The 144179-nt window shown below is 43.6% G+C and overlaps 1 protein-coding gene across 1 annotated transcript; it reads left to right on the plus strand.

Annotated features, from left to right (window-relative positions):
- The first annotated feature begins 9863 nt into the window (after positions 1–9863).
- Positions 9864–64562, plus strand: ACTR3 (actin related protein 3). The gene is made up of 12 exons (XM_090045897.1): positions 9864–10020; positions 38922–38977; positions 43109–43233; positions 43679–43789; positions 45201–45296; positions 47660–47767; positions 52469–52612; positions 53608–53781; positions 54986–55078; positions 56959–57084; positions 62987–63070; positions 63624–64562. Exons 1-12 carry the CDS (start codon positions 9977–9979, stop codon positions 63717–63719), a joined length of 1257 nt encoding a protein of 418 aa, XP_089902023.1. The 5' UTR covers positions 9864–9976; the 3' UTR covers positions 63720–64562.
- The last annotated feature ends 79617 nt before the right edge of the window (positions 64563–144179 follow it).

Here is a 144179-nt window from a genome sequence, read left to right on the forward strand (position 1 = left end):
TGGTTCTCCATCCCCCTTTGAACCTAGTTTAAAGCTGTTCGGAGGAGATCAGCCAACCTGCGGGAGAACAGATGCTTACCTCTAGGAGAGAGATGAAGATCGTCCCATCCTAGAAAACCTGGTATTACTTTTACTTTAGAAATGGAGTCAGTTTTGGGATGATACTGGATCTTGGTAGGGCCAGACTAAAATAGTGGAGACACCAGGCTCTGTCATCAACAACCTTTTCCAGTAATTGAAGGCTATTGTGCAAGAGCAAATGTCTACCGCTGTGTCTAATTCTCCATGCTGCTGTAACATCTCTTATATTGCTCAGATAAATCACTCAAAATCAATTGTTTTGCCATTTAATTTTCCCAACAGGTATACATGTGAATCGTAAGTACCATGTAGTTAAAATGTGGCTGTTTCGAGAATCCATGCAATATGCTTGACAGAAATTGCATGAGAAACATTTTCCTCACATACAGTTTTTTCAGGTTATATAATAAAATGTATAGCATAAACCTTACATATTAGCCCTTACATGTAATGAAGGAATTATATTTAACCGTCAAGGCCTGCACATAAGTGATCATCTATTTAACTGTTAGAAGCAAGAGCAACTGTAATTCCCAGTGCAATCAATTGTCTTCTGAAAGCCCCTTTCTGCCTTCTGCTAGCCACTTCTGTTCTCATATGGGATGGCACAAAACTACTTCCCAAGGCTGCTTTGTCTGATTCTTCATAATATTGTAGATAGCCTAATTACCAGAAGGTTTACTGATACAAAATATCTTTGCTCATATACTAGATGGGGTAGAGTAAGAAAGAAAATTATTGCTACATTATGTCAAATCTAGAACTAATGCTTTATTGCAGAGCAAAGGGAAGTAATCTTTAGAGCAACATGCATTTCCTTCAGTTCTGTAGAGAAGGAACTGAAGAACCATTTCTGCACTGGAAATGTCCAAGTAATATGCAATGACACATAAAAAACCTCCTTATGTATAAGCATTATGATGCAGTCTTTAATACCTGATCATATACTATTTTTCCTTAGACCCCTGCTCCATTAAGTGCACAAGACACCTGATGTTCCCTTAATGGGCAGCTACTCAATATTTGTTTTAATCCTGGCTGTTCATTGCAGCCATGGCTTTTTTACTGCACACTATCAAAGCCCTGCTCTGAAAGCAGAACTACGAATTTCCTCGTGGGTCTGCGATGTGGTTCTCACCACTGAGTGTGTCACAAAAAACAGTGAATATATTTTCACAACAACCTTATAAAAATTAGGTCATATTATCATTTTTGTTTTACAGATTGTGAACATAGGCAGAGACATATCAAAGTCAAACATGTGTCCTAGTTTGGAGAGCCCAGTCTGAGATATTGAGGATCTGATTTTTCAGTGTATGCAGCATTTTTATATGTTCAAGTGCTGCTCCCATTCCCTTCAGTTGTAACAGTTCCATAAATCAGAGCTCACAGCCTCAAATCAGGCATTTAACAAATGAGCCTTAGTGTCCACCTGTGAAAAACTTAGTTTAAATGATTGGCATCAGATAGAAACTTTGGGGTAGAGGCATAGAGAATCCATATACTTCATTAATCATAACGTGCTCCTCTTTCTTCCTTCAGTCCTCTTTGTCATTCATTGCACATCTTTCAGTTTGTGTCACAGATGAAGCGAGGGGCCTGCAGACACCAGTCACCTTTACTACACACTTCTGGTTCTTCCCCTGAGTGGGGCCAGTCTAAACAAGGCCAGTATGTGAACATATAATGAATGACCAGTTTATACTGTGTGTATACCACAACATACACTGGTAATACGAATAATATGGTTGGCTTCACGCCACCAGATAGAAAACACTGATTTACTTTCATATTGAAAAAGTAACTAAATACTTTTTGTATACCTACAACCCTTGGAATTTTAGCTCAAGTTTGGTGTAATCAGAAAGTTAATGTAGCTTTCTAAAGACGCCAGTCAGAAAATGCAAGGAGATGATGCAAGGAGGTGTGACAAATAAATATTAAAATGACATTCAGGATTCTTTCCTAGGCAGGATATGTTTTAGTAAATTTGATCGGGTGCCTCTCTGTTTCCTAACATGCACACCCACACATAAATACATTTTAAACATTTTGGAGAAACATCAATAATTGACTTGATTTGTTGCAGAAAAACCAAATGCAAGTGTGACCGTGTACATAGCCCCTATGAGTGTTTTCTGGTAAAATAATAATGAAAAAAGAAAATATTTTCTTTTCAAATGTTCCAGCAATAGTTTAACTCTATAGCAGAAAAACCAAAAATACAGTTCTTATACATTTTATAAGTGTCCTGATCCTTTATTGATAGTATGAAACATTTCATACACATTGTTGGTGGACAAATTCTGGACCTATATGAAGTCCAGTTCCAGTCTTCTCTGCCTCTTATGACAATTATATCTAAGTATGCCACAGTCGTTAATGTATTTATCCTTGCAACACTTCTGTGAAGGAGGGGAATGCTGCTACGCTTGTGCTATAGGTGAGGAACTGAAGCTCAGAGAGATTAAAGCCCAGATCCACAAAGTTTATTTAGGCACTGAATTCCCTTTTGGCACCTAAATAAACTTTGGGTTTTTGACACCAAGTAACTTGCCTGAAGTCACACAGGAAGTCTAATACAGAACAGTAAGTTGAACTTGAATTTCTTAAGGCCTGAGCCAGCACCCTAACTACTGGAATATAACATGTACACAGAAATTATACAAAAGCATCATTCATGTGTATCTGCTTATCTGCAATTGTTCCCCACAGCATGTCAAAAGCAGAAATAATTTGCACAGGTATTAGATGAAGGAGCCACTGCTCAGTTAGGGGAGTATACCAGCTAATGCTTCTCCAGGGACAGACCCTTTATCCTACAAATGGTCTTCTATTACCAGTCATAGATTCGTAGATGTTAGAATCAGAAGGGACCTCAGTAGATCATCGAGTTGGACCCCCTGCTTTGGGCAGGAAAGAGTGCTGGGGTCAGCCGATGTGCTGGAGTCAGATGAGACTCTCTTACTCCCTGCCTTGGGGTCCCATTCACCACCCTGCCCCACTTCCTCCCTCACTGTGGGGGGTCTTGATCTGCCCCCACCCACACACACCCCTTCCCCTCCACAGACTTACCTGCAGGGTGCTGCTCTCCATGCTGCCCGACTGCATTCCTGTAAATTGGTTATCAGATTGGTATCGGCCGATAATGCCTGGTGAATAATTGGCTGTCGGTATTGGCCAAGAAAATCTTTATTGGTGCACCTCTAAAATATACTTTAAAAAAACACTTTACTTTGAAAGTTATTGATATTACATTGTATATGTCCCATGTTAATAGAAATATAGCATCCTGCCTTCTGACCTATGTAGTCCAAACAATGCCAATGGCAAACAAAGTATAGGAGTGTAGTCCAAACAATGCCAATGGCAAACAAAGAAAGCAGGCTACCAGGTCCAGGATTAGCTGCTTAACATTTTGTACAAGGGTTGCACAAAAGAAGAGGCTGTGTAGGTGCCAAGGCAGGGGTGGGGCATCTAAGGATGCCTGGAGGAAATTTCTTTCTTATACCATATACAGAAATGACTGGAAATATAGCATTTCTTATATCTGGAGATGTTACCTCAATCCCATATAGAATATTAAGATGCTAGCAAGCTAAAAAACATTGTCCATTATGCTGCCAAAACTGTCTCATTTTTCTCTTTAAAATCTCTTCTGTGTACACTGCATCCGTCTGTATCAATCTGTTATCTCTTTTTTTCGTACGAGGCTTGCACACTCCATGGGGCAAAAATCAGATTTTTATTCTATGTTAGTACAATGTCTAACACAGAGGAGTCTTGGTCTCTGGATTAAATCTCCAACTGCTACAGTATTAAACAGGGAGACAAAACTCTTGGAGTAGAGCCCATCTGGAGCAGGGCAGCTGTAGCTCTGGAGCCCCCATTGCCCCTGGATCAGCTGAGGGTAGGGGCAGGGATGGATGTTGGGGTGGGGGGGAAAGAAGGGAAGCAATTTGCTGCTGAACATGGAGGGGAAGGGAAGTGATGCCAAGGTGGAGGCAGAGGGGCTTTTACCTGCTTTGGGGATTTTTTAAAGTCTCAGCTGTTGCTCCTACACTGTTGTCTGAAAAGGGGGTGCAGCCGTGCCACTGGTCCATGCCCCCTCCCCCCGGTACACCGCTGCACACAAAAAATGGGTTTCAGCATATCCCAATACAAAAAAGCTACACATTTTTAAATTTTTCACTAGAATCACTCTGGAACTGGTTAATTTTTAGCTACATAACCTCTAGTTATACTATCTAAACCTAGTATACACATCCCTGAATATCTCCCCAAGTTATCTAGATTTCAGTGTATCAAGGTACAATCATGCAACAAAAACACGTGTCCAGCAATCTGATCCAGGTTGGTAAAATTGGATTTTGGTACTAAAGACCAGAATCTTGCAACTGCTAGATCGGACTTAGAGTTTTTAAAGAAGTTGGTGTGCATCTTTCTTCTCCTTTGGGTGGGTCTCAGTGATCATTAACTTGTAGGACTGAGTCTCCAGTGAATGACTAAATTCAAAATGAGACCCCATGCCTACCTTCAGCTCCTCCATTAACAACATTCTTCCTGGTTTGATTAAGAGTTTTGTATCTGCAAGAGCCATTTTTATTTTGCAATGCATTCTGAAAAGAGGAACCTAAACTACGTTGCAAGATATTGAAGAAAATGCCACAAGTTACAAATACTATGAACATGAAGACATCTCAGTGTGAAGTTAAAACCTGTGACTTTAGCTTCACTTCATGTAAATCCCATTCCAATTTAGTAAAACAGAAAATGCAATATCATTGCTCTTCTGCAATGTCACTTTTAATATTGGCTTAAACTTTAAAATAGCACATAAATTGATAGCAAAGGCCTGCAAGAAGCATATTTGCTAGATGCGTATCACTTTCCACATAACCTACAGTATTTTTGCTTAATCTTTGTACTGTCAATTTGTAGAAAATGCTTAGACTAATAGAAGCAGCAACTGGATATATCCCATTAACTGCATTAAAGTAAGGGCTTGTGATACTCTTATTGACAAGAATAAGCAGCACCCCTGTATAGCAACTTCCTCTTTATTTCAGTCTCTATCTTAACTAGAACACTAACAAGCCTTATATAGAATAGTGAGAGGATTATATTGAAGTTGTTAGATGATACCGAACTACTCAGTCAATTATACTTTTGTTTTTTCTGGACAAAAATTCCTGAGGTTGAATGTACTATAAAGGATATATATTTACTCCCTGAATCAAAATCTTTTTAGCTGCTCCAGAGACTAGTCCCAAACTAGCTATCTTAAACCTACGTACTTGTATAAAAGCCTCTGCTTTGAGGCTGCCATTGGAAAAAAAACTCTTAAGATACCTGATTCCTCTGTTGTTTTCAGTAGCCCTTTGATGATAGATTCCTTTCCTTTTTCATTTCCTTATGACCAGGGATTTAACAGAATTTGTAGGTACATTGGAATCTGACAGGCCACACTGAGCACTTTGTCATGGCCTCAGACTTGCAACTCCTGGGCTATCAACCTTAGCACCTGCAGCACCCTAGCCCCCTTTGGTATTAGATGATACAGATGACCAATATTCAGCTACGACAGTGGTTCCCAACCTTTTTAGACCGCGGTCCGGCAAACTGCAGACCAGCATACTGCAGACCTGAAGTGACCAGTACATTGTGGACCTGCAGCCAACTCTTTTTTATATTCAGTATAAAACTACACTGATATGGAAAATTTAATTTCCATAGCAGTTCTAAACCTGAGTACTTTGTGCTTGGTCATACCAAAGGCGGCCCTGAGAAAGCATCAATGTTTTATACCCGTAACTGCTTTAAGCTAAATGCCTTCTCTCTGCCTGCTGCTATATTTAGCTATACCAGGATTGACTAATCATTAGCATTTTGCTTTTTAGTCTTCCTGGAAAAATCAGCAAATGTCAAATAAATATCATGGATCCGAGACTAAGCTGACCCAGCACAGTTCTGACTTATGCATTTTTCAAGTTAATAGTTTATACTCAGTATAAGAAAGGGTTGGCTGCCAGTCCACAGTACGCTGGTTACTTCTGAAATTCTGGTCCAGCAGCCAACCGTCCCGCGGACCGGCAGCCAACCCTTTGCACGTCGGTACCAGGCCATGGCCCAGGGGATGGGAACCTCTGAGCTAGGGAATGGCCTTAATCTATAGGGATACCATTAATTGATCTCAAAATCCTATCCTGTTTTTGTTGAGATGCTAACTATTGAAAACCTCAAATTTCCCTTCCCTTACTTGCATTCTCCAGGAAAGCTCTGGCAACAGACAAGCATTTGATGCTGAAGCTTACAGTGTCACCACAGAGACAGTAGTAAGGGCTGTACTGGGAATACATGGGAGCTGACAGAGAAACTATGGAGATAAAGGTGAAGAGACAGTTGGGCTATGTTTCTCACCCCTGAGGATCAGCACATGGGCCTGGTCGATATGCTCTCCTCTGGGGTTGCTGCACACTGTGGGCACCAGGTCATGGCCTCAGACTTGCAACTCCTGGGCTATCAACCTTAGCACCTGCAGCACCCTAGCCCCCTTTAGTATTAGATGATACAGATGACCAATATTCAGCTACGGCAGTGTTCTTTATCACATTGGACCAGAGTTTCCCCAGTGCTCAAACTGGGAGAAGAGTGTTGGCCTGGGTTTAATCCAACCTTGCCAGTATGACCCTTACAGTTCAACTGTCCCCCACTTAAGGGTCTGAAGTGGGGCAGGAGATCCCCAAAAAGGCTCAGAAGGGGAGAAGAAGACAGAGATAAAGGTTCCTGATTCAGACTTTGCTGAGTCTAGATGGTCGGTATGTTGTTACTATTTCATGTTCTGTTTTTTGTTTACATATGAAAAAAATAGTTTAAAAAACTCCATTAAAGGCATTTTAGGCTGAAAAATGAGTCACTCAGAAATTAGGAAGTGCCAGTTTCAGGCTGCCCATATGCTTTTAATGCTTCCTCTACGCAGCATTAAGAGCTCATTGGCAAGAGCATAGTTTTGTTTGTAAAGTTTTATATCTGTGCACTTATTGGACATTTAACTGAACTATCAGAAATTTTACTTATGGACTTTTTCTCCAAACTCCCTCCCCGCCTTCCTGCACTTATTGTGCTATATTTAACATACAAAGCCAAGTTATGGCCCATCCTGGACACTCATCCAGAATTGCACTCCCTTGCTTTTGGATGGCTATATCACCATGTGGAGGAGTAAGCAACCTCCTCAACATCACCCATCCCCAGGCCTTCCACATGAGCAATGTGAGTGGCACTAGGCAGAGACACACACAGTACAAAGTCTAGACTGGTACAGGGCATGTTGCTTTGGAGCAGGGAACCAGTGTGTCAGAGTCAGCCTCCAAGTCAGCATTCATCTCTCTTTACCCTACCCCAGACACATGGCTTGTAGTGAAACAAAATGGATTGCAAGCAGTGGGGAGTGAGCACAACACTGAATTTTGGCTTTGGTGGTTGTTTCTTTCCTCTTTTCAGTGTTAGGGGAGGTGCAGCTTCTCGCACTTCCCCAGCTGCCACAAAAGAGGACCTCATCCTCAAAATATGCTGCTGAGGGTGAATTAGACAGGCCTGCTTTGCAGGTGGACAGTTCAAAACCCCAAACAAGAAGTCTCCTCTTCTGCCTTGAGGCTTGGCCTGTATTCATAGGGAAAGTGAATACTTCCACATGACTTAAGAGGAAAGGCTGAGGGAACTGGGCTTATTGGGCATTTACATACCTTGTTGTCCTGAGACATGCTGGAGAGCCGGCTGATGCGAACTGTGCTGCATCGTGTGCAGTTGTATAAGTGTCGAAATGTGCATCAGCATGCAGAAAATGGCAATGGTGCATTTTTGAACTAAAGCACCTTCTCTGCATTTTAGATCAACGCGCTGCTGGCATTTTCTCAGCGCTGACAGATGTGCATTTTGCTGCTTATATAACTGCAAACAACACAGTGCCGAGAGTTCAGTGCTGCGGCGCTTACATGTGTAAAAACGCCCCTTTAGTCTACAGAAGAGGACAATGAGGGGGGATTTAATAGTAGCCTTGAACTACCTGAAGGGGGCTTCAAAAGAGGATGGAGCTGGACTGTTCTCAGTGGTGGTAGATGACAGAACAAGGAGCAACGGTGTAAAGTTGCACCAAGGGAAGTTTAGGTTAGATATTAGGAGGGATTTTCTCAGTAGGATACCCTCCTAGTGAGAAAATTCTTCTTAATATCTAACCTAAACTTCCCTTGCTGCAACTTGACACCATTGCTCCTTGTTTTGTAAACGACTGGAACAGGCTATCCAGAGAGGTGGTGGACTCTCCATCCTTGGAGGCTTTTAAGACCCAGCTAGACAAAGCCTTGGCTAGAATGGTCCTGCTTTGAGCAGGAGGTGGGACTAGATGTGACCTCCTGAGGTCTCTTCCAACCCTAATTGTCTATCTATGGTTTTATTTTTGATCTCACCATTGAAAGGGCCTGACTAGGAGAGCTGCAGGCGCCCTCCAACGACCCATCCCAGGGCAGGGAGCTCAGTGAGGCTCTGGGACTCTTCCGTCCACAGCAGAGGTTCCTAACCCATGGGCTGTGGCCTGGTACTGGGCCTGAAGGGTTGGCTGCCCATCCGCAGGAGGGTTGGCTGCCAGAGCGGAAGTCCCTAAACGACCAGTATACTATGGTCTGGCAGCCAACCCTTTTTTATACTCAGTCTGGAAGTGACCTGTATACTACGGACCGGTATTCAACCCTTTTTTATACTCAGTCTGGAAGTGACCGTTATACTATGGACCAGCAGCCAACCCTTTTTTAAACTCTGTATAAAAAAGGGTTGGCTGCCAGTCAGTAATATGCTGGTCACTTCCAGACTGCAGTTTGCTGGTCCGTGGCCTAAAAAGGTTGGGAACCCCTGCTCCACAGCACCAGGCCTGGCCCCTTGTGAGCCTTTCCTAAGGTGTCTGCAGTGGTGATGCGTAGGGGGTATTGGCAGCACCTGCAGGTGGTTGCTGCTTGCCACCCCAGCCACTGACACCGCTGGTGGCATCCGCCGGTGGTCGCTGCCCCCTGGTTGGTGCTTGCCACCCCCTCCCCTGACAGCACTGGCAGTGTCTGGGACAGCTCCCCCCTTCATGGGTGCCTGCAATCATAGGTGACTTGTAGGGGGGGGCACATGCCCCCCCCCGAGATTGGCCAGTGCTGCCACCACCACCGCCAGCTTCTGCAGGCAGTTGCCTCTCGCCACTTGCAACCCACCCCCCCACCGTCAACTTCTGCAGGTGGTCACCACTCGCCACCCCCAAATTGTGCCCCGCCAGTCTCGGGAGACACCCGTCGTTCATGCCTGCAATGAAGAGCACACACCAAGTGCAGACGCTTCCTCGGCGTATTTAAACCTGGCAGCTCACAAAGCACATTTTTTCCCCAACTCTTTAAGCCGGTCCAATAAAAGACATCCCGCCGACCCAAAGAACCTAGCCTGCCCACAGGCTACTACCCACACCCCTGCAATCCCTTCTCTCCATCCACCCAAAGACACGGCAGATGCCTTTCCCTTGTGAAAACCTCCTTTGCTTTCAACCAGGCCTTGAAGGCTCCAGTGGAGGAGGAGAGGAAAATGATGCTTTTTTTTTTCCTAATAAAAAAGAAGGGGGGGGGGAGGAACCCGCCCGCCCGCCTGCCTTCACACCCACTCGCTTGGGCGAGGACACGGAATCGGGCGCCGCTGACTGGATTGGTTGCGGCGCCCGCCCACCCCGGCAGCGCGGCGCGGCGCGGGGCGGGGCCAGCCGCCATCTTGGGCGCGGGCGGGGAGGCCGGGCCGGGCCGGGCGCGGAAGTGGCTGTATCGGCGGCGGGAGCGCGGCGGCAGGGCGCGTCCAGGGCTCCACTCGACCCAGGAGGATGGCGGGGCGGCTCCCGGCCTGCGTGGTGGACTGCGGCACCGGGTGAGCGCCGGCCGGCCGGGCTTTGTTGCGGGGCTGCACGGCTGGGGGTGTGCGGCGGGGGTGGGTGCCCTGAACAGCCCCCACCCCGGGCTGGGCCCGCATCCCTGCTTCCACCTCCCCTCCCTGTGTGGGGGAAGGAGAGAAAATAATAATAATAACAAAATATATATTAAAAAAAAATCCAAAAAAAAAAATCCCCCCTGTAGTGAGCAAGCGCAGAGCAACTTCCTTTTAGTTTTGTCAAAGCCTCTTCCTGCTCTTTGCCTTTTCTACCTTATAAGGCAGTTTTTTTTCAGCCTCCAACCTCGGAGACTGCCTCTTTTCATTCAGCCACAGCCCCGGGTGGGGGGAGGGAAGCCGCCCCTGCCACCTGCGAGCAAACGGGGAGCGGGGTGGAGGTGGCTGGGGGGAGGAAGGGCTGGGGGCGAAGCGGGGAGGATGACGTGCGGGATGGGTTGGGAACGAGGAAGCGCCCCTGCCGCGTGGGTTTACAGATGGATTATTACAATTTTAAGACCTCGATCGTGCCTGCACGCGGGCTTTGCCGTGGAAGCTGAGTTGGAGGGTTTCGGAGAGCAGTGTTTCTCAACCTTTTAAGTAGCGAGTACCCCCCTGGCTTCTGAAAACGTTAATAAGTACCCTGACACTCAATTTTTTCAGGGGATTTTATATTTACAGACTAATGTGTGCCGTATGTTGGAGGAAGGGCTGTGTCTATAAGGCAGATGTCTGATCTGGGGTGGGTAGGGTTGCCACCTTTTACACCAGGAGTGCACAACTCAAAGTATGTACCTGGGCTAGAGGTGATGTTGGCCAAAGCTAGGAGGGCTTTGCCTGCACGCCAAATTATTACTGAGGCATTTAAAGCGCAGTGCAATGTGCGGCGTACCAATTTTTGTGCCATAGGTTTGAGAGGGAGAAGGGGTGAGAGAGAGTGAGAGAGTGTTGGGTTACCCATGTACCTCCTGCCTGTGTCTGGTGTACCCCAGTCTGGGGTACATGTACCGCAGGCTGAGAAACTGTCATAGAGGTTAGGGCTGGAAGGGACCTCTCAAGATCATCCTCAAAGGGCAGGATGTCAGCTGGGGTCAAATCATCCCTGCAAGATAAGCATAGTGGGTTGGTTTTTTTTAAGGTGTTAGCATCCAAGCATTTTTATTTTTATTTTTTAAAGCTGTTTTAGCTCCTCTTTCCTAGTGCAGATGAATGGATGAAATGACTCCGCTAGCTGAACTTCTCTTTATGTGTTTCACTTCCCATCTGTCTTGACTCAGAGAGCAAATCATGCCAATGCAACTAAAATGCATTAGGAAGCAGCCTGTTTGGCTGAGAAGCGAGTGGATAGCAGTCTATTTAATTTTTACAGAGACTTTTTTTTTTTTGCAGTGATTGGGCTTATGAATAGTTCCATGCAAAAGTTCCTACTGGAAATAGAGCATCAGTGAATTTGTTTTTTTCACAAGCAGATGCATATATACGTGTAATAGTTGTGCGCGGGTGGTACCGTAGAAGGCAGGGCAGGATGGCACTGTATAGACAGTCTAATTCATGAAGGCATAAGCTTTTTTTTTTTTTAAAGAAACAGGTTACTTTGTTAGGAAGTTATACCTCTGAATTAGACTGTGAGGTGCTACTCTGCCCTACCTTCTGCCTCACTTCAGACTGCCAAGGCTACCTCTCTCTGCTGATGGTAGTCAAAGTTACATTATAGGAGAAATAAAGTCTTTTCATGTGTTCTGTGAACACTTCTCTTTCTCACATTTCATGTTGGATACGATGTTCTCTATTCTTTCGTTGGACTTTACAAAATATTTCTCTATGGTAGCTAGCAAAGTGAGCATACAAGCCTGGCTTTGAAGAGCTGAGTGGTCCAGGTCCTTCCTGTACAGAGATTTGCTTATGCAGAGCCTGCTTAGGCTTCCATTGACTTTAAAGGCTTTGTAGGAGGTTAATTTTTCATGATTGGGCCCTAAATTGAAGTAGGCGTGAGAAGGATTTGTACAAAAAAGACCACATTGATATAATGTGTTTACTCAGCAGAACATGTACGTGGCTCTGGTATTTTGTGGTCAGTCACGTCTGTCTTGTTCTTTATTGGTAACGTGATGGTTTGTGTCTAGGAAGCATTCGAGTACATTTATTTTTTTTAAAAGGAAACTTGAAGCTTAAATAGTATCACTTTTTTGGAGGAGCTAAGTGTCAAATTCCACTCGGCTTCCTACTGCTGTCAAGGCCAAAGAGCTGGTGTGATCTGATGTCCCCGAGGGCAGTGTTACCTTTGGAAACTTACTAGAATAGAAAAACTTTTCAGAAGAGAACAAAAGAAAGTGAATCTAATGTTAAAACACATGCAGTTGAGAGGCTAATGCATAAAAACACATCTTCAGGAGTTTTCCATATTTTGTGCACAGGAGTGGTTGGAGGTAACTCTTTCCTTTAATGTGACTTAAGTGTTAGAAAACCCTGATAGAATTGTTTGCTGTTTGCTTGTCAAATCCACATTGTTCTGTCAAGTCCAGCTTTATTATGAATCTTTGTGCTTCTATGGAAACGGTTCTAATCCTTCCACTTTCCAGAACCTCCCCTAAGATGCACTTAGTAGTCTGAAGGTCATTTTCCTCTAAGCTGTTTCATAGGGCTATTGCCAGAATTTCCATTTGTAGTGGAGAGGCAAGGATTTCTGGAGGAGATGCTGGAGGACCACCGTAGAGCTGGGAGAGATCTTAGACAAGCTTTCAGGCACCAGGTAGCCTTCCTCAGATGTACTGTGGAAGATCTGAGGGAGGTTACCTGGTGCCTGAAAGCTTGTCTAAGATCTCTCCCAGCTTTACAGTTGGTCCAGTAAAGGTACCACCCCCAAAAGTCCTTGCCTCTCGCACATTTCCGGGACCGTCATCTCCTCTTCAGCATCATCTCCACACTACTGCATTTGTAGTGGAAACATTTTAGAGCTGGGGTTGTTGGACTGAGTATTCTTCATTGCTTTTGGTAGAGACAAGTACAAAGTACAGTGCTTGGGTAGAAAAAGTTTAATGCAAAAATGGGGACTTGACAAGTAGGCAGGAATATGGTAGAAAGGAACTTTTATTACAGTAGATTAAAAATGACTATGAGTCAACAATGTGAAGCTTTTGCAAAAAATGCAAATTTTGTTTTGAGATTCAACAGGCATGTCATGCTAGACACGAGGAGTTTCTGTATACTCAGCCTAGGTCAGGCCTCATTTGGAGAACTGTCTAGTTTTGTGCACTGCACTTTAAAGGGAGATATAGACCAACTGGAGCAAGCCCAGAGGAGAGTAACAAAAAAAAAATGTTGAAAATATTGGGTTTGTTTCTTCAAGAAAGAGGAAAGCTGTGGATGGACACAATAACCTTTTACATATGTGAATACTGTTGTTATGATGTAGGGGGGTGACCATTTGTCTTCTGTGCCCTTTTAGGGGAGGCGGTATATATTTGAAAACTTACAGCAGCCCTAGGGGTTGCTTATATTGTGCAGTGAGGGTAGAAGTAATCAGCTTAATTTACAGCAGGAGAGATTTAGATGAGATATTAACAACCTTCTAACTGTAGGAGTGGTGAAAAACTGGAACAGTTTTCTTAAGGAATTTGTGGAATACCTGTCATTGAAGGTACCTTTAACTGGACCACTGTAGAGTTGGGAGAGATCTTGGACAAGTCAGGCACAAGGTACCCTTCCTCAGATGTACTGAGGTTTTAAAGAACAGTTTAGTCTAGTGTTGCTCAACCTTTGGGTCCTGTGGTGGGTGCTACAGAGCTAGTTTGTGGGCTAGATGAGTCAGTGGAGCCTAGCACTGCCCCCTCCTGCCCCCTGCGTGGTGGGATTGGGTCCAGAAGGCCAGCACTGTTTCCTCCCATTCCCCCCTACCTTATCCCATCCCTCCCACTGCGATTGGGATCTGGGGGCCCGATGCTGGCTCTGCCCAGTCCCCTGTACTAGGATTGAGCCCTGGGGCCTTGTGTCTGGGGCCCAGCATTGCTCCTGCCCATCTCCATGTGCTGGGATTGGGTACTGGATCCACTGTGCAGGGCGTGGGGCTTCTCCTGGGATGGGAAATTAGGTGGTAGAGGGAGTGGTGCAACTGCTCTTCTACTGCCAAATTTCTGGACCCAAGGGGATCCCTGTGGGCTGGATGATGCAGCACCACACCCAGATCTGAACCCTTGATTTAGCCTTACATCAGTTGGAGGTGATTTTTGTATACTTATTCCTGCCCCTGAACAGGGAGTGGACTGTATCAATGGGGCCAACTAGAGGTGCACCGATATATTTGTCCAATATCGGATCGTCACTGATATAAAGAAAATAGACTATTTTAGAAATTGGCCTGATATGGCCGATAATTTGTCCGATAAATGCCCGTGCATGCACACGGTCTCAGTGCAGCACACAGGCAGCAAGGAGCACATCCCAGCAGCTTGGAGAGCTGCATGCAGATGGTAAATCTGGTGTGGAGGGGGAAGGGGAGGAAAGGGCCACAGTGAGGGAGGGAGTGGGGCTGGGGTAGGTGCTGCCCACCTGGGGCGGGGCCTGGGACAGAGCTGCAGCTCATCCAGGGGGCATGGGGTGGGGGACTGGATCCTGCTGCTGCACACACGTGAATGTGCCCCTGGATCTGCGGGGTGCAGGGCAGGCTGCAGCTGGGGCTGGGTGCCATGCCGGGCTCCTCCTGGCCGGGGGTTGGTGAGCTGGGCTGTACTGCTCAGGTTGGGTGGTGGTGGCGCTGGGAGTGGGACTATGGCGGGGCTGCAGCCGCTCTAAATTTCACCATTGCCACCCACCCTGAGCACAGCGTGGCCCAGTGCCCCCCTGCTGGGAAGAGCCCACCGTGGCCCCCAGTCCAGCCCGCAGCTGCAGCTTGCCCTGCTCCATGCAGATCCAGGGGCTCAAGCCCTTCTGTGGTGCGTGCAGTGGCAGGAGCTGCTACTGCATCCCCCTGGATGAGCTGTAGCTCCATCCTGCGCCCCGCCCCACCCCAACTGGGCAGCACCTACCCCATCCCCACTCCCTCCTTCACCGTGGGGGTGTTGATCTGCCCCACACCCCTCCGCTTCCCTCACAACAGACTTACCAGCTGGATGCAGGTGTATTGGATATTGGATCGGTATTGGCTATCAGTATCTGCCCCCAAAATCTCTATTGGAGCACCCCTCGGGTCAATCTTTTTGGCACCTGTGCCACAAATTAGCTTCTTACCTTTCCTGAATGCCACTCTTATCCCCTTCTCTTGCTTAGTTGGATGCTCTGCTTTCCTTTCCGTTCCTTGTTCCTCTGCTGTTCTGCTCTCTGCTTCCTGCCATGTTTGTTTCTGTGGTAGCTGCCTCCTCCCTGGTCAACTGCATACCTTGTACAGAAGCTGCCTTGCCATAGATTGGCCACCTCTGGACTAGACTGCTTGAGGACCCTTCTAGTTCTGTATTTTAATGGAATTTGAAATGTCCAAAAGTTACTCATTTTTTCTAATAAATCTGAGATCTAGATACTAAAGTAATGTGCACTAAACATTAAATGCAAGTTTTAAAAACAAATGAACTAGTTGGTCCTTTTTGTTACAGTATAATTGAATCCATGAAATAAAATATTAAAAGTCCTAATAGTCAGTCCACACCCGTGATAGACAGAATAATAAATGCTGCAACTCTTGCCACTTCTCTTGGGAGATTATTCTGCAGCACAGTAGTTCGTACTGTCAGGTAGACTTTGCTCATGTTAATACCAAAGCAGTGTTAACAAGAGCAGTCAGCCAAATCCAATCATTCACATAGGTTCTTAACCTGCGTGCAGGACCTTCACTTAACGCAGGAGGTATACGGTCCCACTAGGGGAAATGCCTTACTGGATTTGGTGTTGGCTATGGGGGAAGTCCTGGTAGGGGAGCTGCAGATTCCTGGTCACCTTTGGGACAGTGACCACCAATCAGTCGAATTCACCATATGGTACAGGGTGGGTAAGATAACTAGTAGAGTGGAAGCGCTTGTCTTTAGGAAGGCTAACTTCAGTGTGCTTAGGAGTCTAGTCTGACAAGCTGCAGGATAAGAGTATTGGTGAGCTGGGAGTCTAGGAAGGGTGGTCGTTCCTAAGGAAAACGGTCCTTTGGGCACAGAGAGAGATGATCCCAGTACGAGGGGAAAGGAGCCAAAAAACTTCCTTGGCTAAACAGGGAAATCCAGGGAAGCCTAAGGGCAAAAAAGAAGGCATATAGGTGGTGGAAGCAGGGAGAAACTACTAAGGAGGAGCGTACCTACTTGGCCCACACTTGCAGGGAGGCAGTTAGAAAGGCCAAAGCAACTACAGAGCTGAGGCTGGCAACACAAATTCAAAACAACAAAAAGTCTTTTTAGGTATGTAAGAAGTAAAAAGAAGGTGCAGGGTAGCATAGGACCCCTACTGAACAAGAAGGAGCAATTCATGACAGACCGGGGGGGGAGGGGGGCAAAGCTGAGCTCTTCAATGCGTTTTTTGCTTCGCTGTTCCTGAACAGGGTTCAAGATAAGTCTCCTAATGGGTTCTTAGACGGGCATCAGGGGGACACCAGCCCTCCAGCTGTTGACGGTGACTTGGTGCAGAGTCGACTGGTTGTGTTCAAGTCAGCAGGCCCAGATGAGCTGCATCCTAGGGTACTGAAGGAATTGGCCGGTGTCATAGCAGACCCACTGGCACAGCAGTTTAAGTGCTTATGGTGCTTGGGTTAGGTCTCAGAGGACTGGAAAATGGCCAGCGAAGCCCCTGTTTTCAAGAAGGGGAGGAAGGAGGATCTGAGGAATTATAGGCCAGTCAGTCTCATCTCTGTCCTTGGAAAGGTCTTTGAAAAGATTATGAAGGATCATATTTGTGGGAGCCCAGTAGGAAAAATAATGCAGCAGGGAAACCAGCATGGATTCATAGCAGGTAGAGCATGCCTGACCAGTCTGGTTTCATTTTATGACAGGGTCACACAACGCTTAGATGCAAGAGTAGAGGTGGATGCTGCATCTAGGGCACAAAAATATCCAACACGCCTACTGGCTGGGAAGTGACCTTCTCAGCAGCACAGAAGCGGAAAGGGATCTTGGAGTCAGAGTGGACTGCAAGATGAACATGAGCGGTCAGTGTGACGAAATCATCAGCAAAGCTAACTTTACTTTATCATGCATCAGTAGAGGTGATACTTCCCCTTTATGTGGCACTGGTCAGACTGCAGTTGAGTAGTGCATCTGGTCTTGGGTGCTGTACTTCAAGAAGGATGTTGATAGACTTGAGAGGGTCCAGAGGAGGGCCACTCGTATGGTTAGGGGCTTCCAGGACCAGCCCTATGAGGAGAGACTGAGAGCCCTGGACCTCTTCAGTTTCTGCAAGAGAAAGCTGAGAGGTGATCTTGTGGCCGCCTGCAAATTCATTACGGGGAGGCAGCAAGGGATTGGAGATGGTCTGTTCACCAGGGCACCTCTTGGGGTAACGAGGAACAATGGTCACAAACTGACAGAGTGCAGATTTAGGCTAGATATCAGGAAAAACTTCTTCATGGTAAGGGTGGCCAACATTTGGAATGGGCTTCTGAGGGAGGGGGTGCTCTCCCCTGCCTTGGGGGTCTTTAAGAGAAGGCTGGAGAGGCATCTGGCTGGGGTCAACTCACCCCAGCCCTCTTTCCTGCCCAGGCAGGGGGATAGACTCCATGATCTATTGAGGTCCCTTCTGACCCCAGAATCTATGAATTGTTGAATTTGTCTTTTCCTAAATACATTTAATTAGCTCTGTAATTCTTGTCTCCCACACACAAGGAAAAAAATCCCACCGAGGAACTTCTCCTTCTGCAGACCCCTATACTCCACTAATTTCCTTCTTTGGTATATATACCCATTAAGTATGCATAGACTTCTATGATGTCTTGTGGTTTATCATACAGCATTAGTATGCAGGTTTTATTTCATTCTGTTGAAGGATCATTTAGACTTGCAGATAAATACATATATTTAAACAGAAGAAGAGATCTTTAGGGATAATCACCCATAAACAATTTGTGCAGCCTGTCAAAAATAAAATCTCTCCCTCCTTGCTTTCTTTCCTCCACACACTAGCAAATTTGACTTCACCATTTTTTCCAAGTGGCTTTTCTGTTTTGTTCTCTTTTCAGTCTTTTTTTGTATCCCTGTCATCAAGTAGGAAGTTATGGATGCCTTCTCGGGACAGGGAGTTTTCTTTATGTACCATATAGCAGGTTATTTTGGGGTAGTTGGATAGCTCTTTCAAATATATGGTCTATTTCTCTACGGGAGTGTCCTTGTGTAGAGAATGTCTTGTATTTGAAAACTTGTCTAACTCAGTCCCAACTATGAAGCTGGTACAAGAAAAGATTTCACCCTAAGAAACTGTTCCCACTGAACAGTTTCATAGAAATGTTTTGGGTTTACCAATTTTTTTGTCAAATTGCAACTGGGGTTCAGATGGAAACCTACTTGATTTCTTAACAGATTGCTGGGAATTTCAGGGCTTCGGTGTTGTGGCTCTAAAGTAGCCAGGGTTTCAAGTCTTCCTGGCTCTGCATCAAAGTGCCTGAAAACCAGCTGCATTCTGGACTCTTGAGGGCTTCCAGGTATCTTGCTGTGGAGCTGGGAACAGTGCCTCAGTAAGAGCTTGGTCTCCTTCAGTTTCCAGGCTGTCACTTCCATGTCTGAGAGCTCGGAGCCGTCCCGTGAAGCGGGTGAAACTAACAGTGTCGATTTCAGTTGGCAGTTGCTGGAGTCTTGGCCAGCGTGTCTCACTTTGGAACTGTCCTGTGTTGATGTTCCCAAAACATATTTTTGCAAGTGTTTTTCAGACTGAAAGCTTTAAGGGAAAAATTTGAATTTATTCCAAATTAGGACAAATTATGAAACACCGGAACTTTACACAAAATTGAAATCTGGGATTTTGGCCACCTGTACTTCCTAGCTAGAGGAGTTGTTGGTGCAGTTTAGGAACCATAACATTTGGCTGTATTTGTTAACTAATTTTAGACCTCTCTTTCGTTAATTGTTATACAGGCCTTGCAAATGCAAAGGTACCTGACTTCCTAAAAACATGAGTACTGTGCTTGCTCTTAATATTTTAAGAGTTGTTCTAGAAACATTGTACTATAGCTGTCCTCTAGTTTTTGTATTCTTGCCTTCAGAGTTTCTTCAGCTAAATTGTACTTCAGTATCATTTTAGGTATGTAAAATATGTCTACCCCTGCACATCTCTCTTTCAGTTGTATATCGATTGTACTAAAATAAAATGAGAGCCTAGGCCCCTGAGTGAGAGATGAGTACATGATCCATAAAGAACTAACAGTCTAAATAGACATTAAACATACATGAGATGGGGAACTGGGTGCAACCTAAGTGATGGTTGTATTTAGTTCATATCTTTTTGGCTTCACAATTTTTGTAGGTTAAATTTAGCACTTCAAGGTTGATATAATTCTCATTAAAATCTGTTTTAAGGAGGATCTCATGCTGACATTCCTGTTGGAAGATTCTTCCCACCAGATTTCATTTATAGCCACTGAACTCTAATCTCCATTTAGTATAATTAAGTTCTTCATTATTATAACTCTCATAAAAGCTGTGGTTCTAATGAGACTTTAATTGTAACACGTTTTTGAGTGTATATGTGTTCATGGAGAATTTTTATCGTGGAGTAAAATTTACCATGTTTGGTGTCATTTTAGAAGGAATATTTTTGAATGGAGGATCACACAGATTTTAGACCTATAAAAACCAGAAAATATTTTCTGAACAATATGGATTCTTCAGAATCTGAAATCTGTCATGGGGGTTTAAGTGGACCAAACCTGGCCTGTGGGTCGGTTACTTGACTGAGTCAGATGTATGAACAGTTTCTCCCCCCCTAATAAATCTAATGTAACATCACCCAAGCAAGTATGTGTTAAGTCTACATATTTAAACAAACCAACAAACAAAAAATTGGGCAATGTAAATGTTCAGCTCTAATTTTTTTTTTTTATTAGATTTACATAATATTTTTATAGTAAATTTTTCAGAAAAGGAGTTGTGGACCCCCCCCCCCAAACTATTTGCAAATTCAGGGAATTTGGGTGAATAATTTAGGCCAAAAAATGAGGGAGAAGCCAAGCTGCATCTGACACATTCAAAATGCAGCTTGGGGACTCTTCATTTTGGAATTCCATTTTTCTTTTATAGTTGGTCTAAAATAAAAGCAAAGAGGTTAATTAGAGGGTTTAAGAAACTCAAGGGAAATGAAACATTTTATGTGGGGTTGCAATAAACATTTTAGGGTTACCAAAAAAAGAATACTTGTTTTCTTTGAGAAACCTGAAAAGTTTCTGTTTCAGCTCAGATTGAACCGATTTGCTTTTGGTTGGTTCACCCACTGAGCCAAAAAGTTAATTGTTGACCAGGTTCCAGCAAGAGTTATCTTTGGTCAAGCTAATTCTAAAATCATTAGTGTTAGCTTGGAGAGTACCTATCTTACATTGCAACAAGGGAGGTTTAGTTTAGATTTTAGAAAAAAATTTGTAACTATATGAGTGATTAACCACTGGACTTGACTACCTAAACAGAGTCTGTGCTGCTGGAAGTTTTTAGGGATAGGTTAGACAAACGTTTTGAGGTATGGTTTAAACAGATGATTCATTCAACCTTGAGCATGGGTTTGGACTAGATGATTTCTTGAGATCCTTTACAGCCTTATGTTTGTTTCTAGGCTTTTTCCCCTGCATTGTGATTCTTTATAAAAGGTACCAGGTGAAGCATGTATAGCCTAAGAAATATACTTGACATCTTATCTGGATTTTTGATTATTGGGAGTATAATGACATGATGCATTCTTTTGATGGTTTTATTTAGTCAGGGGGGATCAGCAGGCATTGGGGGAGTCACTGTTCCCCCGAGCACCGCCAGGAGTGACCAGGAATAACGGTCACAAGCTGGGGTAGGTTTAGGTTAGATATCAGGAGGTGCTACTTCATGGTCAGGGCAGCTGGGGTCTGGAACCGGCTTCCAAGAGAAGTGGTGCAGGCTCCTACCCGGGGGGTGTTTAAGAGGAGGTTAGATGAAACATCTTGCTGGGGTCATTTGACCCCAGTATTCTTTCCTGCCATGGCGGGGGGTCAGACTAGATGATCTGCTCAGGTCCCTTCCGACCCTAGAAACTATGAAACTGTCTTGTAGGTAATAGGGTGGTTATTAGCATTCTTTCTCATGTCTTGCTATAGATTCATCATAATATTAGATGTTTGCTGTTCTCAGATACATACCACTTCTTGCAAATTTACTGAAGGAAGTCTGGGTATAGATGTGCACCAATAAGGGAAAAACTTACATTAGCAGCAATTGGCTTTTCTTGGATGGTGTAGCTGATTACTGTCACCAGTAAATGCTGTGTGCGTGTGTGCAGTTGCAGCATGCATGCAGCCAGCAATGTAGCCTGGCAGGTTGGAGAGCAGCGTCCTACCAGTAAATCTATGGGAGGGAATGGGTGGGGGACAGGGAAGGGGCACGAGAGGGGCAGATTGAGGCCCCCACAGTGAGGGAGGGAGTTGGTATGGGCATGGATATGTGCTGTGCGGCAGGGGTATGCGCTGCCCTGCCATGGTAGTGAATGTGATCTTGGGGCTGGGAGTGGGATGGAGCCACAGGTAGTTTATCCAGGGAGTCTGGGGTGGGGTGGGGAGGGGAGGCTGACAAGCTCTGGCACTAAAGCCTCAGCTCCCCAGTCTCCTTCCTGGGCTGACAGGCTCTGACAGGAAGGAGACTGGGGAGCTGAGGCTTTAGTGCCTCAGCTCTTTGACAGCTGGGTGTAGGGCCAGCCTTGCTCTGTTGGAGCAGACAGTGCACTCACTCCAGGGCTGCTCCAGGATCCAGGATGCTGGGGCATTGTGAGTTAACTTGAATCAGGAAGGGATCTGGGACATAAAGCTGTTTAACCTAAATCATTTAAGTTTGATACTACTACATCTAACCTGGGTATCTTAAACTGGTTTCAGCAGTTTTGAAAGTGGTTCATGTCCCTAGCCAGACTGTAATTTCTCTGGAGCAGGAACCCCCTCCTGTTTGTTCAAACTCCAAAAATGAAAGAAAATATTTGGCACAAGGAAGCCATGGTTCCTTGATGCTCTGAAAAATAATAATGTAAATCATGAAAACTATGATCTGTGTATGTATTTATGAAATGATCCTTTGTTATAAGGTTATTCACTACATGTAGTTTGGCTCACAGCTCTGAAGGAGTTGGTTAACATTAGTTAAACAACTCTGTTTGCATTGTGCATACTTCTGCTATCAATCGGGGGTAATCTTTGTTGAGTTATGATTTAACACCGTAGAAAATGTTCTCAACTTCTCTGTACTGTTATGAGAGAAGACTGGGAGGTGAGGGGGAAGCTTGATGAATATGATTTACTGTTCTGTTTTTTTTTTTTCTTCTCGCCCCCTGCCCTTGTCCTTTTATTACTATTTTCCCAAAATGGTAAGTCACTTTTCATAAACATCTCTTACTGATAAAACCATTTCCAAAATTGTGGGCACTCTTTTTTCCCCTGCCTGTTGTTTGGATGTATTTTCATATATATGAGCTGTCTTTAAAAAGTACATTTTTAAGTGTGCAAATTGCATGCACGAATTCTTGAAAGTATTCAGTTAGTAATACATCACAAATATACCCAGCTATACTTTGTGTGTTGTAATACAGAGGCCAATTGTTAAAAGAAATTAACAAAAATAAAGATGAATGTCTTGAAGGATGTGGTAAGGAGAAAGGGAGCATTCTGTTGCTGCCAACACGAACTACTTTCATAATGCAAACATAATATTCAAAGCCACACACTCTTTTCTGATTTAGAGAAAACAGTATCAAAATGAAAGGTATCTCTTATTTTCTTTAACATTTTTAGCCTTTTAAAAAATATTTAGTAGGAGTTTCACAATCAAATGGAAATGGATTCTGAACCATATGCTTGGATGTCAGTGGCATGATAATGTAGAGATATTTGAATTTTTTTATTTGGAATTAAATTTTTTTATTATTGTTAGTCTGCTGTAGTATAGTATTGTATATCTGTGATGTTCTTTATCCACAGTGTACACATCATTGATAGCTAAACTAGAAATTGAAGTTATGGTAAATTCTTATTTTGAGCAGTAGTATGTTTGGCCATTTTTTAGATCTTTAAGTTCCAAGATATAATTTCCAAAGAGTCGAGACATTAGTGCAGTTACTTAATAACCTTGAAGTTCTGTGCATTTAAATGAGTAGCAAATTATATTGCCAGATGAAACACCTATTTTATATGTTGGTAAAATTAGCAGCAGCTGTAGTGATGGCTGTCTCACCTGACCTCATGATTGGTGCTAATATTGGATAACCTGGAAAACTTTATTTTAATTCTGCTTTAATGCATGTCTTATTTTATCCAAAGTAGTCTGAGTAAAAGGTAAGGTAATGAATGCTTTTAGTTGCATATTATGATAACAGTATCAAGAACATAATTCTTAAATGAATAAACTTGATGTGTTTCTCATATGGCATTTCATATGTCAAAGAGTAGTGAAGGAAATAGCTAATTTTTTTAAAAAAAAAGAGATAAAAATAATTATTTCTCACAAGAATATCCTGATCCTAATCTATCTCTGGATAGCAGTACCCTGTGAACTTTTGGTGTGCTTGTTGGTTCCTTCCATGTAAGTTTTTTCTGTATGGGTATTCAGAGTAAATTGTAAGATTAACAGTGACATTTCACAATCGCACAAACTTTAGTACATTTTTACGCAAGTCATTTTTTCTCTCCACCTCAGCAAACCTTAAGGTCTCCTGTTTTAAGTTTTGATGCCATGGAACTTCCAATTATTAGTAGTTGCCATTAATAGTACTTTTTATTAATCTGGTTGGTAACTTTTGTTTTAGTGTTAGTGGTTAGTAGTCTCCCAGTAGTTAGTGAGAAAAGCACCTTTTGCAGCATGGTTTGCCTAGGAACAAGTATTCAGATTGTAGCTGCCATTGTGTATATTTGGAATTGACAGTGTTGTTGCACATATTTTGGAGTCTCCGGGTTTCAAAATTTACCCCCTTAGAGTTGATGACTTAGAGCTTCTCAGTTAAAGAAATTGTCGAGTATTTGCAAGATGGGCATGTTTTATAATAGCTAGTGCTGCACATCTGTAATAATTATTTGCCATTTTGTGGGTCCAACCATGTTAGTAATAGCTTCTTGGCACTCTGCTACCAAGGGTTATGATGCAGTGCAGGGGTGTTCACCTATGACTTTTGGGCTAAATCTGACCCATGGAGCCATGACATTCAGCCAACGAGGATCCCCAGAGATGGGGAAAAAAATTGTCAGCTGTGGAGCAGGGAAATCTCCATGCAGCTGGGTCCAGCCTTGCCTGGGCTATTGTGGTATAGTGGGATCAGGTCTGGGCCTGCCCCTCACATATCCAATAAGGGCTGGGCCATGCTCCTTCTGACCCTCTCCATGCATCCAGCTAGGGGCTGCTCCACCCTGTCCATGCAATTTCCTCCCCATGGCAACCCAGTCAGGGCTGGGCTGCTCCCCTGCCACATGTCTAGATTGGGGCCGTTCCACCCTGATCTACCAGACATCCAGATTGGGCCTGCTCTGCTCTGCTCCACTCCTTTGGTGTGTCTGGATTGGGGCTGAGATGCTCCACCTACACCTTTGGGTGCGTCCAGATTGGGCCTGAACTATTCCACTCCACGCCCCCGGTGCATCTGTATTGGGGCCAGGCTGCCTGCATCAGGATCAGAGTTGCTCTACCTTGTGCACCCCCAAATGCCCCCCACATGTCTGGATCAGTGCTGCGCTGCTGCTCCTCTCCCCTGATGGACAGCTTGATGTCAGGCTGTGCACCCCCACAGCTGGATGCCTCCTGCACCCCCCCTTTGTGTGTTGGCTGGCTTGAGCCCATCACCTGAAAATGACCTACAGCTGGACATGGCACGGCTCATTTTGCCTGTAGGTCAATAAGTTTGGGCACCACTGATGCAGCATCAAAGGTACTGATTTTTGGTCTTGTTTCTGTGGAAGAATCTTCCAAAATGCCTGCTGCTGCTTCTGACCTGTGTTATCTGCACTAGAGAGTGTAGTGCAGATGAGGGTCTGGTGGCTAGAGTCATATTCTGAAACAACTTGTGGCATGCTTGCCAAAAAAGTTGCCACCACTATGTCCCAGCCCCTCCCTTAGTGCCACTCTTCTTCTTGCCCTGCAGAGACGTATCTGAGTTTGCACCTTGGGACACTGGAATTGAGGCAGGGGACTTGAGCCTCTAGTGGGGTGGAGCAGGGCAGAGAGGTGTCACCATCAAGAGCCAGATTAACCCTTCCCTGGTCCTGCAACTTCTTACATTCTATATGGTAAGCAAGGATCTGAATTTGGTGGCAGCTAAATGGCCAGGAAAGGGTTAACTTGACTCTTGGCGGTGATTCTTGGTACTACTTCATGAGGCTGGAGGCATGAGCCCTTCCTCCGCCCACCATTCCCATGTGTCCTTTACTGAATGCCTGGGGTCTCATGCCACAGCAGCTGCCCATGGGTTCAGAAACCCCTGTTTTAAAATCACCATTTTAATTAAGATGGCCGAAAAATGCATCTGAAATTGGTGAAATGCATCTGAAATTGGTGAAATACAGCCATCTTTCTGTATTGCAACTTGTAGTGGTTTATCAGAGCTAGTAGAACTAGCTGGACTATTTTGGTGAACTTTTCCATTTAGGCAAAGCTTTAGAAGAGTTACAAAGTTCAGATTGTTTTGGGTTAGTAGTTACTCTGGGAATCCATACACAGTGATATTAATTCTTATTGATTCTCAGGAGACTGTATGCATGGCAAATTGTAAAGTCAATTTTGAATAATGTAAACATCTGGTTCCTGGGGTTTTTTTATGCCTCTAGGTAGGACTGATATGCCAAGGGGGTTAATATGTCTAATAAGAGAGTTATTGAATCTTAATTGGGCAAAGAATTGAGTACCTCCAGGGCAGATCAGTCTGAATATCAGGTGCAGAAAGCGAAGGGGGGTGGGATGGGAGGAAGAACATAGATCCTGTTAAAAGCTTTTTGAACTTTGCCCATAGAAGAATAAAAAATGACAGAGAAGCTGAGTTAGGCAAATACGTATAGAAGTTTATTCTGAGTGTTGTCCAGCTTTGCATGCTATAGTCCTGAAAACCACTTTTTAGCTACTTTCTCAAACTTTGTGTGCATGTGTAGGTATTTTGTGTCCTGAACAGCCTGTAAATCTGGGGGGAAAAAAAAAAGGCACAAGGTTGGAGCTCTGGCCTGGGGAAGGATGAACTGAAGTGCAGGGGCATCCCAGGGAATAGCACGGAAGAACTGCACCAGTGCATCACACATGGGCCACAGTGCCATGAAGTCCCTTTTCCTTGAAGGGCTACCAGAAGACTTTCTCCTAGAAGGAGTGCTAGAGAGGCCAAGGAACAGGACAGGTCTGGAGCCTGCTTAGATTAGTAGAAACTGGTTCAGCGTGTTGGGACCCAAACATCCTAGTGAGTGCTTCTTGAGGGAGGTTACTGTGTGGTAGCGTTCAGTAACTCTTGTTTGTTCACTCAAGATTTAGGAAAGAAAGCCATATCTGAGAGAAGGTGCGATCTTTGCACCTTAACAAACCTCAGCATTTTAATTCAGCTAGCATAGGTAATAGTGGTGAAGATGTAGTGGCACAGCTAGGGCCATATGTGCTAGGCCTAGGATCCCTGCAGTTTGTCGTCTGGTTAGCAGCACATGATAATGCCCATGGTGCCATTTCTTCCCTGCTACTGTTACCCACGGGAACTAGATTGTGCTAGTGCATGCTGTAATCACACCTTCAATCTGCTGTGTAAATGTTCCCATGATAAAAGCGGAATTAGATTTATCAGTCTTGTTGATCAAACACAAGAAAATAATACTTGGAAACGTAAATCAGCACGTTAGAAGTTTTTCCTCACTTCCTTTCCATTATATTGTTGGCAAAATAAATGGTAATCTCTCTTTCTTGCTTTCTTTGCCTCCCTGCATATATTGGGTTTTACCACCAACTTCCTTGTATTAATGACTTAAGACAGCCAGGTGCTTCTTGTCAAATGAATTTGATAGATTCTTTAGTGGGGAAATTCTTTCATCAGTCACCGCACAAATATCAACTGTTGTTTTCTGTAGGGTCTGTGACATTCGCTGTCTTGAACCTCTTACCTCAGACTACCATCTAGCATGATTTTTTGAGAGAATTCTAATTTTGTGTTGTCCCATCAAATTGCAGTATTAATCTCCTTTTGACAAGTGACAATCTAATATTCTTGATAATTTAAAATTCCTCAAAATCCAAACAAACAGGTGCAGGTATTTGTAGTTTTAGAATAGTGAACTTCTAAAGATCAAAACCAGCTCAGTACTATGTGAGGAATTAAAACATCTCTATTATGCAAGTTCATGTAATAAAGAAACTTATTGTTTCCTCTGTCAGCAAATTATAAAGTTGAGTTTGCAGGACTTGGTTCCCACCTAAATTTACTACCCCATGTTTGATTCTCAAGGGCATTTGAAAAGAGATAATAGGCTAATTAATTTCATTTTCTGTGCAAGTCCCAATTTGTCCTGCATGATTTCTTTAATAGTTTTAGCACAGCAGGGATTTCCAAGGCTTTGCTGCTTCCTAAACAACTTTTATCTGTCCCAGCTGCTGCACAAAATTCTGCTAAAAGGGCAGAATTGTGGTGTCCCCCCTCCCCCGCCCTTTTTCCTCTGCTTGGATCATAAGTCTATTCTCTTCCTACTGAGTCTGGAATTGCTGCCATTCCCACTCACTCAGACTCTCTGAGCATCCAAATTCCCCAATTAGGGAGCATAAATGGCTTAGAGTAGTCTTGCATGTGTGCTCATGAGAGCATTAAATGATGCTCAGAGAGTAGTAATCAATGGATTAATGTGTAGCTGGCAGCTGGTATCAAGTGGAGTGCCCCATGGGTCGGTCCTGGGGCCAGTTTTGTTCAATGTCTTCATCAACAACCTGGAAGATGGCATAGTGTGCACCCTCAGCAAATTTGCAGATGACACCAAGTTGGGGAGAGTAGTAGATATGCTGGAGGGTAGGGCTAGGATTCAGAGTGACCTAGACAAATTGGAGGATTGGGCCAAAAGAAATCTCATGAAGTTCAACAAGGACAAGTGCAAAGTCCTATGTATAGGATGGAACAAGTTCATGTACTGGGACAGGCTGGGGGCTGACTGGCTGGGCAGCAGCTCTGCAGAAAAGGACCTGGGGGTTGCAGTGGACAATAAGCTGAATATGAGCCAGAAGTGTCCCCTTGTCGCCGAGAAGGCTAGTGGCATACTCGGCTGCTTTGGTAGGTGTGTTGCCAGTAGGTCAAGGGAAGGGATTATTTCCCTCTTTGTAGCACTGGTGAGGTCACATCTGGAGTACTGTGTCCAGTTTTGGGCTTCCCACTATAAAAATATGTGGACAAAATGGAGAGAGTCCAGTGGAGGGTGACAAAAATGGAGAGGTGACTGGGGAACATGACTTCTGAAGGAACTGCGCTTATTTAGTCCAGAGCAGAGCAGACTGAGAAGAGATTGAAGCGAAGCCTTCAGCTACCTGAAGAGGATGAGGATGGTGCTGGAGTGTTCTCAGTGGCAGATGGTAGAACAAGGAGCACTGGTCTCAAGTTGCAGGAAGGACAGTTTAGGTTAGATGTTAGGAATAATTTTCTCACTAGAAAAGTAGTAAAATAGTAGAACAGGTTACTCAGAGAGGTGATGGAAGCTGCATCCTTGGAGGTTTTTAAGACCTGGCTAGACAAAGCCTTGGATGGGATGATCTAGTTGGGGATGGTCCTGCTTTGAGCAGTGGGTTGGACTACGTGTGACCTCCTGAGGTCCCTTCCAACCCTAAATTTCTGTGATTCTATGGCAGCACATTCAGTATAGACATACTAGGCTGCTGAAGTAGCAGCTGGGAAAGTAGGTTGTTGCCTATGAAAGCTTCTGCCTCTCTGAAACTGTTAATCTCAAAGTTGTCAACCTGTCCTACCCTCTGTCTCACTTGAGACTGACATGGCAAGCCATTGCTAGGCTGCCTATAATGACTGACTGGAGAGTTTGGACACATGTTGGAGTAGGAGCAAGTGGGCAGGGCTCACTTCTTGGTGGCAGTCCTAGGATCTCCAAAAAGCTAGTATGAATATTTCCTTATTTTTGTGACGGTAAAAACATACAGACCCTGTCTACATTGCACTTGCATACACTGTTCCTTCCATGTTTGAATATGGGAAGAAAACAGTGTAGAAATCCTGAGTAGAATTGAACTCTTAAAGAAAAAACTAGTACACATCTTCCTAGTGTAGATAAGACATTAATGTATTGTAGTTTGTTTCTACTCTGCTGGAAAGGACCAGTCCTGGGCTGTTTGTTTGGATGACTTAATTAAGGTCGTTGAACATAATTGTAAATATTCAAACAAATGGAACAGTGTATTAGCATATATATTGTTGTTAGCTGATTAGTTCTGTAAAAGCTGCTACTAAGAATGTACTTGAAATGGAGTAGAAGGAAGCAACATTAATCTATTTGGATCTGATGTAGTTTATGTGAGGATAAAGTTTCCAGTTCTTAAATGGGTGAAGTAAGGCATGGCTTTGCAGTCTTGTGAAAGGCACTTCAGACGTGCTTGATAGATCTTATTTGCTGGACACTCGTGCCTCCAAGTAGTTGGGGTTTTTGTGTGCTTGATATGCATATTTTCAGTATTGGGGTGAGCTTTCACAGATGTTGATTTTTTTTTTTATTTGTTTTATTTTTTTGGCCAGAAGAAACATTCAGTTCTCATTTGAATACAGCAATGGAGATTCCACTGTTGGTGCATATGTTGTGCAGTTATGTTGTGATCTTGCAAAACTTATGTAGAGAGTAATTTTTTGACTTCAGTTGCCACCACTTGCAACTTAATTTAAGCATACATTTCCTGATTCTGGAAAGATGCCATTATTATGCTACAGGTAAAATGCTCTAATTGCCCCTGTAAAGTAGACTTCTCAAGAACTGAATTGTCCTGTCATTCTTAGAAATGAGCTGAAAAGAGTTAGTGTGCTAAGTCTTGACTCTTTTGACATCCTTTCAGGTCAAGGTTAAGGTGGCTGAATTTGGCAGTACAGTTTGGGTGTATGGGAGGCAGAGAAGTGGCAGCAAGGATAAGAGGTGGTGGCAACAGTGGCTGGGCCCTAGTGCTGGCCTGCTTTATATCCAAGGTGAGCCATTCTGGCCTGCCACTGGGAAATGCTGAGTGCTGTCTTAGAGGAATTATCCAGAAGGACATGAATATATTAATATATAGACCAACATGGCTATAACTTTGCCTGCCTATATCCTTAGACCAGGGGTGGGCAAAATGCAGCCCGAGGGCTGGATGTGGCCTGCCAGGCCATTCTATCCAGCCCGCGGGGCCCCTAAAAAATTGAGAAAATGAATATTAATCTGCCCTGAGCTGCCTGTCATGCGGCCCTTGATGGCTTGCCAAAACTCAGTAAGCGGCCCTCTGCCCAAAATAATTGCCTGTCCCTGCCTTAGACCAACATGGCTACAACCAAAAACTCAATAATTTTTCCAAGTCTTGGAATAGACTTTAAAGATTTGCAGGTATTTTATATATGGGTACTCTGTAACAAGCAGGTGATGTGTACAGCCCTGATAGGAATGCAGCATCCTTCAGTTCACTCTGTAGGCAGGCATTAGACCCAGCCAGGTGCTGAGTAAGATCTGATTCTTATGATGGGTACATATTGTTGTGACCACCAAGATAGGAAATGTTGTTGGAAACAGGGGTAGAGATGGGAATGTTCTGGAAAAAATTCTAAAACCAGGTTAATTTGAGAAGAAACTCATGCTGAGGTTATGATAGGTTGTTGCTGTTTGATAGAGAGAATTAAATCTCAGGAAGGGAACAAGTGTGACCATATACAGGATGTGTCAGCTATCTGGGACCAATAGAGATACTTCTTTGCTTGCATACCGCTGTTTGTTCAACAGCAGTGAAGTTCCATCATTTGTTATAACGTAGAAGTTAAATTATAATTTGCTACTTCAGCAAGAATGTGGGATTCAAATAGCCCTTTTTAATGTATTCCTTGTATTTGTTTTAAAAATGTTTCATTAAGACTTTAAGTACCCAATTAAAATTAAGCAATATACATACACAGTTTCTTAAGAGTAGAAGAGCTATTTGCAGTTCAGAAATCATGAATTAACTCATAGTTCTTTCCCATTTTGCCTATTGGTTTGTTAACTGGACTCTTAAGAACTTAAGGACCAAATTCAAAGCTCAGTGCAGTGAATAGGAACCTTTCATTGACCTCAAACTTTTTTTTCTTATGCTAGTCCTAATTGAGGGTGTAAATGTCTTTCATATCCCTTCTCCATAGAACTGCAAGTTGTTTGATAGTTTATCTCATCTTCGCTTTCTACCCTGTAGGTTTTGGGATGATTGTAGGATAATACAAGGTAATTAGTCTGTAAACTTACCGCTGGCTTGCTGACCCTTAAAATTGCAGAATGCCTTTTCTAGTTTTATACCCTCAGTTGTTTCACCAGTCTTTAAAAGGATATTATCTACTTAATAGCACTTGTCTTTAAAATCTTGTAGCTACTAACATTCAGTTAATGAATTAGGAATTATTTAACATAAGGATTAAAGGAAAAAATCTTTTTTTATTCTGTATTTGATTAATAAGACGGTGTATAGTGAGTATAACTATATTTTCTAGCATCATTACCGTATTCATCTGAATACAAAACAAGGGTTTCTTTCTCCCCCTCCTCCTCCCCCAATTAATTACCAATGGGCAAACCTACCAAAATTTTTTTCTTGTTTTAAATTTTTTTTTTTGTGTGTTCCAAGCCAAATCAAATCGATTCCAAATCCATGAGTCATTCAAGAACCATTTGTGGCCCTACTACTGGCAAACATGCTCCACCCCACATCGTACTTCAGATCCTGCCAAATAATTTGGCAGGTATCCTACATGCAGGCCAAAGCCTGGAGACTTAGGAGGCCTCTGAGTTTTGCTTGCTTGAAGCCACAGGAGCAAGCTAGTGAGAAGTCTCCCATTTCCATAAATTGTAGTATTGGCTATCTGAGTAAGTTGCATGGCAGTGCCCATTGGGCGCAGTCGCCCCTAAAGAGAGGACGAGATGGGCTTTTCTCTGTGGCTGTAGGGGACAGGACTTAGGAGCAAATGGCCTCAAGCTGTAGTAGGGGAAATTTAGGTTGGAAATTAGGAAGAGCTTTTTTACTATAAGGGTGGTCAGGCATTGGAATGGATTGCTTAGAGAAATTGTGGAGTCTTCATCCTTTCAGGTTTTCAGAGTAGATTTGGACGGACACTTGAGTGGGATGATTTAATCAAGGATGCTGCTGCCTTGAGCAGGTAGCTGGTCTAGATGACCTTGTAGGGTTCTTCCAGACCTGCTTTCCTATGATCCTATAATAATGCTTTGCAATAATTGAGGTAAGTGGAGCATTCTTCTCTCCTGTTTCTCTTTTGCTGGAGGCTTGTTCCAGCCTTCTGATAAATCTGTGATGCATGAAAGCCCCATTATTTGGTATAATGTACCTATAATGACTTTTTTTATGCATAGTGAATGGGAAAGAAATAGAGGCAGAAGCAGACAGTTGCTGTGCGTTGTAGACTGAGTTCCTCAGTGACATTCATTAAAAGTTCTTGCTGTAAATATTCATTGCCGTCATCTTCATAACTATCTGTAACATAATGGTTAACTCAGCTTGGAAGTTATTTACATGAAGCATTTGTTCTCGGAGCATGTAACAGACAGTCAATCCACAAGGTGAGAGGAAGTCCAACTTCCAATTGAATTATAGCAACATGAATGCATGGCGAAGAGCTGGGAATATCTCAATAGAAATGCATTTCCGTAGTTAACCTAGCATAGCACTGCTATTGATATTACACAGCTTTGTAGTGGGGAGACTCGTACCTGGCAAGGCTAGTTTTGATTAGTTGCAGGAAAGACAACCCTGTTAGTAAATTTTCACTGCGGAGTTCATCATGATGATTGGCACCCACATTTTTGCCCCTAGGCTGGCCTGCCTCGGTGTGAGCGTCTTTACTTTAAAGCCGTAAGTTGCATGAGCTCATAGCTGTCTGGGGAGAGCTCCAGTTTATATATGTTTTGAGATGCTTTAAGATTTTTTTCCCCCTATTCAGTGGTATGAATTTTGCCCTTCAGGGGATGAATTACATGAAGTTTATTGGAGGGGTACAACTTGCAGAACGAGCCAGGTAAATTGGCTTGTGTGACAAGAAGTTGGGTTGAGGTAACACCCTGGAAGAATCCCAATTCACTTTGCAGTGGAGACTGTTTTGTGGGAGACAGTCTAATTACAGTGTTGCTTCTGTTGCAAGTCCTAGGTGCAAACTCTCTCTCTTGCCAGCTAGGCCTCTAAAAGAGCGCTACTGTAGGGGTTGCTCCTTTAGTTGGAAATTGGACTTATTCAGCCGTAATAGTTTACGGTTACATTCCTTGCCCAGTGGGTGCTGTGTTAAAACTATGCCCCTCTCCATCCTCAACATTTCTGCTGCTCTAGGAATCCTACGGAGAAAACATTTTGGGGTACAAATCAATATGTGTTCGGCTCGGGGAGATGCAGGAGGGCTATAACAATAGTATCTTGTACAGTAGTAGAGCATGCCGTCTTCTGTTAACTTTCAGTTGTGGAATTGGGGGGTATTTTGGAGTGAGGATGGCAGTGGTGGAGTGGGCATTTATTTCTCGTAGTAAGATGATCCAATGCCAGGTCACGTTCTAATCTTGTTAATATGTAGGTTGCTTGCTTCCTGGCTTTTCATATAAAGCATGTCCATTCAAGCTGTGGTCCGTGGAGTGTTAAATTGCTGCCTATGGGCTCCTGCTTGGGTACCATTCCCCCCACCACTCTGGTTGCTGATGCCACCGGGTTCTCTGGGATTCCCCTCCTTTCTCTGGATTTGGCTTCCTCCTCTTCCTCGACCTCTCCGCCCCGGGAGCAGCAGGGCCCAGGAGACGGGGAAGTGGGGTATCTATGGGGCCAGGGCATGATGCAGTGGGGGGGGTGTGGGGGGTGCTCGTACACTGCAGCAGGCACCTCAGCAACTTGAGTGCTAGTGACATTGTGGGAGGAAGGGCCTGCATGGTAGGTGGTCCCTGGCTACTCAGATAAGCTGCACAGCCCTGATACAGAGTATTTCATGTAGTGGTGATTCACAGACACACCTCTGCTTCACTTCCTTGGCCAGGTTTAGATTACCGTGCTCAGGAGTAGTGACTGCTAAATCAGTTAATGCTTTATCTTAAATTTTAAGTCCTGACTGATGTTGGGATAATTTCAGCATTTTAAAATAAATTTTAAGATTTCCAGTTACTCAATGGAGCATTCTAGAGGACTACAGGGTTTTCATTTTTTTTTAATTAAAAAAAGGGTAAGCTTATGGGACAACAAAAACATTTCAGAAGATGTAGCTGAATGTGGAGAAAGTTATTTTAAGGGTAACTTCATCAAAGAGCATCATAATTAACATCTTTTTCCCCAGTTGGAATTTGAAAACCAGTTCTGTAGTTCAGGTCAAACTGTCATCTTATTAATTTTGTACTTTCTTGTGCAGCAGGTATATATGGTGACATAGTCCTATTAAACCTTCTAAGATAAAGCAGTTGGAGCAATGTTTAATAAGCTGTCAGTACTTTACTGATAGCTTATTCCCCAAAATGCCTGCATTTCTTTACACAAGTTGCTCCTGGCATAGATAGGTCTCAATCTAATGAAAAATTTCAGTATTATATATAGGGCATGAAAAGCTGTTATAATTTGCAGAGAGAGATGCCATATTGGTAATATTCCTTGTGACATTTCTGATATCTGCATCCTTTCACTAATTAAGAAACAGATGCAATTGCTGCTGCAAGTCAGGTTGAAGACAGGATGTGTCTCATACTCTTACTGAATAAGACATTAGTCAGACATTTTTCTTTGCGTGAACTGCTTTTTGAAGTTTAATTCCTGTCAAATGTAGCTTGCCCAAGAAACTGTTTTTTTTCACTGACAAAAAGTTTTAAAAAGATTTATCACTGGGTGCTGGTACCTAGTATACTTGAGCTTTGTGCTTATGAAGATGCATTGCTGAATTCAATATTTTTCAAGGTAGCTTTCTCAGAACTGAATGTCAGCATTAAATAAATTGATCTCTGTTCTTTCACTCATTTACTTCTGTTTCTATACTAGCCTTTCAGCACTTATCTCAGGTTTTGATCACTTCTTGTTAATAGTGGCTTTTCCTAGTTAAATATATTTGTGCTTTTCCTAGTTATCTTTGCTCTTCCTACTTACATATATGGAAATCTGATGGACAGTGTATTGTTAATTTGTATCGTCATAGTACTAGGAGCCTTGGTCGTTGTGCTGGCCTCTGTACAGACCAAAACACGATCGTTTGAAATAGCTTACCATTGAAATATTGTCAGAAAACAGATGGATACAGACAAGGGAGCATCAGGAAACAACGATAGACAGTAGTTGTAGCTTATTAACTACCTGTTTTTGCTGTAAAGGTCACCTAAAGCCCAAACGAGTTTTAAGAAGATAATGAGAGAACTTTGCAGAGGTTTGTGGGCAGCTCGCAAATGTGAAGGCAGCTTGGGAGAGAGCTTGAAAGTGCTTTGGCAAATTAACGAGAGGGCAGTGGAGGCTAACGTTGTGGGCTAACCGGACTTGGGTCTTGACTTCTGTCAACTTTAATTCAGTATTGAGGTCAGCGGAGGCAAACTGTTAATGGGTTTGAAGGTGAAAACAAGCAGCTTATATTTGATGCAGGGAAAGGATGCGTTTAGAGGGTTGATGTGGTTAAACTAACAGGTAAGTAATATTTGCAGCAGTGATCCAGGAATCCGAATGAGGCGAGAATATATGTCCCTGCCAGAGACGAGGACGTTGCAGTAAAGAGATCTAAGATGAGAGCCTAAATGAGCACTGGCTGTGTGGACAGATAGGAAATTTTGTATCTTAGTGAAGTTTTGCAGAAGGAATTTGTAAGACTTAAAGTGTATAGCCTGGATGTGAAGACCAAAGAGAGGTACAAGGTGAAAATAATACCCAAATTACTAGCCTGAGTGACAGACAGACAAGTAGTAATATCTTCCGTGATCAAGAGCCATACAGGGAGGCCCTGAAGATGTGTAAGGTGAATCCTTGCTTTCAGTTGCTATCAGCAGTGGAGCTACCAATATGCTGTTTTTTGTATTAAGAGACTAAAGCCGAGTGACCTTTTTTAACTTAAGGATAGAAACAGTCTTATTTTTATTTTTATGAGCCACACTGCTTTTTGCTAAATAAGCTTTGTGTATTATTAGAACTGCTGATTTGTATGCTTGACCAAAGCCTTTTATAGAAAATGCATCTTTCATCTGACAGTATTTCTCTTTCAGTCTGCAGGAAATGTATGTGTACACTGGGCTGTTTCCTATCCCACAAACTAAGCAGCATGTTACCTGCAACAATCTAGCTTTTGTTTTCTGCAGAATATTGAGCTTATATTTAACTTCTTTGTATGCCTGTTTCCACAAAGAATCTTGCACTTGACAGGATATGAAACAAAGAGTATTTTCAAGAAATTACTGATTTGCTTTTCTAATAGTACTCTATTCAGCACTTCGCTGAAGGACCAAGTGCTTTACAGACATTAATAATCTTCATTCTGGTCGGGTGTGGGGCACTGAGGCCTGGAGTTGTCTGAGGCCCTGCAGCGGTCTGTGGAGGAACTAGAAACGGCTGGTAGCAGTTTCTCCCAAGTCTCAAGCTATTGCTAAAGTTAATTTTAAACAGAAGGCCTTTTTTACTTTTACTTTGGAAAAGTTAGCTGGGTTCTGTTCTGGCTTGCATGTTATCAGTAGGACTGTTACTATCCCAAAGTGGCAGGACCAAATTCTGCGAGGTTACACTTGTGAGACCTCATTTTACATGCATGGAAGAGACGATGTTGGCCCTGCATATACTTGATCGATTGATTGATTGAATTATTTTCAATTAGAATTAGAAGCTTGATTTACAAGATCAACATGTCATCTGCATGCTGAGGACAGCTGTTGGTGGGGGCATTCCTTTAAATTTGACCAGGTGTAAGAAGAAATCAGTTTGCTATAATATCTCATTGGTCACAGTATTTCAGTAAGGATGGTTTGCACCGGCTTTCTAACATTTCTTAGTACTGCAAATGAATTTTTAGCATTAAGTGACATTCTGTACCAATAGCTCTGTTGTCAGTGTTCCTTTAAATTGTGTGAACATTGTTTCTCCTTTCTCTAGCACCATGTGTGCAGTAACACCAGTAGCAGAAGATACATAGGCATTAGTGATTAGCTGAACAGAATGACAACCCCAGAGTTGTAAGCATGAAGGAAAGTAGAGATGGGGCACTCCCATCAGGGCTAGTTAAAGCAATCTGTTACTGTCTGTTGCTAGACTCCTTGCTTCTGTATTGATGCAGACCTGCATACTGTAGTGATTTGCCCTTAAATTACTTTGAGAATTTTTCTGTCTGTATTTGGAAAGTCAGGTCTGTTGAGATGCCAGTACATTGCTCCTTATTTTTATATTCTGTAGCCAGTACAGTCAAGTCACTATAGAAGAAATGCGGATAAAACCCCTGTTCAAATATTAGCATAGGTACATAATCTGAAATCTTGGGTGTAGTGCACATCATGGTTTAATAATTCGAACAATTATCTTTGCTATTGTTAACTCATGCTTTTACGGTGAGGTTATTTTTGGCTGTCATATCAAAAAAGTAAAACTATTCCAACAGATGTCTTGATTGGTAACGTATTTTGTGCTTAGAACAAGATATTTTATTGCAGTTTGGCAAGCTCAATAGAATATTGATTTAATTTTTTGCTGAATAAATAGGCAATTCTTAAGTTTACCATTTTGCAGTAATGTGACACAAGTGATGTACAGTATGCTGAATAAATACAATGCCAACAGCATGTTGCAGAAATTGAATATGAAAGGCATGATCCATCTTTCCCCCCTCAATCATCTATAAAATATTTTAAATCTAGATGCTCCATGTGTAAATTTGAATACCTATACCACTTTCAGTCATTAGCGGCTTTTGGGAAATGTCAGCCTGCCTTTTACAATGTATCCCAGGTGATACACTCCTGACATTATCATTGACAGCTGCTTAGAATAATAGGCCAGAATGCAGCCTGTAGGCAAGGGAAGTAAATATTGTTTCTTCTATGGCTAATATTTCTAGAAACTATTAGTCTTACTGTTATCTTGATTTCATGACACTAGGCCCTTTTAGACCTGAGGAATGTTGGATTGTGAAAGACTGGTGGAAAACTAACTCTGCTCTCAACTGTGATGAATGGAAATTGATGTTTAAGCATGTTGTTTTGCTCTGAAATCTCTCTAGACTAGGAAATGGGCATAGGTAAAACATAGCAGACCTGCAGATAATAGGAAATTTTGAACTTGCTGATATTTCTTTATCCTTTTTCACCAGGGAATGACGTGAATGTATATTTCCATATATATAGCTGTGCCTTTGTAAATAAATCAGTAAATAATTAGTTTTCATGCAGTTTGTTTTTTCTTTTAGAGTGTGCAGAAGGCTAAGATTGTCCACTGAATAGGAAGGTGATGTTTTTGGTGAACCCCAGTCTGATTTCAGTTTTGGGGCAAGCAAGCCAGTTCTATGATGGACCTTAGTTTCCATTATAAATAGTTTTAAGGAAGAAAAATTGTCTGTAACTAGTATTCCTGTGGCATTTATTGCCATATGTTAAATTTGTAATTGATAGTAATATAATAAATAACCTGTTGCCTTTTGTTTTGTAGGTATACGAAACTTGGATATGCTGGTAACACGGAACCACAGTTCATCATTCCCTCATGTAAGCATTTGTTTCTATTGCGCAGCTAAGTAACATTTAGAGGTTTATTTAAAACCTTAAAACTAGAAGGAGAGCCAAGAATACTTGACTAAACCACCAAAAAGGCTTTTGGGTGGAGAGGGCACATTAATTGTTCTTGCCAGGTGAGTAGGAGTAGTATAACAGTGTTGCAGCATGGTGGTCCAAGTTTTTATCCCCAGAATAGGTCTAACATCTCTCCCAAGTATAAAGTTGATCTAATAAAAGATATCAAGCAAATCCATGATCCTAGCAAGTAAGACATTTATTTTCCTAGGCATGTGCTGTTGGTTCAAGGACAACGTAAGTATCATTAAAGGGAGGAAAAGTAGCTCTTGAAGTTGAAGGACGCGGCCCTTAAAGGCATAGTAGTGCATGCGCTTTCATGAAAGATTCCTGGTGCTTAAAGTCAAATAGCTCCAGAGTAAAATGTAAAATTAAATGTTGCTTTCTTTTTGAGAGTTCTTTGATCTTTAACCTCTAGTGGATGGTTTCTCATTTTGTCATTGGTCATTTGGGCAAACTAGTCAATTATAACCTCCCAGCAGAAAAAGCCAATTGACACAGCTGGGCCTTACTGAATAAATGCAAGACAAAGAGAAAGGAATCAGTGGCGCTTAATCATTGTGGCTACAAGGTGAATGCTGATAGCCTGGGCGATCATGAATTTTTTAAAACAAACTGCTTTATAAAGGTACTTTGTGTAGAATAATAAGACTGATGCATTTAATATTTTGTATCTTTTATCAAATACTGGAAAATCTTTCTTTTTGGTACTCTGCAACATTTTTTGCCTTTCCCTTTAGTTTTTAGAGTGTTCTTTATCACTTTTTCCTACACACCATTTTCAGTTATTTTTTTTCTCTTTTCATTCACTTATTTTAATGATTCCTTCACCGCATGGTTCACCAAAACCTGCTCTCTGCTAATCTGTTAATACTCTTATAATTTTAATTTTAAGTATGTTTTAGAAATCACTATTTTACAGCGTATTGAGAATAATGTAAGTGAACAATTTGCAAGTATTCATGGTCAGAACAACTTAGCTAGCATTGGTATTTTGAATTTAGAAAATTGTACTGAACAAATAATTTAACTGAATGACCCAATTGAAAAGATCTTACTACTGACTTGTTACTCTTTTTGTAATAGTATTAGTTGGAATTTTTGCACAAATTGGGACCTAAAGGCTCCAAAACTTAAAATATTAATACTTAAATTTGTCCACTCCTGCACATTCAGATTGGTTCGTTAATACATATAATCTCTTTTGAAGTAATCATAACATGATCATAACGTTTTACACATTGAAGACTTGGAATAGGAATAATTTGAGAGATTATAAGGTTAGAAATCTATATGGGAAATAAACCATTCATAAATGAACAGGTGTCATCATTCTTTTATTTCAGGTTGAGGAAGGATAAATTTAAATATCTTTGAATCATTTGATTCTTTTGTATATTAACCACAGTGAAAACTGTTGATCTACAGAATGCTATGGAAAGAGCTGCAACCTCAATATTACCGTTACTGAAGGGATCTAATCTGCAGCATTACCAGTTGATAGACTTAAGTATTTTCTGATCTGGGCCAGAAAAAATAATTATAATAATTAAGTGCCAGATCCAGAGTCTTAATAGTATCGATTCACATGTAACACAAAAATTGCAATTATGTCGCAGGAGTAGTTAGTTGTAGTTTACTTTAAAATCTGAAGTAAGTGAAATTCTCTTTAAATGCTTTTGCATCTTTAGTTCTTTCTGTTCAACTTTATTTTAATAGACTTTAATTTTTAACAATGGTTATTTTTTAATGTATTTGATTCCTTGAACATTTTTTTTTTACTAACAGGTTTTGAAAGCATTCCTTTCCTTTTTGTTCTGCTGTTTAATCTTTCTAATTTTCTTCCCTTAATTTCTCCATGAAACTTCCCTGGGAACTACAGAGGCATATTCAACATTAAACAGGAAGATGCACCTAAAAGAACAGAGATAAAAAAAAGTTTGAAAAAGAAAGTAAATGAGAATATTGAGCCAGTTCCATTGGCCAGAAAAGCTGCTGCCCACATTTTAGAGTTCAGTGCTTCCTTTCCTTTCTTGTGTCCAATTTCTTTTTCAGCAGCTAGGAAAACTTGCTTCATCTTCCTTTTTGCTTTCCTTTTAGCTCTTTCTGCTTGATATTTGTTCAAAACATCAACAAATTTGTCTCCTTGACATTGACCATTGTAGCTGTCTAGTGTCCTTATCAAAATATCTGTGATGGAACAAATTATCTTCTCTTTGTCCTGACTTTACATTTAAAGCAAGCAAACCCATCAGGATTTGAGGACAAAAGTCAGTATGGCACAAACACTTCTTTTGCTTCTAAAAGCTTCTCTGCTCTTAAAACGAAAGCCAACCACTTTCTGATATTGCTAGAACAGTTCCCATCTTTAAATACCATGGTAACCTAGTTACTTGGTGTCCAGATTCATTTTCCAGTTTGTGTTGTCAGAATGTGCTGTATCTGTTCTTAAGCTATCTCCTTTTCTTACTTTGTGTGTAATCTAAAACATAGCCTAAATTCAAATTCAGCAGTAAATTCCCAGGCGTGATCCTTGTTTAGGTTATAAATAAATCATATTGATTCAAAGCCTCTGCAGTTTTGTAGCAAGTGGTGGTGTCTCGCTTATAACTGCTTGAAAATGATAGTTCCTGGGTAGCAAGATTTTTCCTATTCCAAAGCAGGGAAGAACTTCATAATCCTGCTCTTAATACTCAGCAAGACGCTTCCTCTTACATATAACACAAGGTCATCTTATGTTCTTGTTTGCTGCTTTTCTGTCTACTGCTCTCACTTCCTCTCCCTTGATGAGCCAGATGTGTTCTCTGATCGTACCTGTTCTGCAAACTGTTAAGTCTTCATTCTCTTGACATTTCTTTTCTTTTTCTGGGGAGCACAGTAGGATGCCTTTATGAATCCTTTAGGACTTTATGATGAATATGTTCTCCATTTGTTAGCTAAATTAATTAGCTCCCTGTCATTGGACTAAATTTTTTTTTTTAGGTGCTGCTTCAGCCTCCTCCAGAGGTCTGTCATTGATTCAGTTCGGGCTGATATTAACACTTTAAGCTTTTTTTTCAGTGAAGTCCTCCTCACAGCATCTAAGATCTGACATGTTTTTGACTAAAGGACTGTGTTTAGCATTAAAGTCCTCTGAATTTTAGCAGACACTCATAATTAGGTTAACTGTACTAGCCAGGGACAAATGCAGAGAATAGAGCAGATCTGATCAGCAGTCCATCTGTCTAGTATCCTGTTTCTGGCATTGACCAGTAACAGAGGCTTCATGTGAAGTTTCATAAGATCCTCACCCAGGCCAATTAAGAAATACAGTCCCCCTGCAGAATTTCTCCCTGATATTTTTTTTCCAGTTATTTCTTGAAGCATGTTTGATTATTATCCTTTTTCGAAATAGTTGGTCTCAGTGATACAAATATCTGTTTTTTCTTGTAATCATGCTAATCACTTAGCCATAGTGAATTATTGTGCCAGAGTTCCTGTCCATTTTATTACAGTTTTAATGATAGTGTGTCCATTTAATTTAGTTTTTTTGCCTTTTAATTTTATTGAATTTCCCTCTTATTGTATTCAGAGGTTAAGTAGCATGATTTCCTATACAGTTCATCATTCTGAATACCTCACTTGCATCTTCTTTTATTCGGCTTCTCTCAAAACTAAACAATCTTTCTATCTCTCGTTTTAGGAGCTGCTTCTTTTTCTAGTCCCTTTTAAAAAAAACAAACACCTTCTGTTTCTGGTAATCTCATTTTATGATGACCTACCCGGAACTAAACTCAGTGGTCCATTTGAATATGAAACCTCCATTTATATAATGGTTTAATATTGTCAGCTAATGTTCTATAATATTTTTTTTTCTTGTTTGCTGACATAGTTTTTAATGATGGCTAGAGTAAGATTTAATTTCTAGGAGGGGTAAATTTATTCTAAGGTGATAATATTTCCTTATTTTAAGTCAAAAGATATATATATATTTTTTAATTAAGGTAGATGTTTCAGGATTCATAACCATTGAATCCATTCATTGTGTACCTGTGTTCTTTATTAAAGGTATTGCTATCAAGGAATCAGCAAAAGTTGTCGATCAAGCACAAAGGAGGGTTATGAAAGGTGTGGATGACCTAGACTTCTTTATTGGGGATGAAGCAATAGAAAAGCCAACTTATGCAACAAAGGTATTAAAAGACATTTTTTTCCATAAATTTCAAAGTAATATATAACAGATAGCTTCTGATGTTGCTTAGCTGACTAGAAAAAATTCATTTCCTTTTTTCCAAAACCTCTCTTATAAAACAGTAGCTATGAGATTTAAAAATTAACAAAACTGCAACAATATTAGTGGCTTAGTCTTAATTAGAAGAGGGATGCATGAATATACTGCGTTTCTTTTGAAATGACTCTGAAGAGTAAATATAATCTACTGTCTATTTTCCAAGGTAGATTAGAGTTCATAATCATTAAGTAATTTCAAATGTCCATTATAGTGGGGTAGGGAGAAGTGATATCATAATGCTGATAAAATGTAGTACGTCTCCATTGAATGTAGTTGTAGAAAGGCACCTGATTTTTTTTCCAATTTTTTCAAATATCTCAAGTGTATATTGATGATGTGTTTGACAGTGGCCCATACGTCATGGTATAGTTGAAGACTGGGACTTGATGGAAAGGTTTATGGAGCAAGTTATCTTTAAATATCTAAGGGCAGAACCTGAAGATCATTATTTTCTTCTGGTGAGTAAATATTGCCTCCTGTTTGACATGTTGATGGCTGTGTAAGGGGGTGGAGGGAAAGTGTGTATCCCTTTCCTTTATTTTTCCTGCCCCAAACTTTCTGTTGCAAAATCTCTCCATTGAAGTGAATAATAATGTATGTTTCAGGTAAACATTTCTCCAGTGATACAACAGCTGTGTACTGTGTTAATAGTTCTTAGAAAGTGTCATTTCAGTCTCCAAGGTCTCTGTAAAAAGTTAGGAAATATTCACTTTTATCTTTGGGCAAATTTGACAGTTTTTAGGATTGAATTTGAAATATGGTCTGTATCATCTTGAGGCTGCCTTAGTCCCTCAAAACTTCCGGTTCTTGGAATTTGATAACTAAATTGTAATCTGTACTAACGTGTTAATAGAGGTCCTGGATGGTTCAGTATTTCTTACTGTATATTTAAAATAAATGAATAAATAAATAGAAGAATTTTTCAAATTATTTTGTATATTTCTCAAAAGAAAAAACACACACATTCCTTATAGATAAGGGATTGTTTCAGCATCATAGTTAAGCTTGTTCTTTAAATATCAAATTTGAATCTTTATATACTTTGTCCTTATCTGCTGCTTATCCACTAAATAATCATGTGAGGCGTTACTTCAAAATGTGGTGGGATTTCATAAAATGGTTGTAGGGCAGCCAGGGAATTGAAATATAATGTTTTCCAGTGATTTTATTTTTTTCAAATATTCCTCACCCATATCCCATTACTCAGCATGCATCCTTTTAAAGAAATAGCTGTAGTTTGCATTAATCCATTAATTTTAATTGCACATTGTATTGTTTCAATCTCTTTTAATTTTGCAAATTATTCAGATTGTCACCTACAAACTTATTCTTCCATGTATAGCCTTTGCTACGAACCTAGAAAACAAAATTCTAATGTCCTTAGAGAAATGACTAAGGAAAAGATGGGGTTTTAATTGACGGTAAATTATTTTGAATAAAAAAACTGCAATTTATGCTCATAATAATAGATCATTCCAGTGGGTTCAATGTGACAGTGATCTAAGCACACTAGATAAGAGGGCACCATTTCTTAAACTGGGACTAGAAGAGAATTTCATTTTATTTCATGTTCCTGTATTGTCACATAAATTGTTATCCCTGTGGTGCATTTGCACCCCCATTGTTGTCAGACTTGACAGGTTTTCCAAATTAAATGGTATGGCTTTTAAAGCTCATACTGTGAATTTCTGTACTTTGCACAGAGTTTTCCTTCCAACCTGTTCATCTGACACAAATGGAATGTTGATTTTTTTTTTTTTGGATATTTGAAAATACGACCAAAATATAAATATTTTATTTGAATTTACATTTTAAATTACTTTTGCTTTTGGGTTGGATTATTTTAAAAATCATTTTTCTGTCCTACAGACCGAACCTCCACTTAATACACCAGAAAACAGGGAATATACTGCTGAAATCATGTTTGAGTCCTTTAATGTTCCAGGGCTGTACATTGCTGTTCAGGTAAGAATATAACTGATGAATGTGTGCATTACAATGTCACTGAATTTAAGAACTCTAAATCCAGTGAGAAATGTAAATCTAGAGTTAGGAAGAAAATTGTCATTTGCATTCTGATCAGAGACTTTACCCGTAGATGACTGGTTAAGATCCAGTTTAGCAGTCAAACACTTGTCCTCTTTTGGCTGTTAGCTAGACCAGGGCTGTCTAATTTCTGGGCAGCTGGGGGCTGCATGCCATATGGGTGCGGCCTCTTCTCCCTCCCCACCACAAACATTTCCGCACAGTTTGGCTTCCCTACCTGCTCCCAGACACGTGCCCTAATCAGGCAGCCCACTTCATCTCCCCCACCGTCCCTCCCTAAACTGCAGAGCAGTGCATGCCACACATGCAGCGGGGAAGGTGTTGGGCAGCCACATCACAGCTATGGAGGGGAGCCAGACTGCTTAGCGCCCTCCCTACCTCACACATGGCACAGGCACATCCATAACAAGCAGTCACCAACCTCCACGTAGCCCAGACGGGGGGTTGTGCAGCTGGGAGAAGTTACCAGGTAGCCTGGCTCTCCCCTGCCCTCCATCTCTCTATGTGCACAGCTCTGCAGCCCTCCTCACCTAGCTGTGCACACCACCCCCTGTGCAGCCAGACTCCCTTTTTTACCAGGCACACAGCTCCGGCAGTCTAGCTTTCTTCTGGCTGCTGTGGCAGGAGCAAATGGAGAGAGGGATGGTGATCCTGCAGATTGCGGGTTAACCCTTTGGGGGCCACATGTGGCTGGTGGCCACCAGTTGGACAGCCTTGAGATAGACCATAAAAGAAACGTGTAGTTTCAATTCAGTTTTTTCACCAAAATCTCCCCGAAAACCAACCCCCCCCCCCCCCACTACCATAAGTGGCAGTAATCAATACAAAATTGTTGTTTTCACTGATAGAGGTCATTGCTGCCTTTATGTGCTGTACCTGTTGGGTGGGATGAAAACAACATAGACCAGTGCCATTGGTATTTTTGCAGTGTGCTGGTTCTACTACCTGACTGTTGAGTTTGTTTCTATTTTCAGAGTCATCTTAAGCACACAAAACTTAGCAGAAATATTTGTAATTCATTCTAGTGGCCTTCAGGAATAGTTCAGCCAAAGCTAAAGCTATATCAAGCATGCAAAAAAAAAATGACTTTCAACATTCATAAAATTACCTATTAAGGCACTTCTCATGGAAAATTTAGCTAATTTGAGTATTTAAGTGTTTTTTTTCCCTTTGAGATTTTGTTGCTAGGAGCAGTGTACTTTATAGCTGTAGTCAGTGCCCCTCTTCAGTCTCCAGAATAGTCTTAATTTAGAAATCAGTTTCTGTTTGGATTTGGTGAACATATTTTTAGGACTGGCCAAATTCTTCTACCCTTGTGCAAAATAGAATATCCAAATAACAAATGTTTAAGTATTAATTTGCCACTAGAGGACATAACTCATATATTAATATGGGTAACATTCTCAGATTTTTCCACAATTTTACAGTTCTAGACGCATCACTTTCATCCATTCATGCTTCCTGGAAGGTGAGACTTATTTATTAGCTCTATATAATGTAGCTTCATATTCAAACCTGCGTTCACCAGTCAGTAATGAATAATTAGTTCTTTCAGTGGCTCTTTGTATTTAGTTGTTTTACTCTAGGCGCGTACTGTTTTGAAATTTGAGCGTTCCTAAAGGAACAAAAAAAAGCATGATGGATTTTTTTGTCTCTATCAGGTTTTATATTTTTCTAGAATGTGAAGCAAGCTTTAATCCTGACACTTATCAAAGTCTTTGGTCCTTCAGGTTGGCTAACAGTTTGAAAAGCACTTCCTCCAATATGTGCAAAATCAGAAATGGCATCTGGCTCTTAATTTAAAAGGTTGCTCATCTGTAGAAAGAGACGAATTAAGTGCTAGTAAATTTGAATGAGTATAGGTAGTGCCTTTGCTCAAACTGCAGCGAGTCCTTGGTTCTTTTGTCACTACACGGTAATTTGTGCTATATATTGTTAAAACAAGGGTAATGAAATGTATGCATGACGCACAGCATACTGTGCTCTTAATTAATTTAACTTACTCTGACAGTAGAATAATTTTATTTTCATTTCACTCTTTATTAGTTTATATTATTGTTAAAATCAGGATTACTCATCTGTGTAAAACTTTGTTTTAGTCACTTGAGATGTAGCTTCTGGTGCCTCTGAGTGTGTCTGTCATCCACCCCTAACCCTATTCCTGATGTTGAGAGAAGGAGGATGAAGGTCAATTCTGAGATGGATGGCATTCCTCTGTAGCTAATGTTCTGCTGAGTGTGTTTAGTCTTAGGTTAACTTAGGTTTTGCTTTCTTTTTTCAAGGCTGTTCTTGCCTTAGCTGCATCTTGGACGTCAAGACAAGTAGGAGAACGGACGCTGACTGGCACAGTTATAGACAGTGGAGATGGTGTCACTCATGTTATTCCTGTAGTAAGTGCATTTCAAGTATATGAAAATAACATAATGTAATGCTATACCAGTGCACTGTTATCTCACTGAAGGTGGTATAGGAGGCATCCATGTGAATAAATCCATATGATTAAAACACATGATTAGAAATCATCAGGTTTTTCTCCAGTGACATGGGGAGATCACTGAAGGCTCTCTTCTATTAGGTGCTGAAACTGCTCAGCGCTTTATTTCTGCAGCAAAGCTTAATGCCAGTTGAATGAATTTTAGTTTATAGTCTAGTGGATTCAGTCTCATCATTTATAAAATAGAATATGATGTTCTTCATCTGTTCTAAAAGGTTGGGCTTTTATCCAAATTATAATCCAAACTAAAATAATAATTTGTGTCACTTTAATAGTGCACTCTCCTATAGCAAATAGGTACAGGTAGGAAAATTGAAGGTCCCAGAGGGACGATCCTCCAAGCCCAAAGGAAGGTAATTCCAGTGAGGATCAAAGGGAGCAGGAGGGCACACAAGCCTCCATGGCTCACCAAAAGCATCTGGGAATGTCTCCTTGCTAAAAGGAAGGCGTACACCCATTGGAAAGAAGGGAAGATCAGCAGGGATAACTATACTCCAGTCGCTTGGGGATGTAGGGGGGCAGTCAGGAAGGCCAAGGCAGAGATGGAATTAGGGCTAGCTTCCTGGATTAAAGATAATAAGAAGTTCCTTCTTCAAATGCATAGGGGGTAAAAAGAAGGTTCCGGGTAATGTGGGGCCCCTGCAGGATGCATTGGGGAATTTGGTCGTCACACCAGACAACAAAGCTAACATGTTTAACGATTTCTTTGCCTCTGTCTTCCTAAGTAGGGACCAGAACAGTTACCTCCCTGCTGGGCCCCAGGGGAGGCACACCTGGGCCAAGGGTTAGTGAGGAACTAGTTAGGGAACTTCTGGAGGGACTGGATGTATTCAAGTCAGCCGGTCTGGACGATCTCCACCCTAGAGTTCTAAAGGAATTGGCCGAGGTCATTGCCGGCCCCCTGGCATGGCTTTATGAGCACTCGTGGTGCTCTGGTGTGGTGCTGGAGGACTGGAAGAGGGCCAACGTGGTTCCCATCTTCAAAAAGGGGAAAAAGGAGGACCCGGGGAACTATAGGCCAGTTAGTCGTACCTCGATCCTGGCAAGCTGTTTGAGAAAATTATTCTGGCACACATCCACAAGGGGCCTGCAGGGGACTGCATGCTTGGGAGCAACCAACATGGGTTCATCAGTGGCAGGTCCTGTTAGACCAACCCGGTGGCCTTTTACGATCAGATCACCAAATCATTAGATGCAGGGGTAGCAGCGGACATAGTCTTCCTGGACTTCCGGAAGGCCTTCGACACTGTCTCTCACCCTGTTCTCATTAAGAAACTGGGGGACTGTGGTGTTGATGCCCACACAGTCAAATGGGTTGCCAACTGGCTGGCTGGCCGCACCCAGAGGGTGGTAGTGGAGGTGTCCTACTCAACCTGGAAGGACGTGGGCAGTGGGATTCCACAGGGCTCAGTCCTCGGGCCTGCACTGTTCAACATTCATAGATTCATAGATTCATAGATGCTAGGGTCGGAAGGGACCTCAATAGATCATCGAGTCCGACCCCCAACATCTTCATCAGTGACTTGGACGAGGGGGTAAAAAGCACCCTGTTCAAATTTGCTGATGACATGGAGATGTGGGGGGGATGTGGGCACACTAGAAGGAAGCAACAGGCTACAATCGGACCTAGACAGGTTACAGGGGTGGGCGGACGAGAATAGGATGGGATTCAGCACTGACAAGTGCAAGGGGCTGCACCTTGGGAGGAAGAACCGGCACCATACCTACAGGCTGGGGAACTCCCTTCTCACCAGTGCAGAGGCAGAAAAGGATCTTGGAGTCATCATCGACTCCAAGATGAACATGGGCCGGCAGTGTGGGGAGGCAGTCAGGAAGGCCAACCACACCTTTGTCATTCATGCACAGATGCATCTCGAGCAGGTCCAGAAAGGTGATCCTCCCCCTCTGTGTGGCCCTGGTCAGGCCGCAGTTGGAGTACTGTGTCCAGTTCTGGGCGCCACACTTCTAGAGGGATGTGGACAGCGTGGAGAGGGTCCAGAAGAGGGCCACTCGCATGATCAGGGGACAGCAGAGCAGGCCCTATGAGGAGAGGCTATGGGACCTGAACCTGTTCAGGCTCCAAAAGAGAAGGCTGAGTGGGGATTTAGTGGCCTGTTGTAAGCTAGTCAGAGGGGATCAGCAGGCACTGGGGGAGTCTCTGTTCCCCCGAGCACCGCCAGGAGTGACCAGGAATAACGGTCACAAGCTGGCAGAGGGTAGGTTTAGGCTGGATATCAGGAGGTGCTACTTCACGGTCAGGGCAGTTAGGATCTGGAACCAACTTCCAAGAGAAGTGGTGCAGGCTCCTACCCTGGGGTTTTCAAGAGGAGGTTAGATGAACACCTTGCTGGAGTTGTTTGACCCCAGTACTCTTTCCTGCCAAGGCAGGGGGTCGGACTAGATGATCTACTCAGGTCCCTTCCGACCCTAGAAACTATGAAACTATGATAGTTGACTAAAAATTAATAAGAAGATTGGTTAGTAGAGTAGAGTGTTTTTTTACCATATATTACTCTATGATGTATGATTATATATCGTGATAGTATTAAAACTGCTAAATTTAAGTATTTAAGCTTTACTGTTTTTGAATGGCCAAGTGCTATGCCTTTGCTGCAGAAATACAGAGACATTTATCAGATTTCATGCTGAAAATTTTATAACTGAAACACATTATGTGTTCTTGTCCTAAATGAGTCTGTGTCATTTTTCACTTCTATTGAAAAACACATCTTGTATTTGAAGAATGAATCACTTAGAGACCTTTTTTAATAGTCTTACAAACTGAGGAACTATGTAAAGATGAATTACGTTGGAGTTAATGAATCATCTGCAATTGATATTATTATATTTAAATGTATGGTTATGATCAAAACTATTTTATTTTTGCTCTTTCTTACCTTGGTAAAATGTATTAAGCAAAAAATTATTAGGCTATTAAACAGGATGATTTTTTCTGCTAAGGTTTATTGAGGCATTGAGACTTCAACCCTTGTAATGGTAAATTAGGTTGTTTTCTTATGTTTAGTGGGCTTTAAAAGGCTATTAAGAAAAGGATGCCTTTTATTCCAACTAAAATATGTGAATCGGTCATATTGGCAAAGGACAGATATTACATAAACTGGTGTGATTGAAAACCAGTTCAAATCTAACACAACATAAGTGCACATAAACCACCTTCAAAATGGCTGAAACCAGTTTAAGATAAACCTGGATGAATGTAGTATCAGACTTAAACTGATTTACTTTAAATCAGTTTATTGTACTTTTTTCCCAGATCCCCCTCAGGTTCAAGTTTAACTCAGTCTCCCAGCAACACAGAATGCTTTATACCTCCCCTGCTCTAGCACTGCCCCACCCCGCTCAGGTCACTGGGTCACTGCAGGCATGTGGCTGCATTTCTGGAATCAAAAGTGTATGACTGTTCACTTGCAGATCAGTTTAGTCTATGCAGATTAGGCTAACCTGAGCTAAGGGCTTTTTGACTGCATTGTACTTAGCCATTATCAGTTGAATTAGACTCCTTTATAAATGCATCTTCTGTTTATTTCCAACATTTACAGCATGTTGAAACACACTGATACCATTGTGCTAATGCAGTTTTGGTATTATGGTTATTTTAAGTAGAAATAAGAATCCCCACAGTTAGGCTGACGTGCTTAATTTTATATTGCATGTGTGCTGTTTGCTAAGTTAGAAAGTCATATGTTTTGTATGTTTGTCCAGATACAGTGAAATTTCACTGTATTTATTTAACCTTCCTTTTTTATTCTTGTGGCTTAATGCACCTTTAAAGACTTGAGTCAGTTTTGGCTCAGTCATTTTAACTTAAAAAATTTGAATTTGTTATTAAAGTTAGAGGTCTTGTAGAATCCAAAACAGCTTATGGCATTTTAAAAGATACTTAATGCAAGAAATACTGTACGAAGCATAACAGGTGCATGTTCATAGAATCAATGAGTCGGAAGGGACTTAGACAGATCGAGTCGGACCCCTTACCATGGGCAGGGATGAGCACTGGGGGTGCCAGGGGTCATAAGACCCCAGCCAGGTGCCTATCCAGTCTCCTCTTGAAGATTTCCAGGGAAGGTGAGAGCACCACCTCCCTGGGGAGCCCATTCCAGGCTCTGGCCACCCTTACCGTGAAGTCGTTCTTCCTAATATCCAACCTAAACCTGTCCTCCCTCAGCTTGTGGCCATTGTTCCTGGTGACACCAAGGAGGGCCCTGGTGAACAGACTTTCCCCGAGTCCCTGCTGCTGGCCCCTGATAAGGTTGTAGGCAGCCACGAGATCTCCCCTCAGTCTCCTCTTGCAGAGACTGAAGAGATTCAGGTCCCTTAGCCTCTCCTCATAGGGCTGGCCATGGAGGCCCCCAACCATACAAGTGGCCTCCTCTGGACCCTCTCCAGGTTCCCCACGTCCTTCTTGAAGTGTGGCCCCCAGAACTGGACACAGTACTCCAGCTGTGGCCTGACCAGTGCTGCATAGGGGGGGAGCAAGACCTCTCTGGACCTGTTAGTGATGCCCCCGTTGATGCATGACAGGGTGCGGTTGGCTCTGCATTCTCTCAATGTCTGTTCTTTCCAATTTTACTTTAAGGCTGAAGGCTATGTTATTGGCAGCTGTATCAAACATATTCCAATAGCAGGACGAGATATAACATACTTCATTCAACAACTGCTGAGAGAGAGAGAAGTAGGAATTCCTCCTGAACAGTCTTTGGAAACAGCTAAAGCAGTGAAGGTAAGATGAAAATTCATGGCTGTCAGTCATGTCACAAGAGACTGAATGCTTTTAAAAGCATAATTTAAAAATGTTCTGATCTAAGTGGGAAAGTTGATAAGGAATTAACGTTCAAATTCTTGTAAAATACCATGAAATTTTTTCTCCCCCTTCCTCCGCTCCTGGCCCCCTCTCCCCCCGCCGCAAAGGAAAATTTGCTCGTAGCTATGTTTTTCTCTGAAAAGTAAATGTTATAATGATTAATTGGAGACCTGCTAGTGGAAACTATAAAATAAAATGACATAATTACTACTTTTTATGCCTTCTGCAAATTATTTGCCTTTTTTCTATAGCACACATCTTTTGTTATTGTAAAAAGTTGAGCCATAAAGTACATTATTATATTCCATGTTTCTATGGCAGTACTGCAGAACACTTTAGTATTCGTTATTTAGAATTTTGGAGGAAAGTAGAAGGAAACTCAATTTAGTCCATTGAGATGTGCTGCGTTCACTTAATGATGCATAGAAATGATTGGTGATAACAAAGCTAATTGCGGGGCAGTATACAAGAGGAAGGGATGGGTGGCTTGATCAAGTCCAGGCAATTGTTTAACAGTTATGAAGTCCAGAAAAGCCCACAAGAACACCTACCGCCCTGCCTCCTCACAAAGCAACCCAACAAAAATAAAACCTTTAAAAATTGCTATATGCCATGTGAGGACAGTACCAATGAGCTCTGCCAATATCTTGGGCTTCTATAATGGCAGGGAATTTCTTAAGTGAAATTATCTAATAGTGTATAGTAAATGTCAGTTCACTTGTTTAGACTCCCTCTCCCCCAAAACCACCAGTTTCAGACTCTTCCTAGGAGTTCAAACCTTTGTTTTTTGAGGAAACTTACTTCTATATTTATATGGGTTCAGACTGCTGCACATTATTTTAAGTTTATGCCGTTTTTTTTTTTCTGTTATGTTTTTGGGAGACTTTTACAAATGTACGTATTTAATTTTTCAGGAGCGCTTTAGTTACGTCTGCCCTGATTTAGTAAAAGAATTTAACAAGTATGACACGGATGGTACAAAGTGGATTAAACAGTATACTGGAATAAATGCAATCTCAAAGAAAGAGTTCACCATTGATGTTGGCTATGAGAGATTCCTGGGACCGGAGATCTTCTTTCATCCTGAGGTAAACTGATGTGACTTAACAGCTTTCTTCAACATCTTGGTTTAAGACTAGACCAACAGTTCAGGGGCTAGTGTAATAATTATATTTAATTGCATAATGCATAATAATTGCATCTGAAACCTATTAAAAATGTGCCCATCTCAAATTACACTTTATTGTATTACGGTATTTTAGTATTTACTGTGTTTTGGTGTTATAAGAATCTAGTGAGTTTTCTTTCTTGGGGCTATGTAATCTTTAATTATACATATGATGTCTTTTTAACTAAACACAGCACTCCACTAGGAACTTTTTAGAGGAAAGGAGTGACAGTATAGTAGCTTACTTTGTTGCCTTTTCCCCAGTAGTCATTGTATCTTTTTTTTAATCCTGTTTCTCCTCTCTCTGGGCAATTAATTCCAAGTGCTGCTGTTTGTTTAAAATTGCTTCCTCCCACTCATCTCTGGGCAATCAAGTCTTGCTTTCTGGGCCCATTTTTGGAACGGGTAGGTGGGGGGAAACAAATGAGAAATGAATCTAGCCATTCAATTTTCTCCCCCTTTCTCTTCTGTTTTCAAGACCACTCTCTTATCTTGAATTAAAATACTGGTTTCAGTGCTTATCTTCTGAGAAGGTTGGGCAGCCTTTGAACTGTTACGGTTAACAAAAGATGTGCAAGAAAACTTGACAGAAGGAAAATAAATTGATTAGATTTAATTTTTTCATACGCTTTACTGAATTGCCATAAAAATAAATACATTCTTGTTTCTAATACTTCTCAGTGATTGCACATGTAGCATAATAGCTTCTCTCCCTTCACCTCCCTTGCCCTCCTGTCTTCCTCTATTCTTGATAAACTATTTGCTCACTGAAGTAGGGGGAACAACCCACGGCATCCTGCCGTTATTTCTCCCTGATTTAACACTGCTTTTGCAATAAAGACTTTGGAATTAATCTTGAATTAGTCATGGCCCATTTGTAAAGTTTCTGTGGCATGCTGCTTGCAGTGGCTGTGATGGCATCTTTATTGTAGCTTTCTTCTTTCAAACTTCCTCCCTCATTTCTTGCTTTCTTAGGATAACTTGAGTAACTTGCCCACAATAGGTCAAGAAGAAGTTTTGTTTGTAAAAAGCCAGAAGTAGTTCAAATTGCAACATTTCTATGGATGTTGAATTATAAAATTTTGTGAAAAACCACCTAATGTGTTTCTATCCAAAATTTTTAGTTTGCTAATCCTGACTTCACACAACCCATCTCAGATGTAGTAGATGAAGTTATTCAGAATTGTCCCATTGATGTTAGACGTCCTCTGTATAAGGTCAGTAACAAGTAAACTTTTAACAGTAGTTGTGTTTCTCAGAAATGTCCAATCTAGAGGTGCGCCAATACATCAGCTGCATATTGGATCGGCACCAATAAAAGCTGACTTTTACATTGTCGGCTTTTTTTGGCTGTTGTAGCCGATAATGTTCTTTGATAAATATAACGCCTTTTGGCCAGGGCCCCCAGACACCTAGGTTCCCTCTCGCCTGTGGGACCAGGATCCCTGGGTTCCCTTGGGAAACAGTGGGTTTTATGTTGCAAGTGGGGGCAGCATTCTAGCTACAAGGGGTCCTGCTTGGGGCTGCTGGGAGTGGGATGCAGGGGGTGCTGTATGTACATGCGTGGCCACATTCATGCGCGTGGCCAGGAATACAGCTGGGCAGCATGGAGAGTAGCTCGCTGCAGGTAAGTCTATGCAGGAGAAGGGGTGGGGGTGGGGGCAAATTGAGGCTCCCATGGTGAGGGAGTAGGGCAGGGGCGGGCGGTGCTGCCCAGCCAAGGCAATGCATGGAATCCAGCGCTTGGACAGGGAGTGGGACGGAGCCACTGCTGGCATGGGGTGGGGGGGGGGGGGGCTTCCTGCCATGGTGCACACCCTTGGGTGAGGCATGGGGAGCATGTGCACCCCTCAGATTTGTGCATGGGGCAGATGTGGATAGCTCGCTGTGGGCTTAAGGCTCTCCACTCTGCTGCCTTTCCCTTGGGAATCCTACACCAGCTGCATGCCCACTGCCTGCTCAGCAGCAATGGGGGCAGCAAGTTGTGCCCCCTTCTGTTGGGTGGGCAGGGGGTGTGTGGTCAGCATGGGGCTCCCTGGACAGCAGAATGGAAAGCCCTGAGCCCACAACGGGCAACCTGCATCTGCCTTTGCTCTGCTTGGCTCTGCCCTGCTTAAAAGCATCCCCACTTTTAAAAATGGTGGTGGTGTCGCTTGAACTAAAGTTCATTCGATGTAGGAGGATGCCAAAAAAAATGGTGTATTTATGTCAGTACATTTTAGAGTACCAACATGAACCCTTTTTTTTTTTTTTTTTTGGCATGCTCCAGCAGCCTCCAGCGTGGCATGTAACCAAATCGATTATTGGATTGGTATCAGCCAAAATGGCTGGTTAATGATCGCTATTGATATCAGCCAAGAAAATCTTTATCAGTGCACCCCTAGTCCAATCCCTATGGTTCCTGTATTTGATACAGATGTGTAGTTGTTTGGTTTTATAGTGATATTGTAAATTCAGCAATATATTTCCATTAAAATAGAAGAATTCACTGCCTGTTTCACTATAAATGGCTCCATCTTGCAAAGGTACCATATTTTCTTGAATACAAAGAAAATATGCACTTTTTTTACTGAAAATTGGTGTGCAATAAGTTTGAACGTGTAGACGGATTGCAGTGTTTTGGGATTCTAGTTCCATGTTTACAAAGAGGTAAAACTGGAGAAAAGAGATGAAGAGTAGATGATAATCCGAAGAGAATTCCTTAAACTCTTAAGCAGTTGACCTTGTTTCATTGTGACAGCCCCTATTGAGTGTTTGTTGCACTTCAACTTTTAAAAAATTTGGTATTTTAAAACTTTTATTATTTAATTCATTTCTGTTAAATAGTTACACACAGGCTGAAGAACCATGTCCAGAACAGACTAAATGTTGAGGATCTCAATTTCTAGGGGAGATGAGTAATTTAAAGTGCTCCTCTTGATACTTTTACCTTTTTAAAGGACCTGATAATCAGAAGTGTTAATATGTTGGACTCTTACCTTGTAAACAGAAGTTGCCTGTATAATTATCTTAAGCCTAGTTTCCAAGGCTGTTGACTAATTTCTCACTAAAATTTATTATTTCTAACTACTTATTTCTGTATGCATATTCAATACAGAATATTGTCCTCTCTGGAGGGTCAACCATGTTCAGGGACTTTGGTCGCCGTTTACAACGAGATTTGAAAAGAACTGTTGATGCCAGGCTGAAACTCAGTGAGGAGCTAAGCGGTGGCAGACTGAAGGTTAGTTCTCTTTGCAGAGGGTTCAACATGTGCACTTACGTATGCCTCTCGTTTTGCCTTGTACTCGAAAATCTGGGACTGAAATATAACAAGCAGTGTTACTGCCATGGCACTTTGTCATTGTGAACTAAAGTACTTTTTCTTTTTCTTTTTATTATGAATATCTTCCAGGGTAATTTAGCAAAGATCCATATACTGTAAGGATTTGAGAGTATGCTAGGAAGTAAGCACACAATCCATGTACTGAAGGCAGGTGGTGAATGCTTTTTCCCATGCTTCCACAGCTTAAACCCAAACCCAACTGCTTCCACGATTGTTAAAAGCCTTCTTAAATATAAGGATAAGGCTTACTTTTGATAGTGAAAGGATACTTGGAAAACTTTCAGTGTTTAAGAAAAATTCTGTGTCTATCACTTGATTGCTGATCCAGCCTTTGCTTCTTTTTTCAGATAGTGAAGCTCAGAAAAAAAATTGAAGTCATTTTATTTCAGGAAGTTTTTAGGGTTTCTTTTCAAACTATTATTAGGATCCAATTTGAAGATAGTATTTAAGGGTGTGTGGCATTTAGTTAAAATAGTGTTTGCAATTTTTCTTTTTAAACTGAACTAAGGTAACTTCATAGGATTTGATATCATTTGAGTTTTTAGCTGAATTACTGTCCTTAAACTCTAAATATCTCTAGCATGTTTTAATGGGATCTCACATATGCAATTTACAGAGTTTCAAAATTACATTCTGTGGGTGCCTACACGCTAGTGCGGAGGCTGCTTTGGCATACTGGAATTCCAGCGCGTCAGCGCAGACTCAGTTAATCGAGTTTGCTGGAGAGTGGCAGTTGCTGTGCTCCAGCTGCCTCCTGCATCTTGTATCAACCTCCCCATGCTTAAAAATGGGGGTGGGGGCTCTTGAACTAAAGCTTTAGTTCAGGTGCTCCCATGGTCATTTTAAAGTACGGGGGTGCCGATATAGGAGACACGGCGGCGCTTTAATTAGAGAAGCTCTTGGTGCTACTCCTAGGTAAAGTGCTGCCCCACACCCCAGCTCTGGAGTATGTGTAAAAGTGCCCCGTTATCCCATGGGTTTGAATGATGTAGCTGAACTTGATCAAGACTGGTTATCAGAAAAATACCAGATTCCCTCAGCTACCCCTCTGACATTGCATACTTGTGTGACATAGGTTGTGGCTTGCATGTACCTCTGGTCAGGTAGGAAGAATGACTGAATAGTAAGGAAAGTTTCAGTTGGAAAGTAACGGGGACACGACTGATTAAGAGGGTCAGAAAGGTGAGCTTAGCAAATGGACATGGTAACCCATGGATAGGCAATTATTTCAGCTGGTGGGCCAATAAATGAGTTTTGGAGAGCTGTCGAGGGCTGTGCAAACAACTTCTTTCAGAACATATAATTTTAGCAAATTATAGATTAAAAAACCCCCCCAAAAAGTGAATATTGAAAAGGAAACATCTACTATAATGTATTTTAATTTTATTTCAAAAATATTTTTTCCTGATTTTTGTTTTTTTGAATAGTGTGTGCAATTTGCATAATGGCTCAAAATAAAATCTTACTCTTGTATATTGTGTCAGGGGAAGTGTGTTCAGGGTGCTGGGAGGGGGTTTGTGTGGGGGGCTGCCAGTGTGCTAGGTCCTGGGAGCTGGGCGAGGGTGGGGGGAAGGAAGAGATGATAGCGCTGGGTGCGCATGTAGCAGTTTGGTGCAGGTACAGGCTACCAACCTTCATATTTGGCCTGTGGCTACTTCTGTAGCACTCCACATAGGGCTGAGCCTTGTCCAAGGCAGCCCACACCACGCTCCCACCCTCACCGGCCCTGTGCCCGCCAACAGCTCCACCCTGGCCCTAGCCCTGGCCAGCATGCACAGCTTCCCGGCAGGGCTGCCTTCCACTTATTTAGCCACTTGTATGTAGCTGTTCATCGCATCAAGTGGGTGGAAGGCAGCTGGGAGCTGGAGCCCTGTGTGCTGCTGCAGGAGCTGCCCAGCTACAGTTTCCCCCCCCACCTGCCACCACTCTCTTACACTGCCTGCTGCCCGGAGCGTTACAGCAGGGCCAGGAGGAGTAGGAGGATCTGCTGGAGGCAGGGGGAGCTGAGCAGTACCCGGGCAGTGGCAGGAGCATCTTCGCTGGGAAGCTGTGCTTGTTGACCAGGGTCAGGGTAGTGCCATCAGCAGGTGCAGGGCAGGTTCAGGTTAGAGCACAGCATGCAGGACTTGGCCCTATGTAGAGCCTTATGGGGGCAGCCAGGGGCCAGATACAATCAATTGACAGGCCGGATCCAGCCCATAGGTGGTATTTTCTCCACCCCTGTGGTAACCTGAGGAAAACGAGAAGAGGTTAGTAAGATGGGAATGGAAGGCTTGGGGTTCTGAAGGGTTTCAAACAACATTGGCTCACGAAAGACATTCAGCTAGTCAAGCAATGTGCTTTGGTGTCTTTGCTCTGTCAAGATTTCAAAGATTTCATAGACATTAGGGCTGGAAGGGACCTCAAGATCATTGAGTCTAGCCTCCTGCCCCAGGTGCAGGAAGTCAGCTGGGGTCACAGGATCCCAGCAAGAAAAACATTCAGGTTTCTCTTGAAAGCGGTCAAAGTAGGTGCTTGAACCACCTCTGGCAGCAGGCTATTCCAGACCCTGGGGGCTCAGACGGTAAAGAATTTCTTCCTTATGTGCAGCCAGAAATGGTTTTGCAGGAGTTTTATAGCCGTTTGACCTTGTAGTCCCTTACAGCGCTCTGAACTAATGTTGCCCCAGGTCCTGGTGGACACCCCTTATGAACTTATAGGTGGCCATCAGATCGCCCCTGAGCCTGCGCTTTTCCAGGCTGAAGAGTCCCATGGCTCTCAGCCTCTTGTCATAAGGTCTGTTTTCCTGACCTCTGATCATGCACGTGGCTCTCCTCCAGACTGTCTCAAGCTTCTCCACATCCTTTTTGAATTGTGGAGCCCAAAACTGGACGCAGTACTCCAGCTGCGGCCTCACCAAGGCTGAGTACAAGGGGAGAACGATGTCCCGGGATTTGCTTGAGAAACATCTATGGATGCAAGCTAGGGTTTTGCTCACTTTACTAGCCGCAGCATCGCATTGCAGGCTCATGTTGATCTTGTGGTCAGTCCTGACCCCCAAGTCCCTCTTGTCTGTAGTGCTAGTCAGCGTAGCACTGCCGAGCCTATAAGGATGCTGCAGGTTTTTCCTCCCAAGGTGGAGAACCTTGCATTTTTCAGTGTTAAACACCATCAGGTTCTCGTCTGCCCATTTCCTGAGCCTGTCAAGGTCAGCCTGGATCACCCGCCTGTCTTCCGGTGTGGATGCTTTATCCCAAAGTTTGGTATCATTGGCGAACGTGACCAGTCCGCTTCTGACTCCAATGTCCACCTCATTAATGAAGAGGTTGAACAAAATAGACAGAAGATCATTAATGAAGTGGCAGAACAAAAAGACAGAGCCTTGAGGGACCCCACTGGTTACAGGGCAGCATGATGATTGACTTTTGTCAACCACCACTCTCTGGGTGCGACCACGGAGCCAGTTCCCCAGCCAGTGGATCATGGTGGACCCAAGGCCACAGTTGGCCAGTTTTGCCAAAAGGTGATCATGGGATAAAAGAACAAAAGCGTTTTTGAAGTCAAGATATGTGACATCAATCTTTTCCCCTTTGTCCAGGTGATAGGTCACCTGGTCATAAAAGGAAATGACATTGGTCAAGGACAAGCTACCTGTAACAAACCCATGCTGGCTATCCCTCAGGGTGTTGCCATCAGCTAGTCAGTTAAGAATCGCCTCTCTGATGATGTTTTTCTAAGACCTTCCTCAGGATAGAGGTCAGGCTGATGGGCCTGTAGTTAGCTGGGTCCACTTTCCTCCCTTTCTTGGAGATAGGCACCACATTGGCCTTCTTCCAATCATCGGGCACTACACCAGAGTGCCAGGAGTCCTCAAAGATCTGTGCAGGGCCTGGGCTATGATGCAGGCCAGCTCCTTGAGTACCCTGGGGTGTAAATTGTCAGGGCTGGGTGACTTGAAGGTGTCCAGCCTCTCAAGCTGTTCCTTCACAAGGTCAGCAATGATGGAGGGCAAGGAACCACCCTCACTCAGGCATCTCTGTCCTGTAATGGGACCCATGAGACTTGTGAAAGACCAATGCAAAGTACCCATTTAGCAAGTTGGCTTTTTCCTGGGTGTCAGTCGTCAGTTCTCCCTTCTGGTTTAGTACGGGTCCAGTGTTGCTCTTGCTTTTCCTCCGGCTCCCCACATATCTAAAAAAGGACTTTTTATTGTCCTTGGTACTTGCAGCCAGTTGTAGTTCCATCCCAGCCTTGGCTCTTGTGGTTTGCTCCCTGTAGGTCTGGACCAGTGCAGAGTATTCCTCCTTGGAGGTAGATCCCATCTTCCATCATTTTTAGGTCTGTCTTTTTAGATGCAGGAGGACCGCTAGTTCCTTGTTAAGCCAAGGGGGCTACTCTTGATGCCTTTCATCCGAGACTGAATAGCCTTAGCTTGTGCATCTAGGGTTGCTCCCTTGGGGAGCAGTTACTCTTCCTGAACTCCCCTCCTCCTGGGGTTGTGGTTCCTTAGGGCCTCACTAACAAGTCTCCTGAGCTTGTTACAGTTAGCCCTCCTGAAGTGAGGACCTCTGTACTGCTGACTGACTCGACAGCTTTTTGGTGGATGGTGCAGATGATCAGCTCATGGTTGCTGTCACCCAGCTTCCCTTCGATCATTAGGTTGCTGATTAGGTCGTCCCTGGTTGAGTGTACCAGGTCAAGCAGCGCTTTGCCTCTTGTTGGCCTGTAGACTTCTTGAGTCAGATAGAGCTCATCCAAGCACATGAAGCTTTGCGACCTTTTGGATTTGGCTGAGCATTCTTCCCACAAGATGTCATAGGGGACTTCAGCTACCTGGACAGCCATGGACCAGGAGCGTACAGCCTCAGCCAATTCCCTGGTGAACTCCTGGCCAATCTCTTGATTCTGGAAGGGATGTCTGTAGCAGACTCCCACCATTGTATCTCCTGTGCCATGTTCCCCACAGATTTTAAACCAGAGGGTCTCTAGTTGTTCACTCTGGGTGCTGATGTTGGCTTGTAGGGACACATAACTCTCCTTAACATGCCAATGCACTGCTACAGTGAAGCTGCCTCGACCATTTCCATAGTATGCGAGGTTGAGTCTTCAACCACAGCTGTCTTGATACAGAGCGATTTATGGTTTGACCTAGAATACCTGCATAACTTGTGTTCTCTTCACTATTTAGTCAGCTATTGGAAACAACAGAATCTCTCAAAACCTTGCTCATCATTCTGGTTTACATTGCTAGATGTGGGGAGCAATTTTCCACATTTTAAAAATGCATGTTATTGAACATATTGTTTCTGGTCAAAAGGTCATCCATTAATCTCTGTATAGGAAATCCAAATTTAGCCATGATTAGAAATGCTAAGGTAGTTAATGCATATGCTGTCTATTTTATACATTGCAGTCAATTTTATGCAATGAATACACCAGACAGTGTATTCATTTCTAACCACTCCAAATGGATTACAGTTAGCATGTTGTATATGGATGTAGTGGGGAAGAGGCTCAGGCAGTTTGGGTATCTCATTTGTAATTAAAAACATGGCTGTAAATTGCACAGGTGGGCGTTTGTTTAAATTGGTGGAACCAGCCACCTGCAATTAAAATTGATTTTTTTAAAGCCTTGTTTTGAGGAGTAATATATGTCTAACCTTTTGGTTCTGCAGACAAAGCAATGAAGTGTATGTATACATGCTACATTTAAAAAGCCTATTATATTATGGAAACTAAAATCTTTCAGGAAAAATATATGCTGTCACTAGCATCAACAGTGCTTTTATTAGTAATGTGTAAATTTTGTCTGTCTTTGTAGCCCAAACCTATTGATGTACAAGTCATAACACACCATATGCAAAGATACGCAGTTTGGTTTGGAGGATCAATGCTGGCTTCCACAGTAAGTTGGCTGTAAAACCTATTACCTTTCAACTTTCTGCATATAGCTGAAGCTCTGATCTCTCCTTGATGTTTGATACCTATTGCTGTAATTGGGGAGTTACTGGTACTTGAAGGGACAAACCATTTCAAGTAAAGGAGAGACTTTAAAGGTTTGAAGAAGCAAATAAACTCAATGTTACATTATTGTAAATGATTGTGCTTATTGAAGAACAGATTGAATTTTATTAGTAGATGTTAAGAGTCCTGGACCAAAAAATGACAAAGTCAGTAGGGATCTACAGCACGCCTGAGCGAGGGGCTAACGTAAGAGGGATGGGGGTGAGGAGAGGAATGTGATTAGGTTGCAGAAAATATAGTGTTAGCCAGCTAAGCCCGGGGGTGGGGGACTTTATGGCAAAATATACTGTTCGTTATATGGATTTAGTTAGCTGAAAATCACAGCTAAACTCAGGGTTTCCTCATTTAATGTATTTCTCTATTTCCTAATGATTAATTTAATATTAAAAAGCAAGCAACCAGAGTATTTGATTATACGTTTCCTCTTTTTCCAGCCTGAGTTCTACCAAGTATGCCACACCAAAAAAGATTATGAAGAGATTGGTCCTAGCATCTGTCGTCACAACCCAGTGTTTGGAGTCATGTCTTAAAGCTGACCTCAGAGGGGTCAGGGATATGGGAGGTGGGGGAAAAAGAGAGAGTTTCTGATTACTTGTTTGTCTGGATGAATGGTATTAAAAAGATTATCATAACTTGACAATAAGAAAAAAAAAAAAAAAAGACCAAACACAATAAACAGGAATATTTTAATAAGTGTCTCAACATGCGGCTGTAGCGGAAAGCCAGAATGATTAAGTTTTTTTTCTTTAGATTGAATATTTGAACCTGTGCGTAACAAACAAAGAAGTGGGTTTTAGTTCTTTCTGTGCCCTAATATTTTGTATATTAATGAATTATCCAAGATTTGATGGAATTTGACGGTGTGTAGATAGTCAGCTCTCTCTAATGCTTCGGTTGTACCCTGACCTGGGTACAATGCAAGAGCTTGTTTATATTTCATACTTTTTTATACTTTGAGGAAAAAATATCAATTAAAGGAAAAAAATGTAATATTTGAGGAAAAATACGAATGACCAACTTTAAGGTAAATTAAAAAATATGTCCACATGGAAGTTTACTCATGTGACTCTAGTTACTGCAAATTATGACCAATCTGAATTCTGGGTTCCATACAATGCAACTTTGCAAGTGCTTTTGGAACTAAGAAGATAGTATCTTGGATTAACCAATGCCTGCTAGTGCTTTCTGATTACTCGGTGCATTTTCATTCAATTTCTTGCTTTAAAAAAAAAAAAAAAGGTAAAGACCAGACTGTTGGACCAGTATTGCAGTTCTGTAGTGTCATTTCTAATTAAAACCAGATAATCAGATTATCTAAATTGGTGTATTTAAAATCTAACACCATTCCAATAAAGGCACAACATTTCTTTTTATGTTTGTGTGAGGTGTTTTAATCTCATTACGTGAAAGGTTCTGAGTGCTTTTGTACCTTACCTGTCTACAGTAGTTCAAGCACAGCATTGTTTTGCAAGATAGAGAACTTTGCATGCTTTGTACAAACTGAAGTGTGAGCTTTTGAGAACTGAAATTTGTGTGCTTGTCTAAATAACTTGTTTATTCATTTTGGCATTTGGACTTTGTCATTTACATAATTTCTTGCTGCAGCATCAGGTTTTTTCATTTTCAGTTTGTCATGGTAGACAAGAGACAGCATTGTGTTGTTGCTGTTTTTTAAAATCTGTATAGTCTCTCAAGGAAAAGTAGACTTGCTTATTAACAAGTAACGAGAGGGTAAATCTTTTCTCTTCTTTCTAGAAAGAAAGTTTTATGCATTTAATAATAATGTTTGCGATTTCTATCAATGTTGGAAGCTAGGAAATACTGAAGATTTTGAAAGGATATACAGCAGTAGGTTCTTAAGCTGAATTCACAAATTCAGTGATATCCGTTAACGCAGAAGACGACAAGAGGGAGGTTCCTGTAACTTGATTTTTTTTTTTTTTCACTGAAATGAAAAACATTATGGGAATCAAACACAGAGGTGAACTTTCAGATGCAATATCTCATGCGCTCTGATGCAAAGCAGAAAGCCAGGACAATTCTATTAAGCCATTACTCATGCAATGGTGAGAATAAGACTTTGAAGCAAAATGGAAACTTGTTAAATAATCAACAATATAAAATTGTTATTAATTAGCTATGGTTGCTGTTGTCCCCTGATAATTGCTGTAATCTTTTGTGCTTTGGTTTTTGGCTAAAAATCAGCACAAAAGCACCCTAATTAACTTTTGGAGTTCTTCATAGGTTTGTAAATGGTGAATTTCAAGTTCACAGGTGAGATTAAATTGCTTTGCTTATGAGGGATTTATTTCAGTGATGTTATTAAAATCCAGTGAACCAACTACAAAGTATTCTATAATCCATATTTCCAATCCATACTGTAAAAATTGTTTCAGATAAATGCATTGTTTATAACCAGCTGAAGAGATGGACCTTGACTTTGTCAAATTACTTCACTTCTGGTTGCTGCTTGTTACCTGTGGGTGTGCTGAACTGAAGCTATTAACCTGTTCAGTGTTAATATGAGCCACAATATTTAACTGCTAGTGCATATGATGGTTAACAAAGGGAAATGTAGTAATATGAAACTACCACTTACATGGCACCTATACAGGGGTTTGTTTGTTTTTTTAAAGATCATTTTGTGAAAGTCATTACTCAGGTTTTCTTTGCTGCCTTGCTTTGCCAACAATCAACATTTTTCAGCTGTAGTGTTCCAGTTTGCTACTGGCCTGAGCACTTACTGTCGGTGTTGTGTGGCTGTGCCTGACATAAAGAGATCTCTGGGTGGAGATGGTTCACTTTTGCATTCACCAGAGCCATATGTCAACACTTCCTTTAAATCGTAGAGCATGGTCTCAAAGTGCACTTACCCCAGAATGACCTAGCCCTGCAGCAATGCGCTGTGTTCTAGCTGCCTCTGGATTCCTGATACGGCTGTCTCAACCTGACTGCATGAAGTTCTGCCTCAGTAATACATTTCTCTTTCTGTAATCCAGTGAATCCCTTATGAGGATTATTTTACTGTTTCCTGGCCTATCGAATCTTTCCTAAAGGGAGGGTTTCTAAAATGATTGAACAAGGTAACTGCTGCTTTGTTATGGCAGAGAAGGTTCATCCCAAGAAAGAATACTTTGTTGCTGCACGCTTTTTTAATTGATAGATCTGTTTTAATTTAAAGGGCTGGATAAATTCTCTTCAATTTATAATCACTGCTTTCCCACCATTTAAAAATGTGTTGCATTTCGACATGGCTTGATTGGGTAACAAAAGTCTGTTTTTCTTTTTTTAAAGCAGCTAAAACGACCTAAAATATTACTGGAAATAATTATCTGCACTTTGGAAGGACTAATGTCACTTTCATAATCTCCAGCACAAGCTTTAGAGATGCTCAAAGAAACTTAGGTGGTTCTAAATGTTCTGTTTAAATTGAAATGTTTAGCTTTAATTATCTTCTCTACACTTTCACATACTGTTCTAAACAACAGCTGCAGAAAACACTGATGTAAAATTTTCATCAGTGATAGAAAAGTGTAATTCAAGAGCTGTATTAGCAAGCACTAAATAAATGCGCAGTAACTGGAGTTACTGTGCCGTAGTGCTGGCAGATGTCTTTTGGGTGTTGCTACTGCACTGTAGCTTCATAATACTGTGCAGTACCCTGCTTGCACTGTCCGTGCTATGATGTGCTACCGTGCAGTATTTTTCAGCAGCTGCACAGTCAACATCTGGTATAGACATGCCCAGTATGTAGTAAAATGGCAGTGGGGACACGATGCCCAGCTTTATTACATTGTAAATAACTTGAATGTATAGTAAAGTGACCCCTTAAAACGTGTACTCAGGCAGGACACTGTGCGTGTCCGCTCCACTATCTCAGTGGAGAAGGGCTCCTCTGCCACTCGGTGGTTTGCCACTGTAATAACACCTATTTTGGGGTAGCCAGCTTAGGAAAGTTGGCAGTCTGCTCCTTCCTGAGGAATAAATTTACTATAGGGTCAAACCTGTGGTAAATTACTTTGCAGTAATTATTTTGTGCGTCTGGGTTAGCACTTGAATTAACATGCAAGAAATAGAAATGCCCAATGTATATTTATTATTTTTAATGGTATTGACCGTGGGACTCTAATACACACGTCTGTTGCAAAGACTTAGTATGTGTTAGGCCAAAAGCTGTGTAACTTTCAGTTCTATATCAATGTTATAAATCTGATAAATTAGCAGATCCTTCACAATAAGCCTCTCTGAATATGCCGACTTGTGTAAGCAAAAATTGCTTGTGAAAATTTTTGAAGAGGAGCAGCTTTGAAGCCACATAAATTAAAAAAGCTTCAGTCTTATAACTTCTTTAAAAGTGGCTGTACATAAATGGAAGGGAAATGGTAACTTCATGAAAGGCAGCAGATAGCTTATGTCTTGGAATTTGATAACGGCACCTAGTAGGGCATGCTTCTGGGAGCTGAGACAGCACTGCGGCAGTGGTGCTAACCCGCATACATTGCATAACCGGGACATAGCCACGTCCATTTGGAAAGCAGTACACACTAGATGAGATTTATTGCGCACTGCAGCTTCTAATTAAGGGTGGTACGTTCCACATATGAGCACAGGCTAGAGATGAGTTGCATCACTTGAAGTACAGAAGCAAAATGTGGTTAGAACTGTTGCTTGCCTCCTTTTGGCTTTGTCCAGTGGTCTTGACCAAACAAAAAATCTCTTTAAATGAAATTTTTAGGCTGACTTGTTTGGAAATCCAACCTTTCCCCTAAGTACCAGGGAGCTACCTTGAACAAGATTTATTTATCCATCATCGCAGCGGTAACTAGATCAACAAGTAGCATCAGTTGGTCTCTCAGGAAGTCAGCTTGCATTTTTACCCTTTGACAGGAAAAGAATAGTACATAGCTGGCAGCTCTTGGGCGTATGGGAGAATAGGAGATTTCTGTTGACAGTGAAGACTGTGTACTTTGCATCCAACTCTTAGTACACTCCACCACTACTAATCAGTAGGAACATAGTGCATGCTGGGGAAAATTTACAAGCTTTTTCTGCTTGCTGTCAACATGAAAATGGCTGAAGCACTGCATGAAAAACCAGTTAAGCACACTCTGAAACCAACTGTATTCCTTGTGTAGAAGGGGAGCTGTCAAACCCATACCAGTCTCGCTGTACTTCACAGTCGGCTATTACAGCTCTCAGGGATGCTATTTTTTCTAGTAAGACTGTTTATTAGCAACCACTCGGTTTTTAATGGCTGCCAGATTCCTGGTCCAAGTGAGGAGGTTTATATTTTATCTAGCTTCATGGGCATTACTTACAATATACAATATTTATTTTGCTAATTAGGATCAACAGGATTAAGTTCTGCAATTGTACTAGGATGTAAGGAAAGTATTTGTATCACACTGTGGAAAATAACTATTTCTTTGGAAGACAAAGCAGAAATGAAATCTAATCCTTCCAAATATTATAATGCAGCCATCACTCTCGCATAACAAGCAGCTGAAATAAAGCCATTCATTGGTCTTTCAGTCTATGGAGATAGGCACTTAGGCCCTGTGATCAAAATGCCTTATAAGTATTTATAATAGCAAAAATAGCACATTTCCCTTTCCAAGTCTCTGATGGATAAAGTTTCATTGGTTTATAATTTATCTGGAAATGGGAGAGTATAGGATTGGCTTGTTTGCTTATGTGTGGGAAGAAATTATTGGAAGTTGAGTAAAATGAATGGTATTTAGTCCTGAAAGTGTTTTCCTGATCGTTCTTATCTTTTTAGGACCAAATTTGTTAACGTTCTGGATATTTTCATCTTTAGTGCTGCCTTGGGAAGTGAAGCTTTGGAGCTAAATAAAGAGGTTTTTTAGCTGGAATTTCAGACAGTTGTTAAAAATGTGGAGCCTTTTCTAGAATGAAAAGGAAACTGGTTTGTATTTTCTTGCTATGGTCACAACATTGCTAATGGCTTAAATTCAGCTCCTTCAGAAGCTGATATAGAATAGGCCAATGTAAATTAAAATCTGTATATATTTTTGGAAAAGATAGATAAATGGGCCCTATATTTCAGATTATACATGAGGTAAAAATAAATTTCTTGTTAATTTCCTAAATCATGTACAAATAGCTTGCTTCAACATAAGAAAAGGGCTACTTAAACTTTCAACAACTTAATTCAGGATTTACAGTAGTGAAAATAAATATTGATTTATTAAGCCCAGGGGTGGCACAGATTTTGCCAAACTGTGCTCAGAAAACCTTTGCATGACCTCTTTTAATTACATGGGTAGAGTACATATTGTATCAGTATTTAAACATACAAAGTCTAGTGTTCATTATACAGGTGCAAACTGGGAAATAGAAACACTGAATTCTGGTGGTATAATGCTAGACTCTGAGCTGTAGTTTAACAATACAACCCCAAGGGTTCAGTAGCCTGCAAATAGATAATCCATAGAACTATGTAAAACAAAGTAAATACTGCAGAACTGCAATAAAAAGCAATTACAGTGCAGTGTAAAACCTGTTTTACTTTAAACTTTGACCCTCCTCCTGCTTTATGCTTGGTTGAAAAGATTGATTGAAGCAACTGTGAGGTTAATTGCAAAGTCAAATTTAAAAAAAAAGGTCCTAATAAAATATTTTTCAGCTCCTGAGATTTGTTGTGAGCAAGAATGATATGAAAAAGCCAATTAAAATTTGCATCTTTTGTGTAAAATTGATCTTCTGTTGTTATAAAATTCTGTACTTTGCTCTGGTGAAAAATACCAACGGGCCAGGGTTTTTGTCCTACTGGCTGCATTTGTCATTGCTTTAGAAGTGCAAAAAAGACAGAATTTAGCTCTATTGCCTTAGTAGGTCTAGAACTGGTATATTAAACCTATGCCTTCCTTCTACAGCTCTTGGTACAGGGCATGAGGGATGACTGGCCAGTATGGCATATGCCTTGCTCTTGGCAAACACCTGACGTAGTCTTGTGGGTCGTGGTTCTGAGTGGTGCACATAACTAGTTTCCTTCTACCTTCTGCTCATGGACGGACGTTATATTTGTAGCATTACATGTGTCACTTGTACATGTGCAGACAGATGTGCTAATCCCCTCCACTGGAAGGCATGCAATGGTGTGCTTTCCAGCCAGGAGATGCAATAAGTGGGTTTCTTGGCCCTGTGGCTCTGCTCCCCTTCCTGTCCCACTGGGGAAGGAAAGCATGTCAAGTGAGCCCGCTCGCTGACAGCCTGCCACCCTCAGCAGCGGTGAGGGCAGGGAGCAGAGCCGCAGCCTCCCAGATGTTAGCACATTCCCTAACAGCCTGATCCATCCCCTGCTGCAGGGAGAGGTCAGGCTGTCAGTGACTGGGTGGCAGCTCCAGCCCCATGAAGTTTCTCTCTGCTTTGCAGCCCCTTAGGGGGACTGTGGAATCCAAATGTTGCACCCTGCTCTTCCTCCCTCCTACCTTGGGAGAGGTGAGAAGCAGAGCATTGTGGGATTATGGGGAATGAGAAACCAGCTGTAGTACTGCAGCGCACTGTACAGAAGTTATGCATGGCTTTACAAAGCATAGCACTACAGAGAAGCTGCCATTTCATTCAGTGTTTCTGTGGCAGTACAGGGGTTGTTCATATCTGTCTACTCCACTTCTGTAACACTACAAATGTAACGTCTGTCCATGGCCTGTACTGAGTGGAAACCTGGAGCTGCACAAAATCTGTCCTTGTGCTTCTCCATTAGTGTTAACTATATTGTATAGACCCTACCTTTTGGTATATTTTCAACTATTCAACATGAATGGCATAATGTACTCACCATCATCCATGCTACTTCAGTGGTTTTCATGCCTCACCAATGAAATGATCGTGGAAACCAGGGCATTCTACAATGAAAACCTCAAGTAATCCTTAATATTGTTGCCTTTTTAATTTCTCTTCAGTTTGATCAATGCAAAATGTATTGATTGATAAAGTTCATGGCTTACATAGAAAGGGAGTCCAGACTGAAGGTTAAAATAAATATAGCACTTGACACAGATGAAACTGTGGTAACTGTCAATTAAGGGGCCTGTTTAGATTTTGTCAAATCAGGGGTTTTTTGGGGGGGGAACATCTTTATTTATTTGCAATCACTCCATAAAAGCAAATATTGTTTAGACTCGAACCTTCACGTACAGCTTTTGCTATCCAATATTGTCCAATTGAAAGCATGAGAAAGTGAAAGTGTGAGAGAGTGAAACTATATGAAAATAAATAACTTTGATGGTGAAAACATTTTTTTAAAAAAAAGATTGTTCTTTAAATGACTACAGATTTAACTTGGTTTGAGAGCTTAATTATTAAAGCAATGAAGAATTGCAGCATGTGAAGTTTGGAACAATTAGTATAGTCTTGTCAAAAAGCTCAGGTGTATAAAGGCTGATTGACTAGTCACCCCAGAAGGGTAACAATTCTTTAGGGGAAGTCACTGTATTCAGTGTTTATTGTTCTTATGAAATAGAGTTTAAAAACAAGGAAACTAGGCACACTTCCGGTGTTTGCTGGTCTCATCAGGCTGAGTATGATATCTGTGCCATCTCTCCAGTTAAGCTCTTAGGCCTAAAGTCACTTACTTTGGCATGAAATAACCCTCACCACATTACATTTTACTGGCAGTGAAAATCTTAAATACAAAACTTTTTTTCCTGTTTGTTTCATAAAAAATCAAAAGAGTTGTAGAATAAGAGCGCTGAGATTTAGATTTCATCTTGAATTTTACAGTGGAACAATAAAAGAACAATAGAACAGCTGGCTAACTGCCAGGAGCCCCACCTCACTTTAATGTGGAAACCATTTCCCTCGACTTTGATTATACATATATAATGAAACCGAATGGGTACGCTTAGATCGCTCAGCTCTAACACTTGCTATATTCATGAAACAACATGGTCTCTTGAAATCTGAAATGCTTAGTTTGTATGCAGCAGAAAGGAAGAGATTGCCCTTTGACTGCTGTAAATATTCCTCTTCTGCACTACGAACAATATGGTATATACAATGGGAGATTGCTCCATTACCAATTCTCACAGGAACTCCAACTGGGAGTTTGGGAATTAGTAATGGAGTGACTTATCTCTGTACATAATGCATTGCAGTTCATTTTAAGAAGCTATTCTAAAAGCTGGAATCAACTTGCTACGTGGGGGATCAGGCCCCTTGCTCTTCATTTAAATCCCTAATGAAAATCAGCTTCTTGTGTGAGGCTGTCACCACTTCTCTTGCTTGCTCACTCACTCGCACACGATGACAATGGGCACTTCTTTCTTAATGCTTTTCTTGAAACACTTTAAAGGTCTAGTTTGATTAAATGTTGAGCACCTGCCTTCAAGAGATCAGGCCCTTGAGAATGGCTCAAGTTCAAAAGCCAAACACCTGAGGCATCCAAATCACAGGTCAATTTTTTTGCATATTTAGGCCAATGTGTCAAAAAAACAAATTTGTACCTTCTAGCTAGATAGCAGAGAAATGAGAATGAGGGTAGAGGCTTACATAAACTTGAGAGGGGGGCAGTCTTGTTAAAACAGTAAAAACCTCCACACTTCAGCTCCATTGGAAGCTTTTGCCCAGGTGGGTATGGAAATGTTCTGACACCCTTGCTGTATTTAACACTAGTTAATAGTGCAATTGTAACATTGGCTTCTGTTGTGCAAAACACCCTTAATTTATAAAGCATTTAACAATTTCTTTTCTAAGAGTAAAGCACATTGCTTAATGGGGCATGGTATAGATTAATGAAATATTATTTGGCTGGAGACAGCTCTTCAGCTCTGCTTTTCATAGTTCTAATAAAACAACCCCATAACTCCAGTGCTGCAGACAGAAGCTCCTTTTACTACCTGTACTTAACCCAGTAATTTTGCTGAGTTGAGGTCTGTTCCTCCTTCAGTACAGAATGCAACTGCTGTCTAATGTAGTAGTACTTTGCACTGAGAGCACATTGCATCTGATTCCTGTGCTTTGCCCTGATTTCTCTAGGCACCCTCTACATGTTACAGGTATCATGCAATTAACTAGTTAATTGTGCAGTTAGCCTGAGACCGGTTACATGTGCAAAGTAGCTATCATGCCATGAAAAGCTCCAGCCAGCTATAAAGTTAGACCTTGAAAGTGTGTACTAACTTTATAGCTGGTTGCTATTGAGCTTCAATTTGCATGTGCAGCTGACAGGGCTCACAGCCACGGGGCTGCAACCCCCAAGCCCTAGGGATCGTGGCTGCCATTATCTCTGAGGTTTGGGAGTGTATGAAACCCTGGCCCCACAAGGGGCTCTGGGTCTGGGCTGCACCTTGTGTGCAGCTGAGACCCAGAAGCTCCACAGCTGATAGGGATCAGCTATTTTAGTCCTATAAATGGTGACAAATCACGAGGCACAGGCTGGACCCAGAGCCTCATCAGCTGTCAGACTCTGAGTCCTGGCTGCTTGGTGTCTCTGCAGCTGGGAGACCCCTCAGCAAAGGGGGATCCCAGCTGTGGGTGCCTGCTTCTTGCTGATACAGGGCAAGACCAGGATTGGATCTAATGTGCGATCCCAGAGTCATGTCTCCTGCCATGCACATGTGTATTGGCAGCAGGCATGATTCTGTGGATCACACATTAGATCTAAGTGCACCTTTTACCTGCATATGTAGTGCTGGCCTTAGTTCAAGTAGATTAATGGAGCTGGTTCTGGTTTATAAAGGCCTGTGTGGGTAGGCTTGATCCGTATCGTTCTCATTCTACCAGTAAAACAAAGGGAGTGTCCGCCCTCATTTTCTGTCACAGTAGAGGTCCTTCTTTGTCCAGGCAAAGTAACATTAGCTCCGAGGCAAAGGTTTTTGCTGCTAAAAAAAAAAAAAAAAAAGCAGCTAGAAAGTGCATGCACACACACCGCCCCTTTACCAGCTGTGCTTTTCAGAGTGCCTTTTGTCTTTGTTGGCACAGCCACTACAGTGGAGCTGTATGGAGCCATCAGAAATGGCATGATGGGGAAATGCTCTGTTGGCTTTTGCAGCTGTCTGCCCACAGGTTTGTGATGCAGGCAAGCTTTAAGAACTGCTTTCCTTCTATCTGTCCAATTCTGTGCCCCAGATGGCTGGGTTTAATCAGTATAAAGTTGGTGTCATAGTGATGATTTTGGTGGTGGATGTTCACTCAGCTCTGGATTTGGATATCCCCTTCAGTCCAACAAGGACGCCTCTATTGGGCTTCAGAGCGGCTCAGCAGGCCTCTGCCGCAAGAGAAAGGGGTGTGTGTGTGGTGGGGAGGATCTGCTGCATATAGTCTTCCTGGCTAAACTTTCCAAAGTGCCTCTCAACATCTGCCCAAAGCCCATACTCGGGTCCAGCAGGGATTTAGCAAAAGGGCAGGGATGCTAAAATCTTAGCATTGGACATCTGAGCATGCTCAGAAGTGACTTTTTCAATCAATTTAACAAATCGTTTTCCCTACCGACTGGGCAAAGTCATTAGTCTTTGCCACACACAACCTGACAGTGACATCTTGTGTTTCAAATTTCAAGTTGCTTTTGCTGTTGCAGCTGTGTTCGAAGAGAAGCGTGATTAGAACTTAACACTGAGGGCAGGAAACCAGGCTGGTATAATAACCAGGTTAGAGAAAGATAGGCAATTGGTCATCCAGATGCATGTGGGAGGCCATGGTTTACATAGTGAGCATTTAACAGGAGTTTTCACATCATCCTGTTTTAAGGCAGGAAACACGAGCAGTTTCACACTTCACCACCAGATGGTACCTTCGCCCAAGAAATCTGATTTCTGTTGGTGAAAAGGCCATGGAGCAGTTTCTGCTGTGTAGGTCTACTGCAGCGTCTTTTCTCTGCTGTAACACTTTTGAAAAGAAGAAGCTTACTGATAGATTACGGGTGGAAAGAAATTGCATAGAAAGCTGGATGCCTTTTTAATCGTATGTAATTTGAGAGATTGTAAAAGGAATCGGAATTCGTGGTAGAGGCTGTATCTTTTATTAGACCAAAAAAAAAGATACTGCCTCTACCACGAGTTCTGATTCTTTTTGCCTCCAGATCAATACAGCTACAACGTGGATACCTGACACTATTGAGAAATTGTGGCACTCTCTTTGGATTTAAAAAAGAAAATAATATAAATAATATAAATCTCTTTGGATTTAAAAAAGAAAATAATAAGTAGGGGTCTCTTGACCCCTCCTTCATGGGGACTGGAATCAGATGCATCATCTGACAGGAGTAATGAGAAATTAGGTAAAAGAACACAGTTATATCACCTGTCTCAATTAAGTAGTTCATTTTTATTTGAGGGACACCATAGAAAAAAACTGCAGGACACTAAGATGTGGGTGGATGTGGGCATGCTAGAAGGGAGGAATAGGCTGCAATTGGACCTAGACAGGTTACAGGGGTGGGCGGATGAGAACAGGATGGGATTCAATATGGACAAATGCAAGGTGATGCAGCTGGGGAGGACGAACCAGCACCATACCTACAGGCTGGGGAACTCCCTTCTCATCAGTGCAGAGGCAGAAAAGGATCTTGGAGTCGTCATTGATGCCAAGATGAACATGGGCCGGCAGTGTGGGGAGGCAGTCAGGAAGGCCAACCGCACCTTTTGTTGTGCATCCACAGATGCATCTCGAGCAGGTCCAAGGGGGTGATCCTCCCCCTCTATGCGGCACTGGTCAGGCCGCAGCTGGAGTACTGCGTCCAGTTCTGGGCGCTGCACTTCAGGAGGGATGTGGACAACATGGAGAGGGTGCAGAGGAGGCCACCCGCATGGTCAGGAGGCAGCAGGGCAGGCCCTACAAGGAGAGGCTACGGGACCTGAACATGTTGAGCCTCCACAAGAGAAGGCTGAGGGGGGATCTTGTGGCCTGTTATAAACTAGTTGGGGGGGACCAGCAGGCATTGGAGGAGACCCTGTTTCCCCAAGCACTACCAGGAGTGACAAGAAATAATGGTCACAAGCTCACAGAGGGTAGATTCAGACTAGATATCAGGTGGCGATACTTCACTGTCAGGGCGACGAGGATGGAACCAACTTCCAAGAAAAGTGGTGCTGGCTCCACTTGCTGGGGTCAGTTGACCCCAAGACTTTCCTGCCATGGCTGGGGGTCGGACTTGATCTGCTCAGGTCCCTCTGACCCTACAAACTATGGCACTATGAAGAGGACACTAGAAATGAATAAATATAAAGAAAGCTTTCATTTATGGCATGTGAAGTCATTTAAGGAAAACTACAAGGCTGTTTTACTAGAATCCTAATTCATTTTAAAATAAATTGACCCTTTTGTTACTCACGGGTATAGGAAAGGGAAAAGGTGACAGCATTAAGATTCTGTGAACAGTACACGTGTGTTCCAGCAGTGGGTATATCGTAGGTGTTGGGACTGAATCATGAAAAAGAACCAAGGATCAGTAATGTCATCAATGGAGATGCAGAGAACCGGTGAGTGTCGTCCTGTAGGGGAGGTACTTATGCAGAAGGTGGGGCAAACTGCCACCTCAGAGAGGTGATGCCCAGCCTTGTTCCCCACAAGCCAGATGAGCGGTTCCAGGTTCCTCTGTGGGCTGGACCCTGACTAGTATGCATGGGTGTGAGAGGAAGCTTATCAGGTAGTGGGCTGAGCACAGTGGAGGGCTGAGATGATGCAGAGGGCCAGGGCAGCTGGGCTTCAATTCAGCCGTCTGGCAGCAGTTCAGCCAGGCCCTGATTCAGTATTGGCCTGGGTCTCGACGTAGCTACATAGCAGCAGCCCAAGTGCCAATCTGGGCCTGCAAGGCTTGGAAATTTGGTCATGGGGAGCAGTAGTCACTGCAGCCCTACTGCCAAATTTCCTGACCTGGGGGAAGCCCCACAGGCTGGATGTCATGGCCCTGCATGGCGGGGGCTGAGCACTCCTGCTTTAGAGAATACACAAAAGCTTCTTTAGAGACTAAGGGCATGTGTAGATGAAACAGGGGCCCTAAATTGAAGCAGTGGGTTTTTAAAAATGCCTCTTCAATGTAGGCCCAATGAAACTCCTGTCGTGCACACACCCCACTGACTTACCTGCTTCTCCAGTGGCGAGAAGGGGAGGACAAGGTACCGGCGTGCGGAGCGGTCCTGGGGGTGGGGAGAGGGGGTCTGGTGCTTCTGTCCATGGTAGCGGTGGTTCCCCCGGTAGCACCTGTCCGCAGGCACCCAGCTTGGGCGGTTCTAGAGGGCACTGCAGCCAGCTCAGGCAGGCAGGCTCCAGGGGGAAAAAAAAAAACAAAGCTCACTGCTTTTCTTGGGCGGAGCCTGCTTTCCCAGGCTGCCTGCATGGGCTTTCTGCAGAGCCCCTGAGCTGCTTTGATCCACAACTGTAGGACAGTTTGCTGTGCTCCAAGTAATTTAAGGTGCATTACGCTGCTGAATTTCCTACAGCGACTGGAATTAATGCACGGTATGCCGCTAAGGCATGCAAACACGGACAACATTAAAGCAGTGCAAAAGCATTTAGCCTACTTTAAAGTGTCATGCGCACACGTCCCTTGTTTCATCTACACACAGCCTAAGGTACCATCAAAACCTGCCTCCTGTCTAGCTTGTAACATGGTTAACTACCTCTCTCTGAGATAGGGATGCAAGGAAATAACACTAAAAATGTCATTGAAGTGCTCCAGTTTCCTTACTAATGAAAGGACAATAATCATAATGGGATCCTAATGCGATGATGGTATGTACTGGACTGACCTCACAGCAAAGTGAGTGCACCTGGTTGGGAATATTTTGACAAAAGAGCTTTACATCAGAAAATGCTGGTTTGTGGAAACTGAAACATTTTGTGGGAATGTATCAACTTTGATCACTTTTCTTTGTCAGGAAGGTTTCTCATGTCCCTGAAGTAATTTCTGGTCAAATCCAGAGGCAGACCAGGTGTGCCTAGATAAGACGTTTACTGCAGAACTGGCTAATTAGCCCTGCAGTTAGATGTCACTCTCTACACATGAGACCCCATGAGGTTGCAGTAGACTAATAAATGCCGCCATAGGGTAGTCTGGCTAAACACAAGGACTACCCTGCAGCAGTGCTGTTTCATGTGGTACAGCACGTGTAGATGGTGACAGTGCTGACTGAGGTATGAGGGTGCTTCAGTGCAGGGCTAGCTGGCAGGCAGCCCCCACGCTGAAGTGCCTTTGTGTCTCAGGCAGCACTCCCACACCCGACAGCACATAGAGCCTGGGCAGAGTAGTCCTGGGCTGGCAGGGATACCAAGGGGTCAGCCTGCCAGCCCAGGGCTGCACTGACTAGGCTCCCCATGCTGCAGAGAGGCTGGCTGAGACACAAGCAGCCCCCATACTGAAGCAGTCTCATGCCTCAGCCAGCTCTCCTGCTACATGTTGGCCTGGTTGGAGCAGCCTAGGTTTGCAGAATGACCCCCTGGGTCCCCTGCCAGTCCTGGCTGTTGTCATCATTGGGCTCCATGAGCTGCACAAAAATAAACTCTGGAGCAATGTGCTATGGACTTTTTTCCTCCCTCGAGCATGTTCAAGCTGTGCCCGGGATCAAAACTTCAGAGCAATAAGCTCTGGAGTTTATCTGTACACACTAATTGCACAAGTAGATGTGCCTGCTGTCTCCTTTCTCCACCCCCCCAATAGCCAATAACCTGAAACAAGATAGGCTCAGATTCAAATTTTGCCTGAATGACAGCAAGGAGTTGGAGACTTGTTATTCTTAAAAAATTTCAAGGGGTCCCTGTTTCACCCTGATGCAGGATGGGAAAACTTTTGACAACTTAGTCTTGTGGCACAGGAAACCATTTCTCCCCCAGTTGTAGTTGCAGTTGTTAAGGCTTCACAGATTTCTGTAAATTGCATAGAAGTCATCAGCTGAAAGGACCTCTACCACTGCAGGTGGTATTGTGTATTGCAAACAAAATGCATTGCAAACAAAAAAAAATCCACTGCAACCAACACCTTAGTATTTAAGTAAAATATTCAACATAAAAAATTAAAATAACCCTTGCAAGCAGTTTAATAACTAGTCCCTCAGACTACCTGTTTATATGAATACAATTTTAAAAGAAACATGCTAAATAAGCATAGAAAATGCCATTGGTTTTTCAGTCCAAAAGGCCCAAACAAATTGCTTGCATGGTCTGCTGGGATTTCTGGGGAGAAGGAGGTTGAGACGATAGTTGTTGCCCCAGGGGGTTGCCTTTGCAGCAGCAGCAGCTGCTACTCTTCCACTTACAGAGCCACAGGTACATCTTGGTATCATGACCATCCATTTTGCCCTCTGGCACTCTGTTGATAAAATGGTCAAGCAGATATTCTTTGAAGTCCTGGATATATTTTGAAGATGGGGTGGCCTTGTTTCTTCCACAACACTCTGGAATGAGGCAATGTGGGCCTCAGTTAACTCCAGGTGTTTTTGCTGGGCCTTTCATTGATTCATAGATATAGGGTCAGAAGGGACCTTGTAGATCTTCTAGTCTGACCCCCTGCCCTGAGTAGGAGAGAAAACTGGGCTCAAATGACCCCAGCCAGGTAAACATTGAGCCTCCTCTTAAAGACCCCCAGGGTAGGAGCCAGCACCATTTCCCTTAGAAGCTGGTTCTAGCTCCTAGCTGCCCTGACTGTCAAGTAGTGCCTTCTAATGTCTGGTTTAAACCTGGTCTCATGCCACTTTCACATGCTAGTGAATAATGTTGGCTTGAAGCAGCCATATTTGCTGTCACATTACTTCACTTAGTAGCCAGGATACCTGTCAATTTGCTGATTTAGGAAAGGGCTGCCACAAAAATCCCTTGCTGGCAGTTTCTAATCTATCCCAGAGCATGTGATTGTGGAGCTACTATGACCTTCATACTTTTATGAAGAGCTTTATGATAAAATGTGAGGGTATTCTCTCGTTTATCTACTAATGTTTTAACAATGCGTGTCATCTTTTTAGTGGCCATTGCTCATCAATATTTGGGACACAATCTGTTCACATCTGCTGAGAAACTAGTTCTGACCAGAAGGAAGAAGAAACAGGTAAAGAAGGATTGAGCACAAGAGCTCAAGTCATATAAAGGAGTGGAGGATAGTTACTCCTGGGAGAAAAGCAAAAGGACCAAAATGAAACCTGGAAGGCTCATGAAGCTCATAGGTAAGTTCACCAAGACATTGTATAGTTTCTGAGATGACTGACACAAATCTTGTAAAGTATTATGGAGCAAAACCCTAAAAGACTGACACCACATTGAAATTGCATTGTATTTTTCTGCAGGGGGCTCAAATACTTTCTTCCCCCAAAAGATCTGAACAGATCATACCACAACCAGTCAACCTGAGCACAAAGGGAAGAATTGCAAGGAGAAGCATTACAGTGGTTTATTTCTACTCCTTAAAAGTTTTATTTTGTGGAAGGTACAATCTTTTTTTTGCCTTCCTCTAAAGCATTAGATATTGACCACTCTTAGAGGTGGTGGATTGGTTGGGATGTACTGGTATTTCTAATGGTCCTGAGAAATCTCGGAGGTGCCTGGTTGCTCATGGACTCCTGCTCACGCCCTCTGGGTTAAACCAAGTGCCAGATTTGGGGTCCTGAAGGTTTTTTTCCCCAAGTCAGATTGTCAAGAATGTGTATTTTGTCTCACTCTAGAAGGTAGGGCACACTTAGGCTCTCTTAAGTCTCATTAATTCAACTGAAACAACCAAGAAAGGCATAAGTCATTCCCTCATCTCCCATTCTTGTCCTGAATACTTGTGTGTTGAGGGATGTAGGGGTCTACTAAAGATCAGTTTGTTGTTGAGTGTTTTGGGGCTACAGGGCGTGGCTAGGGCCAACCTAGATGTTTTTATGAATCCTTGAATGCTGCTTTTATTGTTGCCTGGAATCAGGGGACTGGAATGAGGACTTTCTTACTAAAAACACCCAAGATGCTGGAGGCTGAAAGTGAGAAGAACAGTTTAGCAGGGGGGATCCTGGTCATACCCAGTTCACTCTTCTTTTCACGGCATTCACTTGCTGCCGCTGCGTGACGTAGAAACTGGGCAAGATGGACCCATGGTCTGACCCAGTAAATGGCATTTTTTTATGTTCTCATGCCGTAGAACACCTTGATACACTTTTGTAATTGCTTTGTCTGACTTCCCCTTCCCACTTCCCCATTTCTACCCTGCCATTAGTGTTTTTCCCTTTTGCTTCACAAATTCTGTATAAAATACAACAGCAATAAAAAAATAAGACGTGTTCCAGAATATTTAGCCATGGTATGAGTGGGCCAACAATAACGCCACACTAGCTTCACTGATGTCCAGGTTCCCAGGATATGGCCTTGTAAACCAGAAAGCCTGAGAATCAGATCTGGCAGTCATGTCAGTGTAAATATACTTGTTTAGGAAAAACCTCCACGCCAGCACTACGTGTGTGGTTTTTTTGCAACTTGCAAATTTCAAGATTCAAAAACTATTTGGCCTTCTCTACAGTAGGAATATGAAAATGTTGAATTTTGCCTCTTAAAACATTTTGGGAGGGCTTTCAGAAAAAGGAAGAAAAAAATAGCTGTAGGACAGGCTGCGGGACCTGAACCTGTTCAGCCTCCAAAAGGGAAGACTGCGGGGGGATCTAGTGGCCTGTTATAAACTTGTCAGAGGGGACCAGCAGGCATTGGGGGAGTCACTGTTCCCCCGAGCACCGCCAGGAGTGACCAGGAATAACGGTCACAAGCTGACAGGGGGTAGGTTTAGGTTAGATATCAGGAGGCGCGACTTCACAGTCAGGGCGGCTAGCGTCTGGAACCAGCTTCCAAGAGAAGTGGTGCTGGCTCCTGCCCTGGGGGGTTTTAAGAGGAGGTTAGATGAACACCTTGCTGGGGTCGTTTGACCCCAGTACTCTTTCCTGCCATGGCAGGGGGTCGGACTAGATGATCTGCTCAGGTCCCTTCCAACCCTACCAACTATGAAACTATAAAACTTCACTGAGGTATGCAAACTGAGGTGCCTTTACCTGGATTAAACTGATTACGGTGATATGGTGAAATTAAAGGCAGATTTCCAGTGGTGGAGTTTGGATTTATATCTCATTTTCTTCTCAAAAGTTGGTGGACAAAGGAATGCAGGAAATATTTTGAACTACAGGCTGGGTCTCTTAAGTCACTTCTATATACCCAGCAGTTAGAGGAATAAGAGGTAAGTTATTCATTACAAAAAATTGCTTACTCTGTGTAATGAGATGAATGGTAGGCATCTGGATTATGTCGTCTAGAGTTTAAGCCTTCAGACATCACGAATACCTTTTACTTTGCTTTCATATAGTCTCCCTCTCTTGTTTAAATACAAAGTAGCTTAAACTATCTCCTGAGGATTTAATACAAACCATCCTGAAGGAGTAAATTAAGATACATCCTACTAAGGAGAAGCAAGTGTGAAGGATATAACAACTCTTCTATAGATCGCACATAATTCAGGCCTTTTGAAAACCTGCTAGTATGGCATCCATCAGTCTGTAAACTGAATCTTGATCACCCATCAGGTCTTAAAAATAAGCCTTTATCTAAATCCACAGCATGCATTGTATTTTTCCTGTCATTGCTGCTACAATAAGCTTATAAGTAAAAGCATCTATATTTTATCAGTGGAATGATCCTTGACAATCCATGCAGTGAATGAGGGAGAGAGAGAGAGAAAGTATAAAGAGGCGCAACTACAAAGATATAAAAACTAAATTAAGATTTTATATAGTGCTTGTTTTCATCTTAATAACAACTTTGAATTGCTTGTGAAATAGCACGCTAACTTAAGTGGGCATATAAAATGCACTTGTTAACTACGTAAACAAAATAGACATTTTAATATTGTTTTTATATTGATATGGGAACAAAATTATGTACAGGCCGTGATAAAGAGAAAAGACGTTTTGCTTTTTCATGAGTGTACCACAGACCATGAAAGGACATAGTGTGTATCTGGCCTTCGATAACAGTGATTCTGATAACCACATGCTTGTCCTTTTAAATTAAAATGCTTGAGATGCTATAGTAAAGGCCATTTAAAAGGCTAGGTTTCTACATGAGGCGCACAATTCTTCAGGTTTGCTGGATGATAAGTTTATTTTGATGGCGCTTGTTTAATGTTGGCAAGCTAGGTTCTATGTAGTATTAAAATGACTATTTAAATCAGTAAAAACATGGAGTTTTTCCTTAATTGAGCGACCCAAATTTTTCTATAGAACTCTTCTGCAAAAGGACTACCAAATGCCTTATGGATACAGAGAAGAAGGAAGGGGCTTTCATGTGGAATAAGTCAAGCTGGGATATGAGGGAGAGAGAGAGACAGGAAGGGGAAAGGAGCCCACAGGCCCTTCGTGACAAGGAAGGGTTGACCTGCTATGTCAAGGGAGAGAAAGGGGTTAGAGAATGTGTAGGCCTGGGGAAAGGTGTGAGCTGGGAGGCACCCAGCTAAAACTGGATGATCTCAGAGAAGGGCCAGGGCTAGAGAGAACCCAGCAAAAGGGGCTTCAAATAGGTCTAAAGCATAACTTGTGCTGGCACCCAGCAGAAACTGAGTAGGTCATGGGGAAGGCCAAGGCAGCACAAATAATAGCAGACTAGGGACGCTGTGAAGGGGAGGTGGAAGGCCAGTCAGGTGGGAGCCCCCCCCCCCCCCCCCAAACCCTGGTGCCACAGGCCTGGCACCACAGGAGAAAACTGCCTGACCTGTAGGGAGGACAAGGTGGGGCTGCTGGGGCAGCTGCTAGCAGGAGCCAGCTCTGGCTTGCCCTAGGTAGGGAATGGGAAAGGCAGCAGGAAGTGATCTGCCTGCTCTGTGGAGTGAGTGGGGATGGAGGGCTTTGCTGGTGGCCACCTGTAGCAGAGCCCACCCAGCAGCTTACTGTGGTCCCTGGGAACCTGTGTGCACACAGCCCCTGATCCGAGGCTGGGTGGCACAAAGCTTCTTAGTACAGTGTATGTTATTTCTGAAATGTTGCAAACTCTCACAAAGAGCCTCTCTGTCTTTGCTGTGCAGGTCCAGCAGCTGCATGCAGGGGAGATGCACTAGCTGCCAGTGGGGATGCACCTGCAAGGTTGCTACCATCTCTTACTGGCACCCTCCTTGCTCTTGAAAAAAGGCACATTGCCCTCCTTGAGAGGATGCGCAAGGTTCAGGAGCAGCTGGCCAGCATGGTGGCGCAGGCAATGGAGGCAACAAAGGAGGGCTGTCAGGTGTTGGATACCATCCTGGGCCTGATGGTCACCTTTGTGCTGCCCAGCACCCACCCCCCTGGCCTCAGCCCCACCTGGCCACTGGCAGCCGCCCAGCCCCTGCCCTGGCCCTGCTTGTCTCTTGGCAGCCACCCATGGCCCAGCATTGGGCCACAGGTGGGCTTAGGACAAGGCTCAGCACCACCTGCAGTGGTCAGGGTCCTGTAGTCTGGATACCCCAGTGGCCTGGCCCCTTGCCTGAGATGCCCTTTGCTGCTCACCTGCCTACCATGCAGCCCTGAGTGGGAGCTGGCTTCAGCACAGCCAGCTCCACACATGGGCCCTGCTGGCCCCAGTCCCATGGTAGAGGAGGGGGAGGCGGCTAAGTAGGCTGGACAGTGGCTGCCCTTGCCCCTGGCCAAGCTCCCAGCCTGCTGGCATCACCATCGTGTCCCCAGGGTCCACACTATAGGTGCTTCCACCCCACTGTTCTCCCTACCTCTTCACCCCTGAGAGATCACACACTACATTGTACATAGTTTCATGGGGAAAAGGGTGCTTTTTTGGTGGTGGGTGGTACAATTAGGGGTGGAGTCTGTTGGGTAGGGAACCTAGCGGGGAGTCTTCTGTTGTTGGGAAGGAAATAAAGACTGGTGTTTGAAACTGTCTACCAGGTACATAGTATTGAGAGTGTGCTGTGGGCCTTGGGTCCACGGCCAGCCAGCCAGGTGCCCTACTGCAAGGGGTGCAGGAGAAGGTGGTCTGCCAGCACCTTGTGCACATGGTGCCCTGGCCTCCACTGTTGGGTGCATATCCTGTGTGGGGCCTCGGGGGAATGAGGGGGCCCTGTCCTTGCTGCTGCCATCACAGCTTCTGCAGCCAGGCATCTTCTGTCCACCATGTCTTCTCCACTGAGCCCTTGCAGAAGACCTCCTGCTTGGCCTTGCAGATGTTATGCAGCACAGGCTGTGATGATGGCTCAGAGGATGTTAGTCTTGGTGATCCTGAGGTGGGTGGTGAGGGTGCACCAGTGTCCCTTGAGGAATGCGTAGGCACACTTGACCAGCAAGTGGCTCCAGCCCAGGCACCTGTTGAAGTGTGCCTGGCATAGGTCAAGCTGGATAGTGTAGGGGTACATACACGGTGGCAGCAGTAGGTAGGCTGGGTCCCCAGATGAGGAGAAATGGGAAGGTCATGTCACCTGTCTGCAGGTCTGGGACACCTAGTGTGAAGTGGCTGATCTCCACCAAGGCTGGCAGGGTGGAGTTCTGGAAGATCCAGGTGTCATGGGTGCTGCCAGCCCAGCCAATGCTGATTTTGTGAAGGCCCCATTTGCTGTAGTGTGGGCAGTCCCCCAGGGACAGGCAGGTGACAGGGATGTGTCCCCCATCTAGGGTCCCAGTGCACTGTGGAGAGCCAAGGGCTCAGAATCCTGCCACTATCTCCAGGGGGTCAGTGACCCAGAGCATGCTGGAGGGAGCTGGCCCAACACATCCTGGAGGGAGCCACAAGTCTCCAGGACAGTTTCCCTGGTGGTTGCCTTGCACACCCTGAACAGGTAGGTGATGCAGTGTAGGCTAATGGACATGGCGAGCTTGAGGAGAGTGATGGCCACCCAGGTCTTAACAAGGAGGGGTGGGTTCATGGTCATGGATTGCTGCTCCAGGTGTGGGCAGAGCTGGTAGAGTAGCTCCTGGAATATGGTTTGGGTCATCTGGAAGGAGTTCAGCTGCTGGTTGTCATCCCAAGTCTGCTTGATAATGTCCAGTCCTGGCTAGCAGGGTAGGGCAGGAGCCTGAGGAGCTTGTGGACAGTGCTCATGGTACTGTCCATGTAGATGTTATCTGCATCCCTGCTGGGGTCTGGAAGGTGTCCCAGGAGCTGGTAGCCATTGGCCAGGGGGTGGGAGACCACAGGCAGAGCCCTGAGCCTGGCCATGTGGTGGGGGTGGTGGTGGATGGGGTTGAAGTCCACCTGGGCCAGGTGGCGGTCACTGTGTCTGGAGAGTGGCAAGCAGAAGCCTACAGCATGGGCCATCACTGCCAGGGCCTGGGTGTGGAGTAGCCATGGTGTGGTAGGCACGCACTCAGGCGACAGGGTCCTAGAGGGCTGTGCCAGCAGGCTGCAGACTGCTCCAGGCCAGAGAAGCATGTGACCAGGGAACAAGGCCTGGGGCAGCCTTTTAAAGAGTCTGTCTAGCACCTGGGCGGTGGCCAGACCCTGCAGCTGGGCAAAGCAGGGCAGGAGCAGGCCTGGACCTGCCTGTTCCCATTGGGAGCAAATCTGTGCCTGACAGGGAGCATGTATACATACAGTCCTAGGGAAAGCTTACTGTGCCTTATTTTACTGTGCAGTAACCCTAAGGCACATTAACAGCACGTGTAGACGCACCCTCTGTGTGTCAGCCACCAACTGTTTTAGATAACATTTAAGTCATCTGACTTAAATGTAATGCTTCAAATTCGCCTCTGATCTAAGAGCAGTGACTTTAGTGACAGTTTTATAGAAAGAGTAGGAAAGCCATAAAGGATAGTGAGACACTTATAAGTCGGTGAACACTGGAAAAAAATTAACGGCTGTCACTAAAATTAAAATGACAGACTGTTGTAGAAGAGTAAAATATCTAACCCCTGTCAGAATAGATGGACCTGCTTGCCAGCCTATGCGAGAGTGCATCTCTCAGGAGAAAATAAATACCTTTTTATGATGGAAATTATTTGCCAAGAAAGACTGTTGTGGCTTAGACTACAGTCCTGCAGTTTTTTTCCCCTTATGCTCAGTGGAACAGAGGAGGGAGCACTTTTACTACTATTTTTGGTAGTTAGGCCTTGACTTAGCTAAGAACTTAAAGCACAGGCTCTGCTTTGAGAATAGGCAAAGTGGTTTCCTGAGCTGGAGCCATGCTGCAGCAGGTACAGTCAATGCTTGCACTGGCAGCAAATTTCATTTCCCCTTTGCACCAAAACTTTTTTAAAAACATTTTTTGGAACCTTAGAACAAAGACTAATAAGTTCCCAGGTAGCACCGTGTGATGTTGACCACAATTCTTACCTTTCTAGTCCCCAAAGGATCAATGCATAGCCGTATGAGTCTCTCAGTAACCTATTTCAAACAGTGGAGTTTTGAGGCGGACAGATACAGACATAAATGACCTGAAACAAATCAATGGATACTTCTGTGCCTGGATCTGCAGGTGTCTGATAATAATCCATGCTAAGCTGTATTAATATACTTACCAAATGTGACCTGTTGAATAGTTTCACAACTGTCTATAGATGATTTACTGTGGCCCCCAAATAAATGCATTCGAAACTTTTGCTTTGGTTTATTACAGAAGTGGGATATGTCTAAAGTGAGCTGCATGGGACTAATTCCTATTGAGAGCCCTGGTTGCTTTGGCTAGGGACAGACATTCAAAAAGCCTGAGCTTGAATTGATTAAATCTGTGCAGGTTAGTCTAACCTGACTAGGCTGAACTGGTTTGTAACTGGACAGAGAGTCTCTCTGGACTGAGGAATTTCAGGCACATGCCTGCAGTGGCTCAGGCTAGAAGCTGGGGCGGGGGCGTTAGAGCAGCTCTCCCTTCCCTTCTGCAGGGAGCTGAGCTGATGGGAGTGTAGCCAGGCCCTGGCAGGACTCTCTCATTAGGGAGGTCTGCACAGAGACAGGCTTTTTCCCACTGGCTGCTCAAGGGGCGGGAGTGTTGCCAGTCCCAAGGTCTGGGCTAGCACTCTGAGGGAAGGTGTGTGTTGGGGGGTGCAGTACACTGCAGGCATCTGTTCATGATACAGAGCTTTTCAATCTCCTTCTCTGCTTCACCATACTGTCTGCAGCGAACTGACAGGCAAGCAGGCTAGCTGAGGGCTGATAGCGATAACAACTTTTATCACTTGATTTGCACAACAATGGCATCTTTTCATTATTTCAAACTTCTTGAACAGCTTGCCAGCTGACCTGTTGATTAGCTCCAAACAGGCCTAAGCAGTCACTGCCTGCCCCAGCGAAATTGGAGAGAGACATGTACACAGACACCTCTCGGCATTAGCTAGCATACTACATGCCTAAGGTTCCTGGGTCTGGGGTCTGTGCTGTGGGAAATGGAGGGAGGGAGGGGGGGATTTTCTGCTTGAGCAGTCAGGGAGTGGTGGGGAGGGAGAGGTCGGGCAGACCCTGTTGTGTCTGCAGTCCCTGGCAGAGCCTTACACAGCATTAGCTAGCATACCACATGCTGGCTATGGTCCGTGCCGTGGCAGGGAGGAGGAAGGGATCCCTGCTTCAGCAGCAAGTGGGGAGGGGAAAGGGGCACGGGGAAGCCAGCAGACCCTGCTGTGCCTACAAGTCTCTGCCAGAGCTCAAGGAGGGGCCAGCCCTGCTGTGGAGGAGGGAGATTTGCCCAGCCCAGAGAGCACAGCAGGATGCTGGGGGACTCTGATTTAACTTAAGCCAACAAGGGGTCTGGGATAGACATTGCATAAACTGGTTTGAGCCAAATCAGTTAAGTATGATACTACATTCAGCCGGGTTTATCTTAAACCCATTTCAGCCATTTTCAAACTGATTTATGCGCACTGAACATCTGTTCTGTTACAGGTTGAAACCAGTTTCTGAACACTTAAACTGGTTTATCTGTAATGCCTGTTCCTAAATCTTGGGGGCAAGGAGAATTATTTACTACATCTAGTACAGTTCCTAGCAAAATACAATCTTGATGTGGATAGCTTTTATGTGCTCCTGTAACATAAATACTGAATAGTCATACTGTATAGTATTTATGTTACAGTAAGTCTTTCATGATAAGAATGGAAAAGATGTGTGAGAATTTTGATTGACAGGCTTGAACATCCACAAGCTTTATACAATAGCTCCCTTAAATGGTGTGATATCAACATACCCATGTGCTTAATCATTTACATGACCACGTGAAAGGAAGATACGTATCTATCTCCGATTCCATTCCAATAGGAAGTAGTAAATTCTTGGCGATTACAAACAAATGACCCTGTAACCTGACAATCTCATATACTTCAGTTCGTGTAATGAAATGGGACCCGTGTGATGTGGGTGTGAAATGAGGAGGAGAACCCAGTCATTAAGCAAGGAGGGCCTCTGATCAAGTCCATTAATCAGGATGCTCGCAACAGCTAAAGATCTGATTAACAGGATATACAAAAAATGGCAATAGCAGGAATTCTGATGCCACCTGTCTGCCAGTACAGTGTTCAGGAATGGGAAAACCCAGTGTGCATTTAACTAGGAAGTACTTCCCAGCTTTACACTGTGAAACGTCTCCTGAGTGACCACCTAAGAGACCAGCAAAAATTAGCAACCCAGCAAAAGGGCTTTTTAAATGTCAGACGAAATTATGTTTGAAAGCTTGCACTTCAAAGCAATCACTTCACAAAGGGATAACCTGTTTGGAAGTGGTTTTCAATGCAGGTTTTAATGACAAAAATACTTTGCACTTCTAATAGTGTTTTTATCTAAGGAGCTCAAAGCATTTTACATGCAGTTAATCCTCCCCTCACTACAGCCCGGTGAGGTAGTAAGTTTTATTATCCCTGTTTCGATAGTGGCTGAATTGGTGGGACCCTGTGAAAAAACGAGTGGCTTAGTTAGGTTCACATAATGAAAGCTAGATTGCAGTTATACATTAGAAACCAGGTGTCCAAATTGTCAGATTTAGACTCCACTGCAGCCTGAATTCACAAAAGGAAGACTGCCACCTGATAACATCAAGACTTTTTGGCTATATGGTAAAATTATAGCTCATTGACTATAATGTTCTTTATATAAATGGTGCCTATTGTCTGTGAAATGTCACTTGAGGATTACTCATGTGTGTTCTTGAAGATTTTTTTAGTATTTTACAGTCAAATACAAGAATAAAAACAAAACTCTGTATGGAGCCAAGCATTTTTTGATTAAAATAAAGATTTTGGTGTTGATGAAGTTTGAGATATTTTTGTTGACTGTGTAAACGTTGTGACTATTTTGAAAGAGATCATTATTATTATCTTTTAAAAATCTCATTAACTTTTTGACTTATAACCAAAAGATGCAGAACTTAATAATAATTTGATTTTTGGTGGAAAAATACCAGGTTTTCAGATTTTTAACCTCCTCTGTTTCCTAGTGGGAAAAAGAATTTAAAAAATGAGAGAGTGTAGAAAATTAAAAATTGTATTAGCATTTTGAAACATCACCAAAACTGGGGGGGAAAAAAAGGCAAGTAAAGGTGTTCTTATTTCTTTTTGGTAAAGATGTCCATCATAAGCAATGTTACCACGAAGTGGCTCAATGACTTGTAGGGAAATCCTGTCTCCGGCTGTATACTGAGGCCAGAATTTTGTCCTTAAGCTCTCTTCCCAAAAAAGTGTGTCAAGGAAAGATAGATGTAGCATTTGACTTACTGGTTTAGAGGAGGCCAGCTATCTGACCCTTCCACATCAGAGATTTTTTACCCAATTAAATATTCTTCATGTAGGATGGTAACATTATTTCAGCAATAAGGCTGAACATTTATTAAGGCTGAAGTGGTAACACTTCTTTAGGAAACTATCTCAGGAATGTTTTCATGTTATTCAGACTGAACTGTCCTATCTTAATTTCTCCTGTATGGTTCTATAACTGTTCTTTGCTTTTTCTCTGCTAAATAGTCTTCTGCTTCTTTGCTGTTCACAGTTTCAAATAACTATAGATCATATTGCCTTCTTGCCAAGATAGTCCCTCTAGCCCCTCATCATTAGTGTAGCTTTCTTCTGACCTTCCTCCACTATATCAACATCTTTCTGGGAACGAGGGGCCTAGAAAAGAGAAAAGCAGGGTCCTAGTTGCACTCCCATCGGACTAGCGGAGTGTATGTCCAGTTCTTTCTCATCCTAGGAAATGATCCAGCCATGTATGCAAGCCCCAATTTGCACGATTTCTGAGGCCTTTTCTCTCTTCACTTCTTGTCTAATTTTCTGTTTGTTATCAGCCTTAGGGGGCACCAGTGGGTGGCATAGCGGTAAAGACATCTTACATTGGCTTCAGATGCATGAAATCAAGAATTGTTTTGGAGTCATGCCAAAGGTGCTTCCAGTTGAGCCATCTGCAAATGGGTTCCTGGTCTTTTGGAGTCAAAGGCATCTGGATGTGATATTAGCCACATCACTCCCTTGCGTGCTTTTAGCTGCAGATACTGGAGTGCCCTGACCATGCTGGCTCAGAAGAACATTTGACCTTGTTCAGCTCATTCCAAGTAATTTTATGCATCGGTTCTTTTCCAGATTTTGAATATCTGTTACGTTGTCTGATGTTTCCTAGTGGATGTAGTCACCTGCCTTTTTCCAAAGCTGAATCTTTTTTTAAATTTCTGCCCATGTTACATCTTCATCCTCATTTGTTTCCCGATCATAGAATGTCATGAATATGCCATTTCTTTCCTCAACTGTAGTGAAGATATTAAATACGTCTGCATTTAAAAGATCCCTTCACTGCTCCAGTAAAGAGTTCTCTAATGTTGTTACATTCAATAAAAGGGAGGAAAATGACTGGGGGCTGTATTGTTCTCTTCAAATTAATGGGAGGACTGGGTTAGAGAGCTTCTGGAGGGGCTGGACATATTCAAATCAGCGGGTCCAGATGCTTGCCACCCCAGGGTGTTGAGGGAGCTAGCAGGGGTTATTGCAGGGCCTTTGGCATGGCTTTACGAGTGCTCATGGTGCTCGGGCCAGGTGCCAGATGATTGGAAGATAGCCAGCATGGTCCCCATCTTTAAAAAAGGGAGGAGGGAGGACCTGGGCAACTATAGGCCTGATAGTCTTACCTCAATCCTAGGGAAACTCTTAGAAAAGATCCTCAAGGAGCACTTCTGCGATGGGCCGGCTTTAGGGATGATGCTCAAGGGCAACCAGCACGGTTTCATTAGGAGCAGGTCATGTCAGACCAACCTGATTGCCTTTTATGATCAGGTCACAAAAGCATTGGATGTAGGTGTCGCTGTGGACGTAGTTTTTCTGGATTTCAGCAAGGCATTTGACACCGGCTTCCACCCCATCCTCATTAAAAAACTAGGTGACTGTGGCATTGATGCCTACACAGTCAGATGGATTGCAGATTGGATGAAGGGTCGCACTCAGAGGGTGGTGGTGGACGGGTCATATTTGCCTTGGGGAGAAGTACGCAGTGGAGTCTCCCAGGTCTCAGTCCTTGGGCCTGCGCTGTTCAATCTCTTTATTGGCAATTTGGACAATGGGCTGAAAAGCAACCTGTTTAAATTTGCTGCTGATACCAAAATTTGGGGTGAGATGAGCACGCTAGTAGGGAGGGAAAGATTGTAGCAAGACTTGGATAGGTTACAGGGGTGGGCTAACAAAAACAGGATGTGTTTCAATACTGACAAGTGTAGGGTGCTGCACTTGGGCAGTAGTAACCAGCAGCACACTTATAAGATGGGAAACTCCCTTCTTGAGAGCATGGAGGCAGAAAGGGATCTTGGAGTCATTATTGACTCCAAGATGAACAAGGGCTGACAATGCGAGGTCACGGTTGACAGGTCTAACTGGACCTTGTCGTGCATCCACAGGTGCATCTCAAGTAGGGCCAAGGAGGTGATCCTCCCCCTCTGTGTGACACTGGTCAGGCCACAGCTGGAGTACTGTGTCCTGTTCTGTGCGCCCCACTTCAGGAGGGAAGTGGACAACATGGAGAGGGTCCAGAGGTGGGCCACCCGCATGATCTGGGGACAACAGGGCAGACCCTACAATGATAGACTGTGGGACCTGAACCTGTTCAGCCTTCACAAGAGAAAGGGGGGACCTGGTGAGGAGGGACCTGGTGACCATCTATAAACTCACTAGGGGGGACCAGAAGAGTTTGGGAGAGACCTTGTTTCTGCTAGCACCCCCTGGCATAACAAGGAATAACAGCCACAAGTTGTTGGAGAGTAGGTTTAGATTAGACATCTGTAAGAACTACTTCACAGTTAGGGCAGCTAGGAGCTGGAACCAACTTCCAAGGGAAGCGGTGCTGGCTCCTACTCTGGGGGTCTTTAAGAAGAGGCTTGATGCCTACCTGGCCAGAGTCATTTGAGCCCAGTTTTTCAACTGCCCGGGCGGGGGGTCAGACTTGAAGATCTACAAGGTCCCTTCCGACCCAACTTCTATGATTCTATGACGTGTAGGAGAATAAACACTCACAGGATTTGCCTTAGGAGAGTTTCTATCTCCTCATTGCTTGTAGATATGGAAAAAGGGAGAAAACTCTGCTAGAGTTTAGCTCTCTGAATGTGCAGATCTGGGAAGACCCATGAGCAGTCACAGGCATTTCTATGAGGGCCCTTTGCTTCTCTAGGCTCATTTAGGAGTGTAGATATGTTTTCACAGAGGTGGGGCACACTCCTGAGGAAGCCAGGTCTCCTGTGTAGGGGACAATTTCTGTATGGGGAAATTCCTTGCTGTGGAGGTCATGCCAAATGGAGAGGAGCCAGTGCCTTCCTGCAATGGGTGTGCTATGCAAGACAGTGGTGTCTAGTCATGGGAGTTTTTCCCTGCAGTAGCATAACTAGGGATGGGTGCAGATTTTTGAGAGGGGTGCAGCACAGGGCACAGAAACTGCTTGTTATACCTCTGATTCTCCATGGGGATGCTCGGAAATCCCTGAGCAAGTGGTGGCCTGGAGAAAGTGCCTTTCCCCCATATTTCCACTCTTTGACTCATACAGCTTTTGCACACCCTGGGGGAAGAAAAGCCTGTTGAAGCCATACTCCTACTATTGTCCACTGAAACTTCCTGAAGCAGCGCATTTATGAAATGTACTATGTAACCTGGAGAAGATGGGGTTTAATTCTGTAACTAATGTGGATAAAGAATTGACTAAAATGGAGACTGCAGCGGGTTATGTTGAAAGGTAAGTCATCAGGCTGGAGGGAGATTACTAGCAATTTTCCTCTGAGGCACTGGTCTTGGACTCCTCACATGCAAGATGTTCATTAACAACCTTGCTGCCAGAACCAGATGTATGCCTATGAAATGTGGGGATGGTACAAACCTGGGGGGGCAATTGCAAATGCAAAAGAGATTTGGAGTTGGGTAACCTTTTGGAGTAGAGCAGTAGAAGTTGTATGACGTTGAATCCTGTGAAGTGCAAATTCATACATTTCGGGAACATTCCAAGAACTTTTGTTATGAGAGAGAAGTTCATGGAGTGGAATCAGCAGAGGAAGAGAGGGACCTGGTTGTACTTGTCAACTGTAGGATGATCATGAGGTGCTGGTATGATGATGACAATGAGAGACTAATTCAGTTCTAGGGTAATCGACCCTAAGCAGCTTTTAAGTAGATATAGGGCCACAAAGCGTTAGTAAGATCCCTTTTAAAATAGTGTGTACAGTTCTGGTAGTTTATGGTTAAGAAAGCTTAATTTAAACAGGAATGCGTAGAGAAAAAGGCTATTACATCAGTTAGAGCATAGTCTCAACCTGCGGTATGCGTACCCCCAGGGGTATGTGAGACACAGGCAGGGGGTTCACGGGTATCCCAACACCCTCTCCCTTTCTCTCCCCCTTCCTCCTTTCAAAACTTTTTCATATTCCTCCTTTTTTTACGGCAAAAAAATTGGTACATTGTGCACTGCGTGGCACTTTAAAATTCCCCAGTAATAATTTGGCATTCAGCCCTCTTAGCTTTGGCCAACATCACCTCTAGCCCAGGTACATACTTGAGCTGTGAACCCCTGGTGTAAAAGGTAGCAACCTGTCACAGGGAAAAGTCAAAGGGAGGACCCCAAAATACCAGGGGGGAGCCCCAGGGTCAGGAACCCCCAGAGGGGAAGGGAAAAAAAAGTAATAGTAAAAAAAGATACTTACCTTCAGTGGGACTCGCAGTGAAGCCAGAACACAAGGAAGAACCCGTGCAGCTTGTCAGCTGCGCCTTTACACAGCTGCGGCCAGCCAGTGACATCCACCACGATCGCTGGCCGGTGGAAGTAAAATGGGCCGCTGGCAATGAGGAAGGGGGCAGATCAGTGCCGGCAGGGGCACCAACAGGTGGTGTCTGTCTGCAGCTCCTGTGGGAGTGAAAGGAGCCGGGAGCTGCTTCCCCTGGCAGGGAAGGATACTTCGGCACCTGCAGCAAGCCAGAGACTGCTGCCTGCAGCGAAAGGAGTTGGGAGCTGGAGGCAGCTCCTCACGACCGGGAACCTGGGGAAAAGGGCGGAAGGGCACAGAAAGACCCTGATGCCAGTGGCTGCAACAGAAGGGCTGGAGAGGCCAATGCAATTCTTGGCACCAGTCCAGGTGGGACCGTTGAGGGCACCGGGACAGCTGAAGAGGCGCACCAGGTAGAGATGAGAGACAAGGGCAGCATGAGGGGCTGTGAAACGTGGGCCTCAGCGGCATAGCGCTGATCCAGTAGGTGACGAGGGGACCGGCATCCACCGGAGGACTACGGGTGGTCCAAAGAAATGAAAGGCTGGGTAACGAGGGAGAAGAGTTGTGGTGGAGTCAGCTGGTAACCCCGGTCACACATAGGGCCTAACACAGACCCATAGTGTGAAGGGCGGGTTGTTAGTGACTAGGCGGAGGGAGCCTGGTCAAGGGGCAGTTGGGCCCCTCAGAGTGCATCAGTGATTTTCTTTTGTATTTTGGGTTTCCCACTGCTGGAGGGGTTGAAGGTCAGAGCTGATGGATCCCAATTGCTACTTAAGCCGCAGTGTTGGTTGTTAGCCTTAGGGAAAGGGCGGCAGCCTCATAACTTCAGTAGCAGGGAGGACCGCCCCAGAGACAGTTTACACTGGCAGGGAGGACCGCCCCAGAGACAGTAATTGGGCTCAATGGCTGGAGCTTGGCCAGGAGGACAGCTGTGACCTGTCAAGGCAGGGGGTAAGGGTGAGGTAGAGGGGAAGTGGAGCCTCGCAGAAGACCGCTGGATAGATGTCCCACCGTCGAGAAACCTCCAATGGTTGGACCCTCCACTGAAATAATATTCGAAGTCGTGGCAGCCGAGACTGGGGAAGACCACATCAGAAGCAAATATCTACTTGACGGACCACCAGGGACGGTGCGGTGAACACCATCGACCACCTGGGCCAGAGCCGCACGTGACCTGGTGTTAGAAGCCAGGTGGGCACACAACCCTACCTACACCAGATCAGACATCTGCCTTGTCATGGCCTTATATACACAGCCCTTCTTTCAACATATGGAACACTAATACTAGTTTGAAAATATAAAATCCTCTGGAAAATTGAGTGTTGGGGTACTTATTAAAATTTTCAGAAGTTAGGAGGTAATTGCTACTTAAAACGTTGAGAAACACTGGGTTAGAGGAATCGTGAACATTCCTCTTAAGAGAGGGAAGGGATTTTGAAAATTTTTAGTCTATGAATAAGAGATTGCCAGTATGAAAAAACAAAGGAATACTGGTTTGTATATACAACACTGTGTAGACCAGGGCCATCCCATCCATGCCTGTGAAACCTGCAGCCATAGGGGGCCCACAGCCAAGGGCTCCTGTGTGGCCGGCATCTTCCCCAGCAGGGAATATGCTGCAGTTTTAAACTCTGTGCCCATTTTCAGTACCAAGTTTAAGACTGCAGCTTTCACGTTTTCTTCCCTGGCAGCTGGAAGCAGGACCTCTTCTCCACAAATGGGTCTGGGGAGGCGAGGCAGGCCTCGGGTCTTGCCTGAAGAGTCCTGCCACACCTGTGGGCTGGGTGGTGCTGCGCCTGTGGGGGAGGGGGCCAAGCTGGGCTGGGAGAGCTCTGCCTTACCTGCTCCAGACATCTCCACCCCCCCACCTCCCCTCCATAGCTGCTTGCAGCTTAGTCTCACTCCCCCCACCCCTGCTACACTCATGTGCAGGGAGCTGCTGCCCAGCCATCCCGAGCAGCGCCACATATGCAGAGGGCTGGGCTGGGCCCAGTAGGGTGGGGTGGGGGGTCCAATATGTGTGTGTGATATCTTTTATTAGACTAACTAAATAATTAGAAACATTTTTCTTAGCAAGCTTTTGGGCTTAAAAGCCCTTGGTCAGGCTTGGAGAAGCCTCTGCAGTTGGTGTGCACGCTTCAGATGCTGCTGGGGGGGGAATAGGACCCTTTCTATTTGCTCCTGATCTCCCGTAACGAGTTTGTAGGCAGCCACCAAATCCCCCCTCAGCCTCCACTTGCTGAGGCTGAACAGGTTCAGGTCCCTCAGCCTCTCCTCATACGGCCTGCCCTGTTGCCCTCCAACCAAGCAGTTGGCCCTCCTCTGAACCCTCTCAAGGCAGGCCACAACCTTTTTAAAATGTGGTGTCCAGAAATGGACGCAGTACTCCAATTGAGGCCAGACCAATGTTGCGTAGAGGGGGAGTAGCACCTCTCTGGACCGGCTTGAGATGCATCTTTGGATGCACGACAAGGTGCGGTTGGCTTTGCTTGCTGTGGTCTAGCATTGGTGGCTCATGTTCATCTTGGAGTCAGTAATGACTCCAAGATCCCGTTCTGCCTCTGTGCTCACAAGGGGGAAGCTCCCCGGCCTGTATGTATGCTGTGGATTCCTTCTCCCCAGGTGCAGCACACTGCATTTGTCTACATTGAAGCCCATCCTGTTACCATCCATCCCCTTCTGTAGTCTGTCTAAGCCTAATTGCAGCCTCTCTCTCCCTTTGAGCATGCCTACCTCTCCCCACATATTGGTGTCATCGGCAAACTTGGACAACGTGTTTTCCACCCCCTCGTCCAAGTCGCCGATGAAGGTGTTGATCAGTGTAGGCCCCAGGACCGAGCCCTGGGGGACCCCTCTGTTCACATCCCGCCAGGTTGAGTACGACCCGTCCACCACCACTCTCTCTGGGTATGCCCCACCAGCCAATTTTTGACCCATCCAACTGTATAGGCATCAATGGTCTTTAATAGTTTTCTGGTGTGTGTTCATTTTGGTGAGCAGTTGTTTTTTGGTCTCCTATGTATTTTCCATCAGGGCATTTGGTGCACTGGATGAGATATGTAACATTTCTGGAGGTGCAGGTGTAAGATGCAGGAATGCTGATGGCTCTGTTGTGGGGTGTAGTAATTGTGGGGGTGGTGGAGATGTGTTGGCAAGTTTTGCATTTCTTTTTATGGCATGGTCTGGATCCATTCAGTGTGTTTTGGGCTGCAGGAAGTTTTCTTCTGGTGATGAGGTTAGCAAGGTTCAGTACTTGTTTGAAGGCTGGGATGGGTGGCTCTCAGAAGATCTCTTTAAGAATTGGATCTCCTTCTAGTGTGGGTTGCTATTGTTTGAGGATTTTCCATATAGGTTTGAGGGAGGGGTGATATATCATAACCAGTGGTGTGCGATTCGCGGGGGGTTTCCTTCTGCACTGCAGCAATTCTTCACATGGTATTTGGGGTGCTCTCTCAAATGTGCATTTATTTCTCTGGAGGAGTATCCTTGTTGTGTGAAAGCCTTTTTAAGATTAGTGAGGTGGCAATCTTGGGTGTTTTCCTCAGTGCAAATTTGGTGGGATCTGAGGGTTTGGCTGTGTATTGCAGGTTTCTTGGTGTGTTTAAGGTGATTGCTGGCTCTGTGCAGAAATGTTTGTTGGTCTGCAGGTTTCTTTATACCGTGGTCTGTATTTTACAATTCTGGATGCTGATCATTGTGTCTAAAAAGGAGATGCTGGTGCTGGAGTACTCAAGAGATAGTCAGACGGAGGGGTAAGGATTGCTGAATTTCTGGTGGAACTCAATTAGAGATTGTAGGTTTTCAGTCCAAATGATGAAGATATCATCAATATATCTTAAGCATAGCAAGGGTTTGATGGGGAATTCTTCTTCCAAGTGGCTCATAAAAAGATTGGCATACTGTGGGGGCATTTTGGTGCCCATAGCTGTGCCCATGTTCTGGAGGAAGTGTCGGTTAGTAAAAGTGAAATTGTTGTGTGTGAGGATGAAGCACATAATTTCAGTAATATCTTTGGGTCTGTACTCAGAGTTGTCATCTTGCTTTTGTAGGTATGTAAGGAAGGCTTGTATGCTGGCCTGGTGTGGAATGTTGGTATACAAGCTGGTAACATCCATGGTGGCTAGGAGGGTGTTGCTGGGATGGTGGTCTGTTTTTAAGTTTTCGTAGAAAGTCTGTAGTGTCTTGGACAAACCTCGCTCTTCCGGTAACAGGTGATTTAAGGATTGATTCCATGAAACCCACTGACTCTCTCACCCACTGACTCCTCAATTTACTTTTCCACTGACTGGCTTTCTTGCATGCAGAGCAGCCTCTGGCTTCTTTAATATTCATTCCATCCAGGAAGAGCACACACCCACTGCAGATGCTTCCTCAGCCTGCTCAAGGGTTTTTAAACCCAAAAGCTTGCTAGAAAAATGTTTCTGACTATTTAGTTGGTTTAATAAAAGATATCAGATTTACCCAAAGAACCTTGTCTGCTATGTGTATGTGTACATTTGGCTGTAGTGGCGGTGGGGAGCAGGGAGAAGTGGTGGGCATGTGCCCCTTAGCCCAGCAGGGTCCCCCCAACCTCCCCTGCCAGCACTAGGAGGGGAAGGGGCACCTGCCCCCGACAAAGCTCAGCTCCTATGGGGGGAGGGGGCCTCCAATTTTGTGCTAGTCCAGGTCCCCAGTACACCTTAATCTGCTTCTGTGCTCCCCACCCGCTTCTTCACTTTGGGGGGGGGGGGCCCTAAAGCTACGCTTGCAGGGAGCCCCAAAAACTGTGGGCCAGCCCTGATGTAGACTCATTAAAGATAGTGGCTAGGTTCAGCATACCATGTCTATACCATTTTATGTAAGACACAGGGTATCATTTTATATATATTATTCTTATAAAGACCTTTAAGGATGTATATCCACTTCTTTATTTTAATCTAGGTAACCAGTTCCCAATGCCCATTTTGAAAGGTTGGTTTGAAAAAAACAACAGGCACTGCAGAATTTTCCCCAGAGGACAATACAAAATATGTCCTGCTGGGCAAAATGAATACAAATATCGGATGATGGCACTGCGATGAGGTTAAGAAATGGATGTTTGAAAGGCAATTGCTGTGTGAGTTGCTGTTGTACTCATGTAACAATTGACTTAATTGTATATGCAGTTGAGCCATACAAACAACCTTGAGTATGAAAAAGAAAAAAATTCAGGAAGGCATTAGGATGTGAGTAAATGTAAAACCTATTGCTAGATAGGCTGCAGTGCTTCAGTATGTCCTGCAGAATTACATAAATCTAATGAAGCTTTCAAATCTTCAGAGACAGGACTTAGGCTTCAGGGTTTCCTATCCATCTTAAGATCAATAATGCAGTTAAGTAAAAATCACCTACAAATAAAGAGTGCAGAATTGGTTAGTGCCACTTCACTCTTGCAAAGGAACTTCAGAATGAAAAAGCCGAGGTTAGTGCTTTTCAGACTTGAAGTGGCAGCCCTGTTTGTTGTTCAGTAGCATATGAGGGTTTCCTTCATCTTGGATGATTCACTTATAAGGTAAAAATATTAGCAACCTGCAGGCGGAGGTAAAAGAGCTTGCTGCCCCCTCGGATGGGTGCCTTCTGCTGTAATGGCATTGCTGTCCTCTCAATTTATATTTATTCACCTAATTCCACCTCTCTCTCTCTCTATCTGTTCTCCCATCCTACCAGTCCTCTGATTTCCAGTCTTGGCACACACAGGCCTTCCCTCCATCTTGTTCCTCACTCCCAGAATTCTTTGCCCCGCTTGATGTGCCTGTGGCTGTAATGTCAGGGGTGTCTAGGAGTCAGTGAATCTCCTGCCAATGGTAAACCATGACTCAATCTCCAAAATCATGAGATTGGCTTAAAAACCATGAAGGTTGTTTTTTTCTCCCTCATATCAAAATAAGTTCAGTTCTATTTATTAACTCTTAGGATTCCCATTCTCCAATTTTCCTTTGTACCGTAAGTGATTGAAAAGTTGTGTTTTTTTTTTTTTTTTTTAATGAAAGGCAAGATTTTCATGAATCCAATGTACAGGCAGTCCTTGACTTGCAATATTTCGAGTTACAACATTTTGCACTTATGTTTATAAATTGACATCCTGTTTCAACTTTATGATGTCAGTTTTGACTTTACAACGCTTGAACCGATGCAATGCCATGCCAGCAAATGTGTTTGCTGCATTGCCCATCTCCCTGGAGAAATCTGTCCAAACTGCCTTGGACACTTTCTTTAAGAAAGCAGACAAGACTCCAGACAAACCTGCAGCCAAGACTCCTGAGAAGACTCCAGCCAAGAGCCTTTCAAAAGTCCAACCAAGAGCCCTTCAAAAAGTTCAGCAAAGCCACCTCAAAGAAGTCCTTCCAAATCAATATATTGCTATTTACAATATAAATACATAAATGTAGTTATATTACTCATCTATAAGTGATCGAGTACAAAATTCTGGGGTATTTTTAGTGAAAATAGGATATCGGGCCTTGGTTCAGGAACCAATCCCCCATTTATAACATTGTTTCTTATGAGAAAATTGGTCCCTGAGTTCTAACGGTTTGACTTAAGACGTGGTTTTCAGGAGCGAATTGTGTCATAAGTCAAGGACTGCCTGTATAGTTCTTTAAAAAAATCTTCAAAAATGAGCAAAAATGAGTTGCGTTCATGGGAGGACAACAGGCAAAACAACAGGCTGTGGTTGGCTCGCACTTTGACTAGATAAAGAAGTAAAGCACTGAGCATAGTCCTCCTTCTGGATTGGCTGCTCATGGTTGAAATTTGTAACCTTGATGGGCAAGAAGGCTTTTACTATTGGAAATGCATAGCTTTGTGGGAACATTTTTTTTTTTTTTTGGAATTTTAACAAAATTTTTATTTTAGCAATTTGGGTGAGTGGGCAAAAATACATTTAAAAACCTTGATTTTTTTTTAAATTTTATTTTGGGATTATGGGGTGTTCTCCCCCTCGTCTTTCCAACACTATGCAATTTTACTAACATTTTAAAAGCAGTCAGAAAGGAGGATATATTGCACTGGGTCCACCAGCTCAAATACTGCCAACCTCAGGCATTCAACCTCCCTGAGACAGGCCTCAAAAGTGATGATATTAGCTTAAAAATCATGAGATCCAAACCCCTCAGATTTCATTTGGCTACTGAATTTTTAACTTTAAGGCATTTCTTCTTAACCATTAGGAGCTGGCAATTTTTCTCCTTAAAAGAATGCTGATTTTCTCAGGTAATCATAGGATTAGGAAGGCTATCAAGGGTCACCTTGTCCAACCCTCCCTGCACAACTACTGGATGTTTTATTTCCAGGCTGTAGCAATGTAACTCCAGGAACAGGGACTTCAAAAAAAAAAAAAAAAAAAAAAAAGTCTGCTAACATTATGCGAGCTGGCAATACTGATCTGGGTAGTGAAGTACATGGACAAGTGTTTATTATTGCCTCTATAGGAGCATTATCTGTCTTTAGTGTTTAAACCTGGGTGCACAATTATATGTTCATCAAAATATACAGCATATCTGGGGTCTGTAAATTTATTTTTCTTCAGTTAGAAGACCAGTTTCATCTCTCTCTTTTAAATCTGAACACAGAGACTAATGCAGGTTAATTATCTAGTGACTTAGACGTCTCGGTCAGTGCATGAACTCCTTTGAATTAATTCATTTTTAATTGCTGAATTGTTGAGGAAATAATTAATAATAAATCATATCAGTGTAACAGGCAGATGATTTTCTGAGACATCTGGCCAGTCCTTTTAAAGGCTTCCAGGGAATTTAACTTGCCTTCTATCTTTTTGTTGTTCGGTATTTTCAGCTTTGTGTTATGCTCATTGAAGTAAATGGCAAAACTCCCAGACTTCGTTCCTTAGAGAAGAAATATCATCTCATGATGAAGGCACTGCTGTGGCACTGAGTACTAGGTCTGGGATGGGGTGCAATTTCCTGCCACGCAATTTTTGTGTGACGAGTCACTTAATATCCCTGCACCTTAGTTTCTCATCTGTAAGCTATGGATAGTATTACTACTGCTTACTTCATCTGTCTTTGGGGCAGGGACATTTCTGCAATACCTAGCATAATGGGACCACAGCCTTGGTTAGGAGCCCTTGACACACTACTGCAATATAAATAATAAAGCACAACTGAGGGTTATACCTTGTGCTTGAAATTGTAGTTACAGCTGGGAGGGGGGAAGGGGTGCTTGTTAGTTATTAGTGAGTTTATATCCCGTTTGCCAAGTTACCTTTTGTTGGTTTGCATACCATACTACGTGCATATACACCTGCACTTGCACGCAGAAATCCCCACCACCTATCATGAGATGTTACATAAAAATTTTGACACAAAACAGTAGGTAACACCCTGATCGCCTTGAATTTCCCGTTAGGGTAAAGTGCTGCAAGTCCAAACTCTCACTTGAGAGGTGTATTTCAGAGGGATCTTAAAAAGGGCCTAGGATGTAGTTTGCCCTGTGACGGGGACATAGCAAGAACCCCAAAACACATCCAGGTAACTGCAAGTAAAGCAATCCAGAACCACCTCAACGTGCTGGCGTTGCAGGAGACCGTGTTTTCACATACAGCTTAGTAATGATCTCCAGTTCCAGATTATGGACAAAATCAATAGTCCCACAAGTGAAAACCTGTTAACCTCTCTTAAAGCTCTTAAGTGATTTATTTGTTGATGTGTTAGTGACTTGAAGAATGAAATTTGTACAAATTTAAAGATAGGGAAGAAGACCCTTTGCCCTCAGATTGGACTTCGAAGATGTTCTAGAGGTAAAGGTCTGTGCTTTTGGCAGCTAAGACACTGAACATTGCTTCTGGTTGTGAGGACTTTTGAACATAGATGTTTTTTTCCCCTTAAACATTTCAGAATTTACGTAGTGAATATCTTTGGTGTGTTATCTGGTTCTTTATGGACTTAGAGTCACATAGGCCCAGAAGACTTTAAAGGCCACAACATCTGTCTGAATCTGATAAACGTACACCAAGGGACAGATCCAGTGCAAATCCAAAAAAGCTCCTTAATTTTATGGACCATCTACCAGATTCATAACTACATGATCACAGCTGGTTTTGGCTATTGTATATCATTTCCATCCATAAATGGAGATGTCCCTTGCTTTACTAGCAGGATAGGGTATTGCTGTTTGTGTTGCAAGCAAGTTAAAAATATTGTCGTGCCTTGCTGCAACGCAGTCTCAAGACGGCCTTTCACTTTTGACTACAGCTGGATGAACGATCGCAGTAAAGAAGTTATTCAGTTAGTGCAGCCATTTTTCTTCTTTATCAACAATCTTGTAGGTTTTATTAATTTGCTCCGAAATAGGAAGCCTTCGGCAAAGCCGTTCTCTTCGCTAAAATATCTGCCTGCATGTATCTCATGAATCTGTGGCTCTAAATCTTCCTTCAGCAGTCGGTGACCAGTCCTCTCAGTGACATGATGTTGTTTCTGTTTCGAACTGGAACACCTGCTTGTATCTGAAACCAGGGGTGGATCCAGAGGGATGTGGCCACAGCCCCCATTGGATGGCACAGCATTGCAGGGGCCTCCAGGGATTTTTTTCAAGTCCCTAAAGCACGTGGAAATGCTCCCTCCCTTCCCCTTCTTGCTCAGAGGCATGGATCCTCTTTGCCCCTTCCTCTCCCCACTGTCCTGGGGGCAGGGAAGCCCCAGTGCTGTTCCTGCCTGCTGCGTGGGGGCCGGGCTCAGCTGGGGCAGGGACAAGGGCAGCAGGGATGGCTCGGGGAACTATTCTCCAGCACCCTGTTGCCACTTCCCTAGCTGAGCCCAGCCCTTGCTCAGCCTGGCTGGCTCAGGAGGAGGCTGGGAACAGGGCGTGCAGTGCAGGTTGCACCCCCTCTTTGGGAAACCCTGCATGAAATTAATTTATTTTGGCATTCAATAAATCCCAGCTACAAATCGGCATTTCACTTAATGTCTGGTCTCTGCTTGCCTCGTGGCAAGAGGTCATTTGGTTCACTGCTTTGCTCTGAAGCAGGTTCAAATTTACTTATACTATCCCTTTTTGATTTTTATTCGATTGGTTTTGATCTTCCTATGATAGGGTTCCTCCCTAGGTATTTACCTTTCAAACTAGATCTTCCTTGCTGTATGTTACATCCTTGTCCCAGCACTGGTGGAAATAGAGGGCAGTTGATCACAATCCTCTTTATGGCAACCTTTGACATACTGGAAAACTGTTATAGTAACCCTATCAATCTTCTTTTCTAGGTCAAATCTCATAACCATTTCAGCCTTTCCTTATAGGTCATGTTTTCTAAATCTCTCATCATGTCTATTCCTTTCTCTGGACTCTTCAATTTGTCTATGGATACTCTTAAATGTAGAGAGAGGTTGTTAGTTGTGATAGTCTGAAATTTGGCAGGGTGCAGGGCAGGAGAGCACCTTGGGGCACGTCCAGATGAATGTGCACATGTGGTATGTGGCACTGGGGGAGTCCCTGTTTCCCTGAGCACTAGCAGGAGTGACTAGGAATAGTGGTCACAAGCTGGCAGAGGGTAGATTTAGGTTAGATATCAGGAGGCTCAACTTCATGGTCAGGGCAGCCAGGTTCTGGAACCAACTTCCAAGCCAAGTGGTGCAGGCTCCTACCCTGGGGGTCTTTAAGACAAGGCTAGACAATCACGTACCTGGGGTCATTTGACCCCAGTACTCTTTCCTGCCATGGCAGGGGGTCGGACTCGATGATCTGCTCAGGTCCCTTCTGACCCTACAAACTATGAAACATGCACTGCACATGCAAGCATTCCCTGCACTGCTAATTTGCAGTGTGGTGGGAGATCCCAGTGTTAAAAAAAACCAACCCAAGCCTGGAAAAAAAATCCAGGATGGAGCATATGGTGGCTGTGTGCCACCCAAAACTGGAACCTGACCAGCCGAAGCTGTGCTCTGGTTGCCAGCTGGGCTCCGTGTGCTGGATCACCACTACTGGAGTCCGGGGAAGCCCCCAGGGCCCAGATACTGGCCCCAGCCTCCCCTACCCCACCCAGAGCAACTTGCCACGTGTCAGAGGGTGTGTGCACAGGCGTTCCTCAGGCACAAGTAGCAGTGTCACAACTGTGTGCTGCTGCTGTTTGTCCCTGGGGAAACACATGTGCATGCTCATCTGGATGCACCCTTAGCGCATTTTTACACATGAATGTGTCACAGCGCTGGGTGCTTTGAAAAGTGCCTGGTGCTGCAATGCATGCAGTTGAATAAGTGGGGAAATGCACGTCAGTGGTGAGAAAATGGCAGCGTGCTTTTGAATAAAACACCTTGGAGGTGCTTTCATTCAAAAGCACGCTGCCACCATTTTCTGTGCGCTGCCACGCATTTTGCTGCTTACACAAGTGCATGTGGCGCAGTGCTGTTCTCCTTGGCTCGTGTGCAGAGCAGACTCAATTAATCAAGTCAGCTCTGAAGCGGCAGATCTCTGGCATATTGCTGAAAAATAAAAAACGTGTACAAATGCCCTTAGAGACTAGCTAGTTCGGAAAGGCACAAGCTTTTGTAGGAGACAGACTACTTCATGAGGTGCTCTGGATGGATTCACAGAGAGTGGAGGTACTAAATAGAAAGGAATAAAGTAATTTAAATACAAGGTATCAGGGATGGAAGGATTGGGGAGGAGGCACTGCTGAGAGGTGAAGCGGTAAAGCATTCAAAAGGGATATACAAAACATTTCACTCACTGAAGTTGCTTGCAGCGCTTTACTTTAAACTTTATTTTAAAGTTCTGCGCTGCCCAGAAGAGGCAGCATATTACTTCAACCCAGCTTACCTGACATCTGTAAAGATCAGGTGCTTTAATGGGGCTTTTTGGCACTTATCTAACAGGTGATTGAATCTGCTTCAGCTAAAAGTGCCAAAAAGCCTCAGTGAAGCACCTGATCCATAGAGATGCTGCAGAGCCAGGTTGAAGTAACATGCTGCTTCTTCCAGGAAAGCATTGTTTTTTTAAACATCTGCAAGCAGCCTAAAGGACAAAAGCTAATCTGGATAATGGGATAAGAAGCCAGTGTCTCTCTTGAGACCCTTACTTAACAAAATCCAGCGTGTGGATGATTTCTTATTCTGCAATTTTGCATTCACATTGGTTTTTAAAGTTTTCTTGTTTAGGGAGAGCTACTCTGGGGGAGGTTAAAGCATTCTGCCACAGTGTAGCAGGGCAACGGGAGTGGGGAAGGTGAATCCCCCGCTCATCCCCTTCCCTTGACCTTCTGGGGTGAGCTGTGGGAACACTTATGTGACACAGTGAGCAATGTGGCCCTGGTGCCGCAGCCCAGAAGTCCCCGCTGGGAAACTGGGACTGCTGGTGAGAGAGGCCCTATCCAGGACTGCCTTCTCTCCTTTTGAATATCTCAATGCTATCCTTTTTTCCTGCAATTCTGGGCCACATCCCCACACACATGGGTGTGTCCTTACAGCAGCACAAAAAGTAGCAGCAGAAATCGGTGTTAGCTGCTCCTGGTAATGTAGCTCCTATTTCACAGCTCTGAAGATCATTTTTAATTCTAGCTAATAATTTTCACTTAGGTGTGGAAACCTTAACTCAGGTGAGCATTAACTTAGATGTAGAAATAACTTTCAATGAAGCATTGTGCTTCATGCACTGTGAAAAACAGATATATATATTTAGTTTTAATGACTCAAGGAGGAATGCAGCAACATGTCTCGCTTATTTTTGTCTAGTTTGTTGTATTTTTATACATTATATATGTTAGAGAAAATTTCTGCACATTCCAATAAAGATGTATTCATTTTTGCTTCCATTTTAAACTGAAAAATACAGCCCTAGACCACAAACATATTATTAAATCCCCTGGTTTCTTTTTAATTGGAGAAAAATGTGTTGCGTTATTTTTGATGAAACACCACACCATCTGTACCTATCTTTTCAAAACACTAGATCACTTATGTTTGGAGATTAACGATGTGTTCAAGATGAAGGCTGTAGGTGACAACCAAAGGAATTCTGTTGTCTTTGTAATGGTGGCGGTATTGTATCAGGTCAGAGCAGGGCTGACTTTGGCTCTCTTGATTTGATTGGCCTTAAGTTTTGGGATTGTAGTGTAAGTATGGGACACAGGACTCTAACTTTTTTTTTTTTTCCTAGAAAAGTTTATTAAGGAGGCTGTCCTTGAGGGACTGGCCCAGGCTAACATTCTAAGGGACAGCCAGCACGGGTTTGTTGCGGGTAGGTCTTGTTTGACCAATCTCATTTCCTTCTATGACCAGGTGACCTATCACCTGGATGAGGGAGAAGAGATTGATGTCATATATCTTGACTTCAAAAAAGCTTTTGATCTGGTATCCCATGATCACCTCTTGGCCAAACTGCCCAGTTGTGGCCTTGGCTCCACCACGATCCGCTGGCTGGGAAATTGGCTCCGTGGTCGGACCCAGAGGGTTGTAATTGATGGCAGTCACTCATCGTGGTGCCCTGTGACCAGTGGGGTCCCTCAAGGCTCTGTCCTGGGAGCCATACTGTTCAACATCTTCATTAACGATGTGGACATTGGAGTCAGGAGTGGACTGGCCAAGTTTGCCGATGACACCAAACTTTGGGGCAAAGCATCCACGCCAGAAGATCCAGGCTGACCTGGACAACTTCAGCAAATGGGTAGACGAGAACCTCATGGTGTTTAACACCGAAAAATGCAAGGTTCTCCACCTTGGGAGGAAAAACCTGCAGCATCCTTATAGGCTCGGCAGTGCTATGCTGGCTAGCACTATGGAAGAAAGTGACTTTGGGGTCGTGATTGACCACAAGATGAACATGAGCCTGCAATGCAATGCTGCGGCTAGTAAAGCGACCAAAACGCTGGCTTGCATCCATAGATGCTTCTGGAGCAAATCCCGGGACGTCATTCTCCCCTTGTACTTGGCCTTGGTGAGGCCGCAGCTGGAGTACTGCGTCCAGTTTTGGGCTCCGCAATTCAAAAAGGATGTGGAGAAGCTTGACAGAGTCCAGAGGAGAGCCATGCGCATGATCAGAGGTCAGGAAAACAGATCTTACGATGACAGGCTGAGAGCCATGGGACTTTTTAGCCTGGAAAAGCGCAGGCTCGGGGCGATCTGATAAATTTAGCAAGGGTGACCACCAGGATCTGGGGGAACGTTTGTTCACCAGAGCGCCCCAAGGGATGATGAGGTCAAACAGTCACAAACTCCTGCAAGACCGTTTCAGGCTGGACATAAGGAAGAATTTCTTTACTGTCCGAGCCCCCGAGGTCTGGAACAGTCTGCCAGTGGAGGTGGTTCAAGCACCTACGTTGAACACCTTCAAGAGTAAATTGGATGCTTATCTTGCTGGGATCCTATGACCCCAGCTGACTTCCTGCCCTTTGGGCAGGGGGCTGGACTCGATGATCTCCCGAGGTCCCTTCCAGCCCTGATGTCTATGAAATCTATGAAATTTAGCTAAGGCTTCACAAGTACCAAACGTTATGGAAAAATGATCTGTTTTGCACATAATGTCTATGAAATCTATGAAATAATGATTCAATTAATAATCCCAGAATGACTCTCTTCTAGAAAAAAACACTCTATTGTTGATTCATACTGTTTTGCACTGTAATCCCCAAATCCTTTTTTTCAATACTGCTGCTTAGTCGATTATTTTCCATTTTGTATTTGTGAATTTGCTTTTTCCTTTTTAAGGTTAGCACTTCGTACTTCTCTTCATTGAATTCAGTTTAACTAATTTCAGATCATTTCTCTAACTAACAAAGGTCCTTCTGATTTCGAATCCTGTTCTCCATATACTTTAAAAACCAATCTTGGTATCATTGTAAGTGCACTCTGTTCTATTACCCAAGCTTTTAATACAACTACTAAATAGTAGTGGACCCAGGAAACATCCTGGAGATAAATTCTTATTCTCTCACAGTAGACTACACTTTGAGGAATGTTTTTCAACCAGTTGTACACTCATCTTCACCTATGCCTTATTTCACTAATTTGCTTGTGAAAATATCATGTGGACTATCAGAAACCTTACCAAAGTTAAGCTATATCACATCTACTGCTTTCTTCTATCTATTAGGCCTGTTACCCTGTCAAAGAAGGAAATTAGATTGGCTTGACACGATTTGTTCTTGACAAATCCATCTTGGCTGTTTCTTATCACCTTATTATCCTCTATCTGCTTACAAATTGGTTGTTTAATAGTTTGCTCCAGTGTCTTTTCAGGTATTGAAGTTAGCCTGGATAGAGTATATGCTGCTGAGAAAAATATTCCCACAAGACAGAAATTTTGACAACCAGACTGTCTATCCTAGAGCATCAAAGCCACTCAAAATTTATAGGTCATTTTTCAATATAAAGAATAATAGAAAGACTATCGCCTCAAGTGATGTTTAGCTTTGTTTTCTAATAAAATAAAAAAACCTGTTAATGAAGAAGTAAGAGCCAGATCTTTTATAATATTTTTCAATCACTATAGGCGCCTCCTCTGATTTTCTGAAGTTTCTTGCCATCTAGTCCTAGAACGTCCAAGATATTTTGCCATTGATTGCAATTAGGAATGAGTGGCCAAAATACCATTTGAGTCTAGACTCTGACTCCCATCAGTTTCAGTAAGAGGCAGGTGTCTCAGTGTCCAAATACAAATTTAGGAGCCAAAAGACATTAAAAACGTAGTCCTCGGTCACCAAGTGATAGAAAACTGAAGAAACCTGAATCGGAAAAGGAGCAAAAAGGAAGAAAATCTCATCCTTAGAGCAGTAACAGCAATGTGTGTCACTTCGTTACGTGTCCTTTTATTACAGATTTATAACTCATATCTGTGAAGATTCAATGGCCTGGAATGTTGTTTCATAGACACCGTATCTGGATACGTACTTCACATGCTATAAATAAAAAATGGAAGTGTCAGGGAAGCATTTTAAAACCCCATGCTATTAAGCAGTTACTGGCAGATTTTCTCCTTTTTGGTCATTAGTCTCTGCAAGCTCTTGCTGTCTGTTGTGACAGCTGCAAACATTCCAGCTTTGGTGTCAGAATGAAAATTAAAAAATAAAAAAGGCACAGGAAAGGGAAAAAGATTCTCTTTAGATCTGCTTTGTGTTAAAATAATTTCCAATGAAACTTTTAGGATTAAAAACTGGAATTTTAATTAATTAAACTATGCATTTTTTAGACTTGCGCAGCTTAAAAAATACATCAAATGTGTTGCTTTGAGAACTCCTGTTAGTTACATGGGCAACAAAGCTTGAATCTTGAGCTCCTGCATTTTTCCCCTTTGAAGGCAATGGGCAGTAGACAAATTAACTTGATAGAGGATTACTGACAGAGAGAATTATATGGTATTTTTGACGCTAACACCTTGTCTGGGGAAAAAAAAAAAAGATGTTGAAATGTATAAGGTCTGAAGAAAGTACAAGGTGAAATGTAATCAGTGAGATGATCATACAAGTCAGTCGCGAAGATAATGTACACCAAAGGGACTATCAGAGGATAGCAACTGGCAGGATATATAAAAATAAATGATGTGCATTAAAAATGATGTTTCCAAGAGCAAATAAAGGAATAGAATGATTGCAGAGATGTAAGGAAATAAAATACGATGAAAGTAGGAACGATGAATTTAAAGAGATAGAAAATGGTAGGCTAATGGAGAAAGTTAGAGGAAAATGGGCAGGAAGGACAGGATTTAAAGAGAGGTTAGCATTGCATTCCAAGGCTAATGAGAAGACGGTTTCCATTTTAACCAAATCTTAGTAAATACATGGCTATATACCGAAAAGTGGCATATTATCTCGGCATCAGAAACAAGCCTTATCCTATCCCAAGCTATGTGCCACAACAAACCTTCACACCTGAATACCTTTAGTGGTTGGAATGGTTGGGTTGTTACACCCAGGATTACACTGGGGGTCTCACTAATTTTGTCTGGAGAAGTATAGGATGAGCCGAAGTAAATACGTCCATGATATGCACCAGATTATTTGGACATTTCCAATCAGGCAAAATTACCCATATCAGCTACATACAGTAGAGATTATACAGTACCACTCACTAGTGGGTGGTGTAGTCTCAGGTGGTCCAGCATCTATCCTTGTAGTAAAAGCAAATTCCAGCCTCCACACTTTTGCATCTCAGGGCTTTATGTGTTCCCGAATTCAGACTTTTCTGTATTCCTCTGAGATAACTAACTCTTGGCCAAATCAGCAGAGCACTGTGAGATTGAGTCATAATGTGACCATTGTCTCTATTTGGGGTGGACTTATCGGCATTGGTATAGTATCACAAACCCACAATATTCTGAGGTATTTGTGGGATGTCATGAATATTTTCTTGAGTTTCTTTTACTGATATGGCACGTGTAGTCCTACATATAGGCGCTTCAAGCTGTATTGAGCCTTATCAATATTATGTCTTCAAGAATTGTGGCATGAATATAATTTGTACATATTTTTATATTTTGGTCAAGACTGTTCGGAAGGGCACTGATTAACCTAATTGTTCCTCTCCTAGTCACGCTTGGGAGAAGTAATCACTGAGAATTAGCATCTGACATGTTAGGGGAAAAAGCGTTCTACTGGAAGCAGCAGCATGCATTACTTTGACTTGGCTCCTCAGCGTCTATATAGATTAGGTGCTTCATTGGGGCCTTTTGGTGCTTTTATCTTAAGCTAATTCAATCAGCTTTAGATAAAAGCGCCAAACCCTCCCCACCCACTAAAGTGCCTGGTCTCTACGGAGTTTGGGAGAGCCAGGTGCGACTAACGTGCTGCCTCTTCTGGGCATGTGCTGGGCACGGCATGACAATGCGATGAATGTAAAGTACAGCGCCATTTAGTTTTGTTTCCCCCCTGCATCTGCAAGCAGCCTTAATGGCCAGTCAAATAGATGCTTGTAGAAATGCTCTGAGGCACATGATCCAGGCCCTTTCAGATTATGACAAATTTCCATCCTGAAAGCGTGCAAGGATGACACTAGGTTATTTAGGGAGGGCCATTTCTCAGAATGGGAAAATGAAATGAGAGGGTATCTTTAGGATATTGGATTAGCAATCTGTATGCCTGAAAGGATGTCTATACTTTCCAGGTCATAATTGGATCAGGAAAGACTTTAGCAGATGCACCCTTGTGGGGCAGGAAGTTGTATGCATAGTTTCTTTTTTCTCTTTGCCTATCCCTTGCAGTTCAGGGTTATCATCTTCAATGACTGTCTTATCTGTGTGGGTCTGGAAGTGGTTGATGGGGGAGTGACAGACTCTTTCAACTTGGGCATGTGTTTCAATGTTGGGTAGTTGGTTTCAGATTCTTGATTTGGTCTGTGACACGCTGTTTTTCCTGCTCCTGTTTTTCCGACTCCTGTTGTCATAACATTTCAAAGTACTGAGATCCTTGCAGCACAATTCCTCCACTTGGGGCAGTTTTGGGTGATAGTCTCCCATGGCGTCGATACTGCATTTTTTTCAAGTTGGCCTTGAAGCACTTTCACTGTTTTCCTGCCGAGCATATGCATTAACTGAGGGGGGAGAATAAAACTTGTTTTGGGAGTCTGGAGCCAGTCATCTGGATGACATGGCTGGCCCAGTGAAGTTGCTGACAGATGATCATTGCCCCAGTGCTCATGGTGTTTGCTTGTGAGAGGGCATTAATGTTGGTATGTCTTTCTTCCCACTGGATTCAAAAATAGATTGGGCATCCCATGAATCTAATGAAAAATATATGTAAATAGGCAGGTAAGAAAGTATACTTAAACCTTGCAATAGGAGCAATTGTTTGTTTTTAGTTTGTTCCCAGGCTTAGGGAATTACTGTAGGCCCTCAGCCAGTGGGTTGAGCAAAACAGGCTGAGAGGAGAACTTGCAGGAAGCCCTGCCTGGTAGTAGCTCCCACTTGAGTCGCAGCTACATTTTTAGATTTAAGATGCAGGGGAAAATTTGATTATTGTTCTGATATTTCCTTTAGTTTATTCTTATATCTCTGTTTGTATCTCAGCATATGGTTACTGATTTCTTATATTTGCTCTGAGTGCACGATCAGATTAGGATGTGATTCTTCTAGCTGGCAAAATCTCTGCTGCAAAAAGCTGGCAAGACCTAGGTGAGGCAGATAAAGCCGAGACACTGTCAGTCAGGGAGGTGACCGTCTGAGCATCTTTGTGTGTTCCCAGTGGTCAAGCAGCAGATGGAAGAGGGGGATTTGGGGCTTAAAGGCACCCCTGGAGATGTAAGAGCACCTCTGGAGCATGTCTCAAGGTGCATCTGAGCAAATCCAGGGCCAGGGCGTGTCACAAGGTAACCAGGTTATTCATCTCGACTCATTTCTTAGTCAAAGCTCTCCCTGATGATTCGGCCCTCTTACAATGTGAATCACTGCAATTCAGATTGATTCTGTCCCTGGGACCAGTTTATCTTGGAGGAGGAAGGCAGTGACACATCCAGCAATGAGCTGGGGTTCAAGGACTGCCCAACAGGTCTGGATCCCAATTCCTCTCTTTGCAGTAAGTAACCTGAATGGAAACCCCCCCCCCAGTAGAAATGGCTTTCAGATGCTCTTTGTTTCACAGTTCTAGACACTAGCGCTTCATTGCAGGTGGTCTGATACAGGGTATTCTTTGTTATGGGAATCCTAGGGGAGAGTTCAGATGAGACTATTGCCGGGGTACGTATAACTGAGCTGCACTGAAATAGTCTCCTGCATGAACTAATTGAAGTTTTATCTTCGGTGGCATGGCAGGCATTGAAGCTGCCAGTGCTCACCAACTTTATCATCTATGTCTATAATGAAGCCTTGCAGGCGGTCACAATATGTAGCATCTATTTTGTCTCGAGCCCCTTCCACACACCCATGTTCTGGATCTGGTATCTGACCTGGAAATTGGGGTTGGACACTTGGATGCTGTACTCTTCCATCTTTGGGAAGCACAGTATTTAATGCTCTGAAAAAGTCCCTCTTCTGTTATCAGGCTGAGCGTCAGAATGAATCTGTTTCAACGGAAGAGGTACATTTTAAACTACAGCCAAAGGTTGGCCCACTGAACTGTCTGACCCTCCAGTCTTTAATCAAAGCTGAATTTTGACTCAGTATGGCAACCGTAGACCATGAGCCCATTCTGCTGCCTCTGATGGGGTTCTCATCAAATTGTCGACTTACTTGCAGGTGTGAGCAGTAGATGGGGCTACCTTGTCATGGAAGAGAGATCATCGGCCATTTCTGGGTAATTGCTTTTTACCTCAACGGCTTTCCTTGGTTTGTTTTGTTCCCCCCACTGCATTCCCCTAGTCACAACTTCTCTTCTCTTCAGTGGATCTGTATGCCTACAGGATGTACAGCGAGGAGGCCCGGGTGGAATGGCACACAGCTTTATCTCCCTATTTCAGCAGAGGTGCAGTTAAACATTTCTTTCGCAGTATGGAAGTAAATGGGGCATAGATGGGGTCCAGTGCAGTTCAGACAACACTGAGGTGACGGTGGGGAAGCAACTGTAGGAAAGAGCAGATTGTATGTTAACCCTTCTGATTCAGCAGTCATATTCATGGTCTGTCACCTGAGTGACGGACAATTAAGGGGCTCGTTCAATTCCCTTAGATGATCAGAACGCTTCCCCCCCCCCCGCAACAAAGCATATCTAAAATGTGCTCTTCCCATTTCTTTATTACAAGTTAGAAAGTTTGGAACAGTATCTTTGAATATTTCCAACCCCATTATATAATGTGAGACAGAACCATTATATAATATGACACAAATTTAGGACGCAAAGTTCATTCTTTGCTGAAAGAACTATTACCAGCATCTGACAGAGGCATAACTTTAAATAATTGAAGTTATGCCAGCATCTGTCTGTCTCCGTATTTCAGATGTCATTGTTTTCTTAATATCTAAGAGGAGAAGTTTCCCAGTGCTTCTCTGCACTCTGATTGTTTCTTGACAGTGCTAGTAGTTCCTGTTTTTTCATTAATGCATCCTGTAACAGAGGACCCAAGCCCTGTTGTTCAGGCACAATGGAGGGGGAAAAGAGGAGAACATGCCATTGCTGTGAGCCAGGTTGCAGTAATGATTGAGGTAGGATTGGGATGGGAGGAAGACCCACCCAGCACATCCCAGGCATGTACAAAAGCAACCCATATGAAGGTGGGAAACCAGGCAGATGGTATTAAAGGAGAAAATTCTTTGAGAGACATCTGTGATGGGGCTGGGGATTGAATATCGAGCCGTATCAGAAGCAGCCGATCAAGTCAGATGGAAACTGTACCAGGGAGCCAAGGATTTCCTGCTCCCTTAAGGGAAGGCAGCAGACTAAGCTGGCTGTGTGGGGCTGCCATGACAGGAGTGCAGTCTGGCCCTTAATTCAGAGTAAAACCCGTGTGTGTGGCTGGTGGAGGAAAGGGGGGGACGGGACTTTGAGGCATATGAGCCGGGGTGGGCAGTCAGACCCTGCAGGCTGCAGGGAGAGGAGCTCCCCAGGGCAGCGGGCTGCAGGATGCTGTGCCCAGGGAAGCCCAAGCTACCCACAAGGGTGAGAGCGAGCCTAGCCTTGGGGATTATAGTTTGTGGTGGGGTACTGCCTGCCAGTGGGGAAGAGCTTTGTGGAAGCAGGCTCCATAGTTCTGTTGTGCTGGTGTTTTTGTGTGTCCACGTTTGTTGAGGACCGGGGTGTCGGGGCGGAGGCGGCCACGAGCAGGGCACCTGGCAGGCACCCTCTGCTGCAAGGCTGAGGCCCAGACAGCCAGGGCCTGAGTCCGTGGACCTGGGCTGAGAGGTCTCAGGTAGAGAAAAAAGGGGCTGAGGCCAAATAGTTTGAAGCCTAGAGAAGGGTTGGGGTCCAAGGACCCAGTATTTGTTTGGGGCGGAGAGAGAGAGAGAAAGCACCTTTGGTTATTGGGGTCTGAGCCCAAAGTCAAGCAGGCTTACCCGAGCCCATGGACTAAGAAAAGGGACTAGGGAGAGCACCTAAAGCTCACTAGTTTTCAAGGGCAGCCGCCCCTCTTCATTAACACCATCAGGGTGTGGCAGGAGAGACATCAGGGAAAACCCTGAGAGTGAAGGCTGGACAGTACTAAGGCAGCCATCAAGGGGGTGCGGTGTCAATCGAAGGATACATCCGGTCACACGTCCCATCCCCAAATATTTTATAACTGACATAAGAAAGGCGTTAGCACATTACAAAGAGGTTGCTTGGACCTAACAGCAGTAATAAATAGACCTACAGACCATCAGTCCTTTATCTAAACCCATCTAAACCAGACAGGCTGTGACAAAGTTATCAGTGCGGCCTATTTGGGGAGCAGTGTAAATATCTAAAAAATAATCCAACATATAACTTCCTTTAAATAATTGAAGTTATGTCTGTGAATATAAACTGTTCAACAAATAAAATATGTGCAGACCATACCCACAAAACCACTTAAAAAGTCCAACACAGCACTAAAAATAAATTATGTTGCAATCCTTGCTGTTTTCTGGCCATCAACATTTCAGAAAAATGGAAGTCAGGTTTCTGAATATATCCCTTCCCAGGTCTTTACAGATAACGTCAGATAATGGCTCAGCTTATAAAAAGCCTTAAGGAAAGGCCACTCAGCAGTTAGTCTCAAAATCAGTCCGTTTGAAATTTTAAGCATATGAGTCCTAGGCAGTAACAGGACTATTAAGACCTTAATTGTCCCTGCTAAAAAATTCTCTGGCATTTTTAGTCCCTCTCCCTAGAAATGTTGTACTTGGTACAAACATCAAAGGCAGGGAAATCTCTTGAATTTGTAATTTGTACCAAGATGTAGCTCTGTATTGGTGTTAACATCCAAAATGTGTGCTGTAGGCAAAGCAACTCATGCAGCCACATTAGAAATCACTGAGGTGAAGCTCAGGAATTTGGCCACTTCCCGTCTGCTGCCCATTTCAGCCTCTTAAAATTAACACAGTATGCCCTCTGCCTATGCTTTCCTACATGAAGCCCCGCATGCTCCCCTATTCACACCCATGGTTGAAGTAAATAAAATGGGCACAAAACTGATCTTTTGCTTCCTCCCCACAAAATCCCTTTTGTGTAACCTCTCTCTTAGTACTACATTTCCTCAGCCCGTGATACAAATCTTGTTTCCCTTCTTTCCATTATTATCCTAAAATCATGTAGTAGGGCCTGGGCTTTCCATAACAAGCAGCAAATGACAAACAGTAAAAACTCTGTCTGCAAATGCACAGTACATTGGGTTTTTCCCAGCCCTAAGCTGTACACTAATAAAAGACTAAGGGTTGGTCTGCTGTACAACTTTTCATTGGTGCTGCTACCTTGAAATACCTACACCAGAAGGAAAAAATATCTGGAGAGTAGACATTTCCTAAGGGAGCACCTTAGGCTGTACATTGTCTCTACAGACAGCTTGCTTCTGAGTGTTAATAATGAATACTTTGAATTTCTTTGGTGCTTTCTCTCCACGACTTGATTTAAGCTTCACAAGCCTTCTGGTGGGCTGAGGGAGATAAATATATAAATTTTCTGATATGTTACCTGAGGCATTGAGCAAGGAGGGACAGAATTAGAGGGAACCAACTAGATTAGACTAGACTAAAATAACTGGAACACAGAGTTGAGTGCTGTGATGCCCAGCCCTTTGCTTTGGGTCATTAAACATACTTTGTCCAGTGTAGTTAGGTTTTGAGTGACTGGACACGTCTTCTCATAGGACTTGTGGATGTTTGGAAGAAGACTCTCAAGTTAAATAAGATGGATTATACATCCATGTAGCACTTGTCACTGGAGTCTTTACCTCCGTCATATGGCACAGCTATCAACCTTGTATCCTCCACTTCTCTGGAACATGTTCTGTGATTAGGTCTGAGAAGTTAAGTTGAATCTCACGTCAGAAATCCTATGCATCACGTCTTTAAGTATACACCCAACCTATAGGCAGGGAAGTGCAAAATTATGGGGATATTTTTTAGCTCAAACATTTTCTATAACTCCGGTTTTATGATTTTATGATTCAGTATTTCTAAGGTGGGTAACAGACCATAACAAGTGTGTGTGTGTGTGTGTGTGTGATGGATAGTAAATGTATGTTTACACTGATTGGGAGACCTCATAATTCATAAAATCGTACTGATAATGCCACCTTTTTAACTTGGTTGTTCAAGCACTAACTGTTCTTTCACAGTGCTATGCATTGTCGTAACTTCACCAGTCTTCAGAGATTTTAAGGCCAGAAGGGATCATTAGGTCATCTAGTTTGACTTCCTACATAAAACATGCTATATAATTTACTCAGATACCTGCATGGAGCCCAATAACTTGTTTGACCAAGCCATATTTCACTGAAAGAGTGCCACTGAATAATTCCAGTAAAAAAGCAGAGTTATTTTTGATCATGATTTGCCAAGTATGTGTCTGCACTTACACCATGGAAAAACACGTGTTCCAGGAGGGGGTGGGAGAGGCATTTTAATTAGAGCAGCTCTAATTAAAGTGTCTGAAGCATCATGTGTATCAGCATCCCTGCACTGAAAAATAGTGGGTGGGGTGCTTTAACTAAAGCTTATCAAACAAGCTTAGTTAAAGTGCCCCCGCCACCAATTTTCAGCACAGTGACATTGATACACGTGACGCGGGTAATTATCAAGCTCCAGCAGACTCAATTAATCAAGACAGCTACAAAGTGCTGTGGGACAGCACATGGGAGCAGCCTCGCTACATGTGTATAGGCACCCATTAAGGCTAGGGACAGAAATTAAACATAAACTGGTATAAGTGATCAGAAACTGGTTCAAGTCTGTAACACAATAGAGGCTCAGTGTGCATAAACTGCTTTCAAAATGGCTGAAACTGGTTTAAAATAAACCTGGATGGATGTAGTATCAGACTTAAGTGATTTAGATTAAAACAGTTTATTGAAATTCTGTTCCAGATCCCCTCCAGATTCAAGTTAACTCATAGTCCCCCAACATCCCAGGATGCATGGCACCTCTCCTGCAAACCCCTCCCCCCCACTCATAGTGTGGGCAAGCTACCTTTTGCCCAAGCTCTCTGCTCTAGCTGAGAAGGAAGGCATGCTCTAGCGTCCCTGGCTCCTGGCCTGGGCCACTGCAGGCATGCAGCTGCATTCCCAGAATCAAAAGTGAATGTCTGTTCACTTGCTTCTTGGTTCAACCTACACAGCTTAGACTAACCTGCAAAGATTGAATCAATTCATCCTTGGGCTTTTTGCCTGTCTATACTTAGTTTAAGAGTACAATGTTTTTTCTTAATTGTTTCTATTACTAAAGTATTGAGCATTATGTAGTGGTTTACTGAGTACCTTATTTAGCTCCTGAATATATTGTCTCCTAATGTTAGTAAGATTATCATAACATCTTTAAAATAATAATAAAAAAAATATGATCTAGCAATTGAATAGAACTACTTTCTCACTAGGAGGGGTAATAAAGCACTGGAACAGGTTACTCAGAGTTTGTGAAATCTCAATTTTGGAGGTTTTTATGACCCACCTACCAAAGCCTTGACTGGAATTATATTGTTGGGGATGGTCCTGCTTTCAGCAGGGGTTAGACTAGATGACCTCCTGAGGTTACTTCCGACTCTACTTTTCTATGATTCTGTGACACTTGTTAATCATGCAAGCTAATCAAGAAAAACATTTTGGTAGTGTTCAGATGAGCACGCCTGTTGCAGCATCTCAAACCAGTTTCTCAGCACCTCAAACTGGGAACAGGAAAATGTTCCTTGTATTGCATCTTTGCAGTGGGGGCTTTAAATTGGATACCTGGAAATCCAAGTATCCAACTCCCTCCCTCCCCCCCCAGTAAAAAAAATCCCCCAAAAACAGAGGAAAAAAAGTAGTGTAGGGAACAATCCTGTGGCTGAGTTCTCCAGACAGATGCCCAGAGCATCTCTATGGTGCTCCTGCTGCCCCAGCATGCTGCCTCAGCATGCGGGGCAAACAAAAGTGGGGCAAGGCTGCAGCATGATCTGGTCACAGGTGCTGTCCCAGGTAAGTAAGGATGTGTTGGGGTGAGGGGGGTGGATGGGTTTGTGGGTGTGTCAAGTGGGTGGGTTCATGGGGGAGATGTGGGGTGTGTGGGGAGTAGCAGACGGTGTGGGTGTGGGGGGTATGGGGTTTGTGGCGGGATTTGTAGGCATGGGGACTATGAGGGTGATCAAGGGGGGGCTGCCACACCCCCATCCCTGTGAGGCTGGCAGCAGCAGCCAGCCAGGCCGTTGGGGCTACGCACCTAGCTGTACATGTGCCTGGCTGTAGGCACAGTCCTGGAGGGCATAGCGCTGCCTGATGCTGGATCTGCTGATGCTGATAGGGTTAGCACATGACTTTGGACTGCGCATTAGTGGGACAGGTTGGGCCGGGCTGGCCCAGGTCAGGTCCGTTTGGCATGGACGGAACTGGTGTCGCGTAGTGCTCCACCCTGCAGGGCTGTGCCTGCAGCCAGGACCATGGCCCCAACAGCCTGGCAGCTTCTGCTACCAGCGCTGCAAGGAGCTCCTGTTTTTGTGAGGTCTTGAGGTATTTTAAAGAATTTGGGATTTTTTATCAGAGAATTTGCAGTTTTTAAATGGAACACCAGGATCTCTGCTAGTGAGGCAAATGAGAGGACCAAGGCAGAGGAGCCCTGCCTAGTGCTGGCACTGGGGACCCAGCTAGAGGGCAAATGAAGTGGCTGATCTCCTGGCCATTTGGGGCCAGGAGAACATGCTTTGGCAGTTCAAAATGGGCCACCACATTGAGGACATCTTCCAGGCGATAGCTGCCTAGATGGCAGGGTGGGGGCACACATGGCAGCAGTGTCACATGAAGGCCAATCTTGCAGCCACAGCCCAATTGCAGCTGGCCAAGATGTGCAGATGGCTCTGCTGAAGTGCCCGTGCCATAGCCCAGGTGGCTGCACAGTCCCTGTCCAGGTCTGGCAGGCATGCAGACATGGGGCTGCAGGTCCAAGGAGGCAGATGTCGTTGCAGGTGGCAGCAAGTCACAGCCAGGCAGCAGCCCTGCTGCCAGACTGCTGCAGTGGGTAGAGGGTGCAGGGTCCACTCTAGGACAAGGGAATTGCAGCAGTCCAGCTGGCATAGGGGGCTAGTGTCCCCATATGTCAACTGGCCAGGCCCTAGAAGTTCCTGAGAGCAAGTAGCCCTAAGCTGCTGGCCAGGGCAGCTTTTTATATTGCTGGGACCCAAGTTTGCCCCAAGTGACACAGTTTGCCCCACACCAAAGTGTATGTTCAGGCACATGAGCTGAGGCACAAATCCCTGGTACAAATTTGTGCCGCGTCTATTTGAGCTGCTGCAAGTGCAAGTGCCTGAGTGTGTGGACACACCCTTAATGCGTTTGTTAGCCAATGCTCTATAAATTACAATGAAGAAATATCTCATGTAGCCCATCCAAAATGTTCCAGGTCTGGTAAAAGAAAACTTCACTGAAGTCCACAGGATTTGATTATGTTGTGCTTACATGTGTTTTTTTAACTCTCAGCATGTCATGTGAGAGGAATCAGTGTGGTAATTTATGATGACTGGGGTCTACAGGGTGAATTAAATGTGCTTTTTTTGTAGGTTTGTGTTCTTGCTGAGAGACGGGAATAAAACCAGAGAGAATGATCAGAGCTGGATATTTTAAACAATTAACAATTTGAGGAGTGCTAAAATAGTAGAGGGTGACAGTTAATAAAAGAAAAAAAATGAGAAAACCAAAAATAAAAGGGGACTAGCAGTGAAAGCACAAATCCACCACAGCGTTGCTTCTAATTGTTAGCAAGGTTTAAAACCCTGATAAAATCCCGAGTGCACAACTGCAAATGGCTCTCTTTACATTCAAAGCAATTTCCAAAACGTGAATGACATCCAGCATGCACAGAGGCGGAAGAACAAAGTCAAGTGAGGTAGGAAAATACACGTAAAATTTGCTATTATGGACAGAAGCAGTGTGCTGGCCATGCTTTAAATAACAGAGAGACACATTCCCAGCCCATCAGCATGCTAGTAAGTTGTAGACAGTCTAATTTGGACTGGACTGAATAAAACAAAAATTAAAATAGAGGCAATCTCTTGTTTCACTGCCTTGCCCTTGTCAAATTATGGACCTCATCATTCCATCCCTGAGTTAAAGGAAAGAGGTGAAAATGTATGTCATAAAAATATACTGGAGACTAGTAGGAGGCTAGAATAATCAAAATAAAATAAATAATTGGAATAACAAATAAAAATGTTAATAGCTCCTGTTCTCAGCAGACTGAGCTTTTTAAGGATGAGATGAACATTTGATATGAGCATCCAATATTGATTCTGAATGAGCAAATGAAAATGAATGTTCTTACTAGAGACTATTGATAAATGCTGTGGCTGCTGGCACTTAAAACCTCTCCCTTCCCCCCACCCCCAAAAGCCCCCTGGATATTGTGTGCATTATTATTATGTGAATAGTCGAGTCAAAGTTAAAGTCTGCCTAATACAGGTAAAGCACGCCTGTTTCTACTGCCAAGCACATGCAAAGAAGTGATATGGCTGCAACATAAGCGGCTATATACCTATTTACAGCTGGGTCATCTGGGCAGACTAGCAGCCATGTCTATGGAGCCACAGACCAATACTGTAATCACTTTGCCATCATGCTCTAGCATTTATATTTTTGTAGTGGCTCCAAAAGTCCAATCAGGATCAGGTTCCCATTGCCCAAAGCACTAAACAAACAGATAAGAAACAATGGGATTGGCTTTCAAAGGCCCAGATGATAGGTAGGTGTCTAACTCTTACTGACCTACATAGTTGTTAGGAGCCTCACTACCATTTGTGCTTCTGAAAATTTCATCCCCCAGTCACTTAAAAATAAGCTAGATGTAAGAACTGGTAGCATTTTCTATGAGCTTTTATCTGGTAGTATAACTAGGGGTTGAAAAGAGGGGTACCTGCCCCAGTGGCCAAATTAGGAGTGGGGCCAGAATGACCCCTTCCCCCCCATGGTGTCCATGGCCCAGCAGCATTACTGTTCGGGAAACTCTGAAATAGTCCCTGGCTACTGCTGTTTTCAGAGCAACAGCCAGGAAGAGCAGAACACCTGTGGTAGCAGCAGTAGCTCAGCTGGGATGGTGTAGGAGGCTGCTCCTCTTTGCGCTCATTCTTTGAGCCTGGGTCCCCTTCCCTCTTCCTGCCTCCCATAGGGCGCATCCGGACAAGAGTAATTGTGCGGTATGTGATGCTGCAAACACGTTTGCAGTGCTACATATCGCACAGTCCAGCCTTCTCCGTGGTGCAAGGGCATGCTGCCAAGTGTGCGCTTCACCAGTTTTTTTTCCCATAGTTTTTTTGCACCCCTGGATATCCAGGGGTCAAAAAAAAAAAAAAAAGCAGAACCCCCCTAAGCAATGCATGCTTGGCCAGTGAGCTAGAAAGTGGACCCGGCCCTCCCAGAGCCATGGTCCCCTGCCAGCCAGGCTCTGCACAGCAGAATTGCCACGGCTGCAGCCCCGGGAGGCCTCCAGGACCCCAGTTAGGCTGCTGGGGCCAGCACAGTGCTGGCCCCAGCCTTCCCTACTCCACCTGGGTCACTTGCTGCATGCCAGATGCCTGGGGCATGGGTGTTCCCTAGGAGCAAGAAGCAGCAGCGCATGGTGCACTGCCACTATATGTCCCTGGGGAACCAAATGCCCACACACATGTGGACGCACCCATAGAGTTCGCCTCTAGTGCCAACTCTTCTTGTAATACCACCAGGGCGGGCCCATCCTATCCCGTGGAACCTGCAGCTGCAGGGGGCCCTGCAGCCAAGGGGCCATGCTCCACTCACCCCCTGCTGTCTCTGCCAAGTTTAAAGGGCTCAATGCAGGCAGCAGAGCTGGGGAGGACTTTCTGGCTCTGCTCCTGCCCTGGCCTTGGCCCCGGGGAGCGAGCCCAGGTGTCCATAGCACATGCTGGTCCCACTCCGTGCCCCCCCACTGCAGCCCATGTGTGCAGTGTGGCCCCAACTATTTTATTTCAGTGTATTTATATTGCAATTAACTGCAATTTTGATTTTTTGATGGATCAGGGCGCCCCAAAACTGTATCTTGCAGGGGGTCCCAAAAAGTTGTGGGCTGACCCTGAATACCAGTGCTTTCTACTGTTCTTTAACATAGTACAACACATTGGTTTTCTTCTGCTCAAGGCATATGCTTCCTTTACTCATTGCCCTGTCAGGTGCAATAGGAGCTAATTTCTATTACTGCAAATTGAAAAATATGTTCCAAACTTCTGACAGCAGAAGTGTAATGGCTGCACATTGCAAGCTGACAGGATGACCTGGAGGTGGGGTAATTTGAATTAAAAATCAATTCCAGTAAGCACCAGAGAAAGAGCAGTAGAGTCCTCATCCAGGAAAATAATAATAATAAAAAAATAGAAAAAGCTTTATAAGTTTCCAAACTGTCAAAAATAGGTCTCATTGGTATTAGAAAAAATAAAAATGTCCAGTCTTTTAATGTAAAGTGATACGAAAAAAGGAATACATATGATCTGTCAACCCTAATGTTACTAGTGCATGTGTCAAGTTCACTAAATGGCTTATAGCAAGAATGACCTGAGCCTCAGAGCCTCTCCCAGGCTATTTCACATATTCAGCAGTTTGAGGGAGTTATGTTTTATAAGGTATTGAAGCTAGTGCTCTGGGTCTCTCCAGCTCCATTAGCAAATAAAGTAGTAAAAATATTACCAAAAGGTGAAGGAGGGAGTAAGTTAAAATGCATAAATAATGTAGAGAATTTTAGATGGTCTACTTTAAAACTACATATTGCACTCAAGGCAAGGTTACTTACTTGGTTATGTATCAATCCTACTTTTTTTTTTTGTGTAGGTGGAATCCTGCCTTCTCTTTGCATCGCAGGATGATGCACAATTGAAACATAAAGTAGTGGACAATACAAGAAAGGAAGCTGACCTTTCCATTTGGGTGATACCACTTTAAAAAAAAAACACCCAAGGGATGATTTTAGGGAGGCTGGAGATGGGCTTTTCTCTGTGGCTGTAACACTGAGTGCTTTTAGTTTCCTAGGAGCTTCAAGCCTCAAGGAAATTTAGGTTGGAGATTAGGAGGACCTTTCTGACTAGGAGGGTGGTCAAGCATTGGAACCGGCTACCAGAGAAGTTGTGGGATCTCCATCCTTGGAAACTGCAGGTTAGACAGACACTTGGCTGCATGGGCGACTGGTGCCTCCCGAATCTGGGGGGGCACCAGATCGCTGACGGGGAAGTGCACTTCCGGTTTCGTGGCTGGTGCTTCCAGGGGGTGCACGGCTGATCTCACGGGGTGCACGTGCACCCATGTGCACCCCTTACATGTTGCCAATGCTTGGCTGGGATGGTTTAGTCAGAGGACTGGACCAACATGACCTCATGAGGTCCCTCCTAGTCCTACTTTCCTACAATCCCCTTGCTTGCAAGTGATGCTACTATTAACACAATCCAGCACACTGTTGGCCTTTTTTTGGTACAGAAGATAGCTCCATTCCCTTACAGGCTTTAAGCAGCAGGTTATAGTCAGACTAGAGGCAGGGTTAACTTTGAACAATTTCTGAAACAAGGAGCTGCAAATAATTTCCTACTGCCCCCGTTCCCCTTTTGTCTTGATGGAGAGAGTCTAGCCCACTGTTCCCGTGAGAGTTTCTGGTGCTTGCTGTATCATTCTCTTCTATCGCAGGTGCCCCGTGCTGACCTCTGCCTTGTGTCTTTTCGGCACTCTCTGGAATTTTATTTTTATTATTTATTTACTTTGATTTCTAAGTAAAGTGTCTTTCTGTAGCTCGAAGTGCTCCCACAGATCTTAGAACTGTAAAATATCATGACTAAGTTCTGTTTCAAAGGAAAACTTCAGAGAGGAGACTTCTCTTTTAGGTGTACTGGAGGAACAAAAGGCTACTCTCAAAATCCAGCTAGATCTTTCATTACAATCCCATTTTGCCTGACAAACACATTGCCCTTCAAGTAATCCTGAAAGTTTTATGTTGAATTATTATTATGAAACCTTTATGTCATGTTCAAAGGCAGGCGCAGAGTCATGGTACCAGTGAGTTTTGTGGTTCCCACCTATGTTAGATGTACACTGCCACTGAAGGCAGGATTTGTCACTACTCTAGCCACTGGATTGGCAAAAAAAGCTGCTGCTATGGGTGTCTGCATAAAATGGCTTCTCCAAAAGCTTTTGCAAGCAACGTCAGCCAAAAATAGCTGCAGTAAGTTGTAGTTAGACTGCTGCTACCTGTGCCTCATTTTCCGCTGCTGTCAATCTGTCATTATGAACACCACTTTTAGGAGTTTGTAGCCAGGTTATAAATATTCATTGCATAGTGATTTTTTTTTTTTTAATTAAAAGGAATGGACACTTTCAGATGAAAAGCTCTGGAAGAATGATAACCCGCTGGTAGGAGAGGTATGATTAAAGGAAATGACAGATGTGGCAGTGTTGGAGAAATCAATATATAAAACACAAGACAGCTGAAATGGAGCTAAGCACATATGAAAGCTCTTCTCAGATGACATCAGTTGGGATCAAAGTGTTACTAATATTTAATAATCTGAACTCCAAGGATGCGTAAGACACATCCACGGAAAAAATGTATTGCATGCATTGCATTGCTTGCTTTAGTCATACAACATGCTCGGTTTGCATCTAAAAAATACATTTAAAGCCTGCAGATGTGTAAATATAATATAATATATTTAATTAGAAAAATGTTGTGATAAATGGAACTGTTAGGGTTCAGTTGCAGTATAAGATTGTAAGCTTACTGGTTTGTAAGATCCTGGTTTTCTCCATTTAAAAATGGCAAATTTTCTGATTCAAAACCCAGAATCTGCGATTAAAATGAAATGCCACTATGTATGAGTGTGTGTGTAGGTGTGTGTAGGTATGTATGTATGCAGATACATACATACATACATAGGTATCAATTGAACACAAAGTTTTATTGATATATTTATAATTTTAAAGCAGTTTGGAAACCTACCAGTGCCTCAGTCACTATAATAAAAGAAATTCTAAGTACTATATATTTTTTTATTTGATTTGGGGTTTTTTATCATGGAAAATAAGAGCTCCCCCTGCCCCCTTCACTCACCAGGATGCAGGTCCAGGCCCCTCACTCCCCATCTACCACCTCTGGCCACAACCTCTCCACTCCCCTCCCTGTTTTGCAGGAGAGGGGGGCAGTCTCTCTCCTGGAAAGCAAAGACTCTGTTTTTGGGGGGCAGAATGGTTAACATGGAGCCCCAGTAAGATCCAGTGACAGGAAGGCCAATGGGATGGTATAAGCAAAGGAACAGTGAGTGAAAGTAGGGAGGTGATTTACTTCTGTATGCTGCATTGGCAAGACGGCTGTTAGAATACACTATACAATTCCTATGTTCAGATTTTTGAAAGGATGCTGAAGGAATTTGATGAGGGTATGAAAAAAGAGTGCTTCAAGAGATGGAGAAAGTGCTTCAAGAGATGGAGAAAGTGCTTCAAGTAACTTAAAGCAAGATCTGTTTGCTTGGAAGACTCAGAGGTGAATTGGGTACATTGGATAAGTAGCTGCACAAGCAGAAAATACAGGATAAAAGGTACTTTAACCTAATAGAGAAAGCTATAACAAGAATCATTGACTGGAAGTTGAAACCATTTAGAAGTTGAGGACCGTTTTTTACTGGGAGGATGATTAACCATTGTAACCATTGGAGCAAGCTACCAAGGAAAGTGGTGGGTTCTGCTTCTCTTGTCTTGAGATCAAGCCTAGATATTTTCTGGAAGCCCTTAGCCAAACAAATATTTTATTTATCTATGTATTCATTAGATTCATATCCTGCCCCATCCAAAAGGCTCAAAAATGCTAACCATAAACAGGCAAACAGCCATAGATAGGATTCCCTAAACAACACCCCAAAACTCCAGCCCCCAACTACTGCTTTATACCTAAACCCTTATACTAGCAAATCCTTTAGCCAATCCCAATCATGCTACACAAATACCGTTTACATCCAGAAATGAGAAACCACTTCCTACTTCCCCCACTCCCTGCTCACCCACTCCCCTGCTTCATCATCAAGGGAGATCACTCCTTCCTCCCCCAGTGTCCCTTCCAAGCCTGTACCCCATCTCCTACAGTTGTAACTGGTACCCCTGCAAAAAAACACTAACCACACCTAACTTTCCCCCATCCTGGCAACAAATCCAACATTAGGTTCAAAAGAATTTGAAAAAAGCATCCAAGAAAGAGGTGAAATTGAATTGCCTGAGTCCTGCAAGTGGTCAGAAAGATGATGGAACAGTCCTTTTCATCCTAAATGATGAATCAATCAACAGAAGAGTTGAAAAAAATCTAGTTAATGGTGTTTAAATGCCATAAAAAGCAAATTAGCTAAATTAGTACACACTGGTGAAACAAATCAAAATCCTATTGCATTGGATTAAAAGAAAAGTTATAGTTTCACCTGATCCTAGTAGCCTTTGGGCACAGCTAAAACTACCCAAGGGAGATATGATGGCAACACATCCAGCCACCTTGTCTCCCTCTGGTCTAATGACCCCACACCTGCTTTATTAAGTAGGAACCCCCTTCAATACGAGTTCAAAGCAGGCCTTAAACTTGGGGCTCTGTGGCCATAGCAAGACATTGTAACTGCTTTGCTACTGCCCCCCTTTGTGTATTGTATACATGTATAGTTAAAGATGGTCCTTGCCCAAAAGCTTTTCATCTAAGCTATGAGAGGGACTTGCAACTGGTTGATGAGTAGTGATGGTAGAAGTAAGAAAGAATGATCTGTCGAGGTCCAGTACCAAAGTGCACAAAATATAGTTGCTTCTTACTGTGAAAGAACAGAGGATACTTACCCGATGCTTCGTCCTGGCTCTGAGCTGGAGGTCTCCAAGAGTAAAGTCTCCATGCTGCAGTGGGTGCTTGCCCACCCTGCTTTAATGCTCTGCCAGGTGAAGTGGGTTGAGGAATCACACCAGCCAGGGCAATATCTGGGGCCGGGCTGAGGGCCACAGAGGAGGGATGGAAATCAGAAGCTGATGGGAGGAGTAATGCATGGCTGCATCTTGCCCGAGACCGAAGAACCTCTCGGAAAATAAAGAAGAAATTGGTAGGCTTGAGAGCACGGGGGGAGCCCTCATCCATGGACAGGGAGAGTATAGAAAGAAGAATATGTGTACTCTCTCCCTCAGTTTAACTTTGTTTGGTTAATTGATCACTGGTACTTGCTAATTAAGGCAGAGAAGCTGGCAACACAGATCAGAAGACAAGAGCCATGGGGTTTGCTTCGGACCCAGCCTGGTTCCCTCTGTGTTTTGTTTTTACTTTCCCTCTCTCAGAGAAATAGTAAGAGGGTCTCCTCCAGTGTCTTATTGGTGCCGAGAGTGACAAGGATCCACCAGGAAGAGGGAATAAGAAGCGGGTGCCTCCACACAAGGTATCCCTTGACCTAATTGCCTGCCTCCCAAAAACAGTCAAGCCAGGCGGGGCAGCAAAATAAGTAAAGAAGAGACCCGATCCGCCTCAACAGTGAAAGTGCAGCTACTTGAGGGAAGTCAGACCGAGTAAAGGAACTGGCTAGACCCTGACAAACTCAGAAAGGGACCTGGTTGGTCCAAATAAAATCTCTTCATTCCTTCAGTTCATTTGATGTCTTCTCTTTTCACCAGGGCGAAGGTCGTAATGCACATCAGCAATCAGTGGCAATTGAGTGGTGCCACCAGTCTCTCCCTTTCCTTTACATCTTCAAGAACCAGCAAAACAAGAAAAGTCGTGGCAGGCGGGAGAAAGGGTGGCTTCCTCTCTCTTGCTCTCTGAGGCAGCTATGCACAGGGAAAAAGATCTGAGAACAGCTGTCGGGTGTGAAGACATGCCCCTCTTCCCTGTAATGCCCTGACACTTACACATCAGTTCTGCAAGTCCAGTTGTAAGTGTGCAAAAACTTTCACAGAAGCCCAGCCCAAGTGGAGAATGAATCAATATTGGCTCCTTCAGAACCTAAAGATTAGACTGATAATCTGTTTTTTCATTTCCTTTTTGCCTCAGCCAGTCAGATTCCTTCCCCCTTTTCAGGGCATCTAATTTCCATCCTTCCTTTTTTGTAATGTATTGTGTTTAAATGTTTAACAAGTTTTCACATCAGTTTCTCTATTACCAATTATGATCAGAAACTAAATGACTACCAAGTGAGCACGTCTACATGACGTGTTTACTGTTCAGGGTGTGAATCAGTGGACTGGAAAACCTATATCCTTTCACTGAGGTTCTGCTTCAGAAAAGCATGCAAGCGAGCGTGAATTCTCATTGCTGAAATGGGGCTTTAGCATTTCAGATACTCCTCTGGTGTTCTTGAAGATCAGTTATGTGTCCATTCATTAGTATCACATTAAACAGACTTCTAATCCAATATTTTCTCCACTCAACTAGACCCATATTGCCCCTCTTCAACATAGACTGTAGATACTTACATTTTAAACTTCTTGTTCTGGCTGCCATCTTGCTTTAACCTCTGGACTCATAGCTGTTAATATGAATTTCTGATTCCTCTTTTATTCTTAGCCAACTCTCTTGCTAATTCTGCTTCTTTTATACATCTCTGATATGGGACAATCAGCTTTCTTTGTTGGAAGATTTATTGGGTGATATGCTAGTTTTGAGTATATCTGCTAAGTCTTACAGTGTGGAAATATTCTCTACTGTGAGGCACTTCAACATGTTTTTGTGTTTTTTAAACAAAATAAACAGAATTTATGGATCACGTCCTCCTATTTTTACTCTGGTGAAAATTCAGGTGAATTCAGTGGGGGTTTTGCCTAATAAAGGTCATCAGCAGGATTTATTTGGCCTTCAATATTTAAGTAAGTATTATAAAGGCCCGCCAACAGCAAAAAAAGCCCCAGTTAGGCTCTGGAGAGGTGAGATATGCATGGGTGAAAGCCTGCTGTGCCTCTGCTCCCACGGAGCCCCCCGCCAACCCCCAGCACAGCCAGAGGCAAGCAGGGCCCATGGTGGGAAGGGTTTAACCCTTCACTGAGTGGGAGGAGGGGGCTGCGTGGAGCCAGGCCAGGTCAAGCCCCACCCAGGCCCTTACTTCACCCAGCCCCCCAGGGACCCATGTGAACAGGCTGTGCAAATGGGTGTGCTTTTCTGCTGAGCCCCTGCCTGCGAACTCCCCAGGGTAGACAGTCCTAGCCGTAGCCAGCCTACCAAAGGCATGACACAGATGGGCATGCGCCGCACCCCGAGGGTCCCCTTGGGCTCTGCGGCCCCCCCCCCTCGGGCACTTCAGAGACCACCATCCAGACGGAGCCCGTGGTTTTGGGCTCCACGCAGATGGAGCCCCTGGCTCGTGGCTGCGCAGGCTGCCTGTCCCTTTTTCAGGCTCTGGGGCCTGGGAGCATGGCCACCTCCCTGTGTGGGGTCTGCTCCCTACTGGGGTCTCTGGTGCACCAGCTGGAGGAACTCCAGGCCACAGTCCAGAGACTGCGTGCCATCAGGGACTGTGAGCAGGAGATTGACTCCTACTGCCAGGCCCTTCTCCCCTGGGAGCTGGAGGGTAGACCACCGTCTCCTCCAGGACAAAGGAGGATTCCAGGACCTCCCACTCTGTCCAGTCAGGGGCATGGACCAAGGTGGTCAAGGGCCCTAAGGCCTGACACACCAAGGCCCCTGCCCTGCCGGAGCTTAGCAACAGGTATGCACCTCTTGCTGCTCCAGCAGAGGCTGCTGAATTGCCAGCCCCCACAGGCAACACAGGCTCAACTGCAGCTACAACCCCACTCTCCCCAAGTCGAAACGTAAGGTGTTTGTTGTGGGAGACTCCATCCTGAGGGGGACTGAGGGGGCAATCTGCTGCCCCAACCCCTTAGTCTGGGAAGTCTGCTGCTTCCCGGGGGCCCGCATCCAGGACATTGTGGAGAAGATCCCAAAGCTCCTCCAGCCCACAAACCACTATCCTATGCTCCTTATTCATGTGGGCACCAGTGACACAGCTTGGAGTGCTCCCAGCCTGGTCATGAGGCACTACAGGGATTTGGGAGTGGGGCCAAAGGGTGTGGGGGTACAGGTGGTGTTCTTGTCGGTCCTCCCAGTCTCAGGCTATGGGCTGAGGAGGGAGAGGAGGATCCATGTAGTTAACCAAGGACTGAAGCACTGGTGTCATTGGGAAGGCTTTGGCTTCCATGACCACATCCCGCTCTTTGGCAAGAGAGGCAGTGGGCTGCTGGGAAGAGATGGCCTCCACCTCTCTACCCTGGGGAGGAGGCTCTTCTCAGCCAGACTGGCTGACCTGCTCCACTGGGCTTTAAACTAAGCCCATTGGAGGATGGGGGGACTACCACCACTACTGAGCCAGCGGGCCAAGGCACTTTAGGGAGCTCACCCTTGCCCCAGCCCTGGTACAATCTATGGGCAAGGCAGGAGCCCCCAAGGGGACACTTGCCTGCCTGTACACAAATGCCAGGAGCTTGGGGAATAAGCAGGAGGAGCTCATCCTCCTGCTGAATGCAAATGTAAACCAGGAAAACCAAGGCTGCAACTGAACTCCAACTAGCTCTGAGCATCAAGGACAATAAAAAGTCCTTTTTCAGATATGTGGGGAACTGGAGGAAAAGCAATGCCAACATTGGACCCCTGCTGAACCAGATGGGGCAACTGACGCCCAGGAAAAAGCCAACCTATTAAATGAGTACTTTGCATTGGTCTTTCATCAGTCCCATGGGAAGCCCATGCCTGCTACGGGACAGGGAGCTCCGGGTGAGGGTGATCCCCTGCCCTCCATTAATGCTGACCTTGTGAAGGAACACTTTGAGAAGCTGGATACCTTCAAGTCAGCAGGCCCTGACAATCTATACCACAGGGTACTCAAGGAGCTGGCGAGCGTCATAGCCCAGCCTCTGGCATGGATCTTGGAAAACTCCTGGCAGTCTGGTGTAGTGCCTGAAGACTGGAAGAAGGCCAATGTGGTGCCTATCTTCAAGAAAGGGAGAAAAGTGGATCCAGCTAACTATAGGCCCATCAGCCTGGCTTCTATGCTGGGGAAGGTCTTAGAAAAGTTTATTAAAGAGGCCATCCTGAATGTGCTGGCTGATGCCAATATCCTAAGGGATAGTCAGCATGGGTTTGTTGTGGGTAGGTATTGCTTGACCAATCTCATTTCCTTCTATGACTAGGTGCCCTATCACCTGGACAAAGGAAAAGAGATTGATGTCATATATCTTGACTTCAAAAAAGCCTTCAATCTGGTATCCCATGATCACCTCATGGTGAAACCGGCCAATTGTGGCTTTGGGTCCACCATGATCCTCTGGTTGGGAAACTGGCTCCATGGTCGGACCCAGATGGTAGTAATTGATGGCAGTCACTCATCATGGTGTCCTGTGACCAGTGGAGTCCCCCAAGACTCTGTTCTTGGACCCATATTGTTCAGCATCTTCAGTAATGAAGTCAACACTGGAGTCAGGAGCTGACTGGCCAAGCTTGCCAATAACACCAAACTTGGGGGCAAAGCATCCACACCGGAAGACAGGCGGGTGATCCAGGCTGACCTGGACAGGCTTAGCAAATGGGCGGATGAGAACCTGATGGTGTTTAACACCGAAAAATGCAAGGTTCTCCACCTTGGGAGGAAAAACCTGCAGCACCCTTATAGGCTTGGCAGTGCTATGCTGGCTAGCACTATGGAAGAAAGAGACTTGGGAGTCTTGATTGACCACAAGATGAACATGAGCCTGCAATGCGATGCTGCAGCTACTAAAGCGACCAAAATGCTGGCTTGCATCTGTAGATGCTTCTCAAGCAAATCCTGGGACGTCATTCTCCCCTTGTATTCGGCCTTGGTGAGGCTGCAGCTGGAGTACTGCGTCCAGTTTTGGGCTCCACAATTCAAAAAGGATGTGGAGAAGCTTGAGAGAGTCCAGAGGAGAGCCACGCGCATGATCAGAGGTCAGGAGAACAGATCTTACGATGACAGGATGAGAGCCATGGGGCTCTTTAGCCTGGAAAAGTGCAGGCTCAAGGGTGATCTGATGGCCACCTATAAGTTTATCAGGGGTAACCACCAGGATCTGGGGGAACGCTTGTTCACCAGAGCACCCCAAGGGATGACGAGGTTGAATGGTCAGAAACTACTGTGAGGCTGTTTCAGCTGAACATAAGGAAGAATTTCTTTAGTGTCCGAGCCCCCAAGGTCTGGAACAGTCTGCCATCGGGGATGGTTCAAGCACCTGCTTTGAACACCTTCAAGAGTAAATTGGATGCTTATCTTGCTGGGATCCTATGACCCCAGATGACTTCCTGCCCTTGGGCGGGGGGCTGGACTTGATGATCTTCCAAGGTCCCTTCCAGCCCTGATGTCTATGAAATCTATGAAAGACAACCAAATACCTGATGTTAGAGACAAATAAATGCATATGAACTTTCTGTGAATTTTAATTTTCTATAATTAACCGAGCTTTACTGTTACTTCAATGATTAGTTTATTAAGAAAGGTTTTGCCAGAAAGACTACCACACAATGGATAATATATCTCTGTTAACTGATGCAAGAAAGTTACCCTTAATTTTAAACTTGAAAAACATAAGAATCATTACAGAAGGCCACAGATTTCAGATATTTTCATATTCAAATTCAATACTGCAGCAAATTGATTGAGGAGCACACTTTGCAGCAGAACATGTTGGTGATGAGAGCATTTCTGCCTTTGTTCTGATCCCCAGTAAATCTCTAATACCTAGAGTATGGAATACTGTTTTGTTTTGGACATTGATTTGATGAATAAACAGAAAAATAAAGCTAGACAAGAAAATTCACTGAAAAGAGCAGATTCCAATCATGAACTGTGATGAGTGAAAGTTTTGCTCTGTCATGGTATTGGATTAATATCCCAAGTCATATACCTGGACTTCAGAAAGGTCTTTGACCTGGTTTCCCACAAAGTCTTCATGAAAAACTTGGGAAACTGCAGCCTCGACTACTTTATGTTTCGGTGGTAGGTAGCTGGCTCCATGGTAGGACACCCAGAGTATATTGATTGATGGACCTAAGTCATTATGGCGGAGGGTGATCAGTGGCATCCCTCAGCGTTCAGTACTCAGATCAGTGCTTTTCAATGTATTCATTAATGATTTAGATTCTGGCATTAAAAGCAAACTAGCAAAGTTTGCTGACAATATCAAACTATGAGGGAGTGTGGTCACACCTGAAGACAGGCTTGCAATACAGGCCAACCTGGATAGACTCACAAGGTGGGTGGACCTCAACCAGATGTCATTTAATATGGAGAAATGTAAAGTGCTCCAACTGGGGAGAAACAATCCACAACACACTTACAGACTTGGCAGTGCTATGCTTGCTAGCAACACATTTGAACAAGACTTTGGGGTCACGATAGACGACAGAATGAACACGAGCTACTAATGTGATGCCGTAGCTGGCAGAGCTAATCAAACAATGGCGTGCACCTACCAAGGCATCTCGAGAAAGGGCAAGGCTGCCATCCTCTCTCTATACTTGGCCTTGGTAAGACTGCAGCTGGAATTCTGCATCTAGTTCTGGGCACCCCACTTCAGGACAAGAATACCATGTGCCCCCAGAAGCTGGGGGGGCACAGTGACCGCCTGCAGCTGACAGTGGTGGTGTTGGCTGCGGGAGCATGGCAGTGGCAAGTGGGGACCTCCCGCAGGCAGTCAAAGTGATATTGGTGGTGGGCCAAGTGGGGAGATCCCGCAGGCAGCTGTGGCGGTGTCGGCAGTGGGGGGAGGGGGTGGTGAGTGCTGACTGGTGTTTGGCGACTACCCACAGACACTGGGGATGATCGGGGACTGGCAGTGTCGTTAGTGGGGGGGTGAGGAGTGGCGGCACTTTTCGCAGAGGCTGCACTGTCCGTCTCAGGGGGTGCATGTTTGCTTCAGGAAGGATGTGGAGAAGCTCAAGAGAGTCCAAAGGAGGGCTATGTGCATGATTAGAGCCCTAGAGACCAGGTCATATGAAGAGAGGCTGAAAGACTTAGGTACAGTCATCCACCCTGGATAACTTTAAAAAGTGTCTTGATGCCCACCTTGCTGGGGTCATCGGACCCCAGCAGTCTTTCCTGCCCAATGGCAGGGGGGATGGACCCAATGATCTGTGAGGTCCCATCCAGCCCCTAACAACTGCGAAACTATGAATAACAAGAAATCCCTGTTTCTGTCCAGTAGATTGGAATTTCTGAATGCTGATATTATTTGATTTTTGGCTTTATAGCCTTTTTTTTTTTTTGCAAATTCTTCCTTTCACATCAAAACCCTACTGAAGATAAGTTCTGCCCATGAAGAAAAGCAGTTTCATAAAAATCTAAACATTGACCTTTTTTCCTTATTTTCTTCATCAATATGGTCTGTGTCCTTGGCTAGTGTAACTTAATGTCTACAATTGTTTTAGGAAAAAATATTGTCAATTTACTGATGCAGCAGTTGGGTAATAGATAAAGAAAAATATGTTATCACAAAACTTTACAAAATACTTAGACACGCTTTCTTATTAAAGCAGACTTTGTAATTAAATATATTATTTTCAGAATAATAATAGCTTCTTTCTAGATACAAACGTTTTGCACACAACAGTGCAAGATGTGTCAATATAGTAGAGACAGGACTATGTCTGATTTGTTTTTAACCTAGTAAACATGATAGATTATGGGATAATTAAGGAACATGACTATTAGTTGAATGTTACAGCAGTGTTAGCGTGATATTTGTAGGCTTGATGTTCCAGGAATTATGCAAGAGAAGAGTATTTCTTAGTGTGATATCTTTTATTGGACTAACTGGATAGCTGGGATAGCATTAAACATATAAATAAAGCTTTTGAATGCAAGACAGTCTTCTTAGGAAAAGCCAGCACAGCATGGTAAAAACGTTTAGAAGGGTGGGGAGAGAAATTCCCAGGGGTATCAGACAAACAATTAGCAGAAGAAAAGAAGCTGATTATTGGGAGATCAAGGCCTATCCAAAGAGAGGAGAGTCATTTTTGCCTTCATGTGTGGAAAGAATTTAGGAATCAGCTAGGTGACAATGTGCCATAAAACCAATACATCCTTGGTTCTTATCCCAACTATGTGGTTGCTCCAATAAAAGATAATCACCCTAAGAAATCCTTGCCTATTACTTGAATGAAGGAAGGCATTCATTTCAATGGGATTTGTCATTGTTCTGTATTACATTTTGGTTTGTAAATCAATACCTATTAATGCGCTTTGGGGAACAATATGTTTAAATGTATCTTGCATTTATTTTACCTTTCATTTGAAATTGCCTTGTAAACTAACTGACCATGGAAATATAACAGCCTCTGTGGTGAAGCACAATAGCTTGTTCAGCAGTGTTCTGCAACACTACACATAATTTAGAGTGGGAAGTGATTAAGAACACTGTATCTAATTGAAACTAGGAGAGTTCGGGGAAAAAAACCGAATTTACCTAGGTTGGGATTTGTGCTGGAACTCAGGATTAATGACGACTCTATGCTTATAATGTGCAGCATGAATATAGGGCTGGAAAGGACCTCTTGGGTCATTGAGTGCAGTCCCATGTTTTGGCAGGCAGCCACGTTGAATAATCTTGCTCATAAATTGGTCAAGGTGCATCTTAAAAATAACTAGGGTTTTTGTCCCCAATACTCTCTCATGAAGGATGTTTCAGAACTTCATTGCTCTGATGGCTAGAAACCTTCTTCTAATTTCCAGCCTAAACTTATTCATGGCCAGTTAATACCCATTTGTCTTTGTGCTGACGTTGTCCTTTATCTTAATTATGAGAACCCCTCTAACTGTTATGTGTTTGGCTATTCCTTCTAGGTAGTTTGTAGTTAACTGGCTCATTGTGGGCACCACTTTTGCTGTGTTGTGATGGAGATTAGCACGCTTTGAACTATTTATGTAGTTGCTTCAGGAGTATGCACCTAGAGGTACTTCCATTCTGTGGGGTCACAGGATTTAAAATGGACTGTGAGAGTTAAGCTACACCTGCAAAACAAACCACAATTTCTCATTTTAATATGAACTGGTTATCTTCCTTTATTTTGTCCTGCCACGACTTTGATGGAATAAGGTAGGAAAATAAACACAGTCCTGAGAGATGAAGAAGATACCGTGTCTGTGGTTCAGCAAAAATAACTCTTCTGCACAGTTATTATGTCTCTCTTAGACAACTAACATCTTAGGTATATTTAGTTCCCTCTCTCTTTGGGAGCTCTCAGTTTCTTGGTTGCTTGCCCCATTCTTCTCCGCATGGGTCCCAAGCAAATGGCAATCCTATGCTGCTTTGTATTCTACTGATATCAAAACGTGGGGTTCTCTTCTCTTTGTTAATCATCATCCACTCTTGTTTCTTTCTCTTTTTTAGGCCCCTGGGACAGTACCAGGTGCCCTCAGGTACCAGACTCACCACTCAGAGGTCTCCCTCATTACCTCACTTCAGCTTCCCAGGTAAGTCTCTCTCCAGGACTCTTCTTCCATTCCCTTCATCTCTCTCTTGTAGTCTCTCCATATTTCTTTGAGGTTTCCTTCTTCTCTTTTTGGGAATGAATTTTGGGCTCTGTTTCCCTTTAAATACTTCCAGCTGTCCTGTGCCTCTCTTACAGCCAGCACTCTTTCCCCTCTCCCTCCACACATGCTGCTCTTTGCTTTTGTTTCATCAGGGTCTCTCTGTCCTCCATCGGGGTATACCCACCCCTTTCTCTTCTCGGACTGATTGCTAAGGCAAGTTTTCTGTTTCCCTTCACTCCCCCGGAGTTCTGTGATGGGGCAGACTTGTTGCCCTGTTGCAGGGACATTTGGCCAACATGATTTTAGGCCAGAAAAAGGCATATGAATAAATAGACTGGTTGCTCCTACTGTGATGCAAAGTAGCATGGGATGGCAGATGGCGGACTGTCAAGCTAATGCAAGGAAAACACATGCCTGCACAAACAGTACAAATATTAATTTGAGGGTTGGTGAATATAACATACCTGTACCAGGTACAGACATTACATTTTTTCTGGTTTAGGTGGTTGGAAACTAGTCTATATCTATACCAGAAGTTTAGAGGACACAGACTGATTTAAAAATGGCAGATCCCAATTTAAGATAGATCTGGATCAATGTGGTATCAGCATGAATGCATCTAAGTTAGATTAGTGAATTGAAATTCAGTTGCAGGTCTGTTCCTGAATGAAGGTAGGTCGCTGTCCACTGGCATCCCAGACACCGTTGCAGGTTCCTGCTAGCTTCCCTCTCAGGGAGATGTGCAAGCTGAAGATGCCTGTCACTGACAGCTGAAGGGATACACGTGTACCTGGTGGGTCTGTGAGAGCCCACTGAGAGACCCCAGTGCTCTCCTCCAGCCATTACAGTGACAGGGAGCAGACTGGACTGGAGATGTCTGTCACTGACTTGGAAGTGCTCAGCAATCTCCGGCAGCCTGGGGAGGCCATGGGTCACACCAGGAGGCATGCTCAGGCACTCCAACCTACTGGCCTTGGCTAGTTAGGCTGCCTGTGTGCCTTCCCTCCCCACACTAAGTAAATTTCTGTTCTGTTCACTCCCAACCTCAATTAGGGCATGTAGGTTTGAGTGATTCCATCTCTAGCCTTTTGACTGTCTGTACGTAGCCTTAGTTTTTCTTCCTCTGCTTTTCTTTGTAGTCAGAGAGCAATCCTGTGGATCCTGATGATTTTACAAGTTCATTTCCAATGACAGTGTTTGAGTCCCTGGCTTGTATACTCTATGGGAAACAAGGTAAAATGGTCAAGGAGTTTCCTTGTTGTGGAACCTCAGGGAACCAGACTATATCAGCTCCTCAGGGGACCTTGGAAAGTGTTCATTAAAAATATTTAATATTCTGGGAAAGATTTTCCTAGGATTCTTATCTGTGTGTCTGGACCATTAATTGGTATTGGCCCATAAACTGCTTCATTCCCTTATCTAACTCACTTATGGATTTCACATGAGTGAAGGTTAGAAGCTCATTAGCACTTTGGATTTTGTTAGTCTCAGAGAATCTGGAAACAGAGGCCTCAGCATAAGTACCACAATTAAGGTACTTAACTGTAACAAAACAATTATTAATTAAATATGATCAAAATAATTTCTGTCCAGCTATAACTTGTGCTTTACGTGAAATTTTGATAGCAAGTAATGTATATCAGCCTAGAAATTTAATATCATCTTGTCAAGGTTAATGTATCTTAGATGCAGGAGTTACAGTGCACATAAATTTATCTTAGTGGGCCCATCTACACATGAACTAAGGTGAAGAAATAAACTCTGGCACAATTTGTGCCACAGTCGACTGCTTCCAGGCACAGCATTTACATGTGTGCCTGGGACTACAGCACTTTGAGCTGGCAGGGAGCATGGAGTTGGGGGGAAGAGGTGGCTTAACCCTGAGCTCTGGGTGGTGGCATCGGGCAAAAGAGAGGCTGGTTGGGGCACAGGGGTGCTACACTGTGGGCCGAGGTGGCAGGCAGCCCTCCCCCCCACTTAAGCACCCTCATGCCCCAGCCAACCCTTGTCACCATCTACCTGTGCATTGTAGTGCACATAACTAGTCCACCATAAGACAGTACTGTCCCCGACAGTACTATCTTACAGCAGAGTTAGTTAATTTACTGCACCCTAATACTGGAGCACACGTAGGCAGTGATCTTTACTGTGGAGCTAACTAGTCAACTCCACAGTAAAGTGCATGTGTAGATGCACCCAGTGTGAACTACATTACTTTGTGTATGTATGCTGTTCAAAATTAATCCCATGATAAATTCTATTTGATTGTTTCCAGTTGTTTCTTTTCCTTATTTAGGTCTTAATTTTTTATTTTTTGCCAAGGGGAAACTTGACATTTATTGCATTATGCACTCCAAATAAACTTATTATATAAACTCAAATAAATTCCAAATCTTGCTGTGCCAGATATTTCTCCTAGATGTTCACAGACTAATATTACTTTTAATAAGGTATAGGGAGGAAAGAAGGATCACTAGCTATTATAACAGAAGTTGTTTATAGCTTAAGTTGAAACCTTGAGGTTATGAAAAAATACAGACAAACCATGAAGCTGTGGTGGGGAGCCTTGTTTTCTTAAAGTAAAAGTATGATGACTTATGGCTGTAAATTCATCTTGTTTATACATCGTGTGTACCAGTGATCATGGGTACAAAACTCAGCAGTAGTTGGATATTGTTAAAAGGAGTTAATGCTCCACTTCTGAATACCAATGTGGTTTCAAAGGCACAGCTCCATACTACTTTCTTTGTATTCCTTTCTTTATTTCTTCAAATGTATGTACCATATGGAGAACAATTAAGCAGTCTACTTGATCAATCTGAATGCATCTGGAAAACATTATTCAAATCTATTTTTTTTTTCGATTATATTGCAATCTAAAAGCAATAATCATGGAAACTTCATTTGTCTTCTCTCCCTCTTCCTTTTCCTCCTTTAAGTGGCTTTGCATTACAATAAAGAAATAAACTCACACAACATTAATTCACAGCAGGGACAACTAATTGTTTTGTACACCCCCTTTCTCAAAGCAAACCTCATTTGTAACAACTCCGTATGCCACAGTGATTCTGTACAATGCAGATAACATGCTGCATGAAGAAGATGCAAGAAGACATTGCTCTAAAGTATGCTTGCAAAGTTGCACTAAGAATAAAAGTTGTTCAGTTAAAATTAGTAGAGAGAAAACCTGCTTGAGCTATATTAAATGAACATATCTTTGAGTTTTTTAAATAGTAATAATAGAATTATCTTAGAAATGTGGGATTTTTATTTATTTTGCCAGTTATTGAAACTCCTGAGATAATCTTCTATTGTTTTTTCTCTGATTGTTGTTTAGCACAAATAAAGAAGGATTACTGAAGAGCATAGCACTAGCTCTGTGTAATGTTGTAAATGTCTGTAATTAAGCAGGTCATTTCCTCAGCTAAACAAAATATGTTCTAGTACTGTGGAGTTGAGCTGAACAATTTATAATTACCTCCGATACCTTTCAGTGTAAAGTAAACTAAATAGCAAACATAATAAATAACTATGTTGTTCCTTGGTGCTGATTCTGGTAATCTGAAACACGTTGGGTATCTTTACATGTGCTCCAATTAAGTTGGGGGGGGACTTTAATTACAGTGTCTCTGTGAAGCTGCTCTAATTAAAGTGCCTGTAGCATCTTGTGTATTCAATGTCCTGCACTTCAAAAGGGTGGCAGAGGCGCTTTAACTAAAGCTCATTGAACAAGCTTTAGTTAAAGTGCCCCACCACCATTTTGAAACATAGGGACACTGAATACATGTGACAATGAGGTTGCTGGAGCATGCTAATTACTCAATTAATTGAGTCTGCTCTGATGTGATGGGGAAGGCTTTGGGCACGTGTATAGGTGCCCACTGGTACTATTCAGAGATCCAGTTCTCTAAATTGATTTTCAAGGAATCATGATATTTGTTAAATAACATTTTTGCCAAAAATGGATAACAAGTCATTTTATTTTTTCTGAACTTTGTATTTACATAGCTGTTGTGGTCAGTGTTTAATTTTTTTAATACAGCACAGCAGAACCCAAATTATTCATAGCTGGGTGGTTTACAAGCTGCTTGAGTTGTAACGAGTTGTTGAATTAATTAAGGATGAGCTACTCTACTGTTTCCTGCAACTTTCACTTCAAAGGGCACATCTTCTCTGTTAGCAGTGCCATGAAGATTACAGAAGAAGGTGCCCCCATTGAAACAAACACTGCAGAAAACAGCTGGAGCATCTCAGTGATCCCATACAGCTGTTTCATGCAGCACTGTAACCCCCCAGCAAATTAATCTTAGTAGGGGGTTAAGGAACTCAGCCCTTTGAAGTATCTGGGTTCTTCTGTACAAGAACAAGGAAATAAATTATTATCAATCCTCCTTGAATGATTGTGGCAAGCATATTCATGCATTTGCTGAGTAGCCTTATTTTGATATGGGACAAATTTTACTGGTATGAGTT

The sequence above is a fragment of the Crocodylus siamensis genome, chromosome 4 (assembly GCF_052110815.1).
Source record: "Crocodylus siamensis isolate JL-2025a chromosome 4, ASM5211081v1, whole genome shotgun sequence".
NCBI lineage: Eukaryota > Metazoa > Chordata > Crocodylia > Crocodylidae > Crocodylus > Crocodylus siamensis.

Coding starts and splice junctions, on each gene's coding strand:
- ACTR3 (XM_090045897.1), top strand. CDS start 9,977: ATGGCGGGGCGGCTCCCGGCCTGCGTGGTGGACTGCGGCACCGG. Junction 45,297..47,659: donor GGCTGTACATTGCTGTTCAG/GTAAGAATATAA, acceptor TCTTTTTTCAAG/GCTGTTCTTGCCTTAGCTGC. Junction 52,613..53,607: donor AAACAGCTAAAGCAGTGAAG/GTAAGATGAAAA, acceptor TTAATTTTTCAG/GAGCGCTTTAGTTACGTCTG.